Source organism: Beta vulgaris, chromosome 6 (assembly GCF_026745355.1).
Source record: "Beta vulgaris subsp. vulgaris cultivar EL10 chromosome 6, EL10.2, whole genome shotgun sequence".
Classification (NCBI taxonomy): Eukaryota; Viridiplantae; Streptophyta; class Magnoliopsida; order Caryophyllales; family Amaranthaceae; genus Beta; species Beta vulgaris.
Window position 1 is genome coordinate 68,330,501 of NC_079207.1, and position 144,179 is coordinate 68,474,679.

The window sequence follows — 144,179 nt, forward strand, 5'->3', positions numbered from 1 at the left end:
AGCTGAAAAGAATTGCTTAGCAGCAACAACTTTGTCTTCACAGACTAGAGAAGGAGGGACAGCAGATGACACCACATAATCACAATCATCATCAGAGGATTCCACCTCAATCACTGGGTGAGCTAACATCACCCCCTTACCTTTGCCCACTGGACTGGCCAGGGAAATAGCAGCAATTTTAGGATGGGACTAAACAAAAGGTTCTTTTATAGCAATGCTACCACCAACACCAACATTTTTCTTACCAGTGAACGTCTTACCAGGGAACTTTTTCTTTGAAACAGACTGTTTAAAAGGAGGATTAGCATTGGAATGAGGTCTCACAATGTGTCTAGGCCTAGCCTCCACCACTAAAGCTTGCTCAGCAGTGGATAGAGGCAATTGGCTAGCCTAGTAGCACCTTGAATGAACTCAGCAAGCCATTGTTTCTTAGGATGTTTCATTAACATCACTTTAAGTTCTTTTGGAGGGGGAGATAGAATCAAACAATCATCAATACTATGGTCATCACAACCACAGAATGAACAACCAACAGAAAATTCCTCATACCATATAACATAGCCACACTTAGACTTCATACCACCAGCTCTAGTAACTTCAGCATACTCCAAGAGGGGTTCAATTATGTCAACTCTAACACAAGCACGAGCAAAATGAATCTTATGTTTAAGAATATAGATCTTGAATCCAGTTTAACTAGAGACCCAATATTATTGGCAACCAACAGATTAGCAATGGAGTCAAAGTTTAACAATTTAGCAGGAAACCTTGGAATTCTAACACACAAGTCTACATATTTAATTTCTTCCACATAAGGATCAAAATGAGATTTCCAAGGGTAAATCACGAACAATTCACCTTGCACATGCCAAGGCCTTTCAGCCCACACAAGATACAGATCACCCAGATTAGCAAATTTGATCATTATCCAGTTGTTACCCATATCCAAGTATTCTACATCACCCTTACAAAACTGCCAGTCAGCTTTGGTTCTAAACATAATAGTCCTAAGGTCAACAGAAGCACCTAACATCTTACCAACTAAACAAGTTTTAGTTAAATCATCAATATCTCATTTCACTTGAGAAAGGTCGTCTAAAACAATAGCTTCAAGGAAAGTAAGGGGACCCGGAGGGTCACTTACTGACTTAGCATCACTGCTAAGGGAAGGGGTTGCACCATGCAAAGAGGATGAATGAACTCCAACATCTTCGGCCTGGGGAATGCCATGCTCGACTTGCAACAGAATTTCTTTGAAGGATTGCATCCTCACAAGAAACCAGAGAAAAGAAGTTAAAACTTTAAAGAAATTTTCAAACAATAGGACTAAGGAGAAATAATCGAGATTGAATAAAAAATAAAGAAGCAAAAACTTACTCCTTCGAATACTAAGGACTTGTCTTTTATACTTGCACAAAATAATAGAAATCAAAAGAATTAAGCTAAGATACCATACCTGTACAGAGACTTTTCCAATCGCATTTAATGCGAGTTCTAACTTAATGGATAAAAATCCAATTTCATCAAAAAACCACACTGGTAGATTACAAAGCACCCCCCACACATCCAATTTCAATGATGACAATACCTCCAAACTCATAAAGAAACGCATTCAACACACTAGCAGAGAACTTAACCATCACTTCACTCTCCTGACAAACCCTAGGTCTAAGCCCTAATTTGTACTTAAAACCCCTAAAAATGACCCACCTCAACCATAAATACTGACAATTTAGGAGAGATTCACTAAGCAAGCGTAAATTACTGCCAACAAAACAGGCCAACTACCTACTTTGGATGATCGCAAATCATAATCGTTCGTAGACCTAACCCTAATTAAATTGGGGCTAGGCTGAAACTCAACAACACGCAATAAATTACTCAGTAAATTTAGAGATAGGGGCAAAGCAATGATTATGAAATGGACGAGAAGGATTAACCAAGCTAGAATTCGGATCGGCACTCTGAGGGGAACTTTTTTCGTTTTTCTAGGGTTTCTTAGATTTCTTTTGGGCAGGGGCTTAGGGGTAGAGTCTCTCTCTCTAACTTTCTCTCTCATCCATTTCGTAAATAACTTTAATATATCATAATAAATATAATATTCATATTTTAATTCAAATAGAATAAGAATATATAATAGATAATTACACTATCATTAAGTAAACTCTTTTAATTTTCCAGGCTGTTACAATACTCCTAAGTGAAATTACTAAACTACCCCTATGTGAAATTTCAAAAAATCCCCACGTAAAATTACGGTTACACCCTCATGAAAAATTATGGAAGTATCCTATGTGAAATTACGAACATACCCCTTAGTGAAATTACTAAAGTACCGCTATTTGAAATCACAAAAACACCCCTACTTAAAATTACGCAAATACCCCCTATATCAAATTACGAATAAGTATTCCTAATTAAGATTAATAAAATACCCCTATTGGAAATTATGGAAATACCCATATGTAAAATCACGAAAGACACCTATATGTGAAATTACTGAAGGATCCCTATGTGAAATACTAACATACCCCTATGTAAAATCACATATATACCCCTATGTGAACTACGATCATACCCCTCTGTGAAATTATATAAATTTCCATTTGTGAAATTACTAAAATAACCCTATGTGAAAATTATGAAAAATACCCCTATATAAAATTACAAATATATCCCTAATGAAATTATGAAAATACGCTTATGTGAAATTAAGAAGATATTCCTGTATGAAATTACAAAATATACCTATTGATGTTAATTTTGTGGGGCGGTGCGAAGGAAGGGTCTTCCACACCCGCACCCGTCTAGAAGTCCCCATCTACACCCCCACTCCACCACCCATAGCGGAGGAAATTTTAAATCCATCCCCACCCAATGGGTATATATTTGAATTTACCCCAACCACACCACCCACTTCGGTATGTACCTACGCCCGCTTCATACCCGCCCATCACCCTCCCCAACTATTCTCCCAAAATTCAAGAGTGCAAAATTTCACCTCAAACAGATTATGCCCCAAATATAATATAATAAAAAAAATAAAAGGAATTGATAAGTCATCACAAAATGATGAAATAAATTAGAAAGTCAATTTAAGTTTAGTATTCAGCTCTTCACGCTATAGATCAAGGCCTATATTCCAATCTTACAATTTGCAAACTTACTATTCTTTGCAAAATAATACATCATGGATTTTTATTATAAAAGTTACTAATCTGTAACATATTTTCTAATAGATAGGAGGGTGTGAGATCGCGGAGTAGTCGGGCGGGTGGGGATGTGGAGGGGCGGGCGAGAGATTGGAGCGGGCATAACATAAAATCCACGCCAATTCCACTACCCATGGCTAGTATGATTTTCATCCCGATCACCAGTCTAACTTAGGCCCATCCTCGCCTAAGATAGATATCCTAGAAATACTTATATAAAATTACCAAATACCTCTATGTGAAATTACGCAAATACTTCTATGTGGAATTATGGAAATATCCATATGTGATTGTTTCAAAAGGTAAGAAGAAAAAATATTAGAAGGCCATTCGCACGAGTAGAACTCTTAATGCATCATTTACATTGATAGATTTCAAAGCAAAGTTATTACAATCTTCTATATAAAAAAGTTAATCTAACTACTAAGTGCCCAACATTTATCCAATATAATGTTTTGCTTGATCCTCTATGTATTTGATGCTCCAATAAGTGAAAGAATTAAGGATAGTACTCTCAATATCTTTGATGATGTTTGCAATTTGTCAAGGAGGATCTCATATGCCTTGCACTGCACTTATGACAAGTATATTATCCCCTTCTATAAGTAGATTTAGTGTTTAGCTTCATATATGTAGACTTGAGTTCTTCCTAAAACAAAAGCATGCCTTGAGTATCACATATAATAAAACTAGCCGAGACGGAGGAGGAGTGAACATAACCATCAAAATTGAGTTTGGAGTAAAGAAGGATGGGACTCCCAAGCTACCAGAATAGAGTGGTTATATTGTTGAAATATGTCTTGAATTGTCTAGTGTTAAGTTTAGCCAAGCACGGGGTCTCACCTCTAATGTCGTTTCTATTTTAGTTTCGGGTTTAGGCCCAATCTATTTCGGTTAATTAAAATGATGCTAAATTTATAGTAAACCTTTTAATTAACTTCTGCCTCTATATTATGCAATATGTACTCTCTCTATCAAGATAATAAATCGCTTATCTTATAATATATTGTTAGTAAACTACGTTAAACCTTTGTGTTGTTCTTCTTTTATTCTTTGTTTTTATTTTCATCTGTCATATGGTGAGGGACTGAGGAGGATGGGGATGATAGAGAGTAGGGTGAACCTGTTAAGGGATATATAGTAGTAAATCGTATGGTTCATATATAGTTTCTCCTATGATTTTTCAACTCCAACATCAGAAGTATATCTATAATATGTTCATAATTTTTTTTTTTTGTGTTTCCTTAATTTTGTCCATTAAGGTGTAATTCATTTTTGTTAACTTTTCCTAGGTAACGTAGAGGGAACCAAAATTCAAATTCAACAGTCAGGTCCTAATTGAAGGATAACTCTTGATAAATTGTAGAGAGAGAATGGAGAGAGAATCTAGAGAGAGAAAAAATGGAGAACTACAATGGAACACAGTGAGCCGAAGAAAACCCTGATCATCCCAACCCCTAGCCTCGCGAACCTACTTTGTCAACCATCTACCAGTCTCCATTACCATGAATGATCTAGCCAGAATTTTCAGAAGACATGGAGCCATAGCCAACATTCATATACCATCTACCCAAAAACACCCAAACCACAAATATGCCTTTGTTCAATTCTACTACCCTCAATCTCTTCACACAGCAATAAGAGATGAAAATGGAATAACAATAAAGAACAAACGCATAACAGTTTTCACAGCCAAACATGACAAACCTGAATTTAGCCACATATACAAGAACCCAGACCTTCAACCCAAACATCCCAAAATGAACCCAAAACCAGAAAAAAATGTAAAATTCGCAATGTGCGACAACAGATCTTACAGAGAAGTAATGCAGCCAGAACCTCCCCACAATAACCAGCTCAACACCAATATCAACTCAACCCAAACACAGCAACCAATCCCAGAAAAAACTAAACCCAACCCAACAAACCACCGAATTATGAGTTCCAGAGCATTGGGTGAAGAAACGGAGAAAGTTAGAAGGTCACTCCAAGAGATCGAAGTTCGAGGTGAATATGCAGCAGCTTTAAAAGGAGATAAATGCAGTGAGAATGTAGAATGGCTTGAACGTAGTGCCATAGCCATAGCGGAAACTTCTCAAACATCAGAAGCAATTCTTGAGCATATATTGTCAGAGGGAGTGAACTGCATGAAAATCAAATCAATGGGGGGCATGCAACATCTCATAATTTTTGACACCTTTGAGGATAAGAAGCACATGATGGAAAGTCAGTGGCTGATGCAATGGTTCATAGCAGCAAGGAATGTGAATGATGAAAGTGCCACTCTATGGAGAGAAACTCAGGTCAACATATATGGTGTACCCCTCATTGCATGGGGATACCAAAATTTCTTCAACATTGGGTGTATTTTTGGTAGAGTAATATCAGTGGAATACAAGAATTATGATTATGCGTACGCTAGTATTCTCATATACATAGATTGTCTCTTTGAAATTGACTGTAAAGTCAAGATGGAAATTGCAGAGAAAAGTTATGAAGTCTATGTATCAGAAAAAACCAATCGTGGGAGAATGATGAAGATCTCTGAATGCAATCCAACAGAGCCAAAAAACATCTCAAAGAGTCCACTTCCAGGTAATTCTGCACCCAATGAAAATTCACCTAAACAAACGAACAAGTCAAATGATGTTTCACATGATGATAAGTCTCATGATGATGTTTCACATGATGTCACCCTAACATTTGAAAAAGAAGATGAAAGAGCAGACCTAGGATATTGTGACTCTCATCCCCTTGAAAAACTGAACAGCCAATTAAGCCCCAACAAAACACGAGAATCCCTTGATAACTGTGTCAACATATCACCTAGCAATCAATGGAACTTCAATCAACAACAGTCGAAAAGTTCTGACATAGGGCTTGATGACATAACACCTTTCTCACCTTTTCAGCTGTCATTTCCTACTGACACAAAACAAACAAATGGGCAATGGCCCATTATCACTCCTCAAACACCAGTGAGCCCAATTACCAAAATCAAAACCACCAACATTCACATCATCCTATCTCCCACAAAAAAACTAACTTTAAGCCCAATACACACTCAAAACAAATTTGAACCACTGCTTCGCACATCTAAGCCCAAAACATCATCAACATCCACGCTTGGTTCATCCTCAAGCTCAGGGCCCGTATTTCCACCAGGCTTTGAGAGCCAAATTCCTGCTCATGTGAAAATGACACAAATGAAAAAAAGAGAAAGAAAACTGGAAAAAAGAAGGAGACTAAAGAGGAAATCAAAATTTCATCAATCATATGCACCTTCTCATCATATGACAAAGGAAGTCAGCTCCATCACACAAGAAGATGTCATCACTATGGCCAATGCCCTAGGTCTAACCTTCAATGGATCAATGTCAGAATTCATGGAGAAAATTGAGGCAATCCTAGACACTCAAAAGCAAAATTGGGAAACCAATAATGCTTAGAGTTGAATGCAATCATCTCATCATCAAACGTCAATATGTCAGCTCTCTCATGGAATATAAGGGGGTTAGGTGCGCGAGTCAAAAGAAGTGCACTTCGCAAACTCATAAACAAACATGATCCAATTTTTGTCTTTATTCAAGAGACAAAAATGGAACAAATACCTGCAAAATTAATCAGAACATGTTGCAGCTTCAAGGACAATGTATGGGTCTTCTCACCATTAATCGGGAATTCAGGAGGAATCTTGTCCATATGGAATAGCAGTCATTTTCAAATGGTAGATTACGTTACAAATCGACATTGGATTGCATTAAGGGGATCCTTCCTATTTCCCCAATTTGAATGCATCATCATCAACATTTACAATCCATGCTCCACTATTGCCAAAATGGAAGTCTGGGAGGAAATTGCAACATATTGGAGATCGTCCTCTCTCCCTTGCCTCATCACAGGCGACTTTAACGAAGTTCTCAAAGCTTCTGACAGAGGTAGCTCTCAAAGTTCCCAAGTTGGAATAAATAATTTTCATAACTTTTTGCAGGATATTCATTTGATGGAGATCCCATCTTCAATTGGAGGTTTCACTTGGTTCAGAGGGAACTCAAAGAGCATTTTAGACAGGGTATTTGTGAATCCAGAATGGCTCAATACTTTTCCAACATTGAGTTTAACACTCCTTCAACAAGGACTATCAGACCATTGTCCACTGCTACTGCAATCAAAGATCAACAACTCGGGCCCGAAACCGTTCAGGTTCCAAAACTTTTGGCTCACTGATCCCGGTTGTTTGAAGCTAATCCAAGAGACATGGGCTAACTCCGTATCTCTCTCAACGACTAAAAAACTGAAGAAAGTCAGAGAAAAACTCAAGTAGTGGAACCATAATGAATTTGGCAACATAGATACGAATATTGGGAGGCTGGAAAATCACATTCAACATTTAAATAACATAGCGAATCAAAGAAATCTCAGCGAGGAAGAATTGGAAGAGAAAAGAAAGGCTCACACAGATTTATGGGCATGGATGAAACGGAAAGAAATGTATTGGGCCCAGAACTCCAAAATTTCTTGGCTCAAAGATGGAGATCGAAACACAAAATTCTTCCACATTATAGCATCAAATAAAAGAAGAAAAAATTCAATTGCATCTATTGAGGTGAATGGAGTCTGCAATGATGATATTGAAAAAATCAAAAAAGAAGCTTCGAACTTCTTTAAAAACATCTTTAAAGAAGAGTATCATAACAGGCCCACGTTTGATGGCCTTGAATTCAAGGCCCTTTCTCCAGAACAAGCAGCCTCACTCATTCTGCCCTTTTTGAATGATGAAATAGACAATGCAATCTCATCGTGCGACTCTGATAAAGCGTCAGGGCCCGACGGCTTCAATTTTAAGTTTGTGAAAAAAGCATGGGGAACAATAAAACATGATATATATACAAGATTGTTCGAGAATTCCACGAACACTCTATTCTCCCCAGAGGGTGCAACACAGCATACATAACCTTAATTCCGAAGATTGAGAGAGCGAAGGAGTCCAAAGATTATCGCCCAATCAGCATGGTGGGTTGCATATACAAAATCATTGCAAAAGTGATGGCTAAGAGACTTCAACAGGTCATGTAATCCTTAGTTGGACCTCTCCAATTCTCATACATTGAGAACCGCAAAATTCTTGATGGGGCAATGATCGCAAGTGAAGTAATATAATCATGCAAGAGGAAAGGCGTGAGTTCGGCCCTCTTTAAACTTGATTATCACAAGGCATATGATAGTGTATCCTGGCAATTCCTCGAATAGGTTCTTATGAAGATGAAATTTCCCTCTCAGTGGTGTAGATGGATCATGACATGCGTATCCACGGCCTCGGCATCTATCTTAATTAATGGTTCACCATGTAAACCATTCAAACTTCAGCGAGGCCTTCGCCAAGGTGATCCACTATCACCTTTTTTATTCGTACTAATTGGAGAAGCTCTTAACAGACTCATAGAGAAAGCAACATCCTTGAATATGTGGAAAGGCATAAGCATCCCTCAAAGTGACTTAAGCATAACTCACTTGCAATATGCGGACGATACCTTGATTTTTTGTGAAGCAGAAATTGAGCCTCTAATGAACATTAAGAAGATGCTCATTCTATTCCAATTAGCATCAGGGCTCCAAGTGAATTTCCATAAGAGCTCGCTCATTGGAATAAACATGTCATAGGAGTGGATTAACCATGCGGCGGAAAAGTTACTGTGTAAAAGTGGCAACATTCCTTTCACATATCTTGGCTTGCCCATAGGTGGAAGCTCATCAAGCATTCAATTATGGAACCCTATCATAGAACGAATATCAAAGAGGTTGGCTTCATGGAAAGGAAGGTTACTGTCAATAGGAGGGAGGATAACACTAATAAAATCCTCACTCTCGAGCCTTCCATTATACTATATGTCCATTGATCCGATTCCGAAGGGAGTGATTCTGAAAATCATTAAACTATCTCGAGACTTCCTGTGGAGCGGAAGTGGAGAAAAAAAGGCACTTCCTCTTGTATCTTGGGACATTGCTCAACTGCCAAAGAAGCTCGGAGGCCTTAGTCTTGGCAACACATTACACAAAAACTTAGCACTGCTTGCTAAGTGGTGGTGGCGTTATTTTGAGGATTCTTCGCAGCTATGGTGTCAATTAATTAGGGCCAAATATAAATATTTGCCCAATCTCACAATTCATGACTTGAAAATTCCATCCCAAGGAGGACCGTGGAAGCAGATATGCTCATCCATCCTCAAACATCCAGGCGCAAAATCCTTAGCCCTAAAAGGAATGCTAAAAAATGTGGGTAATGGTGCAAGATGCCTCTTTTGGCAAGATTCGTGGATTGAAGAATATCCTCTCAAAAGATCCTTTCCCAGATTATACTCGATCTCAATCCTCCCCAATGCAACAGTAGACTCTTTCGGTTTTTGGGAAGGGTTAAATTGGATTTGGACCTTCTCTTGGAAACGGGCTTTGAGGCCGCAAGATCTTGAAGAAAAAAGGAGACTCGATACATTGCTCAACAAGGTATGTCTTGCTCTTGATGGACATGACAAGCTAATATGGACTTTTCACAAATCAGGGGTATTCTCAACCAAATCATTCTCTCTTGAGTTAGATAAACTTTGCTCAATATCTCCTCATGATGCAGTCCGAGGAGTATGGAAAGGTGTGGTTCCTCATCGAATTGAGGTCTTTGCGTGGACTGCTCTCATGGAGCGAATAAACACTCGACAAAAATTGGCTAAATTGTGAATTATTCCAGATGACCAAGCCCTATGTGTTCTTTGTAATCGTAGCGTGGAATCAAGCAATCATCTTCTGCTACATTGTGAATTCGCAAGTCAAATATGGTTTTGGTGGATTGACTTATGGGATATAAAATGGGTGTTTCCACAAAATCTGCGAAGCGCCTTTGATTAATGGACAATCTCAAGCAAATGTACATTCTTCAAAAAGGTATGGTGTGCATGTTTTTTCATAATTGTATGGTCAATATGGAAAGAAAGAAATGCTCGCATCTTTGAAAAAACAAATGCTTCATTATCGCAAATTCAAAGCATGATATTGCAAAGACTAGGGTGGTGGATAAAAGGGTGGAGTGATGATTTTCCTTACTCTCCGATAGACATTCAAAGGAATCCAGCGTGCTTAATGTGGGATGGATTCTCCACTATTCCAGATGTACCAAAACCGGCCTCAATCCCATGCGAGTGGCAACCACCGCAAAATGACTTCCTTAAATGGAACATTGATGCTTCTGTTCACCTAGCTTCCTCATTATCTGCTATTGGTGGTGTTTTGCGAAATTCTGATGGAAGATTTATGTGTTTATTCTCATCCCCCATTCCCTTCATGGAGATAAACTGTGCAGAAATATTAGCCATTCATCATGCCCTCAAGATTTCCATATCCAATGAATGCACAAAGCATGGCAGCGTTATTCTAGAATCTGACTCGCCGAATGCAGTTTTATGGAGCAACAGCAATGAAGTAAGGCGGACCATGGAATATGGTTCATCATCTGAATTTTATCAGAAACATAAAGAAAAAAATCCCCAACATCTTGATAACACACAAGAGCGGGAAGGTGAACTTTGTGGCAGACGCCCTTGCGAAACAAGGTCTCCAAAGAAGTGAAGTATTCATAACATGGATATAGCAGTAGGAGTATTCAAGGTCATGAAACTGATTAGTGCCCCAATAGCTTCAAGGAAGTGAGGAGATGTCTCATGTAAAGCTTCATTCAATGTTTTCTTGTTCAATTTTTCTTTGGAAGAACTTGATGTATTGACTATATTGTACATTTGCAGAGATTAGTAACCTCCTCTAGATCGGGTGTACCAAGTACTATAAAAGTTTCCCTTTCTGAAGGGAATACCTGGTTTCTTGATAGAGGGTACTAAGCTCTTTTGATAATTAATGAAATTCGAATTATAAAAAAAAAAAAACGTAGAGGGAACCAAATATTCAGAACAAGAGCAATTCGATAGGATAAATCACTTTGCTTTATAAATAACTTAATAAACTTGTTTTCTTAGGGTCTGTTCTCCCCAACTTATTTTCAGTTCAGTTCAATTCAGTTCAGTTCAGATCAGTTCAGGTCAGTTCAGTTCAGTTCAGCTCTTGACAATACTTTTACTCTCACATATCACTATTGATTTCAGTTCAGTTCAATTCAATTCAATTCAGTTCAGTTCAGTTCAATTCAGTTCAATTCAGTTCAATTCAGCTGTTTTATGCCGAAGAGAACATGTTCTTATTATAAAATTAATCTACATATGTAACAACTTTATACAGGTAAACTTTAGTTAGGCTGCAACTTGCAAGATATATCGCCAGAACATAACTTGATTTATGCTAAAGATGTAATCTAAAAGCTATTCGTTTGTATCCGATTTCAACTATGGCGGCCATTATCTTCCTTCTTTTAACGTTTGCTCACTCTTTCTTTGCTCCCTTATCAAAAATTTGTCTTTCTTTATGTTTCTCAAAGTCCTTTCCTTCTTCCTTTAAATTCTATATGATTTCTTTGGGTGTGTGTGCGTGGATAGCATATGTAGCTCAAAGACTAAGTATAGTTTTACCAAGTCAAGGCCCACTTATATACATTTTAACCTACTTTCTAACAAATGGCTATGGTTGGTGTTGGATCACGACAAAAAAGATTTGTGTTACAATAATACCAAATGGTGTGGAAGCTTTATCAAATTAAACTTTTTAACCAATTAAAAACATTAACTTCCCATTTTCGAGAAGAAAGTAAATCTTACAGTATCCAATCTTTAGCATTTAGCAAAAATTGAGAGGATAGTATTATTATGTGATTGTGATGCGTTTTTTTTTTCCCTACGGTAGCTAAAAAAGTAACTAAACAGAAAAACTACATAATGAAAGTAACATAAAACGATTATTGTAAAGACTACAAAACTAGCCACCATTCGAGGGTAAATTGCTTCATTAAAAATCTTTCTTTTGAGATTTAAGGAGGGCATCAATGATCAAATTAACATTAGTAACGTAACGTTTGGGATATATTTATCCTCGTGTGAGCACCAACTTAACTTAAAGAGCATTATTTAATTTTTTTTAAAAAAAAAAGAAAACCTAGAGAGCGGTGATTTAAAATTAAACTAGTATTTGGGGCCGGGCGTTGCTCCGGATTGGTACTGTTTTACAAATTTATTAATATGCATTTTTTTTCCGTTCCCATTAAAATATATTAAGGAAAATTCAACATTTATAAGGTACAAATATAATAATGTGGACACTAATTAAAACATGATTAAAAATTAGTTGAGATAGTAATTGTATCATATATAATTGCAAGAGGTCACGGGTTCAAATCTTTTTGTAATCTAATTTTACAGATGTGCCACGTGGCGTGTATACATTGTCACGTACACCTATATATATATATATATATATATATATATATATATATGTTAGGTTTTAATTTATCATCTCCTTGTTTATCGAGTTTAAAAATAAAGTAAAAAAAGAGAGAATTTTGTCATATATTTGATGTCAGAAAAATCACAATGTGAAGTGATCATGGTTCTCTCGTTTTTTACAGTGAAAAATACAATTTATTAATCTAATGTCATACAACTTCTAAATAGCTAATGATAAAAACGAAACACAATCTAACTTGATCAGAATGAATTTTATTGTAGATGTCTATAATTAAAATTAATAATTGAATTTTAATTTTTGAATTTTTTTTAAATAGTATCTTCGTTTCTTCACACATAAAAATGCCCATGCAACAAGAAGGATGAGAAAGAGAGCGGGTCATTTTAAAGGTTTAGAAGACTTGTATTACTAATGACAAAATTTAGGCTATGTTTAGTTCACCTGAAATTTTCTGATCTGAACTTATTTTTTCTGATCTGATCTGATCTGAACTTATTTTTTCTGAACTGATCTGATTACAAGATCTTATCTTTTAGATTTCTCTCAATATATAAGAAAAAATATAGTCATGTGGGGTCTTATTTGATTCGTCTCAATGAATACTTTATTAATATTCAATTATTATAATTTTTACTAATATGTAATGAAATATATTTAATAGTAAAAATGAGTTTAAAAACTGACAGATCTGATCTGATCTGATCTGAACTTATTTTTTCTGATCTGATCTGATCTGATCTGATTAGATCTGAAATAAGCAAAAATAAGGTGAACTGAACATAGCCTTAGTCCCTTAATTTAGGAGATCATGCGTTGTTGCGATGATTGTATACGCTCATAATTGTTTGTGAGAGAAAGTAAAACATGATTCATGTAATTAATGATAAAGTAAGATTTCGTACAAAAATTTCTCTATAAAAGAAATGTTACTAGTATTATAGTATATTTATAAAAAAAAAAATTGTTAAAAATATGAAGGTAGTATAAAATTCTAACTTGTAATTTTGAATATCATTATCTTAGGCCTTGTTTGGTTGTATATGGGAAGTCATACTTCCTAGGAAGTTATTTTTTCCATGTATTTGAAATTCCTAGGAAGTGTAATATTGTGTTTGGTTGACAATGGGAAGTAGAACTTCCTATGGGAAGCTCTACTTACTTAGGGGGACCTAGGTAAGTAACTTCCTCCATTTTGGAGGAAGTAGAACTTCCTAGGAAGTGCAAATTCTCATGGCTTTGCGAACCAAACAATTTCATATATTTCTACTTCCTAGGAATTTTACTTCCCATGATTTGTTTTGTCGACCAAACAATGCCTTATAATAGGAAAACCCTAGCCTCCCCTACCCCTTCTTCATCAGTTAGGGGATGCCATGGATGTTAAGCCTGGCCTTTTTTTCCCTTTTATTTTAAGTTTTTTTTTTCTTGATTGTTTTGTTGAATAAATTAGTATGTCTTTATGGGATTCTTTTAGTCTCTGTTGTCGAGATTTCCTTCTCCCCTACAGGAGTTGTGACTATGGTTTTTTTTTTGGTTTTTAGGTATTAGAAATTTCTCATTAGTTGAAGTTCGAGCTGAGACTCAACATGAAGGTATTGGAATCTCGGATGCGGTAAACATGGCTCGATCAAGAATGTTCTTCTCAAACTATGTTAGAATGACAGACTTTCTCATCAATAGTTGCTTAATTCAGCAAATACAAGGGGGTTGTGTTGTATTACTCGATTTGATTCATCGTAATTTCTTCGAAGTCGAATTTAATTTAAGCTTATCTGATTGTATCTTATTTTTTTTTTAATATTTATTATAGATACCGTTTGATCTTAAATTAATGAAATTTCTCCTAAAAAATTCTTATAATAGAAAGTCACACCAAACACAAAAAGTAAAAACCTTACGAGAAGTAACTAGTTAAATTCGAGGACATGCAGGATCAACTTAACGGCAAAAACTTTTATTATGTTTTGAAAGGAAAAAGGCTCACGGTAACAAACATCATGATGTTTGAAGGAGTGCACGTTTTTCTTTACCGACGTAAGTACTAGAAGCTCAAATAAAGGACAGCACAAATTGCTCTTGATCATTGGTTATATAGGGTGTACTGATCAGCACTAGTATTATTATAAACCACGTTATAATAGATTGACTTTGTCAAACTATTGTTATCCTAAATCCTAATGATATATAGACGATCACAATCGATCGAACTGTCCACTTTGTACGAATTATAAATTAGGATTATTAATTTCTGTTTGGGCCCATTTCTTGAACCAGCCCACATATGGCAAAGTTACTAAAATGCCCCTACATCTAGAGAAGCCATCACCCCACCAGCTGGAGGTGACCAAAATACCCTCATTTATTGGGGCTCCTCTCCTCTACAAATAGGGGTTGTCTCACCAGGCAAAGGTAAGCAACTCTAAGTTGCCAAACCCAGAGCATCTCTCTCTAGCTACATTGATCCCTTTCTCTCTCTACCTCAATCATTTACTGACTTGAGCGTCGGAGGGGCGATCCCGGGACCACCCCCGGGGTAGGCTAACCTTACCTTTTGCAGGATTTCAATGTACGGATAACGGAGCTCAGACGTACCTTCTTGGGGCCATATCAAGTTTCTCAGCACACATCAACACTTATGATCACCCTCAATTTCTTAGCAGAAACAGTTTGGCGCCGTCTGTGGGGAAAGTACAAGAAGTTACTTCGCCACCACTCAGCAAGATTTACCTTGTTGCTACTCAGCAAAACTCACCTCATTGCTGCTCAGCAATGGCCCCAACCATGAAGACATGCTCCCAAGCCAACCATTCCTAGAGAGCTCAAGCATCCCATATGCACCTATGGTGCTATCCCTCTATTCCAATGACGAGGATTCCACCTTAATGGGGAATCCACTTCGGAGTCGGTCATCCCGCAGCATCGGGTCAGATATGAGTAGATGACCCAATGCCCATAACTGTAACAAGCGTCACCTTGATTGCATCTCATCTTCAACAAACTCTCCAGCAAAGTCGGATGTGTATGGTCTCCACTCGTCGTGAGGAGATCATTCGTCCTTCCTGGGATGGTCAGCCTAACCGGCTAGGGCCTAAATAGAGGGAAGGACCGTGCCAGCCCTCAAAGGGCAAAACCTGTTATCACTCGGAAGAGGTTGTATTGAAGAACACAAACCATGAAGACTGATCTGAACAAGGGGTATGGTGACTCAGAACCGTAAAACCTCTCCAGAATAAGAAGTGGCACCCTCGAGTTTATGATGTAATTCAGCCAGATGTGCCTATTCATCATCAAAGGCACCAACTCATCAACGGTACCTACTCCTTCGATGTACCCACTCATCCTTGGGTGCTTGCTCATCCTTGGGTGCTTGCTGAGCCGAGGCATCTACTCGGCCTCAGATGCCTACTCAACTTATGAGAAATTTATCTCAGCTTCAAGGGCACACTATCGAAAGTCTTGCATCACCCAGGTCAGTCCAGCAAAACTAAGACTATCAAGTCAATAAAGGCGAGCAAAAGGAGACTCAAAAGGCGAGAATTTCGCCATGGCACCTCCTCAGTCAAGAGGGGGAAATCTCACTAGCATAGCCGAAAATGGCTAAGTACAGCATACCGGAACATTCATGACGTCAAAATGGCGAAGCTCAAATTGACCCATATCCTCCATATCTGGACCCGCTCGGTCACTAGGAGACCCCTTCTCCTTTGCTGACTCATACTTAGCGGCATACTCATTCAAGCTAAGTACTTAAATTGACGCCCACTCGGACAGCATGTGGCTCATTAGTCCCTTATCCGAGTGGCCTCCAACCCGCTCAGCTGATAGGAGACCCTCTCTCCTTCGTCGAGCCGCCTTTATACTTAAGCCAAATTTAGGCTAAGTAATTCACTGATACCTGCTCGGACAGGGACCCGGTCGGCCATCCTGTGTTGAACATAACCTGAAGCGAGGCACAATCTCGACCAAGGGAGCTGCTCGGGCAGCTTATACTTCGCAAAAGTTCGAGGGTGTTGCTTCCTAACTCTCACTGGGGCTTCTCACCCCCTCTCAGGCCTGGCAGGGTACCCCAGGAGCATAGATCTTTGTCGGTTTTCGCTGGACGATCGCCTTGGGAAAGAATGATGCAACCCTATCCGATCATCCAGCGTGGGGCTAATTGCTTGAACGCCTCAGCTGGTCAAATGAATACACTTGATGGAGATGCGATGATGGTCGTCATCTCCTGAACAAAAACTTTTCCAACGGCACTTAAATATGGAGAAGCCTCCCCCCACTAACTTAGCCGAGAAACGGCTAAGTATTAACAATTGAACCTACTCAGCACCTGAGTAGCGTTAGAAGACCTCCTCGGGAAGCATGGGGCTAACAAAGCCCTCCCGGGTCGGGAAGCTAGTTCATTGGCACCTCCTCGGTCATAAGAGGAGTGTCCTAACCAACTTAGCCGAAATATAGCTAAGTATCAACGACTAGACCTACTCGGGAGTCGAGTAGCGTTGCAAGACCTCCTCGGCCAAACATGGGGCTCATTAGCCTCCCGAGTCGAGCGTGTATCTCGCGGTACCTCCTCGGCTAGGCCGGGATTACCCTATCACTTAGCGAAAATAATTAAGTGCAAACAAATTCACCTCCTCGGCCAAACATGAGGCTCATTAGCCTCCTAGTCGAGCGTGCAAACAAATTCACCTCCTCGGCCAAACATGGGGCACATTAGCCTCCCGAGTCGAGCGTGCAAACAAATTCACCTCCTCGGCCAAACATGGGGCTCATTAGCCTCCCGAGTCGAGCGTGCAAACAAATTCACCTCCTCGACCAAACATGAGGCTCATTAGCCTCCCGAGTCGAGCGTGCAATCAAATTCATCTCCTCGGCCAAACATGAGGCTCATTAGCCTCCCGAGTCGAGCGTGCAAACAAATTCACCTCCTCGGCCAAACATGGGGCTCATTAGCCTCCGGAGTCGAGCGTGCAAACAAATTCACCTCCTCGGGACATGGGGCTCATTAGCCTCCCGAGTCGAGCGTGCAAACAAATTCACCTCCTCGGCCAAACATGGGGCTCATTAGCCTCCCGAGTCGAGCGTGCAAACAAATTCACCTCCTCGGCCAAACATGAGGCTCATTAGCCTCCCGAGTCGAGCGTGCTAACAAATTCACCTCCTCGGCCAAACATGGGGCTCATTAGCCTCCCGAGTCGAGCGTGCAAACAAATTCACCTCATCGGCCAAACATGGGGCTCATTAGCCTCCCGAGTCGAGCGTGCAAACAAATTCACCTCCTCGGCCAAACATGAGGCTCATTAGCCTCCCGAGTCGAGCGTGCAAACAAATTCACCTCCTCGGCCAAACATGAGGCTCATTAGCCTCCCGAGTCGATCGTGCAAACAAATTCACCTCCTCGGCCAAACTTGGGGTTCATTAGCCTCCCGAGTCGAGCGTGTATCTCGCGGTACCTCCTCGGCTAGGCCAGGATTACCCTATCACTTAGCGAAAATAATTAAGTGCAAACAAATCGAGTCGCTCGGCCACTAGGAGCCCCCTCTCCTTTGGCGAATCGCTCTCATACTTAGCCAAATTAAAGCTAAGTACCTCATGGCACCCACTCGGACAGCATGGGGCTCATTAGCTCCTCATCCGAGTGGCGTCCGACCCGCTCGGCCTATTGGCACCTGCTCGGCCACTAGGAGCCCCCTCTCCTTTGGCGAATCGCTCTCATACTTAGCCAAATTAAAGCTAAGTACCTCATGGCACCCACTCGGACAGCATGGGGCTCATTAGCTCCTCATCCGAGTGGCGTCCGACCCGCTCGGCCTATTGGAGACCTGCTCGGCCACTAGGAGCCCCCTCTCCTTTGGCGAATCGCTCTCATACTTAGCCAAATTAAAGATAAGTACTCATGGCACCCACTCGGACAGCATGGGGCTCATTAACTCCTCATCCGAGGGCGTCCGACCCGCTCGGCCTATTGGAGACCTGCTCGGCCACCAGGAGGCCCCCTCTTCTTTGGCGAGTCGCTCTTATACTTAGCTAAAATCAAGCTAAAGTACTTCATGTGCCCCACTCGGACAGCGTGAGGCGCATTATTAGCTCCTCATCCGAGTGGCCTCGAATCCGCAAAAAGACCTACTCAACCTGAGCACCTCCTCGGCCAGCAAAGCTCGAGAGTTGCTCGGCCCTCTCAACCAAGGCAACCGGTCAGCCAAGGGAGCAAGCTCGACCTTGACCGGCTCGGCCAAGGGAGCAAGTTCGACCTCGACCGGCTCGGCCAAGGGAGCAAGCTCGACCTCGACCGGCTCGGCCAAAGGAGCTGCTCGACCTCGACCGGCTCGGCCAAGGGAGCTGCTCGGCCAGCCTCGCCTCGACCATGTTACCCGGTCGGCCAAGAAAGCGGGTCGGCCCGTGAAGTCGCTTGACCGGCATAGTGGCTCGGCCAGTAGACTCGGTCGGCCAGCCTGGCATCCGGTCGGCCACAAGAAGCCACTCGGCCTTCCTAGCACCTGCTCGCTTAATCCGCGCAAGACCCGGCTCGGCCAGCTCGGCCACTGGAAAAAGCCGCTCGGCCATCCCAGCACCGGCTCGGCCATCCCAGCACCGGCTCGGCCAGCCTAGCACCGGCTCGGCTAGCCCAGCACCCGGTCGGCCAGCTCGGCCACTGGAAAAAGCCGCTCGGCCACTCAGCCATCCTATGCTCCGAACGTGCTTGGTTAATCTTAGCGCCAGAAGATTCTTGGGTCCCGCTCAATATCGGCAAAAGTGCAATCAGCTTATTCCGCCAATCAACCACACTAAAAATGGTGATTTCCACTCCGATCACTTGGCGTGGGGCTAATTGTTTGGGCCCATTTCTTGGACCAGCCCACATATGGCAAAGTTACTAAAATGTCCCTACATCCAGGGAAGCCATCACCCCACCAGCTGGAGGTGACCAAAATACCCTCATTTATTGGGGCTCCTCTCCTCTACAAATAGGGGTTGTCTCACCAGGCAAAGGTAAGCAACTCTAAGTTGCCAAACCCAAAGCATCTCTCTCTACATTGATCCCTTTCTCTCTCTACCTCAATCATTTACTGACTTGAGCGTCGGAGGGGCGATCCCGGGACCACCCCCGGGGTAGGCTAACCTTACCTTTTGCAGGATTTCAATGTACGGATAACGGAGCTCAGACGTACCTTCTTGGGGCCATATCAAGTTTCTCAGCACACATCAACACTTATGATCACCCTCAATTTCTTAGCAGAAACAATTTTCATTGATATTATTAGCTTTTATTTTATTTTTTTACATTTTTGTCTTTTATGTTAGTAAGTTTCAAACTAAAAATACTTCCTCTATTTCTTTTTGTTTCTGATTTTTTCATTTTCGAGGTTTTTAAAAGTTATTTATAAAGAGATTTTTACTTCTTTTTTTAACAACGAAGATAAGAGAAAAACACCATAAATTAAAAAAGAAGTACCCAAAGTAAAAGATTATAGTACTTTTTCTAGATATAAATTCAACAAGTGTAACCCGATCAAATGAAACATTAAGTAATGTTCATCCCTCACCACTCAAATATTGGATATATTCAATATCCACATACAGTTATCACATATCCCCTAGTACTATTTGCAAATAATTTTTTTTTCCAAAATAATTTGCTATATATAGATCTAGACTTAATATTTACTTATCAATTTTCAAAACTCAAAATTCAAATAAAAAGTTCAATTAGATAATAATATTCTAATATGTAATGATAGGATCTTTAACCGGACTCAAGTTCTTCAATATTGTGTTTGGGCTTTGGGGGAAACCACATTTTAGAAGTTCATGTTCACTAATATTTAATGTAGCGAAAATATTGTTACAAATTTATTGGCGATTGGGCATGATATGCAAGGGACGGATCGGCGGATAAGTTACCAAAACCACAACCTATCCCACTACTTATGGGGAATATGAACTTTGATATGCACACATGTTCAGTAAGATCTGATTTTGATATGTGCATGAAGGTTTACCGCACAAGGTCACATTTTTTAGGGGTCCAATATTAAGCTTAAGCCCAACTAGAAAAAAAATCTGATATTACTTATACCTCTTTATTGGGTATATGGTCCATATGAGGCTCAATGGGGTGTATGGGGTGTGGAGAAAGGTTGCGTCGAAAGAAAAATTGAAGAAATTCGTAAAAAGGGGGGTCGACACAAGGGTGCGCCCGCACCAAATTGGGGTGCGTCCGCACATCATCTACGGAGGGTTTTTTCACTTTGAGGCAGAAGACTCAGGTGCTCCCACATCTGAGGTCTGGTGCGCCCGCACCAAGGGCAAGTGCGCCCGCACCTATCGAAAACGCGATTTTTTGCGGTTTTTCTAGTGGGGGTATAAATAGGTGTCCTAATTACGTCATTAATGTATTCTTCATCATTAAACACATATTTTGAGAGAGAAAAAGCTTTAGAGAGAGTTCTTGAGTGCTTTTGTAATCTTTCTTGAATATTCATCGAATCCTAGTGCATATTCGTGGTTTTTCTCCCAGTTCTTGGGTTTCCACGTAAAAGTTCTGGTGTGTTCTTTCCTGCTTTCTTGTTTGATATTCTATTATTGTTTGCTATCATTTCTAAATTGATAGTCAGTAGGACTTACACTCTTTTCCAAAATTTTATATGTCACGCTCCTACATATAATAGGGGCCTCATTTTATTTAAGAACAGGGCCACAATAATCTAAAAACGGCCTTGATGTTCAATACATGCCAAGATCCTATTCAGCTCGCTCCAATCGCTGCAATTACCTAAAATACCCACTAATTTATACCAATCAACTTATATCAACCTACGATTCCTAATTTTACATTAGTTTTCAATTGGAGTTTCAATGCACTATTATCTTAACTTATTCTAATAATTTGTGTTGCTCAGTTAGTCCTGTAAGAGACCACTAGTTTAATTTAAAATTTGACAACTGTCCAATCATAATATTGAGAAGAGAACTGATCACCTATTTTAATATAGTAACTAGTTTAATCTATTTAGACCTTTTAAATTCATTTAGTGACTAATTTAATCCATTCAGTATCCCATTCTTTAATTCATTAAGTGACTAGTTCAATCCATTTGATAAGATTATCGGTTTATTTTTTAAATAGTCTGTTGTAGTTTAATATTCAAAAAGAAACTAAGGAATGAAGGAGAAGAGAATGGACGATTGGATTATTGCGAGATGTCTAAGAATAGTGTTGAGTTAGAGTGAGATGGAATGTACTAGTTAATTAGGAAAACATACGCTTATAGATTTGTCTAATTATGTTAAACTAGGCCGTCTATTCTAATAATTTGTGTTGTTACTCGTAAAAAAGAAAAATACAGACTAATAGATCACCATATGATAGCAAAGGGAAAAGTAGTACCTTCCTAATAGGTGATCTATCCATTTGAGATAGATTGAATAGCTTAGATAGTAAAATCCAACCCTACAAAATTAATCATCTAATATAATTCTTTATTAAGCTAACCCTTATCGGGCACATACAAAGCACTCAAATTTCATAGCTTTTTCCTATCTCAGCAGTCATCAGCATATCAGCACGAGAAGATCTGGTATTTTGACCCTTGTGGAGCAATACACAGCATTTTTAATTTCCAATTATGGACCCCATTTGTGGACGTAAACTCTCTATAAATAGGTTTTGGTTCACTTCACTGCTATATCATCTAACACAAAATCCCCTTACATTTTCTAAAACATGACCTCCTCAAAGTCTTTTGTTGCTTTTGGCCTTCTCTTGGCTGTTTTTCTTTTCGTTTCTTCTGAGGTTTCTGCTCGTCAGCTAGCTGAGACTACTGTCGAACAAACTCGTAAGTAATTTCTTGCACGATTATGTTCTCAATGTGTTGTTTGGTTAAATGTACGAAGCGTAAAGTTGTAACTTTTCATATTTTGACAAAATGCTAACAATTAATTGATTGAACACGAGAAGTAAGAGTTTTAACTTCCTTCATGCAATGTGAAGTATAACTTACCTAACTCGTGTTTCAATTAGCTTAAACCATGTTCAGAATTTCCACTTTCCATAAATTTTAACTTAATTTAATCATTGGATCGACTTTTTTGGTTCTTTGTCTGATGCTAACAATTGGGTTTTTATAATATTTACCCACGACTCTTTCACTATATATTGTGATTTTCACGGATATAAAAATATAGTAATGTGGGAGGTCTTCTTAGATTTTTCTCGATATATACTTTCAAAATATCAAATTTTGTAATATATATTGAAAAAATATATTGATAATTAAAGTTGTGCATTGACAAACGTGAAAATTCAATTGTTGTAATAGAAAAAGAACATAAAGTATAATATTCCCTCCGTCCCAAAATATAGTTCTCATTTTCATTTTGGATGTCCTAAAATATAGTTCCCATTTTCACATCTAGTTCTACATTTTTCGTAATTTGTTTAGAAAAATTGTGTCCCATCATTTATTTGCTTCTTGAATTTTATTTTGTTCCTTTGTTTATTCAACCAAAATGTAACAATTAATGCCTTTTCACCAATTATTCTCCATTTTCTCTCCTAAAATCATCTTTTCTCATACAATATTTATTTAAATAAACAAAAAAATCTTTATTATCTATTTTAGATTTTATTTGCATAAATGACCTTGAAAAAAAGAAAATGAGAACTATATTTTAAAACGGATGGAGTATATACTGAAAGCATTAAATAAACAAAACCACTTTATATTTTAACATCAAACATATATATCCATATCCATTGCACGTCCCCGAATATTGCAACTCATCAGAAGGCGTTCTTTTTCCTACTTTATTTATGAAGGCATTGAATTACAAAATTTGGTATTTGCATTACATATGCAAAATCCTCCTCCTAACATGTCCTATGTAGGATAATTGAATTGATGCAAACATAGCATTTTATGAAATGTTTCATGTAATAATCTCTCAACTTAGTTAGTTATAAACTTAACCATGACTTCTTTTAAAAGAATCTTAAGCATGATCGACTATCTTTTGAATTTTTTGGATTTTTTTTGGAACATATGCAGAGGTAAAATCTACAGATGGATATCATGGCGGACATGGACATGGTCATGGTGGTCATGGACATCTAGAAGGAGAGGCAAATGAAGTTAACCCAGAAAGTTATGGACATGGATATGGTCACGGTGGTCATGGACATGGACATCCAGAGGAAGAAACTAAAGAAGTTAGCCTAGAAGGTTATGGACATGGCCATGGTGGTCATGGACACGGGCATCTAGAGGGAGAGAACAAAGAAGTTAACCCAGAAGGTTACGGACATGGTCATGGTGGTCATGGTCACGGGCATCGAGAAGGAGAAAACAAAGAAGTTAACCCAGAAGGTTACGGACATGGTCATGGTGGTCATGGTCACGGGCATTTCGAGGGAGATAACAAAGAAGTTAATCCTGAAGGTTATGGACATGGACATGGTCATGGTGGTCACGGTCACGGGCATCTAGAGGGAGAGAACAAAGAAGTTAACCCTGAAGGTTATGGACATGGTCATGGTGGTTATGGTCATGGTGGTCATGGTCATGGACATCTAGAGCGAAAGACCAAAGAAGTTAATACTGAAGGTTATGAAAATGGTCATGGTGGTCATGGCGGTCATGGAGGTCATGGTGGTCATGGACATCTAGAGGAAGAAAATAAAGAAATTAATCCTGAAGGTTATGGACATGGACATGGTGGTCATGGTCACGGGCATCTAGAAGGAGAGAGCAAAGAAGTTAACCCAGAAGGTTACGGACATGGTCATGGTGGTCATGGTCACGGGCATTTCGAGGGAGATAATAAAGAAGTTAATCCTGAAGGTTATGGACACGGACATGGTGGTCACGGTCACGGACATCTAGAGGGAGAGAATAAAGAAGTTAACCCTGAAGGTTATGGACATGGTCATGGTGGTCACGGTCATGGACATCTAGAGAGAGAGACCAAAGAAGTTAATACTGAAGGTTATGAAAATGGTCATGGTGGTCATGGCGGTCATGGTGGTCATGGAGGTCATGGCGGTCATGGACATCTAGAGGAAGAGAATAAAGAAGTTAATCCTGAAGGTTATGGACATGGACATGGTGGTCATGGTCACGGTCATCTAGAAGGAGAGAGCAAAGAAGTTAACCCAGAAGGTTATGGACACGGTTCTGGCTATGGTCACAGTGGTCATGGTTATGGCCATGGTGGCCACTACCCACCAAAGGAACAAATTGGTAACTAAGCTCATGATTCCACCGTATCATGCAATATAGCATAGTTTGGTAAGTGCGTGTTTATGTTAGAGAACAAGTAAGTCGAGCATCTGAGTTGTTATGAAATAATACATGTACGTTCTTGTCCTATGTAATATCCTAAGATTTAGTGTGGGAAAGATGAAAGGACATGATATACAAATGCACGTCGGTGAAGTGACGCTTCTATCTTTATGTATTCTGTTTACGTTGGAATCTAATGAACTCAAATTTTATTAGCATTCTAATCTCTTACTCCCTCCGTCCCAATTTATTTGCTACATTTTGCCATTTAGGTGTGCCTCAATTTATTTGCTATATTTGCCAAACATTCTACAAATGATAATAAAACAAACCTACTAAACCTTCAGCCCAATTAAATTAGCCTAAACTAAACCCACCACCCAACCCACCTAACACCATTTATTAACCCACCTCCCCCCATTTAACACTTCCCCAACCGTCTATAATTACTCCCTCCAAAACCGTAATTGCATTTCATCTGTCATTTCTCTCTCTCTCCTTCTGACTCTCACTTTCCTCTCTTTTCTTCTTCCTCAAAGCCTCAGATCTAGGGTTTGAGAGTGCAAATTTCTCAAAAAAAAACTGTAGATTAATAATCTACGACTTTCTGCGATCATTCTGAAACCAAAATTAATGGTTTTTGAGTAAGTTTAATTTTGAGTCCCCTGTTTCTTGTTTCTGTCGGTTTTCCATGGATGAGTTAACACCAAATTCAAAGAAAAGACTATTTGATTTGCTTGATGAGTTTGATGAGTTTAATGTTGAGGCTAAAAAATCTAGGGTTTCAAATAAAACCCTTGGATTTTGGTAAATTTTGCTGGGCTTGTAGCGTGCCTTCAACAAAACCACCAGATCTTGAGTTTGGTGGTGTAGAGAAGGGGAAAAAACCTGAAATTTTGGAAGATCCACCTTCGGAAGGGTTCAAATCATGGCGATCTTACCTTCGGTGGTATAAAAACCATCAAGAAATGGTTTTTGAACGTCCCCTTGTTGATTTTGTGGGATATTGGTCCATTTTAGGAAGGTTTATTGGTATGCTTTGCCTTGCGTTTGGTTAGTTTGCATGTTTAGGGTTTTTTATTTTGGTGTTGTTTTTGCCTTGATTTGTTTATAAATATGTTATTTTTGCCTTGATTTGTTTATAAATATGTTATTTTTGCCTCGATTTGTTTATAAATATGTTATTTTTACCTTGATTTGATTATAAATATGTTTATGTTTTCTTCCTTATTTTGCCATGATAATAGTTTGTTTTTTTATGTTGTTTTGTGGTTTGATTTGTTGCATTTAATTTAGAAATCATACCAAAAATGGAAAGAAAAAAATTGTTGCATTTAATTTGAAACAACCATTTTTAGAAACTGTTGCATTTAATTTGATACGAAGGAAGTACGAAATTTGTATAAATACGTATATAGACCATTTGACCAACATCGTTGTCAATCTAGGTACTCTAGCCTAATGCGCACAACAAGTTCCAGTTTTTTTTAGAACGTACCCCTAAAGTTTGGATTATAAAAAGTTAATAGGGTCCTCCAGTGGAAGCTTATATCCATTTTTTGAGCGTAGGCCAAAGCTCTGTTTCAAAAGCGCTTCAAATGCATGTGAAATAACACACAAGTTAGCAACAAGTTCCAGTTTAGAAGTCTTTTATTAATTGTTTAATTTAAGCTTAAATTTGCCTTTGAAACATGTTGTGGAATGTATGGTGTTTGCCCATAGTATGAGAGTATAAAAAATTATGTACGCACACCTTTATTATTGTTTTACCCCATATAACCCAAACAACACATACAAGCAACAAATGTTTCAAAGCAATAACTTTAATTTCATCTTGCTAATTATATCTAGCTTAATTCGAATATCACAAATACGACATTTTGGGGTGCTGCGTGCATAGGCGCTCAATGCAACAATTAGTTATATAGAAGTGTCGCAACAACTCAACAAGCAAGGAAAATATAGAAAAAAGGGTGAAGAGAATTCCAAGTTCAAGGCCTAGGTTTCCATCAATAGCTCAAAATATTTAAGTTCAGCACAAGCCTTCGAATCTGTTATTTACTTGGGTTAATGGCTAGGCCCAATACATGTCCATCAAAAGCAATGTTACTTTGTGCATGATTTATTCTTCCCACTTAAGTTTTCATACTCTCCAACAAGACTTCATTTACTTGAAATTATTTTTGCTTATTATCTAGAAAAAAAGGTTAAGAAAAGTTTAGAAATAATAAAAGTTTAGATTAAAAAAAAAGGCTAAGAAGAAAAGCTAAGGAAAGTTAAGAAAACTTAAGAGAGAATAAGAAAAGTTCATAAGAAATAAAACAAAACATTCAGAAAAAATTAAGAAAAAATAAATTGAAAAGAATATTGCTACTTATTGATATCTTCAATTACGAATTGTTCCTTCCATTATTTTTTTATCGTATAGACTTTGTACCTTGTGGTAAAAATTTGAAATAAGAATAATTAATATTTGGCTCGATTTTGAGACGGTTCCATTTTGCATCGAGTATGCTTCTGGTCTATTTCATTTATGTCTATTCTATTTCGGATCGTCAAAATCAGAGGCTCGGTCATTGGGGTCCAGGTCTATTTTGCCAAGTCTAGTATCCTCCATTCAATAAAGAACCCTTGAGGATATTTTATGAATCATTATCGAATAACAAAAAAATATTAATTATTAACTTTTTGAACCTTATTGAAATTTATTAGATCTGATTTAAACTGATTGGAATCCTTATTGAACTTAATTGGACCTGATGTTTTATGATGCGATCCTCCCTGAAACATCTCCTTTCTCTAATCCCCCAACCCTAACCCTAAAAAAACCCCTTGCCGCCTACCTTTTTACGCTCGTCGGTGGCTGACCTATCAGCCTCATCTCCGGCGAGCCTAATCCCGTTGCTTTTTATTCTCAGGGTCAGTCTTAGAGTCTCCCTTCCCCCATCTTGTGTTTCGTGTTTGAGTTATATGGTTTGTGTTTCACTACCGCCTGAGCAGTTAGTGGGTGCTTCACTATCACCTGGAAGCCAGTACCGGTGCCGAGTGGAAGAAAGTGGCATCGTCTGACAGGAAACGAAGCAGAATGTTGTTTGGTGCGTCGGAAATAGTTGTCGGTTCAGGTTGTCTTTGTTTGTTTTTTAGTCTTTTTTCAATAAGTCCCATCTTTGTGATCTGATGGCTTTTGTGTGTTAGTACCTCCTCCTTGGTGGGTTTGTTAGTTTTAGTTTTGGGTGTGTTTGTTGTGTCTAATTCCAGGAATGATGTTCTCGAGAACCAGTCATGTATTCTCAATCCGAAGACTACACCAAATGGATCTCTAATGAGGTGGATGTATTAAAGACATCTAATTACAGAATATCGAAGGAATTCTTTATTGGAGCTATGTCTAGCTAGGGTCCATAATTCTTATATTATTTTTCGAGTTTATGTATGGGTTGATTGTACCCCAATTCAAAATAATTGGATCTGATTTAAATTTATTTTATGAAAAAAAAAAAAACATTGTTATACAAGTAATACATTTATGATTTATGTATTTTTTTCCAAGGTCAAAGACCCCATAGGATCCCAAATGAGTCGGCTAAAAAAAGGGCCCCACATTTCCCCATCAAAAACATAACGGCTCTTTTTCCTAAGCTCTCACTGCTCACACCCTCGGCGCCCTCCATTGCTGTCCAACAACATGCTTAAAATTACAAGCTTCAACATCTCAATTCATCCCACTTATTAATTTACTCACTCCACAACAAAAATAACCGTTAAAATTCCACAACTCATTCTCTCTTCTCAAATCTTCATCTTCTTCTCCACCTTCTGTAAGTCAGTAAGTCAGAGGAGAGAGAAAATGTCAGTTGCATATGCAGTCAGAACCCATTACAGGAAACTCATCAAGTTAGGTTCTATTTTCCGACGAGATTTCAACTCTTCCAAATGGTTTCACTTTCTCTCTCTTTTCTTTTCTTTTCTCCCCAATTTCGGTGCAATTCAGCTGTTTTTCGTTTTAATTTTGTTGGGTTTCTGTTTGTTTTGTTTGTTTGTGAATAATTGTAGCAAGACATGGGCGCGTATGACTATAGCTAGAATAAAGTTGTTGCGAAACAAGAGAGAGACGGTTGTGCGGCAGATGAGACGAGATGTTGCGTTGCTTCTTCAATCGGGTCAAGATGCCACTGCTCGTATTCGGGTATTTGTTCTTCTTTTGATTTCATGCTTAATTTTTTGAGAGAGATGTTTTGTTATGAATTAGAACTTTTCTAATTTGATGGTTTTGGTCATTTTTGTGGTTTTAATTGAGTTGTATGGTTTAATGGATTAGAATAGAGTAGTAAAATGAGGCTTTTAGGTTATCATTGGTGTAATATGATCGAGAATAGAAATGTTTTGGGAGAAATTGGCTAAATTTAGATTTCAATTGCATGCTGAGATCATTGTGTCTTATCTACAAACGTGTGTTTGCTTTGAATTTGATATGGGATGTAGTTATCTACGTTAGAGATATAAGAAGGATTTTCCTAGTTTATAAGAGTTTACCAACTACATTAAGTATAAGGCCTCTTGGGAAGGAGCCCATAAACAAATCCGTGCGAATTTGGCCCAAAGCAGACAATCTCATACTAATAGTGAAGTTGTAGGTGGACTCGTGGGCCCTACAATCTAAGGTTCGTAGGAGATTGCCGTAATTTGAATTTGATGATCAAGAAAGGATAAACTCCTAACTCGGTTGCTGAAATTTGTCTATGATATTTTAGAATTAAGTTTCACATGTTCTTAGGGAGGGGAATGGTTTAGGCGTTTAGCCCACTTAATGACTGAGTTTGACATTGGTATTGTTTATGAGCTTGTAAGGTTGGAAGGAGTTTCCTGTCTTTGCTTATGATATAGCAAGTTTGGATGAGCTTCTTTGCATGTTCCCATTTGTGTTTTGGTCATGAGAAAAGAAAGTTTATACTCCCTCTGTTCATAAAACATTGCTCGAGGATGTTGTAACAATCAACATATGGTTAGGTAGAGTTGATGAGGAAGTTAAGTGGTGGGATCATATATATCTGATATTCTGTTGTTTGTGGAGTGTTAGGAGTTAGGACCGTATGACTATAAGTGGAATGTGGAAATCTTTTAGGGACAACCATACAAGAATAATGGGGCAACCTTTTAGGGACCCTTTCTTCTAATGAACCAAACAACTTGGTAAATTTTTTTCTTTTTTTTTTTTTGGGGGGGGGGGGGGGTTGTAATTTGCTTGATTCCATTGCTTTCCCTCGTAATTATGTGAAATGCAAGTGAGAAATGGCACTAAATTGAAATGTCAGTTGATCATTCTATCTCTTCTCATTGTATATGCGGTACTAGAACTTGGTGACGGGTCTAACTTGGTCTCGTCTTTCATATATCAGGCTAGTTGACTCTTGAAAATTTGAGCTCATATTCCGCTCTTATTATGTGCGTTCTATATTGCCTTCGCAGGCCAACAAAAACTCAATTTGGTTATTTTGGTACTTGTTTGGTGCAGCAACTATAGTTTTTTTTTTGGTTTTGAGGCTTCAAGGCTCATATGTTATAAGTTTGATGAAATTGCTCTCATGCTTATACTAGTCTGGTACTCTTATTATTAGCAGCAGAATAGCTAGGCTCTTCTTTTACTGGTATGTAGAAACTTGATATTAGCTTTTTAGAAATAGTAAAAACTGCGAGGATACCAAATATTGAATACATTCACCCAAGTCCCATCCTGTTACTCATTAATATCTTAGTAGATTCACAAAACCTCTGTCACGTATAACTTGTAAGGACTAAGGAAATACATTAGTGGATGAAGTGAAGAAAGACATTGTTGTGGAAGCAAGTGAGAGGGAAAATGCTCGTACATTTTCTGAAGGAAATTCATTTGACAAATTTCAATTCAGTTCTCAATTACTTTCCTTTCAATATGCAAAATTTTAACTGAAAGGAATAAAATTTCGTTCCTGTTACTCTCAACAGAGTATCTATTATGTAGAGTCTCTCTCTTAATCATTCAATAAAATCTTGGTAATGCAGTTTTCCTCTCTTCTATCTTTTCCTCCGTTCAATTCCTTTCCTCTAAGCGAAACAAGCTTTCTTATAGAGCTCTTCTTCCTTCCAACCAGACTAAGATTTATTTTTTGAGGGTGAGAAAGTCAACTTCCAACGTCTGTCCACTTGCTGTGCGGTCTGGAATATGTTCCAAAGTATATGGTAAAACAAATAAGATGGTATTATGTGGGACCACGGAACGTGGAAGTGCTAGACGACCTGGGAGAATTATAAGGAAACTTCTCATATGCATGGGTGATTTTGCAACATAGGCTTGTCCTGAGACCAAAAGGCTGGCAGAGACAACTTGCTGTAGTCTTGACTTTTTGTGCCTTGATGACTAAACGAGCGCCCCATGAGATACATTGCATGGTTTAGTGCCTTTATTTGTTGTTTTCTTGTTTTTTTTTGTGGGTATTTATTTCATCTAGAGCATAAAGATCATGACATACATTGGGTGTTAACAATGAAGATTTTGTGGCACCGTAATGGGACTTTTGGAATTATGATAGTTATCTGTAGACACTGCTGTTGTTCTACCCATATGTTTACTTGTTTTCTGCTGCAGATGTTCTAGTATTGGAAGTTTTTGGTGTTAGACTGATATATTTGTAGGAGGGATTGTAATTTGGTGTGTAGGATAGGTAACTTGCAAGAAATATCACTTGGCACTCAATGGGACTCAAGGGAGCTGTCTAGTGTCCTGTAGAAGATGGCATTATAACTATCCATATACTTTATTAGAGATACTTGTGCAAGGGAATCAACATTTCTTGAATATCTTTTCCTTGACACCAACTTTACAATCGCGACCTAGGGCTGGGGAAAACTGACCCAACCTGTTTACCGAACACGAATCCGACCCGAAATAAGCGGGTTTGGGTTGAGGATTTTGACCCAATTAAATAAATAGGTCTACCTGATTTTACCGTTTATTTAAACGGGTTAGGTTAAGGTTGAATTTTTGAACCCGAAAATAACCTGATAAGACCCATTAAATAAATTTATATAAGAAAATGATATTTAAAATGGGAAAATTGCTCACAAAAATTTCATAAAAACTAAAGATCTATTATAAATAATTTATTGAATCATATTCTGATTTTAAGTATAGCTTTTGTACACATATACACTTAGTATTATAAATATTATAAATATTTTAAAAAAAAACTATAATAGATAAATGGTTTAAACGGGTTAAGTGGGTGACCCATTTAATAAGCAGGTCGGGTTAGGGTTGAGCTTTTCGACCCGTCTAATAAACGGGTTAGGTTTGGGTTGATAGAATTTCAACCCGTTTAGCATTAACCCGAACCTGAACCCAACCCGACCTGATCTGTTAACCAGCCCTATCGCGACCAACCTGATCTCAAAAGGATTCACTTATTCTAGGACTCCGTGACTGCACTTCTACCTTCTATTAATTATCTTGTATCCTTGTGGTTGCACGGAGTTGCTGAAAACTTTATTGTTTCAAGAGGATTATTATTTTAAGTGTATCTCAAGTGTCTGAAGGTGTCTTCTGATATATATTGTGTAGGTTGAACATGTAATAAGGGAGCAGAATATTATGGCTGCAAATGAGATTCTCGAGCTCTTTTGTGAAAGAATAGTTACAAGGCTTTCTATAATCTCAAAGCAGAGGTGTGTTCTTTTCCCTAGATTTTCTCACATGATTAAAATATAAAATTTTCAATTAACTCTTCTAATTTTATTTGCAGGACCTGCCCTAATGATCTGAAGGAAGCCATCTCTAGTTTAATATTTGCAGGACCTAGATGCTCTGACATTCCAGAACTTCTGGCAATACGAGACATTTTCCAGAAGAAATATGGAAAAGAATTTGTATCAGCAGCTACTGAGCTACGTCCTGATAGCGGTGTAAATCGCTTGGTATGTAATCTCTTACTTGTGGAAAAATGTCTATTGAGTTTATGCCATGTATTTTCATTAAGCAAGCAAAATCTGCATCTTTTAATAGATTGTTTTTTTTTTTTTTCGCATCATGCGCTTCGTTTTATTACAATTAGGGTGTATTTGCTATCTTTTCCATCAAAATTGTCACTAAATTATGTTATACTGATTTGTATTGATGTTCTGCGAATTGTTTTTGATCTTGTTTTAGTTTTAGTTGACGAATATAGATGGTTTAAATTTTCATAATTTAAATTCTCCCTTCAGCAAATAGAAGCCTAAACTGTTTTTCCGATTATTGAAATAAAGTGAAATACTTCCTCCGTTTTTTTTAGATGTTACACTTTTCAAATCACGGACTCCTAGGTAATTTTTGGAGAGGAGAGAGATAGAGAGAATGAAAAACAAAAGGGTCCCATGTGAACATGTGATAGGAGAGAGATAGAGAGAAGTTATTACCCAAAATAAAAGTGTAACATCTAATTTAAAATTTCCTAAAATAGAAAGTGTAACATCTAAAAAAAACGGAGGAAGTACCATAATCCCTACTTCAGTTAAGCTGATGTCTTAAAGTTATGTGTTATTTGCAGCTAATTGAAAAGCTCTCTGCCCTCAATCCTAAGGGGGAAGTGAAGCTCAAGGTCATGAAGGAAATAGCAAAGGAGTACCAGGTTGAATGGGATACAGCCGAGACAGAGTCAGAGCTTCTCAAGCCTCCAGAAGAGCGCATTGTATGTTTTTCTTTGTTTTCCACGCATCGATTTTTGCCCTTTTGATACAAATTGACGTATGATAAAATGCTTCTATATACAGACAGCTGGATCATAGGTTGGTGTTTTCTTCTACAGGCTAATTTTTGTACTAAGCTAAGTCACCATACTATAATGTAGCTAAACACGTGAAAACCAGTTCAAACATCTGAATTTGAAAAGGAAATCGTAGACTAGGATAAATATTAATAGAGACTCAAGATGAGAGCACTTGCTTCTCAGAGTTGTTCAACAGCTCAACACGTGAAAAAACCAATTTAAACATCTCAATGAAAAGGAACTCATAAACTATATGAGCCTTTTCTGTAGAGTGTGTGGGAGAGGATGAGACCCAAAAGACTTAAAACTACATGAGCCTTTTTTGTGGAGTGTGGTAGAGAATGAGATGCCCTCTCATAAACATACTTCTTCTAGAGGTTAATGTTTGTACTGAGCTAAGTTACCACACTAAAACAGTAAACTGTGGGATAAATATTAATAGAGACTCAAGATGAGAGCTCTTGCTTCTCAGAGTTGTTCAACAGCTTATACGTGAAAAAACCAATTTAAACATCTCAATGAAAAGGAACTCATAAACTATATGAGCCTTTTCTGTAGTGTGTGTGGGAGAGGACGAGACCCAAAAGACTTAAAACTACATGAGCCTTTTTTGTGGAGTGTGGTAGAGGATGAGATTCCCTCTCAAGAACATACTTCTTGGCCATCCATGTTTGGAACATACTTTTGCTCAACTTCAAAGCTCTTGGCTCCTATGTGATTAGTAAATGGATAAATTTACTTATTAATTACTATCAAGAATAAGGAAGTACTTATTTCGAACTGGAACTTCATCAAAAGGTGTACACAACCTTAAAATCAAGTCAGCAAATCTTGTTTCGCCAGAAGCTAATTAGCAGCTATATACTCTTTCTCAAATTGTGTCTCATAAATTTGTGGTCCCTTGCTGATTAGGAAGCACCACGGACATTTGTCAGTGCTGGAAGTCTACCTTTGAATCCCGGAGCAGCACCTCTCTCTTCTGAAGCTCAGAAGCCTGCAATCAGGTCCAGAAGCTTCCAACTTAACACTTATCAATGTTTGTCTAATCTGAAAGTTTAACCATCAATATCTTAATTCCTCTTTCTCGCTTTCACTCAGGCTCTCAGGTGGAGGTGTTAATGGGATGGGCTGTAACAATTTTCAAGATGCAGCGTCAGCAGCAAAAGCAGCTGCAGATTCTGCAAAGAGTGCCATTGCTGCTGCCCAAGCTGCTGCTCAACTGGCTCAAACAGCATCTTATGATTGCAGTCACAACACCGTGAAAGATTCCTATGCTATCAACACAAGAAACAATCAATCTCCACATGATCATGTGAATCATGATGATAATTTGGGAATCAATGGGAGGTGCAGGTCTCATAGTTTGGAGGCAGGAAATAATCGCTTTGGCAAGGCTGATGAAGACCTGAATGATATGGATGATACGGGGTTTAATGTAAGACGGCATAGCTATAACGTTCGTGGTGCACATACAGATATTAGATTTGATGAGTCGGACTTTGAGGAAGATACTGACATGGAAGAACAGCCTCCAAATGGCATGTCGCAACCAGCAACAAAGGTTAATCCTGGCAATGCTTCTTCTGTTCATCCGAAATTGCCAGATTATGATAGCATCCCTGCTCGTTTTGAAGCACTCAAGTACCGCAAAACATGAAAACAATCGCATGTGGTCAGCTAGGCTGGTTCTATTCGAAACATTCGTTTTTCTTATTGCTTCCCTTTTTGGTTACATAGTACTTAGTAGTATATAGCTTTATTATGTGGTGTACGGAAGTGGATTGCTATGTTTAGTTTATTGTATTTTGTAGATGATGCGTGTTTAGTTTATTATACATTCTAGATGGTAAGTATATTATCGTTTGTTTATGAGAATAATAGAAAAAATAGATACGAAAAAATAGATACATATTTTATTTTATTTTGATACGAAAGCAACGTTTCCAATTAAAATTTCAAAGTAGTCATATTACAAACCGAGTTTGAATCACTTATACAGTAACTAGGGGGATGGGTATTCCTAGTTACATTACATTCTAAAGAACTTTTCCTACATTCCTTAGCCATCTTGTCCGCCAACTTGTTTTTTGGTCGAGGAATGTGCATTAAGCTAACCGTCTCCATTGCTCTAGCTAGATCCCTGCAATTACAGATAATAGCAGAAGATATATTGGGCTCACCATCACATTGGTTAAGCAAGTCAATAGCATTTACACAATCCGAGAAGATCACAAGGTTTTTGATGTATTCCCTACTAGCCACAAACAATGCTTTTTTGATGCTACATAATTCTGCCAGCAGCACGTCTCTAACAATCACTCTCCGCTCAAAGCCCACCACCCACTCATAATTTTCCGTTACAAGGATGTCTGCAAGACCCGAAGGATTTGTATGATCGACGAACGAAGCATCTACAAAACACGCAAAGAAACCCCAGGGATAATAGAAGAATATATTATTGGAATGAGGATTCGAATTAGAAACAATCCCTTAAAATCGAAGGTGGTATTCCACTAAGCTACCACCTTCTATATAATTGCAAGCTAGTCCTTATTTTCAACCATTTATAATGCTCGTAATAATAATAAAAAAACTTTCCAAAACATCCTTTATAATTTTATGGGAACTACAAACACATCACACATGTCAATTTCCCAAAATTTGCACACCAATTTATGCAGCTTTCCATTGAGTTTTGTTTTGCCTCCTAAACCAGTAAACCCTCTACTCTCGAGCATTGAAAAGACCAAAATGTGCCCCTAAATTATCTCTAAAAATTGATCTCATTACTCCATTATCATAAGTACTACAGTAGTACAGTACTTCATTTTCAAGGGTATTAATTTATATTGGTTCATTTGCCCCCAATTATTCATGGTGTCTTTCATTTGTGCTTGAGGTAAATTACAGCATTTTTTACCCTGTTTTTTTGTTCCTTTACTGGTATGCATTTTCTTTTCCACTATAAGGTTGATTTAGTTATGTGGGTATGTAATTATTATTGATTTGTTTAAGTGAAATTTCTAAATGGTCATATTTTAAGGGTTAATTAAATGGGTTTATCTTTATTGTTGTTGTTTTCTCCTCAACTTTCCATCAGCTTCTACTGTTTTATACTTGAGTTACAGGACAACTTTATATTATAGTAGCTTGAACTTGGATTTCATGAAGATGAGAGCTAATGTATGCAAATTTAATGGAACATCAGTTTATAATAACTGGGTAATAGACCTAGCAGCCCTTAATTCAATATATATGCGTTTCGACGTACTCCCTCTGTTTTTTTTATCTTTCTTATTTAGAATCTTGACACTATTCATATTTAGAGAGAATCTTCTCAATTTTTTTCATTTTATAAGAAAAAATATAGTCCGGTGCGGTCTTGTTTGATTCGTCTTAATTAGTATATATTATTAATATTCCATCGTTATAATTTTTACTAATATATAATGAAAGATGTTTAAGTTCAAAAATGTGCATTGGGAGGTGTGCATAAGAAAATGAGAAAGATAAAAAAAAGAGAAAAAAGAGGGAGTATAATTTAAAGAATTTGAATTGAATTAGTTTCTAAATAATCAAAGATATTTCTATGGTGAATTTATTGTTCCCTTTGTAAGTGGCACTAGGAGTTTTTTTTTTTCGTTCCTTTTTTTGAGTGAAAGTGGCACTAGGAGGTTCAATCGAGGGGAAATGGAACAGATTGAGTATAGTCAACATTCAACAACAACAACAACAACAACAACAAAGCCTTAGTCCCAAATGATTTGGGATCGGCTAACATGAACCGTCGTAACTCGTAAGAAATCATTGCCGTGACAAATGAAACAATAAAGTTAAAGGAAAAAAGAGCTTAAAGAAAGAAAAATGAGACAGTGAAAGTGAGAGGAGAAAGACAAGAGAAACCTAAGGAACGGAAAATCTGGGGATATATAAAAAATAGTAATAAATACTCTATCCGTATAAACGAAATAATACTCATTTTAGGCCATAACAGAATAATTAAAATGTTAATTTATTTGACATTTACTTCTCTATATCTCTCAACATGGGCCCCTCTTTTTATTTCTCTCGATGTATCTCCACCCACCACCCTCTACATGTCATTACTCATTGATACATATGAAAAGATTTGAGAAAACTCTAAAAGGAAATTTGATCATAAATTAATCAAACTATTATAATGAAACTAATGTCAATCTAAAGCATTAGTTTAACAACAATTAATTAATTAATTCTACTTAGGCAGATTCTTATGTTTTATTTAAACTATTTCATGTCTCAGTTTAGTTTGTTCATAAATCGTTGCACGCAGCAGATATAGTGAAGCATGAACAAGAACAATAGCAGCAAGGACACGAGGTCTCACAATACTGTGTTTTAACTTGATTCCATTGTAATAGATCAAATGTAAATTCAAATATAAGTTCCTTTTTTATACCCCATGACGTCTTACCGAGTTATTCATCTTTGACAAGTCACAAGGCTTACCTCTAAGCCTTAAATTGTGTGTCTGTCCTCTAAGCCAACTTAGTTCCGCATTTACTTCAGCATGCTTGGATTGGGGAATGCGGATAATGAATTTAGGGCGTAATAATGAAGACAAAATTAAGAGAGTATAGATGAGTATATAGACCGTGTTAAATTGGACAAGGTAGTGATAATGCGAGGAAGAGGGAGGCTAAAGGAAGTTGTTACCCTCATTTTGGGGTAATGCATTATCCTAGGGGGTGGTGGGTATCTATTACACTCCTTACACAATCACTGCCTCATCCTATCTGCCAGACTACCACCACCTCTGTGCACCCTCACTTGCTTTATGATTTTTTTCCTATTACCTTTGATCTAAGCATGCCCTTGGCCCCTTAGTGTGTTCTTAATTGTTCGAGTCAACTCCAGCCTCCAGGTATCCTATCAACGCTAAGAGATTATAATCAGTTTACATGATTGCTTCTCCAATTAGCATAATGGTACAAACCTAACCTAACACCTCATATAAAATGGAACATCCTCTTTTCATGTTGTAGTAAGGGGCCTTAATGACATGAATACAAAATGCTGTGTAACGGAAATGCTTGGACTCCAAAATATTTAGTCATACAAGCTTGTGCTCTACATGAATTTCTCTAGGTGACAAGATTTATCCATGCCCCTAAACCCTTATCTTGAAAGATAGTATTTAAATAATATTGCTTGAATTGAATAAAACTCATCCTAGCAACCACCACATAAACCAAGTAGTGTGCACCTAAAGTTTTATCATAAAGAAAATACATTTGCTAGATAAATATTCTTTTCACAAAAGACAATGCTAAACTCCTACAAATGAAATACTAGCATTATGACCTACACAATGAATCTTCATCATGCAGGACTTTTAAACAAATTTATCCTAGCTAATTTCAACTAGAATGCTATGTAGGTCCACTATGATGCATGACTCAACATAAAACTACAGTGCACTGCAAAATCTAGTTCACTCCGTGTCAATATATTCATTTAGTTCCACCTGCAATACACACAGGTTCCTTCCAAACCATTACATCAAATTCCTTGCTTTTAGTTTGCCCATTTCTTACATGGAATTTATGTCAGCATCTGCCCAAGTTTATGTCAGCAGCCACCATCCATCAGCCTCATATCGCACCATTATAACTTTTTGTTCCATGCTCACACGTTCCATCATATCAACATTGCTCATGTTCACTAATTCTAAGGTGCACATATGAATACACAAGTTTGCTTGATAACTACAATTGTTTGCGGTCATCAAAACATTACATTACTCAACACCCTCTTGTTCAATGCACGTGCAAGTTTATTCCATTCGATTAGGTGGAATAAGCCTTGTAGCATTTGTTCCCATGTGAGTATATGTGCCATGAAATTGGAACGGAATAAGGTCAATGTTTTGGTAGTTAGTGTAGAGTTTGTTACCAACTAATTTTTATGGGATAAAATTGCCTTCATGCCGTCTACTTGGTTCCGTACTTCCCTTCCTTGGGGGTCAATTTCAAGGCTGTTCTTGTCTCATGTACATAGTGGCTGGCAATATAATTAGTCCTGTAGAAATTAAAAACTCTGTCCTATGCTCTATTATCTTTCCCCTTGTTGAAAACCTGTCAGTTTCATATGACAGTTTACTCTCTAGTCTCTAAGAGTCATGCAGATTTTGACCAGACTCTTAATTGGATTGTAAGATTCTTCAATGTTATTGCTGTTGGTTGTCTTAGATGACAAAATGTCAAATATATTGTCTAGCAGTAGCCGATTAGAGAGTTTTTCTTGGTTACATTTTGTTGCTAGTAGGGCTTACATTTGGGATGATGTGTTACATCATGCTGCTTCAGCTTGCAGTTCCTCATTATGTAGGAGACATCTCCCAGTATACTAGAAACAGAGACATATCCTTACTCTTGGGCTACTTCACTTATAAGATGGCCTTATGGCATATATATGATGGGAAATCAAGTATTTGCTTTGAGTAAGCTGTGGTACAATCTTATTGAACTATTTATCTAGTAAGAACATAACTTTTATGCATTAAAGAGCTGAGAAGTGTGCTTGTAGAGATCTTGTCGGGAAGCCATCAAACTTAGCCACCTCAAAGATTAGCATCAAGTTTTGGACATGCTTTCGTTATTTTCTATCACTTGTTTGCAAGACTTTTCCTTTTATGAGATATGCACCTCTATAGCTGTGATGAATTCATCATGGTTCAACCGTTCAAGTGCATGGCAACAAATCCTTTTTCTTCCCCTGATATTTCTACTTCCATCTGATGTTGCTCTTTTTTAAGAACGAAGAAAAGAGAGGCTCCTTAGCAATGTGTTTGGATAAGAGGATTTTGGGGATAAAGGAAGGGAAGGGAGAATGATCAATCAATTTATTTTAGTTTGATGGACGAAGAGATGGGGACAAAAACAAGAGGATCCAAATAGCAAACCAAAATCCTTCAAGAATTGTTATAATTCTTAGGGAAAACACAAACCCCTTCTCCCTTCTCCCTTCTCCTTCCTTCACCTACCTTCTGTTTCCTTAGCATCCCTTGAGTCCCTTCCCCTAACATTCTCTTTAAGCACACCATAATCTACTATCAGCACGTGTCTTTCGATTTTGGGCTATCTGAAATATACTCATCTAGTAAAAGTGGAATAAACATAATTGATGTGCAAGAATGAAACTAGTTCAAAGAAAATGGATCCATTGATAACTTATCTACCTCACTTTCTGTTTTGCAGCAGATTTATATCTGTTTGTCTATTTGTCTTATTGCAGACTGTATCTTCCTTCAGTTAGCTATTGTCTATTGATAACTTTTTCAGTTTGGTGTTACCACATTGGAAAGGTGAAGGATTAGGCCAAAGCGACGAGTAAATAAAAAGAGGTACCTAAGACTAAGTAAATCATACCTTTCTCGGCCTTTTGGCTAAGATCAAGTGTAGTATCTGTTCTTATCAGTTTAATATCTGATACGTGGGTCATTGACCCACAACGATATTAAATTTATTTTTTAGGGGGTGGATCCACCACAATAGCTTGCTATTGGGATCCTCAAGCGTCGCTCATGCGTTGCACTACTGTACGGGCCTGGCGTACCCCGCTATATCATCATTTAGAATTTTCGTATGTTATTTGGAGCCGTTAGCCTTTAGTGAAGTAATTGGTTGCCATATATGTTAGGAAAATGTCTGTGTAAGAAACCTTTATAAGAATAATAATAGTCAGCCAAGACTATAAATCGGTCATATAGATATTAGTATCTTAGCGCATCAAAATGCAGTGAAGGTTCCAGAGCCGAAATTTGTTTGCAAAATCTGCTCGTCCTGTTTACTTCATAAAGTTGAAGAAATCATGTTTTGGACTATTACCTGAGGCTGGAATGATCAGAAAATACGTAGAGATATGTAAGATTATAAAGCATACCTTTTATTGTTCGTCAGGCTAAGATTAAGTCTAGTAATTGTTCTTATAATTTCAATCTACGTTGCTTCAACTCTTTTCTGTATCTTACGTACCCATGTTGGACTCTTGACAGTTGACACTATGACAAGGGTATTGTATCCTTATTTTCTTACCTATCCTTTGACTTTGACCTTACCATTTGATTTTGACCTTTACTTAAACATATTATTGTAGAAACCTATAAAAATACAAGAAAAGTGACGAGAAATTGTATGATAACTGATATGTGATCCATATTGAGTTTGAGGATAAGAGCTGAATCAAAACAAACAAACAAGTAATTCTAGAATATGTATATTTTAATGGTAGTGTGAATAGAGATGTAAAAGTCTTTAAGAATCAAGATTGTGCTTCATGAATGTTGTGTCCCTGCACCCTGTGTCCAATTCCTACGCAAGTCCGATTATGTACTTGTAGCTTAGCCGGAGTAGCCTAAAGCTTTTTTTGATACTTGGGTCACTGTTCCTCAATGATAATAAATTCTGCAAAATCGAAACTTTCAGCTCGTATAAAATCTTTTAAGAATTATGCAGTTAAAATACACCTTGGCACTTAAATATCACTGGTGGGTTTCTTGCTTGTTTTTGTACACCTGTGTCATTGGATGTTTATGTTGTATCCAGCTATGTTAGTTAGTGGCAGGATCATGAGATCTGATTTTTTTTTTTTTAATTATATTATGAAACTATATTATGGTTAATATCACCCTTTGAATGTGGTGCTTATTCTCAGTGACACCTATTGTCATTTATATGAGTTTCAAAAAGTGGTGTAATACTCATAGCATTTCAGGATTCTCATAAGAACATGACTTTGATGCAATATAGCGTGGACAAATGTGTGTGCAGAGATTTTGGTAGTCCATGTAGAGCATTTCCCTTTTTTACTCTTAAGAAGTTATGAGATGTAACCTCCTTAGAGATCAGTATTTAGTTGTTGACATTTTCTAGTTTTATCTGTTGCCCATATGAAAATGCAAGACATTGTCCAAAAATCATTCCTAGTAATCTTTCAAGAATTGTAGCTTAAAAGTCGATAACATATGGCAAATGGTCTTCTCTTTCACAATTCTCCATGTCTTCCATGCATCTCATGTTGTTGTGTTACTTGAAGAAAGAAGAAAGCGAGCATACTCAAGCTGCTGACCTATCTTTCACTTTTCAGCTATACGAAACACATCTTACTGATATGCAATGGTAATATCAAAACATGATTATTGTGCGAAATTGAGATGTCCAAAGATAAACTTGACGCCATAAAGAACTTTTCAATCACTTTCTGCTTCTGCCTTGCATCAGATATTTTTGCTCAATGTCTATATGACTAATTTTGTAAATTGTAGACTGTCTTTCTTCAGCTTAAGACATATTCTGCTCTTGTTACTCCCACATTGTAAAGTGAAATATAGGTCTCTAATGACCTGATGATAAAATACAAGCATGTGAGACTACATAAGGCATACCTTTCTCGGCCTTTTGGCTAAGATCAAGTGTAGTATCTGTTCTTATCAGTTTAATATCTGATACGTGGGTCATTGACCCACAATGATATTAAATTTATTTTTTAGGGGGAGGATCCACCACAGTAGCTTGCTATTGGGATCCTTGAGCATCGCCCTTGTGTTGCACTATTGCATGGGCTAGGTGCACCCCCATTAGATCATTATTCAGTATATTTGAGACTATCTTATAAGAATTCACAGTTCATGAGGGATTTCTAGAGTCTTGTGCTTTGTAGAGTTTGCACTGTGGACTATGGGGTCTTAATGGATATGTAGTACCTCGTATTGGTAAAAGGATGCTGGTCTGGGATGTAACTGATTTACATAAATAGTTCTGCATTTGTTTCCCATGTAACTAAAAACACTATGTGGCTGCCAGAGTTGCATAAAGTTAAATTTAATCCCTCTCTGGTAGGCAAAGACCGAAGAATTGTCGCACTATTTTGGGAGGTTTGTTTGGAATAGTCACCTCTGTAAATTGTCACTTGGTAAGGATAGGGTAAATAGTCAAATGAGAAAGACTTCTGGGTTTAGCACACCTTGAGATCCTTTGGGCATAAGGTTGCTGGAGACTAACATTATCTGATCATGTTGGAGTCCATTGCAGCTGTACTGTTTCAAGTCATAAATAAGCTAAACTCTGGAAGTTCTACCTTGAAAGTTCGTAAAGGTTCTGCTTTAGTGATTACCCTAGTCCCTATGAGTTGACATTATTCGTGTCTCTTCGGAGACATTTGATAAAATTGGAATGATACAGAGAAGATTAGCATGGACCCTGCACAAGGATGACACACACAACTCGAGACTAGGTCCATATTTTTTTGGCTTTTGAGTTGAATCCTTTTCTTTCAAGTAGCTAAATGCAGAAATCGTATGTGTGTTTATCAAGCAATGGTCTTTCTCAATGCTCAAAATGATGCTTTCTTGTATATGTCGGCTCTTTTTCTTCTGTTCATTGATTTTCATAAGATCTACTTCAGTGTGCAGTGCAGAAAATTCGTTTTGCTGTGTGAAATTTTTCTTAATATGCATGCATGAAATGCTTGACTTTTGCTTGACTAAGTTGTTTCTGACTCTTCCTTTTGCAAAAATGTTGACTGCAGTCTTGACACCTATCATTTGATTACTAGTTTGCAACTGGTTGGGGGAAAGAGGTAATTGTGTTTGCTCCTTGTGTTTTTCATTTCCCATAACCATGTTATATCCCAATCGTTTTTGGTTCTCTTGACTGATGTCTACATCAAAGATGTCATATTTGCTTTACTTTTCTCGCCTCTGCTAGTGCCGCATAGTATTTGTTGTTGTTGTTTAATGGTGACTACATATTCCTTTAGAGCTCCATATACAGGTGGTAATGAGAAAATAAAATAACCTAAGTGCTCAACTTCCCTTGAATATAAATCATATATACTGATGCATTCTACCAATAATATAATATGCATTAGTGCCACATGGAATGTTGTGCAGTTCATATCTCTTTATAAATTATTTGTACCAGTAACGGATGTTTTTTGTATTTCAATTACATCAGAAATATATGCTCCTTCCATTCTATAATAGAGGGCCTATAACATATCCATTATTCTCGTTTCATAATTGAAGTTAGTGATATATAATTCATTATCTAGTGCACATTTACCTTTATATACTTCCCTTATCACCATATCATGCAATGTTTGAGATTGATATTCTTGCTGTTTGACCTTTTTCCTTCAAATGGAGATTCTCTGATCTACGTTTTCTAGCCTTAAGTATTATATACTATGAACTGTGAAGAGGAGGAAGCATGGAAGAATAGCCTTAATTTTCTGTCCCTGCTCTCTCTATCTCCATAGTTCCCTAAACTTCCCTTTTACTTCGTAAATTCTCTTACTTCTCAAACACATGGTAAGGGTACAGAAAGAAATTGGATTGATGCCTATGGAAACTCCCTTTCATAGCAAGTGAGAGATGTTGTCTTATAGACTTCTCATAGACATGGTAAGGCCTGAAAAAAACTTATAAATGGATTAATGGAAGTCCTATAGGAACTCCCTCCAAAAATAAACGTATGCCACTAGATGCAGCGAGCACACGGTATTCTTTAGTAAAAGGCGAAAGAATAGTTCGCTCTGTGCTCACTACATGGCTGCGTGGTGAGACGAGAATCAAACTTTGTAATTTATACCACAAATGCCTAGCGTCAATAATCTTTCTCGCTGATGTGGGACTGTTCTTCTGTTCTGCATTGGACCAAAATCTCCCACGGAAACTAATAGGAGAGCCTGAGGGTTATATTTTCCCTTTTGGATATGGAATGTCCAGGGAGAGAAAGAGGTGGTTCTGCTGAGAGATCTCTACGTCATTTGCTGGTAATAACTTGTATATCATGTTTTTCTGCTGAACAGGAATCCTTTGGGCCATCAGGACTGAGATGTGGTGGAAAATCATATTTCACCTGTCCTGTTGATAGCAAGACTAAAATCATACTTCTTGAATGGCAGGGTTAGTACAATGTGCTATATAATCGCATTATGCATTTAACTATACGGTATGTCAGTATGTGACGAACTTACTCTTTAACATATTACTGAAATTTGATATACCCAATGTGAAGGGTGATAGGTACCGTCTCACTTAATTTAGAATTTGGCAATAGAATTGATCAGGGGTTGCGCGAACGCAGATAGTGGTGTCAATTCAGTTAACCAGTTCAGTTCTGGTTCAAACCAAACAGTTCAGTTGACTTCAGTTCAGTTAATTCAGTTTATTTTTCCAAACTTAATTGATTCAGTTTAAACTTTTTCGGTTTCAGTTTCAATCCATACAGTTAATTCAATTTTCAGTTAAGTTCAGTTCAGTTTACAGTTATCTTTTGGTTTGACCCATGCAGTTTTGGTTTAAACAGTTGGCTTTTTACGGATTACTATCAGTTAAACAGTTATTTTCGGTTCGGATTCAGTTATTTTCATTTTCTTAAGGAAACCCGCATTGACTCGGGTGAAAGTTGATATCGGTTATGACGTGCGTTTCGGGTCTCGCTTCGGGTCGATCCGTTATTCATTGCAGGAAATTCCGATTTAGTTGGACTTTTATCACATAGGTTAAAGTGTTGTTAAACTTGTCGAACACAACAATGGCACCAAGAGACGTATATATATTTGTCTGCGAAATGGCATTTTGAAGTTGCCATATTTTCTGTAAAATTATTTTATTAAAGGTTCAATATTTGGCTGATATTGAAAAATTCAATTTCAAATTCTTCATTATTCTATAGTTTTCCAATGTGTAACTATCAATGATGAATTTGTGATTGGTTGTGGTCAAAGATTAAGATGATGATTGATAATGATGACTTACTTTATAAATCAGTTAATGTAAGTGGTTAAGCATTATAAATCAGTATAATGGAATTTGAAATAAAAAACATCTACTTAAATAATCCAAGTATTTATTAGTGTACATTATGAATGTATCAATGGTAGCCTCTAAGTTGATTTAAGATAACAATGCGATATTTGAGTTAATCGTCTTTATGTGAAATGCATTTTGAAACATAAAACATATGATTGAACTAATCGTACGTAGTTATTAGGTTAGATGGACGATGTATATCAATATAAGTCATTAAGTTGATTCAACATAGCTATATTCTATTTAACCAAGTCATATTTAATTTCAACTAATTTTGAAACTACAAATATCCAATTGAAGTAGAATAATTGTTATCAGACATATGAATAATGAATGTATCATTAATAAGTAACATAAAGCGATGATGAAAATAGTAATAATACAAATAATAGCAACAATAACTATGATGACACTTAGTCAGTTACTCTTAGTCAACTCGTGTGTGCGGTAAATAGCTATGATGACAATGAAAACAATAACAATAATGAACATAAATTATAAGAAGTTACTATCGACTCAATGAAATTCATATAAGTTATATCGTTACACAATAAGTTCACTTAAATAGATATAATCTAACTACTAAATAATTAGGTGACAGACTAATAGTTGTATACGTAACACTATAACTCTATAAGAATTATAGCTTATCCTATAACACGTCAATATAATTATATTGTTATACTATAATTCATGTAAATGACTATAATCAAAACATTAATGACCTTAGAGCTAGAGTAACAACTCAACAAGTAATGAAGTAACAATGATCAACGTTAACCACTTATCACTTAATCGAATATGTCAATATGTCATATGAAAATGATACATAATCAAACACTATGTTAGTAGAGGATGAACATGATCGAATTTCGTTAAGTTAAGGTTCATAATATTGGCATAAATTAATTAATGAAATGATCATAAGATTGATTGTCTTCGACATTAATCAAAAGTCAAAACCATCAAATGAATATGATCATACGATTGATCATCGATGTTATTACACGGTTTTAACAATAATCAAAGCATACTAGAAATCCGTCTATTTCATTATTTAAATAATCACACATTCATGTATTTCATACTTAACACTTAACAATTTATACTTTCACAGTTTCACTGTTTCACATCAATACATCATTATTCATTGAACATCATGATTGGTGATGATCAAGGTGATGATGATTTATAATGGTGAATGCTCATAATTTAGTGATGACGATGATGATTAAAGTCGATAAACCAAACAACTATAATACGAGTATAATGTGACAAAAATCAGTATAGTTGGGCAATCATTAAGCTAAACTCAATATGTATACTATGTAGATAGATGTATTGCATTTCGAGTACATATTAATGTATAGAATAGTGTATAGATCAAAGTATTGAATTTTGAATATAGATTAGTATAAACACAATCTAATACGAATTGATTAGTATATAGAATAGTTAATCTAAGTCAGTAATCATTATGCTAATCGTCTTTAAGTGTAATGCATTTTGAAACTATACTCTATTTAAGTTAAGCATCCAATCTAAGTCGAGCTATGAGCTATCGAGACTCCGGTGGAGTATCATAAAAGGAGTATAACTAAAATTAAGAAACGCAATTCATAACTTTAATAATAATAATAATAATAATAATAATAATAATAATAATAATAATAATAATAACAATAATAATAATAATATTAATAATAATAATAATAGTAGTAGTAGTTATACTATGCTAATTAATAAACGATAGTTATACTTAAGTAATACTAATAGTAATTTTAATAAAGATATTTAAAATTTTAAATTATAATAAAATAATAATAATTGACTAATTATTACAGATTTTAAGTTGTTAAACCAAGACAACAACTACTAAAATGATAAGAATATAAGAATATCAATCCATGTGCTAGGTCATCAATCCATGTACTAGGTCATTCTATTTTTCTATTGGCTAAAGAATGATATCATGGATCATGAATTAGAACCATTGATCTAAGAAGGATTAAAATCTAACCATTAATTGTGTATTGTAACATAAAAGAAGGAGAAAAAGATGGATCCAATCTCATCCGTTGAGGATTTTCATTCAACGGACGAGATTAAAGTTAGAAACCCTAATATTGTTAGATATAAACGAAGTGAGTGTTGTCCCACATCTCTCTCTGCGTTTTTTTTCGATCATTATCTCTTCTCCTCTGCTCTTTGCCATATTTCTCCGGTGCTTGAAAGCATTCACCTGGTCTTATATCTCTCCTCTCTAAACTTACCTATGTTTTCTCTGTCCATCTCAGCCCTTGAATCTTTGTTTTTTATGGCGAAATTGCAAACTTAAGCGAAAAACCAAATCGGATCCAAAGCGAAGAAATCAGACCCAAGTTGATGTTTTTGTCGTGAAAATCTCAAGAATCGAGGTTTTTGAATATAATATACTATGCCTTAGTTTTACATCTGGATTATAAGATAATTCTAGGTCTTATCAGGTTTATGTAGATTTAGAATTTATAAGGTTTTTTGGTAATTTTTATCTTTTATGTTTTAGATCTTGTTTTCAGGAGAACTCTGAATTTCTGTTATTAATTTTACATCTTCTGTAATTTATTGTTATCATGTATTTGTTCATCGTTGTAATACATGTAGAGACTATATGGTGGAAGTTATAAAATATTCCTTCATCTCTTTCTTTGATTTCGTTTGTTTGTAAAGTTTCCAGCCTCAATCTTTCTTTAATTTGTAATTCTGAATTTATATTTCTAATAGTGATATTTGAGAATTTAGTTTTTAGGTGTCGGGTGATAAAAAAACATAAGCTTCAATTTGATTATAATTTTCGAATTTCTTGCTAGGTTGTTGAATTGAAATGAGTTAATGCGTACAACTTGTATAAGTGTATAGCTAATAAAGGAAAGAAAATTAAAAAAAGAGCAATTGCTGGAACATTTTTGGTTTTGTTTTAGTTATATTATCTTGATTTTGAGTAGTATTAGTAAGATATAAGAGTAATTGCAGGGACTTGTTTATTCAAAGTTTGGGACATTAGTTTGATTTCATTAATTATGTCCATAACTCAATAGATAAGACTATAAGACCATGAAGTGATAAACAAAACTACAAAGGGGTCATGGCTTCTGCTGAATTTTTTCGACAGGTTTTTTTCGATCGTTTACAAATAAACGCAAACCACTGAACCAACACAAAGCCACAAAGGTGAAAGTTTGCTGGGCCAAAAAAAAAAGACAAAAAAGTGGGAAATAGTATGTTAAAAGACATTATTAAGATTGTTATTTGAATGTAGTGATTTATTTATAATGGAAATAGTAATTGAAAATTGAAATCACTTGTTTTTATCTTTGTCTAGTTATTAAGGTGTCATGTCATTGCACGTCAATAATTTAGGTAAATTAAAAATTATGAAATTAGGTGTTACATTTTGAAACAGTTCAGTTTGAGTCTTTGAGACAATTGTATTCTATATAGTTTAAAATTATTTTATTTAGTTTGATTCGGTTTAGTTTAAAGAAGTTTTATTCAATTTTATACAGTTCAGTTAAAAAACAGTTAGATTTAGTTCAGTTAAAAACAGTTTTATTCAGTTTGATTCAGTTCAGTTAAAAACAGTTTGAAACAGTTTTCAGTTAAATTCAGTTCATTTTCAGTTCAGTTCAGTTCAGTTTAAATCGGTTTTTCGTTCAGTTAATTTCGGTTTGATATGTTTTCGGTGAGTATCAGTTCAGTTTCAGTTCAGTTAATTGCAGTTTACTTTAATCTGATTAACTTATCGGTTTTTAACTTTTCAGTTATGGGTCAATTCAGTTCAGTTTATTCAGTTCAGTTGATCAACAGTTTGCAGTTTAACCATCGGTTTTCAACCAAACTGACAGCACTACGCAGACCCCCACTAACACAAATTATGACGTACACTCTTCCACTTTGGGAAGATGTTAGGTGGGCACCCCTCCTCAAGTGCAATGGAGGCTACCTACCTAGGCCATGAGCCTTTATGATCGCCCATCGACCCCGTCCAGGTAAGTATGTTTACTTGTAATCCACGACTTCATTTTATACCTTTGTTGTTCTTCCTATCTTCATTACTTTATTGATGTGGGACAGGAACAAAACTTCTACAACATCTTTGAACTCGAAATTGTAGTAGGTATTATTAGGCCATCAAGTTTCGAAGTCTCTGGAGGTGACAATGAAATGTGTTGCATATGAAATTCTGTGTAGTTGATATAGTTAATAGTATCATTGATCCTCATGGAAAGTAGCATTCCCTCATGGATCATCATATCTTGCTGTGTCTCTCATTCCAGAAGAATTACTTTTCAGCTTGATGAGGCAAGGCCATATAAAAAATTAACAATATTTAAAGAAAAGTATTAGGGGTGTTCCAACTTTGGAATTATTATTGTATCTTATGTCTTATATCTTATGAAGAACCATGTAACAAAGTCGTGCCATCTCTAAAGATATAACTTGCCCTGTTTATTTCAATAAAGGTTAGAAACTCGAGTTTTTTTTGTCTTGACTTTAGTAAATCTAGTATATTAGTTAGTTGTATATTATGCTTGAGTTTCTGTACTGCTCATATGTTATAAAAACTTATCATATTCCCTTATCATATCTTATGGACTTGCATATCTTATGCTTGGTGTTATTGTGTAGTTAAGTCTTTAATTTTTTGACCCTCGGATATTCTCATGGTTAGGTCTTTAAAGATAATGCTTGTCTATATAAGTCGCCTGAATGCTTTGGGTGTAAAACCTGGAATTCCCACATTCAAAGATTAATAAACAATTTCTTTGTTTATTATGCAGACACTATAGCATAAGGTTGTCTCTTCGGAGACATCTGATAAAATTGGAACGATACAGAGAAGATTAGCATGGCCCCTGCGCAAGGATGACACGCACAAATCGAGAAATGGTCCAAATTTTTTTGCCTTTTTACCACTTACTGCAGGTTTTCTTCTTATCCCTCTACCATCTGTTTTTTCTCTTTAATAAAGCCTATGTACCACGTGACACTCTCCTCAAATTTCTAATGCAAATGTTTTATGTTTATATGTACTCCTCACTTTAAAAAAATGTGTAAATGGAAGGTATCGAACACGTGACCTTTGAAATGAAAAGTAAGAATTTAACCATCAATTACACTATGACTTTGTTGTCTAATGCTTCAAATAAAATATGATGAAGTCTTGTAATAATTATAATTAACCAAAAAAAATTAAACAAGTATATATATCTTAACATTCTTTTTACGTAACTTACAAGAGAATATTGATGTCATATTCTCTTACCACAATTCCTCTTAAGGTATTGTTTTCAAACTCAAACCTTTTAAATTTTTTTTACTTATCACGTCGTGACGTGAAAATTTTTCAATTTATTAATGGATAAAAAAATAAGAAAAGTAGCAAAATAAATTATGAAATTTAAAAATAATAACATATTTGTTTATTGTAATTTGTAACTGACCCAGGGCATCGCCCGGGAAAAAAACTAGTGGAATATTTATAATGTACTTTAATTGAGGCTAAATGGACAGTAATGGTCGCAGTAGATGGAGTGCATGTTAAAAGGATAATGTCATGTTATGGGATTTTATATCTTAATTGTGATAGTCTCATACTCTCTGATATTATTTATCATTGATATTGTTGTTAATTTAGACCCTCAACATATATATATGCCTCCATTCTTTTGCCTCAATTTGGTCATTCACTTATTAGGGTTTTCCTTCGAAGACCTGTATAATGCGGCCTCAGGTTTTTTACCACTTTAAGGAGAGTGATTGATAACTTAACTCAATTCCAAGAGTTGTTGGAATTAACCTTGTAATTTTCACACTAGAAAGGATTTTATGACACCAACTATAACTTTCGTCTTTGGAAGCAAGCAGCCACACGAACTAAAGCGAGTGGAATCTATGACACTAACTCTCTCTCTATATATATACTACGGCTTTATACAAGCCATGTGTCGTGGCATGTACTCATTTTTATAGTTAGTGTTGTGGAGTCCACTGGCTCTTGTTTGTGTTGCTCCATGTACAAAAGTTGTAGTTGGTTATAGGCCAAAATTCTTTCAAAGAAAGGATGTCCTTTTATAGTGCAAAAGTTTATGTAGGAATCTAACTATCAATAATATGAAAATCTAAGGTAGTATCGTTTTTGTGAAGCTTAAGGGATGAAAAGAAAGTGCTTTCACAATCTTACCATTTTGTGGGAGTTACACAATTTACGAATTGCTAACTCAAATAATAATAATAATAATAATAATAATAATAGGAGTATACAAAGGAGCGAGATATATGGGTTACAACCCGTAATGTAAAAACAAACTTCTTTTGAATATATATAACTTTAGAAAATAAAACTCCTTTTGACTCCCTAATCTTTCTCTTTCTTTCTTTTCTTCTGCTTTTTCCTTACAAGTTACAATGAAAAACAATTCTACATTTATAGGTTCTATTTTCTAAATAAGTAGTGGATAGAAATCATTCTTAATGTTATTCTCACAAAACTACAATAAATTCTAATATAAGAAATGTAATAATAGTAATTCTAAAATTAATGTTTGCGGTTCACAACACACCCCCTCAAACTTTAATTTTCATACCGAGCATTTCTCTCAACCTTTTGAATATGTCTAGAGATAGGGGTTTTGTAAAAATATCCGCAACTTGCTGAGTAGTATTACAATACTTGAGCTCAATTGTTCCTTGCTTGAGTTGATCTCGTAAGAAATGATATCGAGTATCAATATGTTTACTTTTCCCATGTTGAACTGGATTTTTAGCAAGTTTTATCGCGGACACATTGTCTATATATATTGTCGTAGATTCTTCTTGAACATGACCAAGTTCTTGCAATAGATTTCTTAACTATATTGCTTCACAGACTGCAGATGAAGCTGCTATGTATTCTGCTTCATAGCTTCACAATGCGACAACTGGTTGTTTTTTCGAACTCCATGTAAAAGCAGTTGAACCTAGATAGAATGCATATCCGCTTGTACTATTTATTTCATCTTGATCACCGACCCAGTCACTATCTGAATAGCCATATAATGTTTTTTCATTTCCATGAGAATTCCCGTAATCTAAGGTACCTTTAATATACCTTACTATTCTCTTTGCAGTGCACCAATGTGACTCTTTCGGTGTTTCCATATATCTACTCACAAGCCCAACTCCGTATACAATATCTGGCCTTGTGATAGTTAGGTATCTTAGGCTTCCAACTAGACTCTTGTATAAAGTTGGATTGATCAATTTTCCTTCTCCATCTTTTGCCATCATTAACCCTGTTGTGACAGGAGTGCTCATAGGTTTGCATGAGGCCATTTTGAACTTTCAAGAATCTCTTTTGCATATTTCTTTTGTGAAATAAAAATTCCATCTTGACTTTGTTGGAATTCTATCCCAAGAAAGTAATTCATCAGCCCACAGTCAGTCATTTCAAATTCTTTGAACATGTCTTTTGAAATCTTCAAACATTCTTTCATTGTTACCAGTGAATAGTAGATCATCAACATATAGCTTACTATAAGAATATCATCACAATTTTCTTCATGTAGACTGCATGTTCATACGGCATTTGGTAAAACCGTTTTGTATAAATATCCATCAATGCGTGCATTCCAAGCACGAGGAGCTTGTTTCAAACCATAAAGTGCCTTTTTCAAACTGAGCACTTTATCTTCTTGTCCCTTGATAATAAAACCTTATGGTTGTTCTACTAGACTTCTTCTTCGAGAATGCCATTTAGGGATGCAGATTTAACATCAAGCTGGTATATCTTCCATTTATGATGTGCTGCAAGTGAAATCAACAATCTCACGGTATCTAAACGAGCTACGGGAGCAAATACTTCATCATAATCAACTCCATATTTTTGCTTGTAACCTTTTGCTACAAGTCTTGCCTTGTATCTGTCAATGCTTCCATCAGCACCTCTTTTGATTTTATAAACCCATTTTACACCAATAGCCTTCTGACCCTTTGGTAATGTAGCAAGCTCCCACGTATCATTCTTCTCTATTGATTGGATCTCCTCTTTCATGACAAATATCCATTCTTTTTCTTTAACAGCTTCTTCAAAATTGATCGGTTCATGATCTGTATATAGACAAAATAAATCTACTTCTTCAACTTCAGTTGTGTTCTCATAGATGTCCCTTAAGCTTCTCATCTTAACAGGTGTTTTCGATGATGAATCCGATCCTTCGGTTGATGGTGATGATGAATCATTATTATTTCGTGGAGTGTTCTGTGGAGTTAATTCAGGAATCTTCTCCGTAACATCATCATACTCTTCAAACACAATTTTCTTTTCTCTTTTTCTTGGTCATCCCATTTCCAAGATTCTCCTTCGCTGAATATTACATCTCTACTCTCAATCAACTTTCCAGTGATTGGATTATACAATTTATAAGCCTTGGATTGTAACTGTATCCAATAAAGATACATTTTTTACCACGATCATCTAATTTCTTTCTGTTTGCTTCTGGTATTTGAGCATAGGCAATGCACCCAAATACTCTCAAATGTTCAACATTTGGCTTTTCACCACTCCATGCTTCTTGTGGAGTCATATTTTTCACACTTTTCGTTGGACAACGATTTAGAATATAAGTTGTCCAAGCAACAACTTCTGCCCATAATTGCTTCGGCAATCCTCTTTCTTTCAAGATGCTTCGTGTCATGTCTAGAATTGTTCGATTCTTTCTCTCGGCAATTCCATTTTGTTGTGGTGTATAGGAGGCTGTGAATTGTTGTCGTATTCCAGTCGCTTTGCAATAATTTTTGAATAAATTTGATTTATATTCACCCCTTGATCTGATCTTAGGGTTTTCAACTTATACCCACTTTCAAGCTCCGCCCGAGCTTTAAATTGCATAAATGTATCAAATGCAGCTGATTTCTCCTTTAACATATACACCCACTGTTTCCTGCTATAATCATCTATGAAGGTAATAAAATAACGATTACCTCCTAAATATATCGGTTCCAATGGTCCACATATATCTGTGTGTACCAATTGCAATGGTGCTTTAGCTCTCTATGATAATTCCTTCTGAAATGATAGTCTAGCTTGTTTTCCTGCCGTGCATATCTCACAAACTTGTTGAGGATCTTCAATTTTAGGCAATCCATGCACCATATTCTTTGATTGCAAAAGTTTTAGGCCATTGAAATGTAAATGCCCAAAACGTTTATGCTATTTCCATGATTCATTATCCTCTGTAGCACAATAATAACACTTTTGTACTTCAGTGTTAAGTTGCAGCGGAAACATGCGATTCTTCGCCATTTTTGATTAACCAATAAGTCTTCCACTTTTATCTTTGAGTAGAAGAATATTACCCTCCATGTGAACAATATATCCTTTTTCAAGCAGTTGCCTAATACTCAGGATATTACTTTTCATATTAGGCACATAATAAACATTGGAAATGTATTCTTCATTTCCATTGTTATGAAATATTTTTATTTTTCCTTTACCTTTAACTTGTAGCTTGGATGAATCTCCCAAACTTACATTTCCTTGTACCTTCTCATCAAGATCGATAAAATATTCTCTTCTACCAAACATGTGGTTACTCGCACCAGAATCGAAAAACCACATGTCTTGTTGATTACTAGCCTCTTCATGTGCTAGTAACAATGCAGGACTTTCCTCATTGTTTTTGGATGATTCAGCGAAATTTAAATGATTTCCCTGATCCTTTTGCTTGCTCCAACATTCAGATGCATAATGTCCATATTTTTGACAATTATAGCATTGAATGTCTTTTGGCAAAATTTGCTGTCCATCTTTCTATTTTGCTACAGCCATATTTTGTGGTTCAACTAATTCTCTTGTCTCCTCTGTTTCTGTGGTGGCAAAATTTGTTGCACGAATACAGACGTAACGTCAATTTCCTATTCTTCCTTCTATTTTATTTTGCTACAGCCAAAGCTCAATAGTATTAGTATTTTGTGCTTCAATTAATTCTCCCGTCTCCTCTGTTTTTATGAATGTGCAACTGACTGCACTTGGTAATTGAAAACACAAAGTAGCACCTAAAAGTGTCTCTTCCTCTATTATGCTGTATTGCTGTATATCCCAAAAGCTTATTATTCAGGGCTTACTTACACTAGAGTTTTTCTATTTGTAGTTTCAGTTCATGATGTCCCACATCAACTGGGGAACAATGAGCCCATCACAAGTCAAGAGATAAAAACAGGATTCTTAATTGTGAATACTCATACCTTTCTCGGCCTTTTGGCTAAGATCAAGTGTAGTATCTGTTCTTATCAGTTTAATATCTGATACGTGGGTCAATGACCCACAACGATATTAAATTTATTTTTTAAGGGGGAGAATCCATCACAGTAGCTTGCTACTGGGTTACTCAAGTGTCGCCCATGCGTTGCACTACTGCACGGGCCAGGCACATCCCAACAAAACATTATATAGAAATTTATGTTACTTGGATTACTATACATGCTGCTTGGACTTCTTAATACAAGTTACAGAGATTCTAATGACATAAAACACAATTGGATCAGATTTGCTGACAAAGATTTTTGGGGATTTTCAGCGTGCTTGGTTGTGTGATTGTGTCATACTTCCAAAACAATCAGGAATTTGGTGATTTAGGTTGATCCTGAACTGGGTTTGGTGCAACATCTGCCAGAACTCTCTGATGTGTTGGCCTCAAAATAAGTCAAATACTGAATCCTTCAAAATTGGTGATAGTTGATAAAAATAGTGTTTCGCTAAACATCCCATTCGATTATAATGGTTTTTAGTTATATCTATTACAAATGATATCAAAATCGTTTGCACTATACTAGAGTCTACACAGCACTTTGAGTCCAGAAGTATGGAAGTTTGTAAATTTCTCAGCTGATAAAGGATTTAACTGAATAGTTGGGGGGGGGGGGGTTATGAGGGAAGCAATTAAGAGGCTGTCTGGCTTGTTTTGTCACCGTGGATCTCTGATACTTGTTGGCTTTACAGTTGCTTTGTCTTCCTAGGTATGTTTTGTTCTCGGGTCGCTTCTTTGTGCTTATAGTCAAAGGTTTTGTTGAGTTTGTTGATTTATACAAATGCCCACAGATGTAAGTTTTTGAAAGGTACATAAGTTAAACAGTATCGCTTTGCTTTTTTAGCAAAGCATTTATCATTCATTCAGTGAGCTCGTATCTTTTGGTGACCATTCTGCAAGTAGAAAGACTGTGCGAGGATTGATTTCTGTAAGGGAAAGAAGTTATGATTGTGTTATTACAATCTAAGTTGCAGACTTGCATATCTTGTACCTCATGTAGTTCAAAATGATAGTTATCAGAACCTCGGAGCTTAGATATTATAAGGTTTTGTTTTCTTGATGGAGAACTTGTTACGGGTTTTAAGGTGTTGGTTATTCCTCCTTAATTGGAAAAGATTTAATTAGAAAAGAACAAGAGAAATAAAAGGAGAGAAAAAGAAGGAGAGAAGTGAGAAATAAAGAAACATTTATTGGCAAATGTTTTGCGTAATTTGCATCATTAGTTTCTTAGTAATAGGTGAGTATAAATATGTAATCAGATTGATAGTTAATTCATTCAGAAATTGTAACATTGTAAGAAGTTCATATTTATTGAGAAACATTACTTTTGAGTTATACCATCGAATATTAGTTTATATTTTATAAACACTTTGTGAGTTGTTTTTATTATATCATAGAGATATAATTGTTAGCCTATTTTGTTTATACATAGAAGGGAAACGAATATTATTCCGCTGCAAGATTATTTGTGATCTTTCCCAACAGTTGGTATCAGAGCCGGATATACATACAATTGTATGAAACAAAATGGAAGATTCGAGTGTTGCATATCGGGAATGATTAAATTGACGTCGTCCAATATTCCATGTGGAAGTCTCGAATGGAGGATATCCTTTATTGTAAGGATTGTATAAACCCATCGAGGAAGAAATAAACGGAAAATAAACCGAAGATGCATGGAAATTGGATAATCGAAAGGCAGTCGGGTTAATAAGACAGCATATTAATCAAAGCATTTTTCAACATGTTGCTAATGATACAAATGCCTATAAGCTTTGGAAAAAGCTTGAGTCAATGTATGAGAGGAAGACAGCTTTAAATAAAGCTACATTGGTGAGAAGGTTGGTTCGTCTCTATACAAAGAAGGTAAAAATATGGCTGAAACATGAATGAATTTCACAAGGCATTGTTAATCAACTAACAAATGTTAGCATGACAATTGAAGATGAAGTCCAAGCCTTATTACTCCTTAGCTCATTACCCGATAGCTGGGAAACTCTTGTTATCTCGTTGAGTAATTCAGCTCCGAATGGTAAACTCACTCTTGACATGGTGAAAGATAGCTGTTTAATGAAGAAGCTAGAAGGAAAGAATTTGCCTCAAATAATCAAACTGAAGCACACATTGTTGAAAGTCGAGGGAGACCAATTTTTAGAAGCTCCCAAAGTCAAGATAAATCGAGAGGCAGATCGAAATCCAAGAAGAGGTTACTTGCTTTTATTGTCATAAGGCAGGACATAAGCAAAGTGAATGTAGAATATGGAAGGGGACATGAGTCAAAGAATGACAAGAGTAGTGATAATGAAGACAAGAAAAATGTATGGCTACAGCAGTTGGTGACGAAGTTTATTTTGTAGGTGATGACTCTGTTATAACTTACAATGAAGATTGTAGTTGGGGATGTGATACAGGTGCTTCATATCATCTAATGCAAAAAAGATTACTTCACATCTTACACTAGGGAACTTGGCTTTGTGAGGTGGAAATAATGGATCCTCAAATTATTGGTATTGGAGATGTTTGTTGGAAACCAATACAGGTTGTAAGCTTACACTACACGATGTCAGACATGTTCCAGATATTCGGCTGAATTTGATTTCGGCTGGTAAATTGACGATGAAGGGTATGCAAATCACTTTTCAAATGGAAAGTGGAAATTGTCAAAAGGCTCGATGATTGTTGCTCATGGAAAGAAGCAACAAACCCTTTATGTCACAAGTGGGAAGCTCAGCTCACAGTTGAATGTAGCTGAAGAATGTTCGACCGAGCTATGGCATAAGCGACTCGGACATATGAGTGAGAAGGGATTGCAAATCCTCACTCGAAAGCAACTCCTTCCATTGAAGGATGTTAATTTGAAATCATGTGTTGATTGTTTGGCAGGAAAAAACATAGAGTTTCATTTCAAGAAATCCACCATCTAGAAGACCCCGGGTTCTAGATTTGGTTCATACAGACGTTTGTTCTATGACAGAGAAATCTCTTGGTGGTGCATCATATTTTGTTACATTATTGATGACCATTCCAGGAAAGTGTGGGTCTTTCTTTTAAAAAGTAAAGACCAATCTTTGACGCGTTTAAGGAGTTTCATGCAAAAGTAGAAAGAGAAATTGGCATGAAATTGAAATGTGTGCGATCCGATAATGGTGGTGAGTATAGAGGTCCATTTGAAGAATATTGCAGGAAGTATGGGATAAAGCTTGAGAAAACTGTCCCAAAAACACCTCAACAAAATGGTCTTGCTGAGAGAATGAATCGAACGATCACGGAGAAAGTTCGTTCGATGTTATCACACGCAAAGTTACCCAAATCTTTTTGGGGGGAGGCAGTAAAGACTGCAGTTCATTTGATTAATCTTTCTCCTTCAGTTCCACTTGATGGTGATGTTCCACAAATGATATGGTCTGGGAGAAAAGTTTACTATGAAAGTTTAAAGGTGTTTGGTTGTAGAGCCTTCGTCCACATCCCGAGGGATGAAAGATCAAAACTTGATAGCAAGACAAAACAATGTATTTTTCTTGGCTATCCGAAGATGAGTTCGGTTATAGGCTATGGAGTCCTACTGAAAGAAAGATAGTCAGAGTAGAGATGTTGTCTTCTTTGAAGATCAAACCATTAAAGACACACAAAAAGTGGGAAAATCAACAACATCCCATGAAGAATCACCTATAAATATGAATCCAAGTCCTTCTCAGGATATTATTAATGATCACGGGGGAGAAGTACACAGAGAAGATCAACCTCAACATATAGATGATGACGAGGATGAAAATAATGAGAATGTGGAACAAATGAACAACAAGAGAGTCAACCACTACAATTAAGAAGGTCTAGCAGAGATAGACGACTTCCAGAAAGACTTGCTAGTGGTGAGTATCAATTGCTTACTGAAGGGGGAGAGCCAGAGTCTTATGAAGAGGCTATAGAGATAACCCCATAAAGAGTGGATGCAAGCCATGCAAGATGAGTTAAAATACTTGCATGAGAATCATACATTTAATTTGGTACAATTACCAAATGGTCGACGAGCACTCAAAAATAAGTGGGTGTTCAGATTGAAGACTGAACAAAATATCCGCAACCAAGATACAAAGCAAGGTTGGTTGTGAAGGGGTTCAGTCAAAAGAAAGGTATTGACTTTGAAGAATATTCTCACCAGTGGTGAAAAGTCGTGAATACGAGTTGTTCTAGGGATGGCAGCATGCTGGATTTAGAAATTGAACAGCTAGATGTGAAAAAGCCTTCCTACATGGGGATTTGGAAGAATATATATGGAACAACATGAGGGATTTCAGGTTAAGGGAAAAGCACATGGTATGTCGTTTAAGTAAGAGCTTGTATGGTTTAAAACAAGCTCCACGCCAGTGGTATCGAAATTTGAATCCTTTATGAAGGACCATAACTACCACAAGACGACATCAGATCATTGTGTGTTCATTAAAAGATTTACAGACGGAGATTTTATCATTTTACTCCTTTATGTTGATGATATGTTAATCATTGGTCATGATACTAATAAAATCGCCAATTTGAAAAAGGCGATGAATAAGTTCTTTGCCATGAAAGACTTAGGACCAGCAAAACAGATACTTGGCATGAAAATCTCCCGTGACAGGAAAAATAAAAGGTTATGGTTGTCACAGGAAAGATATATAGAGAAACTACTTGAGAGGTTTCATATGCATAAGGCTAAGCCGGTGAGCTCTCCACTTGCAGGTCATTTTAAATTAAGCTCTCAACAATGTCCTACAAGTGATAAAGAAAAAGAAGAGATGGATAAAGTTCCTTATGCATCTGCAGTTGGTAGTTTGATGTATGCTATGGTTTGTACAAGACAGACATTGCCTATTCAATAGGTGTTGTTAGTAGGTTTCTCTCTAATCCAGGAAAAGAACACTGGGAAGCGGTGAAATGGATATTAAGGTATCTACGTGGCACGTCAGAAATGTGTTTATGCTTTGGTCAAGGAGATCCTGTGTTAAAAGGATACACAAATGCAGATATGGCAAATGATATTGATTCGCGAAAGTCAGTGTCAGGTTATATATGATGACTTTTGCAGGGGGAGCTATATCATGGCAATCAAGATTACAAAAATGTGTTGCTTTATCAACAACAGAAGCTGAGTATATTGTGGACAGAAGCTTGCAAAGAGTTGTTGTGGATGAAGAATTTCCTACAAGAGTTAGGAATTATACAAGAAAATTATATACTTTATTGTGACAGTAAAGTGCTATTCATCTGGGGAAAAATCCACCTTTCATGCTCGTTCTAAACATATAGACGTAAGGTATCATTGGATACGAGAGGTCTTTGAAGCCAAGCTATTGATTTGGAAAAGATCCATACTGACCACAATGGCTCAGATATGATGACCAAAATATTGACCGTTCAAAAGCTTGATGTATGTCGAGGGGAAGCGGGTTTATCAAAAATTTATAATAAGTCGGAAAGGGGAGATTTTGTTGGTTATTCCTCCTTAATTGGAAAAGATTTAATTAGAAAAGAACAAAGAAAAAAAGGAGAAAAAAGAAGGAGAGAAGTGAGAAATAAAGAAACATTTATTGGCAAATGTTTTGCGATAATTTGCATCATTAGTTTCTTAGTAATAGGGTGAGTATAAATATGTAATCAGATTGATAGTTAATTCATTCAGAAATTGTAACATTGTAAGATAGTTCATATTTATTGAGAAACATTACATTTTGAGTTATACCATCGAATATTAGTTTATATTTTATACACTTTGTGAGTTGTTTTATTTATATAGAGATATAATTGTTAGCCTATTTTGTTTATACATAGAAGGGAAAACGAATATTATTCCGCTGCAAGATTATTTGTGATCTTTCCCAACATAAGGCTATTGCAGACTGGCATATCTTATGACTAGAGGAGTATCATTCTTTACCATTGGTGACATTGCTAATAATATATCCTAACTTTGTTATGTTTAATAGTAAATTGAATAATTATATATCCTAACTCTGGTATGTTCATGTTTGCTTGAAGCCCACAAGAAATCCAGTTTTTTGGGTGTCAAAGAGTTGCCTGGAAAGCAACACCTGATAGCCTCAAAGAGTAATTTTTCTTGTCCTTCAATTTCATGAAGTCTATTGCCTGTTTCTTTGGGGAACAATTTGAGGGTTTCTTGGGATATTAATAAAACATTATATAGGAAATTCAAGCTTTGTAGATGTCTTGTGTTCCTCCATTGAAATGAAGCAGCTCTCCATTCCCCCCCCCCCCACAACACACGTAGAGTAAAACCATGTAAGTCCTTGTGATCATGTTTCACTCTTCTTTGTTTTTCGATTGATTATTAGTTGTTGTCTCAGCTTTGCAAAAATCAGAAGCAAACCACGCACTTTAGCTCATAACAGTCTTTTGGATATTGTTAAAGAAGACGCTGGTCTAGGTTAACTAACTTTGTGCTAGTGCTTGACAATTAGTTGATCATTTTTCGGTGGTGCTCAGTCGCAATATAATGTCACATGCTTTGGTAGTTTTGTTCCATCCAACTGCTTTGATATTTTACTTCATGAAGGAGATAAAGGATCCTTATTCCTTACTTTGTTGATTTCTGTGTTGCATTATGCTAATTGTTGTTGTCCGAAATGTATCTAATAAGAAATATATTTGCCTGAAATACATCTGACAGTGTTTAGTTGTAGAGTCTCTCTGGTTGACGCCATTAGAATATTTTCACCCCTCACCCACTTCTGCTGTTCTCTGATTTTAGTTGCTGCTTTATGCTGAAATTCTGTAGGAAAATTTCCTGTTTAAAGTGATCAAATGATCATTCCACGTACCTGATGTTGACTTTATCACACATAGGAAACCCGCTGTTGAGGCTGGAATGACCAGAAAAAGAGAGGTATGTAAGATTACAAAGCATACTTCTACTTTTCTTCGTCTTGTTGGCTAACATCAAGTGTAGTATCTGTCTTATCAGTTAAATATCTTATGTCACAAGTGTGGGTTGCATAGTCTTAAAGTTACCCATAGCAAGTTAGCAGCAGATCAGAAAATTCTCGAAATATTTGTTGGAGATCATTTTGGAAGTTCTCAGTGAGTAATATACATAAAAGGTTGGGTAAAAGTTGAATTAAAAGGGACAAGCTGAATCTAATGTGGAGTAACCTGAACATCTAAAATGTCTAATGAAAGCTGGTTGAGATATTAGGCTTCTTTTTCCAGTGGTGTTTTGTTTGCAAGGTTGGCTGCCAACAGTTGCATCAAGCCCATGTTCGTGCTAGTACAGTCTGAGGTTTAAAACCTACTAGTCCCACATTTATGATTTTGAAAACCGAGTTCTTTGTTTATTATCTAGGGGGTGCAACATTTGATTGTCTCTTCGGAGACATCTGATAAAATTGGAACGATACAGAGAAGATTAGCATGGCCCCTGCGCAAGGATGACACGCACAAATCGAGAAATGGTCCAAATTTTTTCCCACCTAGCAGATTTTTTTTCTCCAACCTTTTTTTGTTCTAATCTAAGCATTGTGAAATCCGAGGACATGACAGACTTATTCGACCTTTAGATTAAGTTTTTTGTCTCTTATCAAGTTATTCTTTTCAAATCTGATACGTGAACTTTTAAATTTTTGTTCAGACGTTTGACCCATACTCGAAAAGTTGTCTGATTGGTTTACTAGTTATCCCAATTGGAGGCTTTTTTCAATCTCGAAGAGTTATCAGAGTAGCTAGTTGTAGTTTAGCACTAGAAAAGGATTGATTGTGAAGCTTTAATATGAATTTTTTTTTAAGGGGGATGTCATTTGTAAATTAACTTTCATCTGAGATATGGATGTATCATCTGGCATTCCTTTCTTTGGAATGGAAAATAATAAACCTGTAGTTATCTTATATCCTTTTTAAAGGAAAACAGAAAATTACTTTTCATTGGAAATTAACTTAAGCAAAACACTTACTTTACATAAAAAATATTAAATTATATATCATTGATTCCATTGTAACAATTAGATGAAATCTTCTTATTGAATTAATGAAAGTCCCTAATAGGAAGCTGAAATATTATTCTGAGATTAATGGAAGCTCCTAATAGGAACTCCCTCCAAAAATAAACGTATGCCACTTAATGCAGCGAGCACACGGTATTCTTTAGTAAAAGGCGAAAGAATAGTTCGCTTTGTGCTCAATGCATGGCTGCGTGAACGTAGCAATGAAAGGCACAGGAATTTTATACTGTAGTTCTAGCTTGGTCGTTATACCTGACTGATGTGGGGTTTCTTGATAGGACTATAGGGAAATTACTATCCACCATAAGACCACAGCACAGAAGTACCTCTCAACTTAATGTTACAGATTGTGTGGATCTTTTGTTAGGCTCTTATATAACATCCAAAGTTCATATGTATGCCGGCTCAACCTGAGTCAGGCTATGACTGGATCTGCTGTATTGTTTTATATTTTTATGTGATAAAGGATTAAGGAATTCAACGTGGATGGCCGTCACTTGGGATTGTACTAATTCTTACATTTTAGTTATTTGTGCTCTTTAAGTTTTCTGAATAATTTATGAATTTCTAGAATTAGCTAAGCAATAAGCAATTAAGCATCTCAACAGATTAAGCCATATGAGCCCTCACTGTTCTTGACAAAAGGATGAAATTGGCGAAGCCATATGCCGTGTCATTTGAGGAGGGACCGTGGTGAATGGGATTGTGGGAAATCAATGTTTGGTTCAGAATTCATTTGGAGTGAAAGGATTCCCCAGTAAGGGTATTCTTGTAGGGTGATTATATACTGTAAGAGAATCGTAGAAAGAATATCTACAGGAATATATTGATATATCTGCATATGTCAACCTTATTTTAGCTTCTTTGTTACAGTCGTGAATGGTAGGTTATTTTTTAGCAGTCAAAATATTTCTTGGACTGTTGCTGCCGGAGTTTAGCGTTTCAATCTAACCGAAGGGAAAAGATAATACTTGCCTGTTCATCTTGTAAAACAGACTTAAGCTTTGTTGCATTTACTCTTGTACAGAAGTTAAAAATCTGACAGAGCATGTATCATTTCCTTTAGCAATGGAAGTGAGTCCCGGAGTCGCATAGTTTTATTCGGTGTAGTTCGAAATGATAGCTATCTGACACTTGGAGCTTCAACATAACACAAATAAACAATTGAAACTTCTGCAACAGTTGAAAATTCTGATTAGTTTAGTGTTCCAAAGTTTTGGGATAAAATTGATTAGGGGTTGCGCGAACGCAGACCCCACTAACACAAATTATGACGTACACTCTTCCACATTGGGAAGATGTTAGGCAAATATCCCTGCCAAAGTGCAATGGAGGCCACCTGCCTAGGCCATGAACCTTCTTGATGGCCCATTGACCCCGCCCAGGTAAGTAAGTTTACCAATATTCGATGACTTTAATTTATATCTATGTTGCTCATCCCATTTCTGAACTTCATTGATGTGGGATGGTAAGTTGGTAACTAAATCTCTGGACACATTTGTAAACTTGGAATTGTGGTGAAGGTCAAACCATCAAGTACTAAAGTCTTCGATGGTGACATTGATGTAGCTTGCATCTAAATTAAAGTTAAACCATGGATTCTCATATCTTAAGCAGAAGCATCTTCGGACGTGTCATATTGTGCTGTCTTTCTCTCTTTGCAGAACACTTTGTTAGCTTGGTCATGCATCTGGGAAAATATCTAAGAGCACTTGAAGTACATGACAAAGTCAACAAGGTGTTTTGGAGCTGAATTAAGGTAACATGGTCACCTAAACATCTTTGTAGTTTCTTTACCGTATGATCCCCATAAATGTTTCCAATCTTTACTGATTATTGGCAATACATAATTAAAACTTTGGCATCATAGCACAGGGCTCCAAAGAGTCATGGTACATTAGAGACAATCTCTTTGCTTTGCCAGGGTTATGGTTGTGTTTTTTGTCAACTTGGCAAGATTACATGTAACATAGTTGCATCGTCTCCCTAGGTATGATCTGTTCTCGGGTCGGTTGATCATGGTTTTATTTGAAGGCTTTGTTGAATTTGGTTATTTGTAAATATGTTTACAGACTTGAGCTTGTTGCAAATACTATAGTAGAAGAGTTGTTGGTACTTTATTTCATGCTTTGGTTTTTGAGCAAAGCATGTACATTAATTCCATTCAGTGAGCTGTGGCAATGAGAAGTGTCTAGAAAAAAGGGATTGTGAACTTGTGATAGTACTATTACAATCTGAATTGCAGCTTTCACATCTTATGCTTGATATTTCAATTCTCTGACACTTAGGTATCTCAAGATTTTGGCTTCTGTGATGGATTGTTCTGAGGCTATTGCAGAGTTGCATATATTATGCCTAATGCAGTATGAATCTTCACCATCGGTGACATAATCGGAAAGTAAGATAATATCCTCACTTGTTTTTTAGCTTTTGGTCTATTTTCCTTGAGGTTTGGGTGCCTCTTGGCCATTGTGTTTTTCTTACATTTTGAAAAAACAAGATCGTATTTGGTTGTGAGAGAAGAGTAGTTTTGCCTTGTGAGCTGTAGGCTTTAGTATGCTTAAAAACAAGCATCTTCAGTTGTTGTATAAGATCTGTTCAGTTTGTATATGAGTAAATCTTATAGAAGTATACAAGTGTGGATGATTCTTTGTTTCTAGGTACTAGCTAACTAACTTTGTGCTAATACTTGACAATGATTTGTTTATTATGGCTGGTGCTCAGTTTTAATTCATTGCCACTGAAATATTTTCTGCATTCACCTGCTTTTGCTGTGCTCTGATTTTACTTGTTGCTTATGTCTAATTGCAGATTTTATTTATTTTCTAAACTCTGGAAAACTTTCCTATTTGAATGATCATCCCACACGTGTAATGTTGACTCTATCTAACTATTTAGCATAGTAAATCCACAGTTGGGGAAGAAATTACCATCTGAAAAGTAGAGGTATGCAAGATTACAAAGCCTTCTTTTCCCGTCTTGCTGACTAAGAAGTGCAGTATCTGACATATCAGTTTAAGTCTAGATTTGGTTTTGTAATGCAATCTTGGGGTTATGCAGTTAAAATCTTGAAACTTACACTGCCACTTCTGATATAATCTTTCTCATTTCACAAGTTGGTGTGCTATGTGTGTATAGACAGTATAGTGTATTTTGCCATGTTAGTTATTGGCAGGATCATGGGATGCTTTATGAGATTACCTAAGTTCGAGTCCTCCCCCACAATTTTCAGTATGACGCTGTCACTTTTAAGTTTAAAATGAGAAGTGGTATCTCTTGTGCAAGCTGGACTTGCATTATGAGATAACTGATCCAAGTACGTTTGGTTTATTCAAGGTTCTTTTTAAACATCATGTCTATAGCTGTGGAGTTGCATAGTATTAATCTTACCAACGGCAGATTAGAAAGTCTCAGAATATATTCCTTTCTAAAGGGATGTCATAATTTTCCTCCTTATTCCTTACATTTTCCTTTTAAATTGCGTTCTCCATTAGAAAATGTTTTTGTCTAATCGAACAAAGTCTTACTTAAGAGAGAGAATAAATGAGAAGGGAGGAGCCTGTATCTAATTAGATTGGCTGTCTTTTCCTATTTTTCTTATGAAGACTGCTTTTTGTTAGAATGGACCATGGTGATTTGATTTCCTGTACCTCCATGGTTTACCAATAATCAGTCTCAAATTGTTTACCCTCATTTTTGCACGGCCATCTATATTCCCACCATCCCCCTGTTTTATCTAGTGTTAAACTCTATGTTACTCCAACCCCTTCATTTACCTCAAAAACCGGGTGTCGTGTCAGACACGACACTTCACTTGTATACTTCATTGTAAACTAAAAACTTATCTTTTTTCTACAAAATAGCCGAGTCGGACACTTTGGACACCCTTATACGAGTAGACCCTAAATTCGTGTCTGAGTAACATAGGTTAAACTTAGTGTATGTGCTATGAGTTCTCTTATTTAGAGTGGTGTTTTGTTTGAAAGTGCATCTAGCCCATGTTGGTGTAGCATGCCGGAAGACATCGAATGTTTGGCGAGCCTGTGTTTGCAGGGACTTGTCTGTTTCTGTGATTCTTTGCTACAACTCCCACATTGAAGATTTCAGAAACTATTTCTTGGTTTATTAATCAGAGGCTGCAGAATAAAATTGTCTCTTCGGAGACATCTGATAAAATTGGAACGATACAGAGAAGATTAGCATGGCCCCTGCGCAAGGATGACACGCACAAATCGAGAAATGGTCCAAATTTTTTTGGCCTTTTTTGCCCCTTTCTGCAGGTTTTCTTTTTATCCCTCTTCAATCTGTTTTTCTTTTTGAATATGGGGGATATTGAACTCAGGAGAGACTGTTATTCAGCCTTTAATGTGAAGATGGCACACACAAATCGAGAAATAGTACTATAGCCTTTTAGCTTTTTACGTTGCCTCCTTCAGTATAAGATGAGACCACATAAAAAAAATAGTATTGGATAGCACTGGTGATATACTAGGGGTGTGTTTGGCAATGGTAGTTGAGGTTGCAGTAGCTCTAAGAGTGGTTGTTAGTTGTGCTAGAAGGTATTAGTGGTTAGTGTGTAGCGGTTGGGGTATAATAATGGTGTTCGTTAAACCAAGTTGTTAGAGTAGTTGTTTACATTTATTAGTCAATAACTCAAACATAACTTTAATGTAAAATTTATATGCCATCCACTGTCCCAAAAGCTATACGTTTTGACTCACTACTCGAACACTACTTCTACTACTAAAAGCTATCCACACTGCAACCTGACCAAGCACTCCTATTTTTTCTTTTAATCTAAAACTTATGAGACTTTTAGTGATTAATGTGGTTGATATATTTTCTCCCTTGCGTTTCTGCTTCTGCGTTGCTCTAGAATTTACCTTCTGGTAGTTTTTATTTTGCATAATATGATGTTCTCCATAAATGCTATGGGAGCTATCACATCAAACATGAACTATGTTCCACATTAGAGGGAACAGGTAAGACCGAATGACCAGAGGGGGGAGGAAGATGAAAAAAAAAACAGACGTAAAGGTAAGCAAACCATACTTTCTCGGTCTTTTGGCTAAGATCAAGTTTAGTTTTGTTTTACCTATATGAGCCACGAAGGCCGTATAAAGAAGGGGAGGGGAGATTCGAACCTGTGACATATCGTTAACAACACCTCAAACCTAACCACTAGGCCAAGACATCCTTGGTAAGATGAAGTTTAGTGCCTAAGCTATGGAACCATAACATTAAGCCGGTAACTCGCGGCTGGGATCATCGAGTGTCGCCCATTTATTGGGCTGCTGCACGGACCTGGCACGCCCCACTAATACACTGCTCCAAATCTGGCTGTTCAATGTAAGGTCCTCTTTTTTAGTAACTTTGATAGTCATGTTCTCATGATAGCTTTTTTTTACCAATTTAAAAATTTGTGCATGTTGTAGGTGATGGAAGGATCCAGAGAATTGAGATGCTTAAAAGCTTAGAGTTTATCACACTTTGTGCAAGGATGGCATACAGAGACCGAAGTTGAAGATATATGCAGTCTTTTTCAGTCACTGAGTTATTGTTCCATATTGCAAAAAAAATTCAATACTAGTGATAATGGAAGTTCCATAAAAGAACTCCCTACAAAAATAAACGTATGCCACTATATGCAGCGAGCACACGGTATTCTTTAGTAAAAGGCGAAAGAATAGTTCGCTCTGTGCTCACTGCATGGCTGCGTGCTTTTTCATTGAACCAGCTCTTCAGTTTTATTACTCATCATGCTTAGTGGGATAATTTCTTCTTCTAATGTGGGACAATCCTATCATTCCATTATTCCATATTGTACTTATCTTTGGTATTAAAATACACCACCATTATCTCTATTATATAAGCCAAGGGAAGAGGTGTGGTGTCCTCTTTTCAAGTGACTAAAATACCCTTAATGATCTAATTAATGAAATGAAAAAAATTACAAAAGCAAATCATTTAAAAATTCTCATTCCAACTTGCCATTTAAAACAAGTTTAAAATGGTATATGCATCAAATACTTCAATCAAAAATTAATTGGACAAAATATTTATACCTTATAAAAAAAGATGGCATACATAACGTGTACATGAAAAGTCTGAACATTCACTACCTTTGATACTCTTTAATTCAGTTAAACCAACTCATTATTTTTGTTCTTTCTGTTCAATATTCATTCACAAAAACTTAATGTTAACAATCACTCACAACCTTTTTATTTTTTTTACATTAGCAAATTAATATATCTAAATTCATCTAACTGTTGAATTTTTCACATTTAAGTTTAATCATAAATAAAATACGAATGGAGTATCTAATAGAATAACAAATTTTGAAATTAACGCACGCATCGCGTGCATATGAAGGCTAGTATATATGGTAAACCAAGGGAATCCTTGTGTTAAGTGGCATTTGTATGTTGTATTTGGCTGTCGATATACTTTTCTATAAAATGGAAAAAAAATTGTTTTGTATCAATAGAAAGAAAGATTGGTATCAATATAGTTGTATGATATACCTACTTGGTATTGCCTCCATAAAGAGATACCAAGTGTTTCTCAATATCTTTGGTTTAAGTGATTTGACATACATACAAAGATAGTGTGCAATAATTCGTAAATTTCATCATGGACTCATTTTCTCATGCCTCCTCTGGTATTCTCATTAATGAGAAAAGATCTCACTCGTTTGCGCATTCCAGAGGCCTAAGATAAGGGGACTTCATGTCCCCGTACCTATTTAATATATGCATTGATGTCTTGTCTAAATGGATTAACCAAGTTTGTGTACAAAAAGATTGGACCCTTGTTTGGGTAGGTCGGCAGAGAGTTTCAATTTCTCACCTTTTATATGCAGATGACCTTTTACTTTTTGGAAGGGTGGATGAATATACTATGTTTACGTTGATGGATATTCTAAAAAGATTTTGCCAAGTCTCTGGACAAAAAATAAATGAGGATAAAAGTCGCCTTATTTTCTCCCCTAACACACTTGAAGAGCATAAAAACCTTTTTCAAAACATCCTCTCTATTGGTGAAAGTAAAAATCTTGGGATGTACCTAGGTCTCCCCTTCCTTCACAAGTGCCCCCCCAAAAGTGAGATCCAATTCATTATTGAGAAAATGAAGGGTCATTTGGCTTCTTGGAAAACAATTTTTTTTGCCAAAAGCGGGACGCTTGTGTCCTATCTCCTCCACCCTTAACATGATGTCACGTTATTATATACAAGTAACATACCTTCCCGCCTCCTTTCATGTCAAGCTAGATAAAATTTGTAGAGATTTTTGTGGGAGAGTTCGGATGACAAAAGAAAACTCCAATTAGCGACCCAAGAAAGGATTTCATGGCCTAAGTCATTAGGAGGTTTGTGAATTAGAAAACATAAGATTCTTAATGTGGCATATATGGCTAATTTAGCATGGAGGTTAAGCCAGGGGAAAGAGAGTTTGGCCTCCAAATGTATAATTTCCAAATATATTCATCTGAACTATGTTACCAAGGCAAAGAATGGATCCACTTTGTGGAAGGGGCTTGAGATGGGATGGAACCTTCTTAATGAGCATACCGCTTGGAGTTTAGGAGATGGCAAAAATATATCATTTTGGTGGGATAAGTGTGTAGATGGTCAGAAACCTAAATCACGTGTTATAGGACCTCTCACAAAAATTGAAAACGATTTAAGTGTAAGAGATAATATAATTGTTCACGAGCAATGGAACTTCCAAAGCCTAACCTTGGGCGTTCCCACTTGGATGATTGATAGTTTGATACAATCAGTAGCTTTCCCCTACCACAGGACCACTATTGTGACCAGATCATTTCAAATTTTCTAACCCATAAGGGCTTCTCACTTGCTAAGGTTTATGAGGCCTCCCGTAATCCAGTCATCGAAACTCCAGATAGGAAGTTCAACGCGATATGGAAGTGCCCCACTCTTCCCAAAATTAAATTCTTCCTATGGCTTTTGTCATTAGGACGAATTCCCTCTTGCTACCATCTTTACCAATGCTCCATTATCTCGTCTCTTATGTGTCTGATAAGTCATATTTATATATAGTTTTTAGGTGCATTTAAGTTGCATTTTAGAGCATTTAGTTTCATATTTAGGTTCATTATTGCATTATATTCTTAAATTATGTTTTTCTATTTCTATTCGGTATGTTTTCTTATTTTTGATGAATTTCAGGCATTGAAGACGTATTTGGAGTATGATTAGCTAAACTTGAGGATTAGGAGCATTTGGAAAGGAGTTACAATGAATAAGGATCGTATGGATATGTCATAGTACGAGTTTGAGCAAAAACGAAGCGGAAAATCATTAGAAGAAATGTGAAAAAGGAGTCATGTCTACTCTTCTGATCATAACTTTTGATGTGCTTCTTGTAATTGAGTAATTCCAGCAGATTTGGAAACTAGACTTGAAGAGCTTTCCAACGATAGGTGGCACGCCCCGAGGAGACTTTTAGTCAAGGAGTTATGTCTTTCGAAAGATTGCACTGTTTCTGCTGGAATCTGCCACGCGTACGCGCGGATCACTAATCCGCCTATTAATGATTTAATTAATACTTTCCTTATCTTGAAAATTACTTTTCTAGTCATATTAGGTTAAAATATATTATTTAGATTAGTTTTTCATTCTTTTTCTCTCTCCTCCCCCTTTTCACGTTATTTTCTTATTTCCTAGGTTTTAGTTTTCTTCCTCTCTTTCTCTCTAGTTTTTAGTTGTAAACCCTAGTTTTCATTCTTCTTTATTAATTCACGAATTCTATTAGTTTCTTTCATTGATTTCTTTAATTATGTTTTCTTTTATAGTTTTAGATTTGATCTTTTATTTCATGTTAGAGTAGTTTTTATTTCTAGGGTTTTGGGAATCCATGTTTATATGTTATGATTTGATTGATATTTATTCATGGTTTGATTAGTTATTGATTTCTCTAATTGATTAGTATTTTATTGTTAATCTTGCAATCTGATCAATTGTCTAATTAGATATTGCTAATATCGAGTCATAGATCGAGAGATAGTACTCTTTAGAGGCTTACCTACAATTATTAGCAAATCTGATTATGTTGAGCGACCATACTAGCATATGTTGATTTGAGAGCGTTAATGCCTGACCAAGGATTAACCTATGCTCTAGATTTATGATTAATTGAACTGTGATAATATTTTGATAGTTTATAAGTATAAACATGGTGAACCATTGCCCTAGATCTTTTTAGTTTGATTTTCGTAGTTTGATTAGTTTAGAACTTTGATTCAATTATTCTTGATCTTGTTTAGTTTCTCCATATCTTAGAAGTTAGATTAAAACGACCATCTCTCTGTGGATTCGACCCTACTTACCCTACTACATTGTTAGAAGGTTTTGCAGGAATCACTTTTGACGGGTGTACGACAGCCTATCAGTGTCCTAGATGTCATATAGAGGAAGAATGTGCTTTCCATGCCATTTTTAACTGCTCATGTGTACAACCTGTTTGGGCCTCCACCCCTTTGTCACCATTGTTAGTGCGTGAGGGTTCAAATGAGTGGTGGAAGGAAAACACTAGGTCGAAAATTGTCTTTAGGGATGTCTTGTGGAGTAAATGTTTTCCATTCATCTGTTTTGAAATTTGAAAAGAGAGAAATGACTATGTTTTTAGGAGGGATGAAGTTGATTCGTATACTCTCCCCAACCCTGAGAACATTCTGAGGAGTGCGGTTGCCAAAGCCAAATTCTTCACTTAGTTTTTCTCTCTTTAGCTTTGTGTGAACTTTTACCTTTGAAGATTATAGAGATCGTTGATTTCCTTTTCATTATTCCTCAATCATTCGGCATTCTTCTTACTTTGTTTAATTTTATGAATTATTTTACTTTGATTATGTTTATTGAGTTTATTATTATCATGAGTGAGTAGACTTTTTCTAGGGCTTAGAAAGGGAAGCCGTGTTTATACCTTTTTTTTTATTGTGGGTTAAAATTCTTCGTTATTTGGATTGAATTAGAATAATTCCTATTGATTTGTTATGATTGTTTAATTCATGTAATTGTGCAATATCATGAGTTATGTTTAGCTAATAAGAACTAGAATTTTTTGCACGCGATGCGTGCTTGAATTTTTTTTCAAAACAAAAACTCGATTTTCTTCGGCATAAGAGTCAAAATTTGAATATTAGACATCGAAGTATAATAATTGTTTTTAGTTGCAAAATTTGATTGGTTTTGTTTCTGTCACTTAAATCTCTCACCATTCTTTTTGTTTTTTTCTTTTACTTTTCAAAGTTAAATTCTATGAACAAAATGGAAATTTTATTGAATTTATTTATGATTTCTAATATTATATTTTTTTAGTTGATTTTTGAATTAAGTACAATACTTCATAAAGTGTAAAGAAAGTAGACACCTTGATTTCAAGTCAATTTTTTCATAGGTTGTAGTTCGTAAGTGAATTTTTAAGTTTTTGTAAAGTTTTCTCAATTTAGTGATTTGCATAACATAAATTATGCAATTTCATTATTTTAATTGACTTGTGAGTGATTGTTATAATTATATTTTTGATATTTTTGTTTGAAGCCCCCTTTGATTTGTAAGTGAATTGTAATTTAGAATGGGAAGGAGGTAACACAGTCTCTTCATTCGGGGACACCATTGCTCCCCCTTCCCTTATATAATAGAGATATGTTGTACTTTAATTCTTGAATGATATTTTACATAAACCGTTTTACCTTGATAATTAATCGCTATTATATAATAGTAGAAAATAGGTCCAAATATATGTAAAAGTTTCATTATATATAGGAAACACTATAAAAAAGTAAATAATTTATTTCCTTGTCTAACTTCTAAATTCTGATTTCACTATAAATACACCTCTATCTTTTATCATGACCCACCATTAATTGTTGAATGGTTTTTGAAAATAGTGATTTGTAAGTAAATTTTTGTAAATATTTTTGTATATATTGATGTTCTAGGTTATTAGCTAGTTTTAGTTTGTATGTTAATTTTAAGTTTTAATAAAATTTCCTCATTCTTTTAGTGATTTGCATGATTTTTATAACGTGATTTTCTCAATTGTATGGGTGAATTGTAAAGTTTCTTCTTTTAAGTGATTTGTGAGTGAGTGTTGTAAATTTATTTTAGGTAGTTTTCTTTGAGTGCATATTTTGATTTTGACATATCTTTTGTAATTTAGAAAGGGAAGGGGGGCAAAATAGGCGTTTCAAAAGAGGACATCATTGCTCCCCCCTTCCCTTATATAATAGAGATTAGAATCGAAATATCGTATTCATTAGAGGCTTGATCTTCTATCATCTAGCACTCTTCCTGATGCGCTAAAAGCTCGTTCCGATGCAACTGATGAGACTTGGATATCAAAAATATCACGAGCCATCGCCGCCAAAATTGGATGCTTTGTGCTTTGTCCTTTCCACCACTCCAGTAGGTCAAGTCCAAACTTTTCTTCATCATCCATACCTTTCATAAAATCATAGCTTAGATACATTTGTAATTAAGAAACATCACTTTGAGTTCTCCGGGATGATTCACTACCAGAAAATTTAGACATCATATTAGCAGCTTGTGCAAATAAACCTTTTGACCGTTTACTTACGCTCTTGGATGATTGAGAAGGAGCAAATCGACTAACTGTTCCATATTCAATTTCATAAATTCTAAATAGTTCGAAAAATCGAGTGGTCACATTAGTTTTAAAAGCTCCAACATCACTTTCAAGTAGCATGCATTGAAAATAAATATCAAGTAACAAGAAAGTACCATCATATTTTTGCCTTGGATCTAAAATAGAAGCAAAAACATAAATAATAGGAAGCTCCGTATCATATTTGCGTCATTTCACCTCCATTGCTGGAAGATAGTCATCATAAGTTTCTTCGCCACGATGCTCATAAAAAAGTTGAGCAAGTAAACATGCATTACTAAGAAAAGATTGAGAACATGGATTATAAACAGAAGAAAAGCAATGGGTCATGCTATATAACAATTGTAAGAAGTTCATATACTTTTCACAATTGTTCCAATCACTTTCTAATAAAGCCATTTGTGGAAATTGTTGATTGAAGAAAATCGTTATTGGAATTCTATACTCGATTGCCCTACTCAACATGTCATAAGTGGAGTTCCACCTAGTTGGACAATCGGCTTTGAGTTTTACCACCTTTAGCTTTTGCTGACGCAGAAATGCTTTCCACTCCTGAAGTCTCATAGAAGAACTGTTAATAGAAAGAATTGCAGTTCTAATTTTCTCATAAAAAGGACCAATAGCAGTAGTTCCATCTCTCACACATAAATTTAAAACATGACAAATGCATCTAATGTGAAGTGCTTCTCCATCTAAAATTAAATCAAGTAATTGTTGTTTGACCATGTTTGCACTATATGTCATAGATGTTGCATTATCAAAAGTCATGTCATAGATGATGAGCAATGTTAAGACCAGTGTGGGGGTATTCTAACATTCTAAAATGAATAATACGCTTTTGCAACAACCATTCATCATCTATCCAATGACAAGTCACACACAAGTAATGTAGTCCATAACCACCATCCCATGCATCTGCAGTTAAAGAAACTCTACAAGGAACGAAGATTACTTAATAGTTGAATTAACCTTTCTTTATGCTCTAAATAGTTTCTCATCGCAGATGAACGAGCCATTTTTCTAGAAATTGGCTTGTGTTGAGGTTGTAGTGCTTTGTTGATGTAATTATTAAAAGGTTCATTCTCAGCAAAAAGAAAAGGTTGTTCAGCATGCACAAGCATTTGCGCGAGTTCGTCCCTATCCCTCTCATAATTGTAAGTGAAACCGTGTGGATGATACTGAGAGATTTTAGGTTGTGCTGGATCGCTAGAGGGTTCACCACATTTTTTGGAGTGTCTAGCTAAGTGACCCGTCCCTTGTTTAGATATAGCAGATAAAATCATGTTACATGTTTTGCATTTAGCTTTGCTTTCATCCTTATTTAATAAAAAGTAGCCCCAAACCTTACTTTTTTGATGTTTCTTAGTTGCCATTTCCTCTTCCGTACACCACTCATCTAATGGATTTGGGATTTCGGAGAAGGGCTTATCCACTGATTGACCACTAGATCCGGATCCCATGCTAGGCATTGTTGATGAAAATTGAGGTATAGTTTGGGTGGAATGGTAAGAACTAGGATCTTGTGGTGTGCCAAATCCGTAATAGGGTTGGTATGGGTTTGGTTGAAATCCCGGAGGGGGATTCATATCGAATGCAGAAAACGGTTGGTTCATTTGGCTAAACTGATTGAATCCCATCTTTTGAGGTGGCGGCATAGACATGTTTGGGTTTTGTTGGTCGCTAGAAGTAGCTATGTGTTTGTCTTTTTTGGAGGATGTATTTGGTTTTGATGCCATTGCAGAAACAAATTCACAAAAACAAAATATACTCAATTAAAATTAACAAAAATAACACTAATTAATATAAAAGGAATCAATTAACAATAATAATTAATAGCTAATAACGTACTAATAATATAATTGTAAATAGAAAAATTATTAGTAATAATAACAAAAAATAATTGAAACAAAGTTGAGTTAGATCTTACAACCAATATAGTAGAAATAGAATTAGGAAATGTGAGAATCGCAACTTCAAAGGTTTCTTGAATGATCTCCAAAAAATCTTCACCCAAAGAATAAGTAATTTTGTAGTAGTACTATTAATTATTTTAAGAGCAAAGTGTTAATGTATAATTGAGAGATTTTGTTATTTAGGAATTGAGAACTTTGATAATTCTAAATTGAGGAGATTGAAATAATACAGAAGAACGAATGATGAGATGAGAGTGATGAGTTGTTTGGAAAAAATACTGAAGTTTTGGTGTATTTATAGAGAAATGAAAAAATTAGTTGTTCCAAATTTAGCTGTTGTAAAATTAGCCGTTGCTTGGTGCATATGGATTATGGACGTTGCAAAATCTGAAAATTTCACTCTTGCAATACATTGTGTATTTGTGATATTGTACTTATTATGTGTTGTCATTGTCACAATGTCATCAATTATCAGGCCATCCCACGGGCCTAAACGGGCCAACTTAGCGGGCTCGTGTCGGACCTAGGCTGACTTTTAAATTCCCCAAACGTTAACGGCCCACAACCCATATTATGAGCAGCGGGCCGGGTCGGGCCCATAGCAGGCTCGGGCCAGTCCGGACCGGGCTTAGAACAGGCTGGGCTCGGACAGCCCGCGGGCCAGCCCGGCCCATGGCCACCTCTAGTGTGGCCTTACCCCTACGCCAACCAAACGCCCCCTAAAAAAATTGGAGGTGTTAGAATTACATCATGTGTAAAACAAAATAAACAGTAAATGAGTTTTACGAAGGTTGTGTTGTTTGGTTTTGTTGTGAAATTTAAGGAATCTCTTCCCTCCTTATCTTCGTTATTCTGCCATAGCAGAGGAGGAACCGCGGCGCACAGTAAGGAAAAAGGAGCCGTTATCTCCATGCTAACTCTAGCTAAGTTAGAGAGAACTTATCTCTTTCTCTCTCCTCAACATTCAATGTATTTTCTCTCTTTCTTACACCCTTTTCATATTGTTGTTTGAACAACTTGAGCAAATTGTAATCTTTCTCTCTTGTTGGCTGAATTTTGAAACTACTTCTGGAAATATTGATTGGAAAATGTTGGGTGTTTGTTCCATGAATTTTTAATGGGTTTGAATTTGAACATCTTAGAATTATTGTTTGCATATTATCTGTTTGATGAAAGTACAGAAAAACCTTACATTAGTTTTAGGGTGGGAAAGGAAAAAAAATGTTAATTTGGGTGACATATAAATGTGCGTTTTGTTTGAATTTCTTCTTTTTTACTTGTGAGTTGTGAATTTTGATGTATTGATAATGTGTTTGCAGTTGGTATGTCTCCTGCTGACCATGCTAACTTGTGGATAACTGAGGCCAAGGTAATGTGATCTTTCATTGGACCAATTATGACAAGCCATGTCCGAGTTGTTTATGCAATGATACAATGTGAATTCAAATTTTATTTTTCGCCTAAGTCGGGCATCACCCTATTATGTTCAGATATTCATGGTGTTCTTCTAAATTCTTTAAGTTCTCTATATATTTTCAATGTATGTGTTGATATCATGGCAACTTTGTTACCAAAATGTTACCCATGTGCATTTTAGCAGATGGTTTGTCCAGTAAATTGCCATTACAATTGTTTTATAAGAGACAGTAGATGGACGTGTCATGATGCAATTTCAAGGGTGAAGCCTCGATTTCCACCATCAAATAGCGGACTTGACAAACATTATGGAGGGACTTCGGGAAGGATATACACAACGAGGCCTAAAACTCATTTACAAGGTTCATTAACGCAGGAGCAGCAGCTTCCTGTTCAACCTTCTATAACTGCCTTGTCTAGAGGTATTATGGGTGTGATTGTATTTGGATATATGAAACTTTGTCTTTTAAGTAGGCTGCTGAACACTTAATGCTTTCAGCGGTTTGACAGATCAAGAAGACATTGTGGAATACAGTGAGAGTGATTCCTTGCCTGATAAACCCTTCTTAGATGATGTTATTGTTTCCAATGGATACTACTATAGAAGCGAAAATGCAGTTTGTTTGACTGATGAGAGGACCAAATTTACTGAAAGGAACCAGTTTGTGGAGGAGCCCTGGCTATTGCAGTCGTATACTACCTCTCACTATAATGAAGAAGACTTCGATGTTAACATGGATTTAACGAATGAAGTAGGAATTTCAAATTTTCTTCCAAGTGTTTATTCTGAGTCACAACCATCATCAAATGATTTTAGATATGGTGATGATTCCAGAAGTGAAATTTTGTATCATCAAGCTGGTGAACACTTCAGTTCATTCTGGTCACACTCTGAGAGAAGCCATCCTGTTGAGGAGCCCTGGTTGCTATATCCAATGCTCGATCCTTCAGAAACTGATGTGACTTCAGCTATTGGATCTCCTACCATCAAGGAGCGTACTGAAGCTGAGGCACGTCTTTTGGATCTTCAGGAACAGCACCATCAAATTTCAGAGAAGCTGCTCTCTGGAACAGAGAGTAATCTGCTTCCACCAGTGGGTTCAGTCTCTACTGAGATATTAATCAACTGCTCTATCTGTACCATGCAAAGGATAGCTGTACTTGAAGATGGAAATCTAGTTGAGTTATTATTGGAGCCAGTCAAAAGTAACGTCCAATGTGATAGTGTTTACCTGGGAGTTGTTACGAAACTTGTTCCTCATATGGGTGGTGCATTTATTAATATAGGGAGCTCCAGACCCTCTCTTATGGACATCAAGCATTATAAGGAGCCTTTTCTATTTCCACTCTTTTCTTCTTCAAAGGAAAAAGATGTAAGCAGCTCTCCACCATGCGTGCCTGAGAAGAACTTAGATATCAGTCAGCTCAAACAAGCATTCTTGGAAGAAGATGATGAACTCTCTGATGATGATGTGGACGTTGAATTTGAGGATGATGAGTTTGAGGAACATGTCGATGATGACATTGATTCCAAAGAAGTTCGAATGGCGAATGTTACTGGGGTTAATGGTGATGGAACTAGATCAGATCTTGTGGGATTTACAAATCAGTTGGAAGGGAATGGGAACCATTTGAAATTTCAGTCGAATTCTCATCTCTCTCATGTGCAAAAACATAAAAGCACCAACATCCACAGTGCTGAAGAAATGTGGGCTCTTGTCCGCAAAGGCACCAAGATACTAGTGCAAGTAGTGAAAGAGGGATTAGGTAAAAAAGGTCCCACATTAACTGCTTATCCAAAGCTTAGGAGTAGATTTTGGGTGAGAACAGTAACTTTAAGTTTCTTTTTCTTGATGTATATGCGTATTTAAGCTATCAGCTATCAAGAGGTTCAGATAGATTTTTCCTATGAAATTCGTGACCCACTCTGCTTTCCCCACTAGGTATTGATCACTCGGAGCAATAGTGTTGGAGTATCAAAGAAAATTTCTGGTGTTGAACGCACACGTTTGAGAGTCATAGCAAAATCTTTGAAGCCTTCTGGTTTTGGTGTGACCATCAGAACTGTTGCTGTTGGTCATTCTATGGACGAACTGCGGAAAGACTTGGAAGGGTTGCTGTCAACCTGGAGAAATATCGTAGAACATGCAAAATCTGCTGCACTTGCAGCAGATGAAGGTGTTGAAGGTGCTGTACCTGTCATTCTACACCAGGCAATGGGGCAGACGCTATCTGTTGTCCAGGATTATTTTAATGAGAAGGTTTGCTGCCGTTGAGAGAAATTACCTTTTATACTCTTTCTATATTCAGGTCATAGAAATTTGGAAGTACTTTTTTTAAGAGTCAAGTATCCAATTTCTCAGATCTTTAAATATCCTGTTCATGATCAAATTTTACATACCTTACTTATAAATTAAATTTATTTCTTTTCAGGTTAAGAGAATGGTAGTTGACTCCCCAAGGACTTACCACGAGGTATGATACCCACTCCTTAAATGTCCAATCCTGCCCGCCACCCCTCTTTCCCCTTTCTCTTTATTTTAATTATTATTGTTGGTTTAATGCCTAATCCAGAAGTGTTGACAAATTCAGAGGTAAAGATGATTGCCAGATCTTGGTTGATCTTAATTAATTAATTCAACTATATGCTGCCTGGATGTAGTTATTGTCACAGTTCACAATGTATATTTGTCGTTCCTCTATTTGCTTTGGGAAATAGAAATTGAGTTCGATCCGAGTCTAGGAAATCATTGACAATCGCTGATCTTAACTTTCCTAATTTTAAATCCTCTACCATCCTTGTTGTCGAGCCTAACAATATATTCGATGAAAGCGGAGATACTTTGGACATGCTTGTGCTGTTACTCCTTCCAGTCTGTGTAATCAGGCCTATGAACTTCCTCATTCTTTTCTCGTCAGGGATAAACTTCTATAATCATCTTTGGTGTAATGTGTTATGTAGGTAGCTTGAAAAACCAAATTAGTTAAAATGCCATTCATCAAATTGCGATTCTTATGTCATTCTTCTTTCCAGGTGACTAATTATCTGCAGGATATTGCGCCGGAGCTCTGTGATAGAGTTGAGCTACACAAGAAAAAAGTTCCCTTGTTCGACGAGTTCAATATTGAAGAAGAGATCAATAATATTCTCAATAAAAGGTGAGGAAGTGAGGGTCAAGTTTTCGGAGATGTAGTATTTTTTGTTTATTGCTCCAATATTTGCTTTTTTAAACCATTCTCTTGTGCTTTGCTGAATGTTTTAATCTGATGGTTTATGCTAAGCTATTTTTTTTACTGGTCTTGACTTGTTATGGTTGAACTGCATTTATATTGACATTTCTGTTCTCTAGACCCTGCAAGTAGAGGTATACTGACTTGGTTTTGCAGCCATTCATATGAATATGGTATATGCCATTTATATTAAGATCATTACTGGTAATTCTTAGCTCAAAAGTTGTTAAGGTGGCGTTTATATTTGGGGGAAAGGGGGGGGGGGGGTTTCATGAAAGAATAAGATATTCAAGACCGCTGGTTCTCTTAAGTGGTGTTTGGTAATTTTTTCTTTTCTTTTTTCCTCCCCCTTTTCTCTCTTTTTGGTAACCCAACTTTCTTATTCTGGTTTTCCTCTCCCCACAGACACACGAAGGGCTTTCAGTTTCCCCAAACTCTTTACACAATCAAGAGAGGGTAACCCGACCTTACCCACCACTATACACATTCCTAACTCTACCTCCATCACCTTTCTACCAATATTTTACCCTCGCCACCCGGACCGCCACAAGTCCACTACCCTAACACCCCCATCCTATGTTACCTGGACTTGGCCACCTGGGATACCCATATCAAACGCGGATATGTGTCTAAGAATCACCACTCCCAAAATCGCTACTCCTTCCGGTGTTGACCATCATCAACTGCCACCAATCACATTGTCCCCATCTAGTGCTTATTGTCGTACCACTTATTTGACCCAGAAGTGTGAGTCTATGATCCTCTGCCACTAGCTATGCCAACTTCCACCTTATTATCTTCTAGAAGCCTAGATTCACCATTTAGATTAAAAAAAAAGCATAAGAGAGGATAAACAGAAACTGGATTAGGCCCTCGCTGTTGTTGTCTTCATTCAAAACTAGCAACTTCTAAACCTTGCAAGTTTGTGCAACACATCAGCCTAATAACAGACAGATAATTACATATAAGAGGAGGGGTAAGAAGGGTAATGGCCAGGATCTGTCATTCCAAATGACAGCTGAGCAAATCAGAAGGGCCAAGTGGCAGGAGGAGAGAGGGCAAGGACAGAATAGAGGCAGAGAATGATTCTCCACTACTACGTGTACTGGGTGGGTAATGATTGTGAAGGCAGTAGAGTGGATGAAAGGAGGCTTATAAATAGTAGGAAGGAGAGAGAAATAATTATCCAGAAAATTACTTGTTATTTCTATAGTTCAGTGGGAGAGTCTCACCTCTCGAATGTGAGCCTAGTTGTGTAAAAGTGTTGATCTTTCGATCCATTTCAATACAACATATCTTAATCTTTCGCTTACTATTTCTTCTGTTTTGAGTATTGGAGCTGGTTTACAGCAGTTGGTATCAGAGCAAGGTGACTGTCAATGGCTCCTACACAAATACAGAGGGTGGAACAACTAGAACAGGACTTTGTGGGACTACATGCCTCCATGAATGAGGTGATGCTGAACCAGCAAACCATGGGGGAGAAGTTATCTAGCAATGACGCAGCTGAGGGAGGAACAACGGAGGTTTATGGCAGAGATGAAGGAGTTATTGTCTAACCCTAGAACACCTGGCCAGGATTCGTCAGCCACCTTCAGTGTTCGATAACCCCAAAACTTGCAAATCCTCAATAACCCTCCAGCCCAACCAGGTTTTCAACCACCACCATATCACCAACCCACCCCACCACCAGATCACCCAAACCTTCATAACAACCAACCACCACCCAACATTCCGTTCAACCACCACTTCCGAGCCGGACACCAGGAAGAAATGGTCCCGCACCCACCGCCTTACACACCCAACCCACCGACATCCACACATGGCAACTGGAGATTCAAAAAGTTGGACCTACCTCTTTTTGATGGAGTCAATCCCGACGGATGGATTTTAAGGGCGGAGAGATATTTCCGGTTCTACCGACTGGAGGAGACGGAAAAAGTAGAAGCGGCGGTTGTGGCCTTAGAGGGCGACGCCCTATTGTGGTTCCAGTGGGAGAATGGGCGGAGTTTTCGGTGGGAGGAGCTCAAAGGTTTGTTACTCAGGCAGTTTCGACCGGCGGCGGCTGGAAGTCTGCACGAACAGTGGCTCGCGCATGAACAAGAAGGAAGCGTGGTGGAGTATAGAAGGAGATTCATTGAACTTTTGGCCCCTTTGGAAGGAATCCCAGAAGAAGTAGCAAAATGTCAGTTCATAAACAAACTCAATGGTGATATTCGGGCCGAAGTTAGACTTCTAAACCCTTCTACTCTTGACATGGCCATGGATATGGCTGTTAAGGCTGAAGACAAATTGAAGTGGGCCGGCCCACGAAAAATAAACTTAACCCAGAACCGACCACAAAATTCCCTTGCAACCCATTCAGCTTATCTACAGCCCACTCCCACATCTTACAGAACCCACACCCAAAGTTACAACAAACCAAACAATCAAACTTACCAACCATCTCAGAATGGATCCAACAACTTCTCCAACAGATCTACCGCCACCTCCCATAACTTTCCGGCCAGAAATTTTCCGATCACGAACCCCATGCGAGGTAGCGGCGAAGTTCGGCGGTTGAGTGAGAAGGAGATGCAGCAAAAACGGGAGAAGGGTCTGTGCTTTCGCTGCGATGAGAAGTGGAATGTGGGACATAGGTGTCGCCGGCGAGAGCTCAGTGTATTAGTGTGTGCGGAGGAGGAAGGCGACGAAGTGGAGGCGTTGTTAGGGGACACGGAGGTGGAAGAGGTAAGGGAGGATGCCACCATTGAGAACCAACCAGAAATTTCGCTGAATTCTGTTGGGAATCAATACACCGAAGACAATGAAAATGCGGGGACAGATTAAAGGTCAGGCAGTGGTGGTCATGGTGGACCCCGGGGCCACGCACAACTTTCTATCCAAGGCCACCATTGAGAAGCTGAGCATTCCCATTTTTCCCACCAAAGGATTTGGAGTGACACTCGGTACCGGAGAAGCTATCCAAGGCCAAGGTGAGTGCAAATTCGTTGTATTACAATTGCAGGGTGTTGAAATTGTGGAGGATTACTTACCTCTTGATTTGGGAAACTCTGATTTAATTCTGGGAATTCAGTGGTTGGAGAAACTTGGCACCATGACCAATAACTCGAAGACTCAAACTCTGAGATTTAATAAGGGAAAAGAGGTAGTAACGTTAAGAGGGGATCCTTCTCTGGGAAGGACGTTAATATCGTTAAAAAATATGGTGAGGACCTTAGCCAAGGAGGGAGGGGGATACTTGGTGGAGTTAAATTGGATGGAAGGGGATGGCAGGACAAAGCAACCAGAAATTCCTTGGTTTTTACGGGAGGTGCTAGAGGATAACAAGGAGGTGTTTGCAGATTTGAGTGAGCTGCCACCATATCGGGGACATGAACACGCTATCACCTTGAAGGAAGGGTGTGATCCAGTGAGCGTTCGCCCATACCGGTATCCCCAAATCCAAAAAAATGAGATTGAGCACCTCATTGAAGACATGCTGAAGGCCGGCCTCATTAGACCATCAAGCAGCCCTTTTTCTAGCCCGGTGCTTTTGGTCAAAAAGAAGGATGGAAGTTGGCGGTTTTGCGTGAATTATAGGGCCTTGAACAAATCTACAGTTCCCCACAAATATCCCATTCCCATTATTGATGAGTTACTTGATGAGCTAAGAGGAGCAACAGTTTTCACCAAACTTGATTTGACATCCGGCTATCATCAAATCCGGATGCGGGAAGGAGATGAGCATAAAACCGCCTTCCGGACTCACCAAGGGCATTATGAGTTCATGGTAATGCCGTTTGGCCTCACCAATGCCCCGGCCACCTTTCAATCCCTCATGAATAGTGTCTTCAAGCCTTATTTGCGCAAGTTCGTACTGGTGTTTTTTGATGACATTCTTATCTACAGCCCTTCCCAAGAAGCCCACAAACACCACCTATACATCATCCTCCAAACACACTGAACCATCACAAGCTTCTGGCGAATCTACAGAAATGCGACTTTGGCAAGGCTGAAATTGCTTATCTTGGCCAAACTATATCTGCCGCTGGAGTAGCAGTAGATATGGAGAAAATCAGAGCCATGGTATCATGGCCTTTACCACAGAACATCAAAGAGTTGCGCGGTTTCCTCGGTCTCACAGGTTACTATTGGAAATTCGTGGCAGGCTACGCTAAGATAGCCCACCCTCTCACCCAACTTCTCAAAAAAGACAGCTTCAATTGGTCCCCCGAGGCTACACTAGCATTTGAGGAACTCAAACGGGCCATGACTACCGTGCCTATCTTAGCCCTCCCTGATTTTTCGAAGGTCTTTACTGTGGAAACCGATGCCTGCAGCTATGGTTTGGGAGCGGTATTATCCCAGGAGAATCACCCAATTGCGTATTTCAGTCAAACATTGGGGCCGAGAGCCAAGCTTAAATCCATCTATGAAAAGGAGCTCATGGCAATTGTAATGGTCGTGCTCAAGTGGAGGCATTACCTTTTGGGGAGGAGATTTGTTATTAAGACGGATCAACAAAGTCTTAAGTTCTTGATGGAGCAACGGGAAATTGGGCCAGAGTATCAACGTTGGGTAAGCAAACTTATGGGTTTCACCTTTGATATTAGTTACCGGTCTGGAATCACGAACACAGTAGCAGATGCTCTGTCGAGAAAAATGAACGCTGAAGGTGAGTGTAACAATATGAGCACTTCGTGCAAGTTTGCATGGGACCACTGGTTGCCACAAATCAAACAAGATTCGTTTGTGCAGCAGGTGACGCAAGATATACTGGCCGGGAAACCAACTCCTAAGGGGTATACAGTACATCAGGATCAATTGTTGTACAAGGGAAGGTTAGTTGTTCCCGCAAAATCCCCCCTTGTTAACTTACTGTTGAGAGAATACCATGATAGTCCTGCTGGAGGACACTCGGGAGATCTAAAGACGTATCAGCGGCTTGCTACGGAGTGGTTTTGGCCAGGAATGAGGAGGGCAGTTTGGCGGTATGTTCAAGCTTGTAGCATTTGTCAACAAAACAAATACTCTTCCCTTAGCCCCGGAGGATTACTTCAACCATTACCCATACCCGGACAGGTATGGGAGGAAATCAGTCTTGATTTCGTGGAAGGCTTGCCACCTTCTCAGGGAAAAGACACCGTACTTGTGGTGGTGGATAGACTCACCAAGTACGCGCACTTCATAGGGTTACGGCACCCATTCACAGCCCCGACAGTGGCAGAAGTCTTTACGAAAGAAATTATTCGGCTACATGGCACTCCAACCAGCATTGTCTCAGATAGGGACAAGGTTTTTCTCAGCCTGTTTTGGAAAGAAATTTTCAAATTACAAGGGACTTCCCTTCAGTACAGCACAGCTTACCACCCCCAATCTGATGGGCAAACGGAGGTGGTAAACAAATGCCTTGAGTCATACCTGCGCTGTTTCATCAATGGCAAACCACGAACATGGCATAAGTGGCTTCATTGGGCCGAATACTGGTACAATACCAGCATACATTCTGCCACAGCTTGCACACCCTTCAAGGCTCTTTACGGAAGGGACCCACCTCAGATCACTTAGTACAATAGAGGGCAAACCCCCGTGTCGTCTGTGGAGGAGCAACTTATTGAAAGGGATGCAATTCTAGATGATCTCAAGGCTCACCTTATGAAATCACAACATAAGATGAAGTTGTATGAGGATGGAAAAAAAAGGGATGTGAACTTTGAAGTGGAGGATAAGGTGTACCTTAAACTTCAGCCATACCGTCAGAATTCTCTCGCCAAGCGCACCAATGATAAACTGGCAGCACGTTACTATGGACCTTTTCGGGTTATTCAGAAGGTGGGAAAGGTAGCCTACAAACTTCAGCTACCTGAGGAGAGTCGAATCCATCCCGTGTTCCATGTCTCCCAACTGAAATTAGCTATCGGTGCCAACACAGCCAATCCCATCATACCTCCCCAACTGTCACCTGACTTAGTAATGGAAACGGAGCCTGAAGAATTACTAGGTGTCAGGTCAAGAACCGCCACAGCTTCACACCCCTCTGAAGTGCTCATCAAATGGAAGCATCTGCCAACTTACGAAGCTACTTGGGAAGATTTTCTAGCTCTGACAGCCAGGTTCCCTAGCTTCCACCTTGAGGACAAGGTGGCTCTTTGGGGGGCGAGTAATGCAACACATCAGCCTAATAACAGACAGATAATTACATATAAGAGGAGGGGTAAGAAGGGTAATGGCCAGGATCTCCCAAATGACAGCTGAGCAAATCAGAAGGGCCAAGTGGCAGGAGGAGAGAGGGCAAGGACAGAATAGAGGCAGAGAATGATTCTCCACTACTACGTGTACTGGGTGGGTAATGATTGTGAAGGCAGTAGAGTGGATGAAAGGAGGCTTATAAATAGTAGGAAGGAGAGAGAAATAATTATCCAGAAAATTACTTGTTATTTCTATAGTTCAGTGGGAGAGTCTCACCTCTCGAATGTGAGCCTAGTTGTGTAAAAGTGTTGATCTTTCGATCCATTTCAATACAACATATCTTAATCTTTTGCTTACTATTTCTTCTGTTTTGAGTATTGGAGCTGGTTTACAGCAGTTTGTTTGAACACCAAGTCTCCACCTTCGAGGCTTAAATTAAACACCTGAGATCAAAATCAGTATAATGATGGATGATTAGTGGGTGAGGTAGATTGTAGTGCCCTAGAAAGTGGCAGTAGTGGTGAGATGAGTGATGCTTGGGTTGGAAACTTGGGTTTTTAGGGAAGGAAGAGAATGAAAGCAAGGTTGGAGGGTTTTAAAAGCCTTTCTTCACTCTAACCAAAGAGTAGGGAGAAAATGACCAAAATTAGTATTAGGTCTTGGTGATGAGCAAAATAATTGGTCATTACTTTCTCTCTATCTCTCTCCTGTCACTTATCCTAAAAGGGATATTTTATTTCATGACAGGGATCAGGGATCATCGTTTTCCTTTGTAATAAGTTCACAATTTGGAAACCTGTGATTGATTGGAGAAAAAAGCTTCTCAAAAGTCAGGAATAAGTATTACTTATTTGAGAGCATTGGAGAAAGAGTTGAAGCATTATTTAAATGCTCGATTATTATGTCACAATACTTTTAGTCCGATGAAGATGCATTATTATTAAAATCCTATATGACTGCAGGAAATGGATGACCTCTGTCTTTCCTAATAGGGACTTGGATCTAGAAAGAAGAATGATGATAAGTGAAGAAAAAAACTTTGAAGCAACATCTATCTGTAAAGTTTTTGGAATTGAGCTCTATAATGTCTATCAAACTACCTTGAACTCCAGATCCTATTCTAAGTTCAATACCTTGTTCCTGCTATCATCTTGTATATTAGATCCTTATTCCTTACACAGAAATACCAGACATTTCAGGGTGGTCCTCAACATCTGACATGTACACTGCGATTTTTTGCTTATCACCTGGAATAAAAAGCATTGCAGAACTAAACATTCCAATTTTCATCCATTAGCTTATGCAAACAATCTGGAAGTCTAACTTCCTGCTTTTCTTTTCGGGATTTCCCGGGAAAATTTTCCTCTTTTAAGTTAAAGTTACTTTCTCTCTTAGTCACACCAACACAATTTTCTATCTCAATTCCAATACCTTCTCTTGCTAGTTGCTACCTTTTCTCTCTCTAAATTTGGAGATAACAATATATTGTGCATGACTGTAGAGCCACTATACCTAATTGTTAGAATACCTCTGGTATCTGTCTAAAGAAACAAAATTTGGTTAAATTTCATGAATAACAAATACATAATTACATATATTAAGAACTTTAAAATGTTCCCTATTCTAGATAGTAGAGTTTTCACAGCTGACGATGCTACAACTTTCTACATCCTTGCCAAAAATACATTTTTAGATGACAGTCCAGTGAAGCAATATAAGACTTGGTAGACGATGATCACTTCGGTATCTCCAGTTAATTTTTGCTCAGGTGATAGACGCCACACGAAAAATACAAGAGCGAAAAGGTGGATAGAGGAAGTTAACCAGGATTGGCGTGTGTCTGTCACTGACAATCACAGTACTCAAGCGTCCTTTTCACTTTGTTGGTCACACACAAACTCTAGTTCATGCTGCAATTCTGGAGAAACTACATTCAGGGTTTGAAGGTAGTCAATATCCATGTATTCCCAACTTGTGTACGCATCAAAAAGTGTGCTTGCACAGTTTTAGTTTCCTTCCTGAGTAGTAAAATCATCCCACGTTTGTTATTTTTGAATCATCAACCAAAGGCAAGTGCTTTAGATTGTGCTGATTGCAACTTGTTGACAGGGTTGCTCTTCCAAATGGAGGCTCTTTGGTGATTGAACAAACAGAAGCATTAGTCTCTATAGATGTGAATGGAGGACATGGCATGTTTGGTCAAGGGGCCTCACAAGAGAAAGCTATTGTTGATGTCAACCTAGCTGCTGCAAAACAAGTGCGTGACACCCTTTTGTATTTTGTCTTGACAAGTCTATCTGCAGGTGCTTTGTGCTTGGAAAAGGAACTAATGCATTTTCTGGTTATACAAAATCAAATAAAAATATATACTGATTATAATTTTCTCTTCTTTGAACAAATAAACTTTTAACTTTGTCATAGATTCTTATGAACCAATTCTAGCGAAATTAAGTGATAAACGGTGTTTGATTTTATGTATTGCACCAATCTTTTTATGATTTGATTTATTTTTAGGGAGAAGTTTTTGTTTTGCAGACGTTTCCTTTTCTTTTTGATAGATCTTGGAGAATAACATGTTATAGTTTCTTGTATAAACTTTATATTTGAAGACTTCTGGAGATATAGTTAATGCACACCTTTAGCCTCAAGAACTAACATCATTATAAAATAATCAGTTCTCTTCTATTGTTTCATGAGAGAAATGAACTGAAACAGATGGATACAAAAAGTTATAGATGCTCCTAATGGTAGATTTTTCTCCTTGTTAGATCGCAAGGGAATTGCGTCTCAGGGATATTGGTGGCATCATTGTGGTAGATTTTATTGATATGATGGATGATTGTAAGTAAACCTCTGCCACATTCCCTCTCTCCCTCTGTTCCTGATGTATGTTTGCATTTAGCAGCTTTTTTTGCACTTAGGATGATGGTGGTAGATAAAATGATGGAAACTTTAGGAAGTGGATTTTGAATGTATTGAGATTGAAGATATGCTTACTAAATCCTTTGTGAACTGAGTCAACTTTCTTGATAGGCCATATCAAGTTGGTAGGCTTCATTCCTGGCAAATGTAATCATGTTGTCTGACACTTTTTCCGATTGATTACCCTGAAATGAGACCTTACATCATTTCTATGAGCAATACCTTTCAAGAGATGGCTGAAAAGACAGCGGTCTCAGTGAACTTACTTCTGGCCTCAATCCCTTATTTTTTGGACTTGGAGTATGGAACTTTATTTTCCATCATACCTTGTAGGTAGAAGGAAATTCTGTTGATATATCATCGCACTCCCGGATGGAATTAGAAAAAATTAATGGTGCTAAACTTAATTAGATATGTTATTTCATAGCATAATAAACATCTTTGTCATCCATTTTTCTGTTAGGTAGAGTGAAGACTGAATTGTAAAGGAATCACCATTCCACCAGACTTACCATCTTTATTTTACTTGTCGGATACAGCTTATTTTTTTAGTAAGCGTCATTTTTTGCTTGCTTCTGCTGAGTAAACATAGAACGCAAATGCCAAACAAAATTCTCTCACCTTTCTTAACTCATTTCTTTCAATTGTAATTTATTATAATTTCTTTTATCAATTATTGAAGTTCCTTATGTGAGATAGGGCGTAGTTTAGACAGAAGACAATAATTAGGAGTTCCTGTTCGAAAACGAGAACCGATCAATATATTTTCTTGTTTTTCCCTTGCTTCTCCGTTCTTCTAACGGGCAACTTCTTTCCAGCAAACAAAAGATTAGTCTATGAAGAAGTCAAGAAGGCAGTTGAGAGGGACCGCTCGTTGGTCAGGGTTGCTGAATTGTCCAAACATGGACTGATGGAGATCACAAGAAAGAGGGTATGTTTTGAATGTTAATGCTTTATACTTGACACAGGGAGAGTTTCTTTTTGTTCTTTTTTTCAAGAAGTGATCTTTTGGTAAATATATGTGAAATTTCAATCAAAAAAATTTACTTTAGTGATCTTTTAGGATAGAAGAGTTACAAAAACAGGTCTCTTATTATCTATTTATACCTGCAAGGCTGCAAGCTGCAACATAAAATTTTAGCCATGTATGCTGGTTTTTTAGTTACATTAGCAACTGGCTGTTCTTCCTGACATGGTTTAAACAGGTGCGCCCCAGTGTGACGTTTATGATAAGTGAACCATGTACCTGCTGCCATGGGACAGGGAGAGTTGAAGCTCTAGAGACGTCCTTCTCAAAAATTGAGCATGAAATTTGCCGCTTGCTAGTAAGTAAAAGCTTTTTGTTTAAGACATCTTCCGTTGCTTCACCCTATTGATAGTGGAGGCAAACATCCAAGTAGATACAAACATGCGTTAAACACTTGAACTTCGAACTCAGTTTTCCTTTTAATAACCTTCAAGGATTTTCTGGAAATTGTAGATGCTCTTACTCATTAGGCAAGGGACGAGATTGGTTATAGTATCTCCAAATTATATTCATTTATAATCTCTTATTATATTCATTTAGCAACTTTTTTTTTGTCAGGCAACAATGGACCAGAAGGCAGACCCTGAGGACCCCAGGTCCTGGCCCAGATTGTTGCTGAGAGTTGACAGTTACATGTGTGACTACTTGACCTCAGGGAAAAAGTCAAGGCTTGCCACTCTGAGTAGTTCTTTGAAAGTTTGGATTCTTTTAAAGGTATGGCTGATTTGCAATCATTATAGCTTACCGAGTAGACAATGGTGAAATTTGGTCTTCGATTCTTGTCAGTTGGCAGAGAGTTTCTTATCTAAGTTTACTAATGCACATCTTGGGAATCTAATGGCTCCAGCCGCATGAATTGAAAGGCTTGAGGCCGAACTGCACATAATACAAATATATTTCTAGAAAATTATATCAACCCTATGGTCAGAGTTGTAGAAGTTTGCATTTAAAATTTGACATGGCTGACTCTCGGAGTTCAATTTTTGTAATGCTTAAATTGTGACTCTGACCTGCCATAGCCAGTATGTAGGGGAATTGGGTCACCATAAGGTTTGCAGCCTTGTAGCCATGGATATTGGAGGTATGATCCTCGTCATATGGTTATGCTAGATTTTTAAATGGTTACGGTCTTGGTATGTGTTGTATATTTGGTATATTTGACAGATGTACAGCCTAGCGTTGACAAGGAAAATAATCCCTAAAGGCAAGAAGATAACCTAATGCGTATAAGTAATTAATTGATTTGCTTTATAATTGAATTTTGTCATACGAGTTTTTCTTTATATCATCAAGGATGCATTTTCTTCACCTTAATAAATTAAGTTTCAGGTCCAATAAGTTCAGTTCAGTTCAGATAAGTTTCAATGAGGTCCAATCAGGGCAATAAGTTTTAGTCAGGTCTAATAAGGTCCAATAAGTTCCAATCAAGTGCAATAAGTTTCAATCAGGTCTAATAAGGTCCAATAAGTTCCAATCAGGTGCAATAAGTTCCAATTAGGTCTAATCAGGTCCAATAAGTTTCAATAAGGTCCAAATAGTCAACGATCAATAAACATTTGTATTATTGTCCATTATTTTTTATAATTCATATCACTATTAGCTAATTATGTTATTATTAGAATTTTAATTAAAGTACCACAACGATTATATCGTATTATACTTGTTTTATTGTTTATTATTTTATTAAATATTTGTATTATTGTCTATTATTTTATTATTCATATTACTATTAGCTGATTATGTTATTATTAAATTTTTTAATTAAAGTACCACAATGTATAGTATTATACTTGTATTATTGTCTATTATTTTATTATTCATATCACTATTAACAAGACTATTATATATATTAGTGGTGAAAGTTGTATATATGCAAGTATATAAATAATATATTTTTTTTGTTAAATTGTTTATCTTAAGAGATAATAAATAATAATTATTTTATTAAAGGGAACATTTTAATAATTATTTCATAATAAATTTTGAGGGGTAGTATTTACGTTAGGGGTAAAAATTATGTTATAAGTCATCAATTTTTTTGTCTAATAATGTCAAATAAGTTCAAATTAGGTCCAATAAGGTCTAATAAGTTTCATTCAGGTCCAATAAGGTCTAATAAGTTCCAATCAAGTCAATAAGTTTCAATCAGGTCCAATAAGTTCCAATAAGGTTCAATCAGATCCAATAAGTTGAATCAAGTCCAATCAGGTCCAATAAGTTCACTTCAGATAAGTTTAGGATTATTCAGGTGAAGAGAACGCACCCTAAGATTTCGCAAATTATCATTCACTTGCATACGGTCCTTCTACGTGGACCCAAATAAAAATAACAATAAAGTAACAAGGATAGATCTCAATCCTCAAGTGGATGGAGGTTTCTTGTCAATCACAGTCAAAAAGATGAATTCAAATCCCAATGAACATTTTTGATTTCAACAAAGCCTAAAGATAGCACAAAACTTTTCAATTTTCATAAATTCAACTCATGCTTCTAGAGTGGAATTAGACAGTTAGATTTATGGCTTTTGGCCTTAAGCTGGTTTTTGGTTCTATCTTTATATTCTAGTTTTTGGAACTCAGGCCTTGTGGAACTTAGGCGCTGTTAGACTTGGCTCTAAACTGTTTACATGCTCAACCAGGGAAGTCTATCATTTAGTTTATCTAGTTGACAACAATACTTCCCCAAGTTCTGTCAAAGGATGCTGTTGGGCTTGTTGTTTTTGGTACCTTCTCTCTCCCCCTAACTTCTTTTGGGGTTGAAGAGGAAGTTGTAGCCTGAAAGTATATATACTTATTTTAAAAAAACAGGGGTACATCAGTGATTTGGAGCAGGAAAGTATTTTGGAAAATTCCGGGCAGTGCTCTTCTAATTTGCCAATTACATAAGTTAATATGTTTTTTCACCTCAAAAAAAAAGTTAGTGCATCTTTTGGTATTTTGATAGTAACTTTACTTACGTTTTTTTACAAGGAAAGAAAAACATCAAAACACATAAACGTATCCAGCTAGATAGATTGTCAAGCCAACATCGATTATTTGCAGCCTTTAAGAGTTTTAACCATCCAAAAAAGTAACAAAAGGAAAATCTTTCGAGATCAACATTGTCTATCAAAATGATTAATTAGAGCACATCTCTCTAAATATAAGAATTTAAATCATATTTTTTAATGAAATATCAGGCATGATCATTGATCAGCACAAACATAGCATTAGGTAATGGTACCATCAACCTTCCTTTTAGCTTCTTATGACGATATTTCTTTGCTTTGCTGGTGTCATCCTCATCATGTGTTCTCTTCGAGTCTCTGGTAGAGTACTTGAATCCTGATGGCTTACTCGAACAACATGTTGTGTCTCCCGAATCTGATGTGGCCAAATTGGGTTTCTTCTTTTTCTCATAACAACTGATATGAGTCCATCTAACTCTGGGAAACGGACAAAGTCTACATGCTTCTGATATATGTGTTTTCTCAGCTCTAAATAGTATAAAAGTTGCTGGGAAAATTTCGCAGAATGTAAACTTTGTCCATCGCAGACAAGTCATAAGCCTGATATATGCAGGTCTCAGTGCGCACCAGTTAGTTAGTTACACTAGTCTGTCTGTAGAACTTCGTATGATCATAGTTACAACAGTTAGTTACACTAGTCTGTCTGTAGAACTTCATATTATCATAGTTGCACGGAATGTAAAATTCTTCTCCGAGGGTATTTGTAATGAACTGCGTGCAAAGAGGGAGGAACATCTTAGGTATGTTAGAAAAGGGTAGGTTGAGGAATAAGATAGAGAGTTAGTGGGAAAGAAACTCTATGGGACAGAGAAATCAGGCTGAAAAATATGCGAGAGTTTAGTGGTTTGGTTTTTGGAGAGGTACAGGCCTCTGGAAGCTTGTTAATGTCCCTCTTTTACTGTCGATTTCCAGATTATCAATTCAATATCAGTTTTAGTCCTTAATCTTCTTTAGAGATGCCAGTTCATTGTAATATTGTTTTTAATTACTTAGACTTGAACTATGTATAGTGTAAGAATTCAACTGCAGGCGCTTGACCATTGCTGCATGCATCACTTTACCAGGTTGCGAGGAATTTCACAAGGGGTGCATTTGAAGTGAGATTACTTGCCGAAGAGAAGGAAAATCATAATCAGGAACCGGTTGGTGTGCCAACCATATCATCAGAAGCTCAGACATTGATAGCCACCAAGAGAACCAAACTGTTTCCTGTGAAGAGATGGAAGACGGGAAGAAAACTATTGCCCTGAAATTAATCGATTTTGTTTGTCCTTAAGATCGATCATCAAAAAGAAATGATGCAGAAAGAAGATTTTGTCAGTGGTGAACAGCTATTGCAGGTGTGATAAGTCAGACTGGATGGGCAGGTTGGAGCTTCACGGATAAGTCAGACTTCCATGTCACTGTGAAATGACAGAGAGAGATCTGAGAAATCCGTCGTTGCCAAACCATGTAAAGTGGCTTGGAACTTCCGTCGTTGCATTTGTTGGCTTTCTGGGTTATGGAGCTTTAGCCACCAATATCAGATTTGGAACTTCACGGAGATCAGAACAGCCATTTCTTCAATTACTGTTGTAGGTCCTAGCAAGCTTGATTGGTTAGAGATAAAAATAGTTAAACCATGTAAAGTGGCATGTATAGGGTGGTTAGCTATGATTTGTGATTTTAAATGTAGAATTTTTTCACGGACAAGAACAAGAGAATTAGTGTTTCCGTTCCGAAAACTATTTGTTTTTACATGTCCCGCAACTGCCACTTACTCGATTATTTAACCTGAATAGATTCCAAAACTAATTGCATGAATTTGACAACAGTTTTATTAAAACTTGACACGATCGAACAATGAAACACTATTTTGTCGAACAATGAGTATTTTGTAAAATTCACTAATTAAAATAAGGCTCTACAATGTCATTAACCCCAATAAATGACTCACGCCCAAATATACTCCAAACTAATGCAACCCAAACTGAATCCAATTCAAATGACCTATTTCCAACATCTAATTGTGTAATGCCTTCAAATACATGACGTAATTTAAATTCCTCGATAACAAATGAGGCCTCTCTAAAGGCTAAAATGATTCATAATCATTGAGCTTTTTCTTCATGTAACAAATCTGAAAGACCTAATTTAGCACCCATTTTAGAATTGAGAATCATATTTGGACACATGTCCAATCATGCTCCGCTCCCTTCCTGTAAGAATTTGCACAAATTATCTGCTTGTTAGTATACCAGGTTTGTACACCATTGCGGATTTGCGGTCCAAAGATGTAAAAACAATGTCACAGCTAACTCAAATGTGATCAAAAACTCGAGCAACCCAGAAATGGCACACTATGGCATTTCTCAGATACATATGATTTGACATTTCTCAGGCACGCAGTAACACAATAGGTGCATGGAGCCATAGACATTTACAATGTGGCCAAACTAAATTGTTACAACTATATAAAAACATCACTATGAGCACAACGTCAACAGCAACGGCAGCATAAAATATCAGAACATGCAAGTGGTCTGCTCTTGATTTCAAGTTCTTCAGCTGTTGGTAAACGTTCAAGATCGTAAATGCTACTTTGTGCACAGCAGAAATTGTACAAATTGCGGCAAATCCCGTTGCTGAATGGATACACTCTTTCAGGTATTGCCCTGCATTTTATTTAAAGATTGTTCATTCACCATAAAATACTTTGAGCTTGTCACATAGAAAAAGAACCAAAAAAGTTTAAGAAAAGATACATAGTGATACTATACAAATTGATATGGTTCAAGTTTTAAAATGAATATAAAAGCAATCTTGAAGATGTCTTTTTATCTCAAATGCACTAAACTTTTACATAATCAAATCGAAAAAATCAACAAGATATAACAAAATTGACACCTAATCTCAGCAACTATCCTAAAATGGCAGTCTGGTGGATAAATAATGTCTGTATATCTTTCTCAATATAATAGCACAGTAGTTTGCACAAAATAAAAGCCCAGGGAAAATGCACAACATTGTTTGTATATCCTAATAGTAAAAAATGCATCATAATCCAGTTTCTTAAATTGAAAAAATGGAGTAGCTTTTGAGAATGTCAACAATCATTGTTTCAGATGCCAGACATTGCCAGTTAATCTGCATAAAAAGGAGATAAAGTTTGAAGAAAGTACACTGACCGCATGTATGGGATACGTCTACGCCTTACAAGTTCATATGTTGTTTGATTTGTCAGAATAAGGTAACTGCAGTAAATTGCATCATTATGGCATCTTAGAGCATTACCAAATAAACCTCAAAGCTAAAAGCAACAATAACAAGAAAAAGGGATGTTATGTACTTCCATAAGATGCCTTGCCAAAAAGAAATCAAATAGCAGAAAGTTCTCTCCGTTTTGAAAAAAAAAAAGGGGGGTGTCAGCAGAAAGTTAGAGACACCGAAAAGGTTGAATACATAACAAAAAAGTTCAAAAAACAATAGTCTAAAACCAGGATTTGTTCACATTCATAGAGCAATCCTTAACACACATCAACAAATAAGATTCACTTGTTATAAAATTTTTACCAATAGAGATTTCCCAATAGGCATGTTCATAAGCACCACTGTATGTACTACAGTCTACAGGTAATAAAACATTGCATAGACATGCAAAGAATGATTTGCAGCAACCAAGCTTAGTCTATCCTTCATCCTCAGCCAGCTTGAGAATGAGTAAAAAAACTGGCACCATTCAAGTAAGAATTTACACAATAAGCCCCTCGATGGGTCATGGGAGAGAAAAATTTGATAAAGGCATTCACTAGTTGCAACACACTAAAACTAATAATAGCAAGAAGCCAAGAACTATTTCCTCAACAGCTTAGGTTCACGAAAAATATAAAGTCTTGCTTCAGTGAATGATGTTTCATAACACAATTTCCATGATGGTATATTCGCATTATTTTCACATCTCATCTTAATTCCCCTCTCACTCTCACCCACCCGGAAAAAGCGGCTCGGAATCCAAATAAAAGACTCAAAATGCAACTCTTATCTTCAAAACCTTCAACAATAAGTCATCTTTCACAAAGCTTGCCAGCATGCAAGGACACACAGAGCCATAATTATTGGAAGGAGCGTGCAAAAGAGGACAGAAGGGGTAGAAGCTCAAGAGTTGGCAAATCACAAAAAAGGATGACATGAAAGTTACGCACTAATTACCTGTGAAATAGAAGCAAAAGCACTAGAAAGATCAATGATATTGACAAAGTGATGAGCAATACTACCATGACTGCATCCATCCACCTGAAAAAGAGATATAGATACATAAATATACAATTTAATGTACCAATACTTCTATTATTATAGTAATAATTTATGTTGATTTCTGTCACTAGAGAACTACTTATCATGCACTCATTCATCCCCACAGTGTAACAATATAAGTCAAGTGAACATTTTCTTTCATTCTCCTATGAAACACTCATCCCGAGGCAGTGAGCCAAATGCACCAAAGTTTAGAATTTTAATTTCATAGGGTAATGATAGCATGAATTTATGGTGATAACTAGAGAGTTACTTGTACGCACTCTCCAAACCCCCCCCCCCCAGTGTAGCAAGTCAAATGAACATATTACTGGATTCTCTTACGAGCACTCACTCATCCCAATGAGGCAAGGAATGGCCAAGCCTGATTTTCTGAAGTTCATTTTATTTTTACCTTACAAAGTTAAGCTTCAAGCCTTTAACACTAAGGAACAGGACCCAAAGACTACATTCCTACTAAGAATCGCCATGCCTGGCAATATCAGTTTCCAGAAAGAGATTTAATATTATCATCAATCTCGAAAAATGGTTAAGCGAAGAAAGTGCATACCAAGATCTTGATATGTTAGCCTTCAGATACGTAATATACAAAATGCCTGTCCAAAGGCACAACGCTGTCTCTTCACAGATGTACCACCTACAACAGTAACAAACATATTGTCAAGAATGTAGTAGAAGTCTAAAAGGTAAAAGATGCAGAAAAGAGCAAACTGTCCCACAAAACATCTCAGCCTTCAAAGCAAAAAAAGTAAAGGAAACAGCATTCAAGTTATTTGCCACTAGAAGTTTTCGTTTGCTTGGTTCCCTTTTGATATAATTAAATATAAGCTATCCTATGATAAGGTCTGAATATCCAACATTCCAACCACTTCAGAAGCCAGAACCAACAAACAGTATAGATTATAACATATGCAGTAAACGACAAGGAGGAATTAGATAATGGAAACATGGTAGGATGATCTCATCTATGCTTAAAAAAGCATGAATAAAGAGGCAGAATTTTTCTGATCTTTTCCACACATCAAGATAAGTTCCTAGTGGCTAATGTAGAATAAGGTAATAATTAAGGAAACAGCACCATTTTTGAGTGCCGATTGGCAACAAATTGTACTAAAGGAATGCCCTTAAGGCATCTCCACTAGCGATGTCTATTACCACTCATCACCCTATCTCAAAAGAATCAATGAAGGACAATACATGTTTATAAGTGAACTTGGAAGTTCAATTCACAAATCAAGTTATACCCATTCCCTTTAAAATTTGTTAGCTGATACATAACAATGGTAAGTAAGCAATTCGAATGGATAACCTCAACAGCAATTGCCTACCTACCTTGTTCTTTCTTGCAAGCAGTATCATTCATATTAATAATAATTTTTTCCAGAAATCGATAACGTACAACAAATTTAAATATATAAGTATATAACATTAAGCCTTAAACTCACCAAAATCGACAATGATTTCCCTGGCCTATACATGTCCCAAGCCACACACAATGATGGTCAAACTGAAGAACGCACTTATCACAATCATGGCAATGCTTTGCTCGAGGAGGCTGCACAGATGTTGTACAAGAGTAAGAGTCGACCAGAAAAAGAAAAGAAAAACAGTGGGAACTAGAAAAAAAAAGGGAGTGGTGAGAGGCTGGAAGGTAAATATAAAAACATACAAAAAGAGTCTGAACCACATAGCACATACCGCAGTGACACTAATATAGACCATTAATTATGCACTACACAATGAGTTTCGAGCTAGCTAAATTTCTGTCTAACCCTTTTAGAACCAGTTTTCTCATACATAGAACTCAAGTTCGAACACATCTTCAAATTGTAGGTGCTTGGCAGTTCAAGAGCGGAAGATGTTGACAGCGCCGCCCATCCCCCTCCCTTCTTGGCCTTTTGTGAGCATCCAGCTCTGTATCTATCCCAAAAACTATGATACTCTTAACATTGTACGAAAAATCAAGAAAATTAGAAGTGGGCAACATAGTATATAGAAACACCAGCAAAAGACTTCGCCAGCTAATCTAGCGTTTCTCTCAAAACAAAAAAAGCGAAGCTACCGTTCAGTAACTAAGGCATTCCAACACTTCTCGTACTTAGACTTTATTAGGAGGCAAACTATTTTCTCATTTCAGTACTTCACTGTATACCCATTAATTAGAATATTCCTGGAATCAAAGCACCTGGATGCATTAACAATAAGATGAAAGATCACAGTGGAACTGAAAACTTTTAGAGAGTACAGCTAATCAAAATGTATCAAAAAGTAATTATTTCAATTAATGCAATTGATAAGAAACTAGCAGAAAATTACCTGTAAAATATTACAGTACGTGCAAGTCAATTGTCTGCGAAGAAAAAGATAACACGGCAAATAAGAACCATATCTTCATGCGTTAAAATTAGATTGGCAACTAGTAAATCAAAGATTCATGTTTGGGCATGCGGATATAATTAATTAGCATACTAATTGGCTTATAGCTTGGTGACAGTCTGCCACCTTCTATAAAATTTGATATACAGAAGGGGGAAGGGGGATGAAGTTCAAAAAATAAAAAGAAAAACCTTGAAAAGACAACAGATTACTACTTTAAGTTCCTCATGAACAACAGTTACAGATGCAGCAAATATAAAGAATAAGCAGACACCAGGATTTCAGGAGTCCTACATTTTACTAAACCTTATTCCTGCCGATATTCACACATTAGTAGCAGACTAGCAGCAAATGATACTAAAGCAAATGTACCATCACAGAACCGAAAAAACATCCAGTGATAAGAACCATCCAATATGAAGTTATAATTATGTGTCATACTACAAGCAAGAGAAATTTGCTACAATTTCAAACATGCAACGAACCGAGTATAGATTAATCTCCAGAAAGTAGCATTTTTTTAACAATATCTTCCGTCACAACCAGATTTTTACCATTCAGTGTATATCAGCAAAAATCAAACAACTAAGAGAAATGTACACAAAAAAGAAACTGTTGTAATTCCATTACTTGATATGCCAAATAGCTTATCCAGCTAGGCCAATCAATTGAGATTGTGTATTGCATTTCCATTTAATTTCTAAAAATTAGGTACCATTAGCTTGAATAAGTGTGAAGTACCGTATAAGACCATAATCACAAACACGAATTTTACACATATTAATCATAAAAAATGGTCCGGCAGAAAAATTTAAGTACAGGCATACCTCATAGAGGTTCCAGGAGGATACATCTCCATCACTAATTTAGTCCAGCCCGTTGCATTACTTCCAGGGAAGCTTCTTGTCACGGGATTACCATCCACCGTTATAACTATGCTCCCATTTTTACTCGTAGCAGACTGCCTTTGCTTGATCATCATAAAGAGAAAATAAACTTAGATAAAGTTATCAGCAGAATACAGTATTATATCCACTGCATGTACCATATAAGTAATTCCACTGTAACACATTAGTCTCACTAACACAATTTCATGTATCTCTCATCACATAATTGCTTTATGTCTACGTATTCAAAAAGACAAACTAGGACCATAAAAATGGGAAAGGAGTACATGAGAAAGTCAGATAAGCAAGGGACTTAAAACAGGTGTGGCACTGCCTGCGTAAACAGTCCAATGAGCTAGAGTAGACTTACTTGGAGTTTATAAGTGGTGCCGTAGAAAATGAAGACCCCTCATCAACCACCCTCTTTGCATTAAGTGCGAAACTAAAAAATAACATTATTAGAAAAAAAATTAGTTAGTAGCCATATTTTGCATATCTCATAAAAACAAGAAAACGGTACCTTGACTTCAGCATTAAGAATTAGTGAATTACCCAGGAGAAGAGCCAGAAGTGACGAAATATTGTATCAAGGTTGCCACAAAAAGCAAAAGGTAAAGTCCAATGTACCTGGAAAAAAGTACAACAAAATTCATACTCACAGGATGTAATAACAATCCAACTGTCCAACAAAATACATGCACATCTCCATAGTTGGTTCCCAGAAAATGGGAGTTTGAATAGTCCATACCAAGACAAGGCAAGGACACAAACAAAAAAAGGCACACATATCAATTTCTTCTTTTGCAGGAATTTGGGATGGCCGAAGTGGTGAGTTTTCCCATCTTCCCTAGCAAAGACTAGGGTCCAATTCCTACCCTAAGCATTTCCTTTGGATATAACAGGGGGTTGGGGTATATAGTTGTAATGGGCCTCTAGGTGGGTGCCTTGTGTAAGGGCAAACTAAAGGATTACTTCTTACCTATATAAAGAAAATATATATAAACCAATTTCTTCTTTTTTTTTACTTCTTTTTCCCCAATGAGGTCTTAGTCTTAGCTACGTCCACAGTATAAAAAACATTAAACTATGATTACACCATAATCCCCTTCAACAACTTGACATGGATTAAATTAGTCTCACTGAAATAACACACCAAATTAGGAGCAACAGCATCGTAAATCAATCAAAGTTGGCTTCATAAATGAGCAGGAGACCACCAATGACATCTTATCCAAGCGACTAAAAACCAGGTCCCCATAAGATTAACCCCCCCCCCCCCCTCACCCCATACTCCTAAAAACACGTATTGAAATTACCAATCTCCCATGCCCAACTATACAAAGCATTGACCTTTGCGTATTCAAAGCACCAGATTACATTTGCACTTGAGTCTATCCTTGGACTTTCCAACTTAGCTGCAGCCAAGCGCATTCTCTTCACTTCCTGGGCCTGAAGTATTGCAGTCTTCTCGTTCTCACTTCTTCGTATCTAAACTAACATAATTGTAGGAGGATTAAAAGAACACTGCTACTAATTTAGACTTTTCAGCGATCTAAAACCCAAGCTCTAAGTATACAAACATCAAAGTTAAACCGTCTACATTCATATCCGTAAAAATTGCAAAATCCACCCAAAATCTGAGCAATTAAATCACTACCACAATTTTTTACCTTACACATAATTACAACAAATAAGCAGCCAATCCAAAAGTAGTAACTAAAAGTCCATGAACATTGAAATTCAAAGAAGCAATAATTACCAAGGGTTTCCGTGAGCAGAATGGATGAGATTGAATCTATCGACATAAAACAGAACTACAAGATAAATAAGATGAATAACAACCAAAGCAATCTTCAAACATAGTGACGATCTCCTAGCTGAAAATCACAAGAAAAAATCAAAGTCAAACAAATTGAGCTCCATTAAAGCAGATGATAGAGAGAGAAAGAAGAGAGAGAAAGTACCTGGATCAGAGAGACAAGGGAAGCAGCCTAAGCAACGGTCAGAGATTCGATCGCGGAAGTCACGACAAAAGGCGACCGCCATTGTTGTTTATAGTTGAAAGAAGAAATTGGTCGCATTACAGTGGTGAAGTATTGAAGTCGAAATTGAAGGATGAAATTCTAGGGTTTATGCTAGTTTTAGGAATTTGAGGAGAGAAATTAGAATTGGAAGTTTGAAGATTGGGGAGGGGAGGGAAGGGAATTGAGGTTTAACGAGGAGACACGAACTTCAAGACTGAGACAGCAACTTGGTAGTTGGAAGGCTTAAACGCTCGCCTTGTCTTCAATAATCATGGCGGATATGTGAATAGTAAGTTTTCGTTTAGTATATGGATTTAGGTTAGGTTTAGTTAACCTTAAATTTTATGATCTGAACTTATCTGATCTGATTTGAATTTTTTTTTTATTTGATCTAATCTGATCTGATTTGCAAGATCTTATCTTTTAGATTTTTCTCAATATATAAGAAAAAAATATAGTCATGTGGGGTCTTGTTTGATTCGTCTCAATGAGTACTTTATTAATATCCAATTATTATAATTTTTACTAATATGTAATGAAAGATATTTAATAGTAATAATTATTTTTAAATATAAGCATGAATTGATCTGATCTGAAATTATTTTTTCTGATCTGATCTGTATAATTACATCTGAAATAAGCAAAAATAAGGTGAACTGAATATAGCCTTAGTATAAAACTATAAATAGAAACTCATCAATATATAATTCACTTTTTTAAATTTTTTTAATATAATTACGAAGATAATAACTTACTTTGCTCACCATTAGATGATCAAAGTTGAATAAGGTATTAACTTATAGATTTTTAGAAAATTATAATATATCAGTAAAAAAAATTAAGTTTGTTTCATAAAAATTAAAAAGTCAGTTAATTTTAGTAATAATTGGTTAAATGTAACAGGCATAAATTAAGTTCGGCAAATATAAGTTAAGTTTTATAACAAAATAAGATCAAGTTAAGGAGGAAAACTAGATGAACTTCACCATAGTTAGATTAGATCTAGCAAATAAAAAATCGACAAAATTACGTTAAAGTAAGTTAAGATAAGTTAATTAAGTTCTTTAGAACAACCGGACCGAACATAGCCAAATATGAAAGCAAAAATACACGTTTTTGGACCTTATTAGAGTCGGGATAACATACCTGATCATAGGATATATCATTGACCATTTGTGAGGATATTCATGAGTTGGTATGAGTTTATGGTGGGAATGGTTGCATTACTCGCTATTACAACTTACAAGTTTTGACGTGTATTATATAAAGATAAAATAAGTTACTCAGACAATATTAATCAGTTTACAGTTCACCTACTATAGTCATCTCGAAGTATCCAGAGATCCGCAAGAAGATACAAGACATTAAACATTATCAGAGTCTAAAATGTCCAAAAATTGTCCAATACAATAAAGTTAAAGGCTATAATGCACATTTTATTTACTTGGGGGCTAGACAATTGAGCTCATGGGATGCACGTTAGGTCATAAAAGACCATTCAAGAGCATAACCATGAATTAGAACGAGCATATTGTGGAAATACGGACCTTAAAATATCTTTTGGTTGGTTGAGAAATTTATAAAGGGAAATTTCCAATAGTAACTTTCCCGTTGGTCACCCTGAATTTTGTTAATTATCAAAAGTAATCCTCCTCGTGTCAAATATGACATTATGAAGCAAAAAACATTACTTACCGTTATAATCAATTACCAACTCGTTTTATATTTGTGATCAATAATAGATAACGATCGTTCACAAACATATGGAGTATTAATTACACAACTTCCATCATATATACCAGGAAATATATTTTTTAAAAACTTTGATAAAGAGAGACTGTAACAACTCTTATATGGAAAGACAAACAAACAAATTAGATCAAGTAATATACACTTTATTTTTCTTTTTTGACATCAAGAAAATTTGTATTAATTAAATCACGAAATACAAACTACCGCTAAACAAAAAACACACAAACACTAAATTGAGTTCTACTAACACTTACCATATAAAGTTAAAACAACAAATAAAACTAATGAGGAACTGCTTGCAATCGACGCCTTTGTTGTTCGATGATTGATTCATAACTCTGTTGGATGTGGTTGACAATCACTTGACAGTAGTACCAATAACTGAGAAGATAGTATAGCTTCTTAAAGGTAGACAATCTGCAATAAAGTATATCATACATGCTAGAAGTGGTGGGAGGAGCGTATTCTTGTCACGATTTAGACAACTAATTAACAACCAAAACAACTAGTAATCCCAATGACCTTTTATCACTTGGCACTCTTAGGCACATAATTCCTTGAAAAGTCACATTCCTTAAGAGAGTATTTGGGGTGTCTTCTTCTGATAGGAGATCAATCACATTTGAATTGACGTGTTCAAAACCACCAAGTTGAATTGGGGTGTCGCCTTCAAATTTGATATTTTAAGGCAAATATCTTTAATATCCTTGTCGAGTTGAAATGATAGCTAATCATTATTAGCTTTCGAACCCACCTCCTATTTCCAAAATCGGAGAACATACGCCCTAACAATGAAAACTTTTCTTCTTCGTCCTCACCCACATTCTTTTGAACAATCAATTGGGAGATCCATAAACTCTGGTTCCACACTTTCAACTTGCATATTTTCAATTCTTATGTATTATTGTCATTTTGGTCGATCACATTAGAACCCTTTTCCCTATCCATCCTTAAGATTGATAAATCTTTTGACCCCAAATCCAATAGCCCACTCTAATATCTTTTACAAGATCTAATTATAGAGGTTGAGATGGGAAATTGACTATACCTAACAGAAGATCTTGCATCCTCTTCATTCAATTTTACCTTCACCATACACTCTAAGAAACATACGATTCCACTCTTTCCAAATTAATCAACCATCTCCTTACCAACAAACGTTCACTTCCCAATATATCCGTAACAAACCATAAAGAAGACATAAACAACTGTATTACATCCTAAAATAATTAACAGAATTACCTAATACATTGGAAAAAAAAAAAACTCACCCACAATTAACCCAACTAAAGAAAAAAAGATGTATTTAGACTATTATAAAGGAGGAAGTAAAGCAAAAACTAGTAACGCTCAGATCTGAAAAACAACAACTAAAAGTTTAGAATTATTTAGCCGAATTTTTGAGCCCAACTGTGCAAAATCTGATTTTTGGTGAGAAACATTACTTTGCTCTGCTCGAACAAAAGACCTTCAAAAACAACCTTGTTGCACCGTCAACGGAGAGGAAGAAGGGAGTTGGTCGTTCGGGGTTGGCTCGCCAACGACCTTGGAAAAGAATGAGGTGGTTAAGCCATCGACAAGCCAAAAGGAGAGAAGGATTGGGCGTTGCTGTTTTGGAGTTTATTTTCATGATTGAAAATAAACTTTTCAGGGAGAGTTTTCGTTCGTAAAGTTGGTGTACATTGTTGAAGTGTAGCCATATTATTAAACCATAAAATGAAACTAAATAATGAAAAATATTGTAAATAACCAAAATTTCTATATAGTTTGGTTTACCTGGTCAAAAATACCTTGGAAAGCATGAGATAGACAGGCCATCGACGAGTGTTGTTCTGGAATTTCTTTTCAGTGTTGAGAAAAAAAAACTTTCAGGGAGGGTTTTTGCTTGTGAAGTTGGAGATAATGTACACTCTTGAAGTGCAGCCATATAACAAATTACAAAAAGAAACTAAATAATGAAGAAGGTTGAAAATAGCCAAATTTTGAAAGAAGTTTGGTCTAGAAAGTCAAAGTCTTATAAACCCTAATGAAAGGCGGGGTAGGCCATGGGGGAGGTAGAAGCGTATTAGTTGGGATCATTTCAACTTAAACATTAGTCAACATTAATTTGAGAAAATTACCAAAAATTCAGATCATGGTTATTAACCTTGCTACAATTATAGCAACTCAACTTTTTTCATTTTTCTTTTTGCCTTATTCTAATTCTTTTAAACATCAACCTAAAATGAACGATTATGAAAACAATGCAAGAAAATAGTACAAGAGTGAAAAATAAGCTTTTGATATGAAGGGTCTTCCTAAATATATTCCTAAAACAAAGGTCCTCCAAACAGACCAAAAACACAAATCAATTGTATAGAAAACAAAACAACACAAAACAAAAATAAGTTTACACACTCAGTTTTCTCTCACCATTTTTATTTTTTTTTTACCCCCTTCTCAATGTCACCAAGACCCAACAATTACAGCAGTAATTGCAAGTTTCTGACAATTAAACAAGAACATGGGAGAGAAAAAGTCCCTTTTACCCTTTTCATCTTTCTCTCCCCTTGTTTTCATCATTGTGTCATAACCATTTTAATCCTTTTGCCATTTTATAATCCTCTGTAAAAAAAGATACAATTTTTTTTATTTGAGAGAAAAACCAAGATTAAAAAATAATAATAATGGATGTCACACGAAAAGTATTGTGCGGGAGTGATTTATTCAACCCAGTTTTATCAATGGGTTTGCAGGCATCTTTGCTTCTTTCAGTTTCTCATCTTCTTCAGATTGCTGTCAAATCTGTTGGGATTCCCACGCCTATCCCTCAAATTACTGTAGGTTCATTTTTTATTTTTTTTGTAAATTTCGTTATTTGGGGTTATGAGGAATTTTTTTTATGTTATATAGGATCATAATATATTTGATTCATGCATAATGCAAGAGACTAATATACTACTTTCGTTTTATAACACATGCACCATTATATGACATATAAACTAAAGGTCACAGAGAGGGTCGTGATTGTATTTGGAACACATGTGATTATGTTTTAAAGGTGGGGATATATTGTGAAACATCTCATTGAGTAAAATGGTGCATATAGTGTGAAATAGAGGTAGTATATTTTTTGAGCCTAGAGAGCGCCACAAGGGTGAATGATATATACGGAGTTTGGTCTCAGGTTTTGGATACCACCTCCTAAAACTTTGACCAATTGAGTTAGTTGACATCTACTAATGCGAGATAATGAATAAGGCGAGGTGGGTTCAGTGTTGATTTCGAATTCATGCACAATGCATTCCAGTGAGAAGCTTAGGTGCATGCATATGTATGTGAAACTTAGAAGTACTTGTGTTGTTATTTTGTTGGCTTCAGAGAGATCATAGATGACCGGCACCTCGCGTCAACCAGTCTAGCTTAGGACGTTAGCCTTTGGAATAGGGGGGAAAGATAAGGAGATTTCACCCTGAAGAGCGCGTAGTGGGGTTTGATCCCTTGACGTCAAGATCATAGGAAGCTTCTCTTAGTGGAAGTAATTGATAATGTATTGGATTCATGTGATGATTTGATTTTAGCATTAGTTCTAACAATTTGTACGTCATGAAATTTAAGTTATATTGGGCGTATAATAGTAGATCATAGAGCAATTCTGCGATTAGGAAGTTCATAGACCTCTAACACATTCGATTAATCAAGTTGCTGTGACATACTATGATTACATTTAATTAGAAGATGAACACTGATATGCTAGTTTATATACTTCCTCGGTTTTTTAATAGATGCAATGCTTTGACTTTTACGCTTGCTAATGTAAAACTTAACCTTTAATATCTTTGAAAGTATAAATTATAAAGGTTATATCTTGAAAATATATACATTGAGATTAATCCAAAATATCTTACATACTAAACTCTTGTTTCTACATGTTAGTCAAAAATTTCGGGTCATAGTTATGACTTATGATAGAGCAAAATTCGAAGTGTTGCAACAAAAGAAAGCAGAGGTAGTATCTTGTTAGCATTTTGTTTTTAGAGATGAGTTATGAAATGCATGCTAACTTTTCATTGCTGCTTACCAAATATCTTTGGCAGAATCGAATAATGTTATTTACAAGTCGATTTTGCTGATGAAAAGTGTTAATCTGACACATACAATTGTTACCTGATAGCTACTATTAGTTCTTAAGAAAGGCTAATACTGCTAAATTTGTTGAACAGGCTGGGTTGTTGATAGGTCACTCCCTTTTGTCTAAGATAAAGCCGCTTGAAAAATACTTCCTCCAGACCAACTCTGCTGACTACTATAATGTGTTGGCCTTTTTCGGTAGAACGTGTGTTGTGTTTTTGATTGGTCTTGAGCTGGATCTTTCCTATATGAAGCGTCACCTGCGTGCTGCAAGTATCATTGCATTTGCTGCTGCATTGCCATGTATCATCATATCCGGAGCTATCTCATTCCTGATGTTTCAGTTTTTCATGAAAAAACATGAGAGCTTTGTCTCGTTTATGTTTATTTTTATGTTGTCGGTAGCTAATTCGGCCTCCCCTCTTGTCATTCGCTTCATAGCCGAGTTAAGGCTTGGAACTTCTGACTTTGGGCGTTTAGCTGTATGTGCTTCATTGGTTAATGATATCACATGCATATTATGCGGGGGTCTGGTGATGAAGACTGTTGAAGATGGTAAATTTAATTGGCTTGAATGGATTTGGTCTTTGCTTTTCACTGCCATAGTTAGCTTTGTAGTGAGACGCATAGCTCTTTTGCTGAACAAGCTGAGTCCAGATGCTCAGTACCTGAAGAATACTCAAATTGTGCCTTTGTTTCTTTTCGTGCTGCTTGCTGCAAGTTTTGTTGATAGATGGGGAGCCGCTAATAGCTTGTTGACTGCATTGATTCTTGGAGTTACTTTCCCTCGCAAAGGAAAAACTGCTCGGACTATGACTCACAAGCTTTCTTATGCTGTGTATACATTTGTGCTCCCAATATACTTTGGCTACACTGGTTTTCAAGCTAATTTTGCGGATGCTACTGTCTTAAGGAATCTTATTGGAATCCTTGTTGTTTTGCTCTTAAGCATCGGTGGCAAGATTTTAGGTACTCTCGTTGCTTGTTACCGATTGCAAATTCCATTGAAAGAAGGGATTGTGCTTGGTTTGCTACTGAATTTGAAAGGTCACTTTGATGTTATGATCTTAGGCGCTGTCAGATTGAAATTAGTAAGCACCTCTTATCAAATTGATTAAATATGCTTAAAACTCAAATATCATTGTATTATACTACTACAGTTTTTTTTTTCTTCTAGTATCAACACTTTGACTTTTGCTATATTCAGTTCCCCCACTTTGCCCATATCTAACTAACATATAAAAGCAAATGTTATAGTAGATGTCTCCATGTGTATTTTCAAAATATAATCTAATTTTTTTAATTTTTTCCAATATATAGTTAGATTTATCAATGGTCCGTATGTGCGTTGGCACATGTGAAAGTCAAAGTGTTACATTTTCAAAGAACAAAAGAAGTACAATATTGTCTAAGGAAAATGAATTAGTACTAGAATTCTAGAGAACTTTCTAAAATGCATGATTTTTTTAGAATACAAAGATCACTTATGCATCTTATATTTAAGTCACACCTAATCTGTTCTCACTTTAACTATGTTGCAGGATTGGAATAGTAGTTTCGTAGAAGTGATGTTAATAACGACAATACTGAATACACTTATTTCAGGACTTGCCGTGGCTTTTATAGTTTTAAAGGACAATAATACCTTTGGTTATAGGCCTGTAACCCTTGAGCACCAATGTCCAGAAACAGAGCTCCGGGTGCTGGCCTGTGTTCATGGTCCCCGTAATGTTACAACTATGGTTAAAGTTATTGGATGGTTGAATTGGTCAAAAGATTTACCTATATGTGCATATCTTATGCATTTGGTTGAGCTTCTGCCAAAGAAGAGAACTAGTAAGATGTATCATCAGTTAGAGGATGATGAACTGAGTGATGATGATACCTATGGTGGAAATGATGCGGTAGAGATCAATGATGGAGTGGACGATTTTGTAACTGAGACAGGAATATTTATTCGCCAATTGAAGGCTGTTTCGTCCATATCACGTATGTTTGAGGATGTGTGTGATGTAGCTGAGGATTTGCGAGCATCAATTTTAATTCTTCCTTTTCATAAACATCAAAGAATAGATGGGAAAATGGAAAGTGGTAAGGAGGGCATACGCGCAACTAATCAGAGAGTGCTTCGCCATGCCCCTTGCACGGTTGCCATCCTTGTTGACCGAGGACTTCTGGGGTCCTCACAAGCACCGGGTTTGAAGACAATGCCGCATGTTGCATCTTTGTTTTTTGGTGGGCCTGATGATCGTGAAGCATTGTCTCTTAGTACCTACATTGCGATGCATCTTGGCATGAACCTTACTGTTATTAGGTTTCTCCAAGCATCTGCAAGGGAGAGCACTCAGGATAAAATAAATATTTCATCAGAAGGGGATGAGCAAGTTCTGATGGCTATGCCAAGTCGTGGAACAGAAGATGAAGCAGATAATGCATTTCTTGAAGATTTCTATAACAGGTACTTGCATGTACAAATTAGCTTTATGATGTTTGTTCTCTTATTGACCATAGGATGGCTTTCATTATAGACAATAAACAACATAGTTTGTTCGTCAATAGATTAAAGTAGTTAGAGAGGGTTGATTATTGAATATCTTGCAGACTATTCAGTTTCAATAGTAAAACTTGAAACTACATTGTTCATGGTGATGGTTTAGGGATTAGAGGCACAAGATAGTGAGTCCCAATGTAGCCTCCTTGGTTGGAGGATATTCAATGAGCTGCAAAGAAGTAGACCAGAGGCTGTTTTTCGCCTTTCTTGCATGTTATTCAAGCAAACTAAGTGGTCGCTTGGTTGTTAGTAGGAAGTTACACATCCTAGGAAATTTTTGTTTGGGTATATAGGAAATAGAAATTACTATGGGAAGTTGGGAATGTGAGAAGTTCCACTTACTTAGAGAGGGTTTTTCATGAAAAGTTGAACTTCCTCGGAATGGCCCTTCATGTGTTAATGTGAGCCTAACAAGCACTAATTTGTTGTTTCAGGAAAAGGAAAAAAAAAGGTACTCCATCCATATCTAAACCACAGGTTACATTTGATTTGGGGTCATTTGAAGGAGTCTAGCTAAATTTCCATTACTTCAAAATTTAATCTTCTAGATTAAGGAAATAACTTATAATCCGGGAAAAACTAAGTCGAATTGGTTATTGGGTGGTGGTGTCAGTTGCTGACTACTGTACACATTCCATAAGATGTAATTACTTGTGGTCATGTAATATGTGACCTATGCTTTGGGTGGTTCATGTCTTTGAGATGCATGAAGGCGGGAAAGTAGGGGTTTTTGGGGACGATACCTTTTTGCTTGTTTAGGTGTCATCATCTTAGGATACGAAATGGGTGAATAGATATGGAGAGGATCTTTACACGTTCTTAACATATATGACTGTATGTGTACTAAAAATGTTAAGGTGAATGACTTTGTGATTATTCTTGCATAACTGTTCATTAGATACGTAACCTCCGGTCAAGTGGGCTACATAGAGAAGCATGTAAAGAATGGAGCCCAAACAGCAACAGCCTTGAGAGACATAATAGATATGTATCAATTGTTCATAGTTGGAAAAGGGGGACGCCGGAATTCTACTATAACAACCGGGATGAGTGATTGGGAAGAATGTCCAGAACTTGGCAGAGTGGGAGATCTCTTGGCTTCGTCAGAATTCGATCCAAACTGCTCTGTTTTGATTATCCAGCAATACAAGCCTCAACTGGACTGATGACAACTTATGTGAATATAACGACCAAGATTGTTATATCCGAAATCGCTTGTACTTCAATGTCACCGAAATATGACAGGACACATGCAGTTGACATTTCATGCTCATTAACATGTACATTCTCAGATAACCATGGATTTGCAGGTACAGTCTGACAGCCATCTCTGAATTATGTGGTGATTCATATTATGGCATCTTTTAGCTTTGTCTTTGGCTTGGTTTTGAGCCAAAATTCAGGAATATATTTGTTTAGATATTAGAGATCAGATAGGGCAGCTTAGTTTAGATAGGGTATAGTCCACTTAGAGTTGCTGATTTCTGTAATATTTTGCAATGTTATTTCAGTTTAGACTTAGAAATACACAGTATATGTTTGGTACTTCTAGTCCAGAACTTTGGTATCTTCTTTTCACTTTTTATGCAAGAGCATTTTTTGTATAGATTGTCTGGAATTGTAGAAAGTATTAATTCTTCAAGTTGTATCCGTGCAAAGTACACATTTTAGGCATATTTTTTTCTTATCTTTTTTTAATAGGTAAAAAGAAATCCTCTACGCTGTTTTCACAGAATACACATTCAAAGGCGCATCACAAGCAAAAAGTATGAAAGATATGCATATAAGTGATAAAACTTATTGATCTTTAGTGGAAGTAATGTTAAACACAGTAAATTAAATCATGAAAAATCATGAAACAATGCAACATGATCATATCATCACTAATCAGTAGCACTAGTTCTAGTGCTAGTTCTTGTTGATGAAGGATCCAGTGAGAAATCTAGTGAACCATTTAGCAGACGCCTTTGGGAATCTTTTGTGGTTGTCGAAGTAATCTGTGTAGTTGAGACCAAAGCGAACATCATAGCCTGCTCCCACTTCCATATTGTCCATAAGTGACCATACAAAGTATCCTTTTACCTTTGCGCCTTGCCTGCGGTATTAAAGAAGTTAATGGTCAAAATTCATTCTTGAAAATCGAAAAAATCATAACGACTATTGAATATTTCTGTGATGAATGGAGTATATATTAACCTCTGTTTTTTTTTTTTTGATAAGTGACACATTTCTTTCGTTTATGTGAGAGCTTTTTGAGAGAAGTGTGTCACTTATTAGAAAACGGAGGAAGTATATGTATAGAAAAAATAGAAGAGAAATGGTGGTTTTACTTCATAGCTTCACGAATTGAGAGAAGGTGGTCGCCAGCATGTGCGGCTCTCTTGCCATCGAAAAATGCAGCTTTCAACTCGTCAAAATTTCCTTGTTTGATTAGATCATCGACAGAAGCTGTGATTGTAGGCTTTTCCGGAACACCTGTGTCATGTCATATGAGCATTTTAGCTTGATCAGTTAATCCATGTGAATAACATATCTACTCCCTCCATAATGAATTACTAGCAACAATTGAATATTTTACTCTCACAAATCATGCCCAAATGCTACTAGTAATTCGTTACAGAGGGAGTACTTAACAATACAAGTATAGCGGGCAACAAGGTAAGCTTGTGTCAATTTCGTATTAGTTTCACTAATTAAAAGGTTGCTTCCCTGATCCTATTCAAGTTTTTTATTAAAACGGATTGGCAATCCTTTCCTTTGTATTATTGAGTTGTCAAGCCATGTTAGTTCTTGTCACCTCTAACTACAAGATTATAAAACCTTCTCCAACCAACTTCGATAAATTAACATGGATAAAATGAACAAGATTTAATTTATAAACTAGTATTTTGGTTCGAGTGATGTCCCAGATCCGTTACAATTATCAAATATATTATTATTCATAAATCTCATAATCAATTTCTGAAAATTAGGTGTTATGGCATGATAAATTGTTTTAAAAAAAAACTTCAATAGAATTTGGGGATAAAGATAACTATCTCAATGAAATTAGGATAATGAGCAAATGTTATTACTTCATAAAAGTATTAGAGATCAAAAAACTTGTCTACGTCTTAATAATTATATTAATTATAAGATTTTATTATGTTTTACTTTGAAAAATAAGTATTTGTAGTGAATTTGTGGTTAAACTCTCACATTTTGTTTCAAATGTCATGCATGTGTTCAAATCCTATTAACTACACATTGTTAATAGTTTTAAATGTGATTTTAAATAAATTGGCCTTCAGTTGTCATGAAGTATGTGATTCATCCTTGCAAACTTGTTTTAATTGGTCCTTCCTTACAATAAACACCTTTTTTATTACGTCCTAACTCCTATAAACTAATATATTAGCTTTACTTAATTAGATAAAGAAAGTGGTACCAAGGATGTTTTGGTCTGATGGTTAAAGTTGGGGTGCTGTAAACGATAGATCACATGTTCAAACCCCCCCCCCCTCTGATTCCCATTTTTGTATTTTCTATTGTCTTCGTGGCTCATATTAGCTTATTTTTATACTTTCTATTGTCTTCGTGGCTCATATTAACTTATAAGTCAGCTGAACTCACCATTTTCAGTAACGTAAAGTTCAGGGTCATTGTACTTTTGTTTGATATAAAGAAGCAATTTCATGAGACCAGGAGGATGTACATAGATATCAGCCTGTCCTTGTGCTTGTTCTCCAATTACATTTCCATCTATGTCCGCTGCATTTCAATAAAAATAAAACATAATCCCATCAATATAAGTATATCATGTGGAGTATTTGAGAATATATGAGAGATCAAAATTCAAAGGACCTGTATCTTCAAGGTACTCAATTCTGATCCTCCCTTGTTGTGAATCAACAGTGCAAGTTTGTTTGGCATATCTAGCAGTGTAATAATTAACACCAATGTAATCACATGCTTTTTTCACCATCTTTGTTTGTTCCTTGGTAAATTCTGGGAGACCTCTTACAGAATCCTTCATAATCTTGGGATAATCACCATTAACAAAGGGGTCCATGTACCTAAATCAAGTATTACAGATATGATTAGTTACACTTCTTAATTATGGAATATAATTATGTGTGGATTAATAAGCTTCCTCTTTGGATGTGTGACTCCTATGAACTTAGTATTTTTCCTTAGATAGACTCTACCTATATTTTTTCTTGTCCTACTACGAGGAGTTTCCCACCGCCCTCGGCAAGTGGACTAATCTCCTGTGGATGTTGCATGGATACTTCAAAGGGCAGCATCCCTCCCAGCTGGGATTTTTTCCACACCCAAGCTTGAACCTGAGACCTTGGTTTAGGAGCGAGAGACTCTTAACCACTCACGCCAACCCCAGTTGATTAGATAGACTCTACCTATATGACTATATGAGTATTGCCTATCCGAGCTTAGTTCTCTAATCTTATACTCCCTCCGTTTCATAATATAGTGTTTGTTTCTTTTTTTACACGGTCTTCAAATAAACAGTTGACCTACTTTATCTTCAATTCTTTATTAATAAAAAAAATATATATATAAAAGTTGATACTATGAAACTATATATTGACGCGAGTCTTACAAGATCCCACATGAATGTGTTTTTTCATATTCTCATTTGGTCAAAGATTTTAAAATTTGACCACAAAAGATAGAAAGAAGCACTATATTATTAAACGGAAGAATCTGAGTAATTATAGACATAACATCATAACGTATATTATTGTTAAAGAGATTGTGAAATATTTCTTTACGTTTACCCTCTCGAAACAACATCCACTTATAAAAGCTTATATAAATCATTGGTTCTAATTTAAATTTGTCTGATTTACTTTCTCCGATTTTAACTTATTATTTGTAAACTAAGTAATTATAAAATGAGATAATATAAACTTATATTAATGATATTTATGTGCATATCTCCATCTCAAAAACACTGAATATAGAATGCCTAATATATAAAGGGAGCATTACATGTTTGGATGTAACTTACCAACCCAACATGAAATCCAAATGCGTGCGGGCAGCGTCCACATCGATAGGGTCAGGTGAATGAGGCTCATACCATTTACATGGAAGTGAAATTCCAATTTTGCCCTTTTGTTTCTTCTACTCGACCAAAAGAAATAAGGAAAATAATAAATTAGTAATAAGTCTACAAGATGCTTGTTTTTATATCCATATACAGAAAATTAAATCCTATTGTACCTATCTTTTGCAACTATATTATATACTTCGGTGTTGTTTGGTTGGAAGCTATTTCCCTTGGAAATACAAATTCCTAGGAAATACATTATGGGTGTTGTGTTTGGTTGGAGGGAAATGAGAAAAACATAGGAAATACAAATTCCAAGGGAAATAGAATTTCCTATGAAACATGGGAAATAACTCACCAACCCCCCCTTGGTGAGTAATTTCCTAGGAAATGCAATTTCCTATGGTGTCAACCAAACAATTTTGTCTAATTTCTAGGAAATTAACAAGGGAAAGAATTTCCCATGAAATATAAATTCCCATGGGAAATTACTTCCCATGTGAACCAAACGATGCCTTCGTTTACATAGACTTTGTCTATTTCTTAATTTCTACATATGAACAACTCGATAATCAGAATTGTATATCTTTAGCTAGAATTTGTCCGGTAAGAGATCGTCTACTTTTAAATTAAATTTAGACAATAATAAGTCCACTATTAAAAAGAGAATTAGGTTAATTTATTTCGGTGATTAGTTTAATCCATTTAGTGACCATGCCTACTTTTATATTAAAAAAAAGACCGTCTCTTTTACTAATTTTTGCTTTAACCAAGTGACTGTTCTTTCCATCTTATGTTCAGTTCAGTTCGATTCAATTCAGTTCAGTTCAGCTCTGGACAATACTTTTACACTCACATATCACTAATTCACTATTCATTCAATTCAATTCAGTTGTTTTATGTCGAAGAGAAACTCTTTCACATTTGTGAATGTGGTTATATCTATGGTTTTATTTTTACTCAATGTAAAAAAAAAAAAAGTTCTTTTTTTTCATTTTCTTTTTCCTCTCTAGGTGAATTCATATAAATAATATTAAAGTGTAGTTCACCTGATATTTGTCGTGGTAGACTTGGGCCGCAGCAGCATGAGCTAAGATAATATTGTGAGTAGCAATGTATGGGCCTAAAGGATCATTCTTGACATCTTCAGGCAAGCCCATTTTGTACCCAAATGACCCAAATACAAAAGGTTCATTGATCGTTGACCATAACTTCACTCGATCACCAAAATTTGCATAACAAATTTCAGCGTACTTCGTGAAGTCTTCTCTGTTAACATCCAAAATATCATGTAATATATCAGCTTAGTATAGCATCATCATGCATTCATGCTAGATATTATCAGAGAATTTCTAATAACAGGCCAAGTATAAACAATAAAGTGATGAATATATACTTCTTTCGTTTTTTTTTAAATTGCAATACTTTTTTAGAAAGGAGGTAAATAATTACTTGCAATATTTGTATTTTTGCTTTTCCTTTCTCTTTATCTCTCTCCAATCACAAGGACCTTCTCTTTTTTTTCCTTTCTACTTCTCTCATATTCAAAAATTACATTGGAGTTGATATGAAAAAAAAGTATTGCGAGTAAAAAAAAAAAAGAGGAAGTTGTGTTGTGTGATTTTATAAAAATTTCTTTAAAGTTGTGTTGTGTGACAATTTTTCATTTTTTCAAGTAAAAAGAAGAGAGTCTCAAATTCAAAAGTCAAAATTAGGTATTCTCTCATAAAGAAAGAAATTTTTATTGTGCTAAAACACACCCGGTTTCAAGATAGTGATTTCTCCCTTTTTATACGAACTCTTATTATTAATATTAAGCCTAGTGATTAAGATTAATGTGCTGTGAACGGTAAGTCATAGATTTAAATCTCATATAGATAAAAAAAAATATTTAGCACTACTTGTATCAAAATAGAAAAGAAAAAAACTTACATGATCTGACTGTTCATGAAGCCATGATACTTATTTTGAAGGGCAACCGGAAGATCAAAGTGGAACAATGTGATGACAGGCTCGATCCCTTAATTTTATCATCATACAGAAAACCAATTGCGATAAAATAATTATCAAGTACCACCGACAACTCAACACATCTATTTCCAATGACTAATGTAAACTCTTAGATAATTACTTCATCCGTTTCAGAATAAAAAGCATTCACGATTTACGAAAAATTACTTTGATTAAAAATATCTCTTATAATAAGGTAAATAAACATTACAAAAATTATACCAGCAGATCCGTCTTGAAAATACTATAATAACATTATTCAAATATTTTCTATCAACATATCGTCAAAGTCCGACCTCAAACATTGTACATAGAGGTGTGCATGGGCCGGCGCGGCACGAACCCGCTCGAAGCCCGGCCCAGCCCGTTATCCGCTACGTGGGCTGCGGGCCTGTCACGGTCAAGAAATTTATTTCAAGCCCGCAGGCCGAGCACTCCTTTCCTTTCTTTTTTAGCCTAAAACGGTTTAAAGTACAAAAAAAACAACATAAAACATAGGCCAGGCTCGCAGGAGGCACGTGCCCGGCCCGCGAGATTTGGCCGTGGACGAAATCTAAAATAATTGAGCCCGGCACGGCCCGTCATTTCCTCAAGCCCGACCGATGCTCAGGTCTAATTATACGTGCCTTATATTTTGAAACGGATGGATTACATTGTAATATTGTATTAGTATTAGGATTAAAAATTACCTTCAGCAACTAGAGCATCAATGAATTTATTGTAGAAATCAATGCCCTCTTGGTTGATTGGACCATCTTCTTCTGTACCATCTGAATCAAAATATTCCAATTATAAGATTGATTATAAATACTGAGCAACTAAAATATATAAAAAAGTGACGAAGAATATTACTAGGGAGTATCCTGGGCCAAGCGATGGAAAAACGGTAAGAATTCATCCCCATATTTTTCAACAGCTTCACATCTTCCTGCACATGTACATCACCAACTAGCTCGTTCATAATAATTTATTTATTTGTTGCATGATATCTAAATTCAACGTGCTTTTGTTACGTTAAACTTAGGGAACATTAGAAAAAAAAATAATCACCTAAAATTATTGGATAAAAGAAAAATTACCATGTACATATTGTATGAATCTGCACCTTTCCTTCCTTTGCTTGCTTCAATCATAAAATCCCAAGTGCTTTTTCCTCTTCCACCTTCAGTTCCTGATCCCTCAGTCTGTGCACATTCAACCAATCGATAAGCTAATACTCCCTCCGTTTCATATTTATTTTATTTTAGGTGGGTCAAACTTTAAAATCTTTGACTAAATATTCTCATAAGAAAAAATACTCATTGTTCACCATTCAAGTAAACTGTCATTGTTCATATTTGATCTAGTATCAATATTAGATATATCTCAATATATATACAACTCAATACATATTATGAAGAATCATTGCATAATATATAGTCAAAACGACGTAAAATATCATATTATGTTGTCGTATCATGTCAGAGATTGCCAGCTCTAGTTACATACGAAAGAAAGATACCTGAAGAGCAGAAGTGGAGGCGCCAAACTTAAATTGAGAAGGAAAATCATCTCTTTTCAAGCCAATTGGTGGTGTAATAACAGCAGGTTCAAAACCATCAATAAGAACAACCTCTGTAGCAGACTCTACAACAGTTGGTTGCACCACCTTCCTCAAACTCCTCACAGTAAAAGAGGAAGGTGATGAGATCACCTTTGAGTTACTCCTATAAACCAAATTAGTGAACACATTTGAGTGATTAATAGGATATAATGATCTTGAAAGCTTGATTCTGTTACAATAATTAGCTGAGTTTGATAAAGATGTGGCTGATGCAGAATAAGAAAGTGCCATGGTTTATTGGTGTGAGATTATTGGTGTGTTTGATTGTATGTATGTTTATGAGATTAATGGGTTTCTATTTATAACCAAAGTTTCCAATTTGAATAACGTGGATTGTTAATGGGTAATAATTGAGAATGATCTCATGATACTGTGTCCACATTTGTTTAATGACTACTTGATTAGTTCATTTTATTTGTTTAATATATGTATCTCATTCTGATCTGGAAGAAGTTGATGGAAACTACGTACCCATTTTCTTGGGAATTTATCCACTAGAATTTGACTTTGACTAGTACTCCCTTCGTCCCAAAATATAGTTCCTATTTCCCTTTTCTTACGGTAATTAATGCAAGTAGAAAATAAGAGGGATAATAAAGATTTTTTGTTTATTCAAATAAATGTTGTATGGGAAAAGATGATTTTAGGAGAGCTAATGGAGAATAATTGGTGAAAGAGCATTAATTGTAACATTTTGGTTGAATAAACAAAGGAAAAAACAAAATTCAAGAAGCAAATAAATGATTTGACACGTTTTTTCTAAACAAATTACGAAAAAATATGGAGCTAATATGGAAATGGGAACTATATTTTGGGACACCCAAAATAGAAATAGAAACTATATTTTGGGACGGAGGGAGTAATTAAGTTCGAGTTATACTCCGGGTGAGGGAAGTTTTTATTTATTATTATTGTACTTTAGGATGATGGAAAAGTTATATATGCAGCCTTAAGTACTGTATATAAGAAGCTAAAAATGAAAATAAGTTGCATTAATTGATCATTATATTATTGGTTGATGCAATTTTTTTTTTCATAAATTCACAACTTATTTCCATTTTAAGTAGTGTATTTATGTATTATATGCAACCCTAAGGGCTCCAAAAAGGAGAACTCCAAATGAGCAAAAGTTAGTTTGCTAGATCAGGAATACATGCTTTAACCATAGTGGGTACTCCAAAAAAAAATTATCATATATTTCGGTGTATCATGAGCATGGTACACCCAAGGATATCTTTTGGCTCATTTCTTATTTTAAATCATCCAAATGAGCAAAATAAAAATGAGAACTCTAAATGAGCAAAAGTTCTTTCAAAAAAAATAAATGAGCAAAAGTTAGTCTTGAATATAACAGCATGCACATGCATGCATGCATGGTACACCCGGGTATATGATGAATAATGAACTTGTGGGTATTCGAGGTATACTTCGTCTTTTTATTCAACTATTACATCATGTGGTAATGCAAAAGTTCCACATATCGAAAAGATAGAGCGGATTGCAAATAATTGAATTAATTAAATAATAACTTTAAAATTACCTTGATTGATAAATTAAATAAGAATTCTAAAGCACATGTAGCCTAATTTCAATGGAGAAGTGATATTTAAAATAAATAATTCCTACTTTGCCAAATTTATTGGTAATGATTCCAATTTTAGTTGTTTTAGTGTAATCTAAAATTAAGGCTACTATTTAGAAATAGACTTACATAATACATATAGCCATACACTAAGTAATACCGAAGTCATGCTTGGTTTCTAATCAATATATATATATAAAGGAGGAACTTTTCGGGAGCATAGAGCGTGCCACCTAAGATTGCCACGTCATATTATTAATTTAGAGATAATAAAATTTAGAGTTTGAGAGATAAGAGTTTATTCACTCTACTGCTATGACAAAACCAAAAAAAATTATCTTTTAGGGATCTATTATCTATTATAAGTACTACTATAGTGTATATTCACTTTACGGCTATGATTCACATATAAAATCACAAAATAAAAAAAAAAACCTGATTCTTGAGATTTGCCTAAACCATACGATAACATCTAATGAACTGTTGCAAATCTACTTATCTACTTTATTTTATTTTTAAACTTTTATTATAGTGATATACTGATATGTTAGTTGACAATATCGGTAAATATGCATTCACTTATTAGAGATTGAAACAACCAGTGCAATACTAACTTTATATCAACTTTTTATAAATTTTATTAATAGATAATTAAAGATATTAAAGATAATCTAAAAATAAGGGTATAATGACAAATATTTTATCAATTCTTTTTCTACTACAATAATGGGTTTGGGCATGAAAGTAAGAAAATGAAAAAAAAAATGTGTAGTTTAGCATAGAGGTACTCCTTCAATTAACAAGTGTAGGGGATAAGTAAATCCTTAGTAAAGTAAGCGCAATTTTATGAGGCAATTTGATGAACAGAGCCGTCTCGAATATTTTGGAGGCCCTGTTCTAATTTTTAAATTTGGGCCCTACTATAAAAAGGTGCAGTTTTACTAATAAAAATCTCTTTCAAAATGCTTCCCTCAAAAAAAAAATCTCTTTCAAAATGCTACAATTATGTTCTTACAAGGCAAAACACCCACTGCAAAAATAAATCAATTTAGCAACAGTAAAAAATTGTTGGTATTCATGAGAAATTTGTTGCTAACTCGCATTAGCAACAAATTGGAAACAAAAAATAGTTGTTGTTAAAAGGCTTGTTTCCATATGATTTTAGCTACAAAATTTGAAACATTTTCGTTGCCACATACCATCCATTGAAATATTGTTGCCATGTTGGTTTCTATATTCGACGAATTTGTTGTCAACTCTAGTAACGAGTTATAAATGATTGTGGCGACTTATCGCAACAAATTATTAATGTTTTGTTGCTAGACATTAGTAACAAATTATTGATATTGGTTGCTAAAAATAGAAACGAACTTTTGATTTGTTATAGAGTTACACTTTGAGTAATGCACTCTTCATACAACGTGGGTTAACCTTATATTTTTTGTTAATTGTTTGATAATTTGATAAATACATTTATGCAAATCAATAAACAAAAGGAGAGTCAGTCCACTTACAATTCTGAATGATATTTGTATACTGATACTAATAGAAATTGATAATAGTGTATGAAATTTCTTGATATATAAAGTGGTAGTTTGGCTAATCTTTCTTCGATGTGGGACACATTTTTAGGAAAAAGTGATGTTATTTCAGCAACAAATAATAAAAATATATTGTTTCCAACGATAACAAATCAAATATCTATTTCTATATTGTTTCTAAATAGCAACATAATGAAAAAATGATGTCATCTATCAACAAATCATAAAATTTATTGTTTGTAATGTGATCAACGAAAGAAATATTTGTTATGGTAATTTGTTGCTAAATGGCAACAGATTGGAAATATGATGCCATCTAGTAACAGCTAGTAAAATTAATTGTTCCTAATGTCAATAGAGCCACAATTGGTTGTCGTAATTTGTTGCTAAATGACAACAAATCGCAAATATGATGCCATCTAACAACAAATAGTAAAGTTAATTATTTCTAATGACAACAAACCAAATATTTGTTGTCGTAGTTTGTTATTATATGACAACAAATTGAAAATACGATGCTATCTAGCAACAAATAGTAAAACAGCTAGTTTCCAATAGCAACAAATCAAAAATATGTTGCTTTTATTTATTGAAAAATTAGAGTAAAAAACATCACTTTATAATAGGTAACAAAAAAATAACATATGTTGCTATCTATCAACAATTCAAATATTTGCTGCCATAATTTGTTTCTATAATGCTCTAATTTTTGTAATGACCAAATATTCAACATACTTTATTTGAATTGTAATCTTTAAAGAAGAAAAAAAAAAAAAAAAACTCAACAACTACTAGAAAGCATATTAATAGTTTGTATTTTGATACTTTTTTTTTTTGAAGAGTTATATTTTGATAGATACACTTATCCAGTAAAATGAAAAACAGAGTACTTAAGATATTTAATTTAAAGATAGACTTTTATCATAATATACACTTATCAAGCTAGCAAAAATACTTAAATATTTTCTTACAAAAAGTGGAATTATGTATAAAAATAGATATAAAAAAAGAAAATAGAATTGCCTTTGTTGAAACTTCAATGCATGAATATTACTCCGAAGGCAAGAAGCAGGGAGCCCAATTTTGTCCTGCTTCCAATACCCAAATTCCCCATATCCTAATTCCTCCAATTGAAGAAGCTGAATTCTCAACCCCAAGTTTTCCGGACTTTACGAAGGAGTTATTGAAGAATAGAAGAAGTTAATTGTCCAATTCCAAGGAAATTCTGTAATTTTTTTGTCTCAAATTAAAATATCAAAACCAAAATTCTACTTTTTGATGAATAGGGAGAAAAACATCTTGGTTAACATGTAATTTAATTGGGGAAGAATTAGAATTAAATCTGCCATTGATAATTTCTCTAGGATTGAGAAAAAATGAATCTGAACGGAAAAGATAATTGAGAAAAGGGAGATGAGAGTTTTAAATGAGAATTTCTGTAAATAAACTGCAATTAATGGAAAATTAAAGAATTAACTAAATGAATTTGGAAAATCTTCATTTATTCTTGGGAATTATAGAGTAATTAGGGGAGATGTGAGCACTGAGCAGTTACGATGAAAAGTTTGATGGATATACAAACAGAAGGTGAAAGTGGACTGAGAGTTTGAGGCCCCACAAAATTCGGGGCCCTGTGCTATGGGTCTGCTTGCACAGGCCCATAGCCGGCCCTGTTGATAAATAATTAATGATGATTTTATTAACATAAAGTAAAGGTAATACAAAATTAATAATGTTAACAAAAAATTACAAAAAAAACTAGTTTTATTGATATATAAACTATTCCCTTCAACCCGTAATATTGGTTTCATATATTTCACGATAATTAAGAAAATTGAAATTTTTTATCATTTGCATTATTCTCTGATGTACACCCTCATTTTCAAATTATAAGACATTTTAGATAAAAGAAAATTATTTTAAAAAATAAGGCATTCTACAATATCGATGTAAAATTAAAGCAACTTTATGAATACTATCAAAATAAGACTATAGCTTATACTCCATCTGTTTCAAAATATAAGTCCTTTACGCTTTACCAAAATTTGCTTTGACCACAAATATCTCTCAAATATGATAAATGAAAATTATAAAAATTATACCGTTGGATTCATCTTGAAAAATACTATGATAACATTATTTTTTAAAATTTTCTCTCAACATAAAATGAGAGTAATTGACGGTCAAAGTTCGACCTCGAATATCGTGCGTGCCTTATATTTTGAAACGGATGGAGTATTATATTATCAATGTAATATTTAATGTCAATTTATATTACCTACATAAATCTAATTAAGTTCTTAATATACGTAAATGACTTATAATTGTGCGTTAAGTGATCAAAACTATCTTAATTAAGGTACTAGTAACAATTAAAACAAGCCGTCGTTCCCTCTAGGGTTTCTCCTTGAGAGAATTTTTTCTCTCAAGGGTTTCTCCTTGGGAGGGTTTTTTCCTAGCCTCCGTCGCTAGGTTTTCTTCTTTTTTTGAAGGTTTTTCCTTCATTCTTTCTTCTTTCTCTTTGTTTTTTCATCACTTTTCTTCTTGGTCTCAATTGTGAATCTTTGTAGGGGCTTCTACTGGTGTTCGTACCGGTGGTAAGCCCCAAAAATCTTTTTTTATTGCTTTCAATAAGTATATCCCATCTTTAAGATGGTATTTATTTTAGGATGTTCCATTTCTTTTTTTGTTCGTCTAATGAAGAAGGAAGATCTAACAATCATTATTCTCTGTAAGGATCTGGAAGACCACGGAAGTATTTTCACCCAAACGACTATGCATCAGCGGAAGTTAAGCCGAATCAGGGCGAACTCACAGATTGTATTGCTTCAGATGAAGTCTTTTATTAAGGCTATTTTTTATCAAATCTGCGATGTATCTAGTTCTAAGGTGTTATATACCTATGTTGGAATTTTCGATTTTTCAGGAATTGATTGTAAGTGCCGTTTGGCTATCCCTTATGAATGAAATTATTTTTTTTTCCTGTCAAAAAAAAAAAAACAATTAAAACAAAAAAAAAGTCAACACTTAACAGGTAAAAAGAGATGTAAAACGTCACTCGTGCTCCTCGAGGGACACTAAAATAAGATTCATGCAATCTATAAGAAATGAGATAAACGATTTGGGGGTTGTGGAAAGTTGTAGTTGATGAGTTGGATGTATTCGCTAATAATATGCGACTTTCGTGGCACCTATTAATAAACCCACACGCACAATGTCACAATTTGACTGATCACAATTCACAATATTCACATATTGATTTTCTCACGTTACAATAATCAATGATGTCTCATAAAAAAGAATAATCGATGGAGTTTGGAGAAGGATAGCTTGGGAAACGACGAAACCTCCTCTTATCTTATCTTATATAAAAACACATCAATTGGGGTTTGGGGGTGCACACCGACCAACTTTTTCTTTTAGGTGGGTTTATCTCTGAGATCCAAATCTAACTTTCAGACAGTGTTACATCAGCTTTTCACTAATTTTTTACATATTTTTTGTTTTTCACACTTACTCCAAACTCATTTTAATTTTACACGTTATCTCTGAGACTCTCTCCATTCTATCTACAAAAAGTTTTAAAAAATAGTGGTGTCATGTCCAAAAAAAGTGTAACCGGTAAAAGAAGACGAATACAAATTCATGTATACAACGTACTTTTATGAACATTGAATTGGCATTCATGCATATATTTGAGTTTCTTTGCTGTGAAAACTACTTATATCATATAGTTCGAAAAAGAAACCATGAAGATAACGATTTTTGCAATGAAATTATACTTGTTGGAGTTTTTAAGAAGTTTGTTTAGAAAATCAAAAGTTTGCTTTAAAAGAATGTGAAGAGTCTCCCACATTAAAAGAAGAAAAGGGAGTGTAAATGTTTATAGCCATTACTTCTTTTACCTTTTGAGTTGTGTATTAGCAATGAGACTTTTAGTGGGTATGTGGTGAGTAGAGTTATCACACGCGCGCTGCCCAGGCCTTAGACCTTGGGGAATAAACTTAACTACTTAACTAACTTTTGGGTCAAAATTCTGTGAGGGTTCTCAATCTGTTTTTTCATCAACACTGGAAACACAGAAACCGTGTATCCCTGGAGGTTTATTGCTATGAGTCCGTGCGTTGTTGCGGGGTAAATTCAACTTTAGGATAGTGATATTTTCACGCCACGGTTATCAGATAAGTTAGATTAATTTGTTATCAGTTTTCGTTCCTACATTCTACAGTTGAATTTTAGATTTTTTATTTGTTTTTCGGAGCTATGGCTGGTTAAATTCCTGATGAAAATGTGCATGTTTTTAATGTTGTACCTATTACCAATCCCTTTGTTCCTGATATGTCTAAGTTAGAGCCGTTTGATGGAAAAAATTATAAAATGTGGTTTGATAAAATGGAATTTTTCTTGGGTCAGATTGGTTTCGATTATTGTTTATCTACTGATGTTGCTCCTGAGAATTCTGTTAGGGATTTTGTGAAAGATAATAAGACTTGCCGTGGGATGTTACTGCATTATATGACTGCTGCCCTTTATATGATCTATAGTAAGTGAAAAAATGCTAAGGATATTTGGGATGGTTTGAATGCTAAGTATGGGACTGATGATTTTGGGACTAAGAAATATGCATGTAGTCGTTGGTTGAAGTTTTCGATGACTGATGATAAACCTGTGCTTGATCAAGTTCATGAGTATGAACATTTATGTGTTGATATTGTCGCCGAGGGTATGGCTATTCCTGATCTTTTCCAAGCCAATTGCCTACTTGAAAAATTGCCTTCTTCCTAGGAGAATTTTATTCATTCCTTAAAACATAGGTAGAAAGACTTTACCCTTCAGGAGTTAGTGTCCCATATTAAGATTGAGGAGCAGAACCGTATCCAAATCAAAGGAAAATCAGTTGATCATTCTTCTTCTGCTGCTAATCTTGTGGAAAATAAGGTTGCTGCAGGTAAATGACCAAAAGGTAAGGGTCATAATTAGTTCCATGGTACAAGGCAGAATTTCAACAACATCAAGGGAAAAGGTAAATTTAAGGGAAGTTGATTTATGTGTGGTAAATATGGGCATGCTGCTAAGGATTGCCGTCAAAAGAAGGAAGCTCCAAACAAAGCCAAAGACAGCAAACCTCTAGCCAACCTTGCTGAAGATGAGATCATTGTTGTTGTGGTGTCCGCGGTCAATCTGGTAAGCAATGTTTCTGAATGGATCGTGGATACTGGTGCAACACGTCATATCTGTGCCAACAAGGAAATGTTCCAAGACTACAACAAAGTTCCAGAATCATAATGTGTCTTCATGGCCAACTCAAGCACTGTGAGTATTTTAGGCAAAGGAAAGGTTTTCCTGAAATTAACATCCGGGAAAACCATTGCTTTGCAGAATGTTCTGCATGTTCCTAACATCCGCAGAAATCTCATTTTTGGTTCTCTTTTAAACAAAGTTGGGATGAAGTTATCTTTTGAATCTGATAAACTTGTATTGACCAGAAATGGTATTTTTGTGGGTAAAGGCTTTTGTAATGCTGGACTTTTTGTTTTGGATGTTGTTATTGATAATAAAAATTCTATTGCTTCCGTATATATTGTTGAGTTTGTCTCTTTATGGCATTCTAGACTAGGTCATGTGAATGTTGCCTCTATTAAAAGGCTAAAACAACTTAGTCTTATTCCCGACTTTAGCAATACTTTTTTTGATAAATGTGAAGTGTGTGTAGAAGCTAAGCACCTTAAGAAATAATTCAACAGAAATGTGTTCCGTTCCTCTACTTTATTAGAGTTAGTCCATAGTGACTTAGGTGACTTTAATAATTCCATGAGTATGGGAGGAAAGAAATATTACATTACTTTTTTTGATGACTTTTCAAGTTATACTAAGGTTTATTTATTTAGTTCTAAGGATGAGGCAGAAGAGAAATTTCTAAGTTATAAAGCTGAAGTAGATAACCAATTGGATCTTAAGATTAAAAGGATGAGATCAGATAGGGCTGGAGAATATGATGGTATTTATCTTAAGAAATTTTGTGAGTCTAATGGGATTATACATGAGGTTACAACTCCTTATACCCCCAGAACAGAATGGAATAGCTGAGCGGAAAAACAACTCTCTTAAAGATATGATGAATGTAATGCTTATTAGTTCAGGTATGCCTACTAATATGTGGGTTGAGGCTATCCTTTCTGCTTGTTATGTCCTTAACCGAGCTCCTCATAAGAAGTTAGATAAGACTCACTATGAATTGTGAAAAGGCTTCAAGCCGAATTTGGGATATCTCAAAGTTTGGGGGTGTTTGGGGAAGATAGGATTTCCTGATTTTGAAGGAGTAAGATTGTACCTAAGACTGTAAATGGTATTTCTATTGGTTATGCGTCTAACAGTGCTGCATATAGACTTATTCTTAAGGATGCATCTGGTTTTGGTCCTATTAGAGAGTCAAGAGATGTTAAATTTTTTGAGTATGTTTTTCCTATGAAAGTTAGTTTACAATCATGCTTGACTGCTGCATCTTCTTCTATTTTGCATCGTGACATTGCATCATCTAGTGAGACCTTAGAACCTAGAAGGAGTAAGATTGCTAGAACAGAGTCTAGTTGTGGACCTGATTTTATTACTACCTTTCTAGCTGAGAAAGAGTGCTTAGATGAGCAAGATATCAATGCTTTTGCGTTAGAAGAGAACCCGAGAACCTATGTTGTGGCCATGAGATCGGTAGACTCAAGTTTTTGGTTAGAGGCTATTTATAGTGAAATAGAGTCTATTATGAGTAATAAAACTTAGATTTTGTCAGACCTTCCTAAAGGTTGAATTGTAAGGCCCTAAGCAGTAGGTGGATCTTTACAAAGAAATGCAAGCCTGATGGGTCTTCAGACAACTATAAGGCTAGACTTGTAGTTGGAGGGCATCTCCAAAAATAAGGTTTAGACCACTAGTAGAATAAATGCTATTTGCTGCGGTGGTATTGCTGCGGTTTTACTCATACGCAGCAATATAGCACGTGAAAAGAAAAAATATATATAAAATAAAGATAATGCTGCGGTTTTGGCCTAAAACCGCAGCAATATAGTCTACTGGAAAATTTTTGAAAAAAAAGTTGACTATTTGACCGAAATATTGCTGCGGTTTTGGTAAAAAAACCGCAGCAATATAATAAAATAATATTAAAAAATTAACTTTTTTTTATATTGCCGCGTTTTTTTACCAAAACCGCAGCAACATCATTTAAAATATTAAAAAACAGTATAAAAGACGCATTTCCTCACCCCACGCCCCATTCTTAGGGTTTTTTGTTTTCCATACCAGTCACCACACGCCTCTCTCTCTCTCTCTTCAACCTCAATACCTCTCTCATGCTGCTATCAACCTCTCATCTCTCTCACTCCTATATTTTCTCATCTCTCCCCTATAATCTCTCTCACTCCTCTCTCTTTCTCACTCCTAATTTGTCGTCATTATTCGCCGGCGAGCTTCGTCACTCGTTCCTCACTCTCCGATCCAACACCGGCGCTTCGCTTCGTCACTCGTTCCTCACTCTCCGTTCCAGATATTGTTCGTGTGCACTCGTTTTCGTTCCTCGCTCCGGTTCGTTCGCTCGTGTTCGTCACTTCATCACCGGTCGGAATTTAGATTTGCTTTTTTTTTCGTTATTTTTGATATTTTGAACTTTCACTTTACAGAAAAATTAGAAGATATTCAAAAGAAAACAAAACAAATTTTGCCTTTTCTTTTTTCTGCTATCGGGGGTGGGGGAGGTTACACGATCTACAGGGTAGCTTGATGAATGTTAATTCAGTATAGATTGCTCCTTGAAATGAAATTAGTTGTATGATTGAAGCTTAATTAGAACCTAGCAATGCATTCTTTATATTATGAACAAGCAAAATTTCATGCAGGATTTCAAATTCCTACAATATACAGAATTGCTATGCTATCATAACATCTTCATTCGTAGTTTGCATCTGGTTGGTTTAAATCTCCATTTTTCAATGTTTAAGTTTTAATGTAGTTGGTTTTCGGCCTCCATTCCACGGTTGTTTTTTATTTTTTGTTTTAGTTGGTTTTTTCTTTTTTTTTTTATTAGATCTGTTTATTGTTATGTTTAGATTTTTTTTGTTGCCTTTTTATTTTATTGTTTTGTAATATTGATGTAATAGATTTTTCATCATTATATATTAATGAGATTCATGTCATTTCATCTGTAGTTTGTATGCGAATTTACTGGATAGTGAATGTGTTAGTTGTTTGATTTTAATATTACAAAATTTAATGGGCAAATGCAAAAAACGAATTTTTTTTTTCCAATATTAGGGTATATTGCTGCGGTTTTGGCTAAAAACCGCAGCAATGTACTTGATTTTTTTTATATAAAATAATAATATTGCTGCGGTTTGCCTAGAAACCGCAGCAATATATTGGATTTTTCTGATATAAATTAATAATATTGCTGCGGTTTATGCTATAAACCGCAGCAATATGTTGAGATATTGCTGCGGTTTTAAACCGCAGCAATATAATTAATACCTATTGCTGCGTCCTTAATTGTTGCACGCCCAAAACCGCAGCAATAAGATACTTTTTAACCGCAGCAAATAGCATTTATTCTACTAGTGGACTTCTTTGATACTTATTCTCCAGTGACTAAGGTAGCCACCATTAGAGCTTTAATTGCACTTGCATCTATTCATGATTTAATTTTGCATCAAATGGATGTGAAAAGTGCATTTTTGAATGGTGAGTTAAATGAGGAGATCTATATGAAGCAACCAGAAGGATGTGAGGTTCCTGGTCAAGAGGACAAGGTATGCAAACTTATTAGATCTTTGTATGCTTAAAACAAGCACCAAAACAATGGTATGATAAATTTCATCAAACTATTACTTCAAATGGTTTTCGGTAAATGATTCTGATGCTTGTGTTTATTCCAAATTAGATGAACTTGATTGTGTTTTCATATGTCTATATGTGGATGATATGTTGATCTTTGGGACCAATATGAGAGTCCAAAGGATTAGGCTCTCTAGAGCATTCATGAGAATCCAGGCTAAGTGTGGGGCAACTATATTATGATTGCGAGAATGTCTCTTGATTTGAAAAAGGTTGAGTGCGCAACTATGCTTTGCTAACTTCGTGCGTGAAAGGTTCAAAGAGAAATCTACCTTTTACGACAGTAAAACATATTTGTACCATGAGTGTCAATTCAAGTCCATAAGACATTGATACTTCAAAACTCAGTATCTATTGCCTAGACCATCTGTTTTCAGCCCTATTTATTTCTGTTTTCTTCTTTTGAATCATGTGGGGGATTGTTGGAGTTTTTAAGAAGTTTGTTTAGAAACTCAAAAGTTTGCTTCAAAAGAATGTGAAGAGTCTCTTGTCCACATTGAAAGAATAAAAGGGAGTGTAAAGGTTTATAACCATTACTCTTCCTCTACCCTTTGAGTTGTGTAGCAATGAGACTTTTAGTGGGTATGTGGTGAGTGCAGTTACCACAAATGCGCGCCGCCCTCCCGGACTGGGCCAGGGCCATGGGCCTTGGGCTTTGGGGAATAAACCAACTTAACTAACTTTTTCGGACAAAATTCTGTTAGATTTATGGCCGTTTTAATCCAATATTAAGTTACCGTTTTTTCCCTTAATGTGTCCGTTTTTCCTAATTTCATGCCGTAATTGCTGCCATTATTCTTCCCACTATGTGACTGTTTGTACCCACGTTTTCAGCCTCCTTCTGGTTTTCTTCTCCCTATAAATACCGAGGTTTATTGTTTCATTAAAGGCAAAAAATCACGAAACACTTTCTTCTTCTCTGCTTTCTTTCTCCTCTAAAATTCTAGGCAACATCCAAGAGGGTTCTCAATCTGTTTTTCCATCAACACTGGAGACACAAAAATTGTGTATCCCTGGATGTTGATTGCTATGAGTCCGTGTGTTATTGCGGGGCAAATTCAACTTTAGGACAGTGATATTTTCACGCCACGATTATCAGATAAGTTAGATTAATTTGTTATCAGTTTTCCTTCATACAATACTTTGCAATATTAAAGCCAACAATCAAAGAAGGTTTATAGGAAAGCATACAAGATCCCCAAAGTTATAACTAAACTCCACGTTTATTGCAATGGAGTATGACGTACGATAATAAAAATCTGAATTAAAAGAGTATTTGGGAGTGGAAAATCATCTTCATGAACATTAGTACGCAACTTTTCTCAAGACTACATATAACTTCATACCAATGCCATATTGTTCATCTACCATCTGTTCTGTAAACTCTAAAATGTTGAAATTGATAATTTGATATCTCAAATTTTGTAAGCAATAGAAACACGATGTAAGAGAATGTAGAAATACCATATTATTGCATACAAGTTTGGAAATGTTATTAAAAATTTATGTTGGCTACCGCGTGTGTAGCACGATGGTCTAACTAGTTTTTTAAAAAGGGTATTTGCGACCTGCATGACGACATAGATTTCATAATATCACATTGTATGTGCTTCATTATCCGGAGATTAGCCATCTCGACTAATTCAAATTTGAGAAGTACTCCCTCTGTCCCAAAATATAGTTCATGTTTCTTTTTCCACAATTTCCAAAACCTACATTTGACTTATTATATCTTCTATTTCGTAATAGTAAAAAATATTAAAAAAAATTAAAATTATGAATGTATACGTTGAGACAGATCTAACAAGATCCGATCCCACATTAATATATTTTCTTGTATACATTAATGAAAATAATTGATCAAATATTTTAATGTTGACTTCTAAAATAGAAACATGAATTATATTTGAGTATTGATATCAGACAATCGTGCAAAAGGTGGATGATGAAACCATCAAACGAACCTACCTAGAAACATGTGAGCTATCAGGTTCCTATATTTCGTGTATAGTTCAAATCATAATGATTATGGTCTATCCTTTACAGGGCCGTCCTCAATATTAATGGGCTTGGAATAAAAAAAAAAATTAAAAATAGACCCCTCAGTGGCGGATTATTCAAACCCATGACCAAATGCAGTACTACTGGCAACAAAACTATCAAGCTAACTATGGTCCTTGTGTTTCCTTGTGTAAGCTATTTCATTTTACATGTTATCTAGTCAGATGAATCTTCACTGATATACCAGGATTCACTATGAGTTCAACTGAACCTAGTAAAGCCATAGTAGATTCGCCTATGAGACCCCTCGAGCATAAGAGATTTAAGGGAATATGCATGTTTATAAGATAACAAATAATTAAGAATTGAATAATTTATGCTACCAGCAGTTGTTTCTTTGCCAAAAAAAATAATTTCATTTCGTATGATTAATATCTAATAGTCTGTTATAACTAGTCAAATCAGTAACTTGACAAATAAAATCAGAATTTCAGATATATAATTAAATTAAAAGCTTAATACACTTTATCACTCAACACCTAAAATTAATATTAGAAATCAAATATAATTACAGACGTCAATCAACAATTAAAATTGAAATCGAAGTTGGTTTCTCAACTTTGAATTTTATATCTTTTAATACACAACTTTAATGTGTTGAGTTATCTATTTGTGAAAAAATGGTTGAAGTACTATTTTTTTTCTTTCTCAAGAACTTAAATAACAAATTATTTTACATACTCTAAGTTGGTTTACGTAAATTTAAGGTAGAAGTACTAGACCTGATCAAATTAGCCCAACCCCGCCCGATTTTTGGGCTGGTTTTGAGCAGATTTTCTGGCCCATAGTCGGGTCCGACCCGATTTGTTATTGCTTTGTGCTGGGTTTTGGACAAGCCAAAAATGACTTTTTAGTCTATTTTTTTACCCAACCTGATTTTAGCCTGAAAAGCCCTCTCATCTTGGCCCAAAATAGAGGGCTTTGGGCACAAAATTTTGGCCCGAAATTCAGCCTGACCAATGGGCAATTTTTTTAGGCGTGGCGCGAACCATGATCACCTCTAAGAAGTATGATATATATCTATAAGTGAGTTCATCTGAAAATGCATACTTACATGAGAAATGAGAATAAATTTTACGCGATATAACTCTTATGAATAAGTGATCTAACTCTAATGAAAAAGAGATATAAGTCCAAAAAAAGAATATTAGAAAAAAAAGAATGGGCTCAAATTTTTTTGGGGGCATAACTCTAATTAACAAGTGTTGTAACTCTAATCCAATCGTGTGATTGATATTCATTCTCATTTCTCATGTAAGAAGCATTCTCATGTGATCTTGTATATATATATATCCCATAACACAAGTTAACCATGTCTGCCAAAGTCAATGCTTGCAGTACAGTCATGATTGATTAACTTAGGGCGGTTACTCTGTAATTTGTAAACAAGCTAATCTATGGCCCTAGGCGAGCGCCCCGACTGCCTTGGCCCAGGCCCAAACTCGACCCTGATCATCGACATTTTAGAACAGAATGAGTCTTGAAGGTATCATACTTGCATATAGCTTTTAGGTGTATTTACTTTGTAGTTTATGAGCATTTAAGTGTTTTTTTTAAACCACTGAAGCATATATTACATAGCCATTAAAGTGGGATTAGAACAGTTTCAAGTTTCAATAGGCTGGTTACAACCCATCTAGTTAAGGTATATATACTTCAATTGTGAAACATTACTCTTTTATATGTTTTCGATATATTTGATGAATGTCAGGTATTAAGAAAATATTTGGAGTATAATTGGTCGAATAGAGATGGCGATGGATCTCGAACCCGGCTCAGATCTATGGACCTAAATCCATTTTTTACATATATGAGTCCTAAAACTTTAGACCTGCTGGACCCGGTTCATACTTGAGCCGTGCTGTCAGATTGCGGATTCGGGCTTGAATCTGATTCCAAGATCCGGACCCGGATTTGCATACCTTTTTTTTATTATTAAAAAGAATCTAACTGGAGTGCTGGGCTGCTAAGCCTATAGGCTTTAACTCTGTCTAAACATTTCATTCTAAATTCTAAGATCGTAGCCCACTTTCACATTTCACTCCTCTAGTCCCCCACTCTACGTCTCTACTCCACCAGCATACAGCAGACACTCAACAGCCACTGCACGACTGCTGCATCACCACAGCCACCGCACGACAGCAATACAGCATCTTCTCTCTCTTCATCTTCTCCACCAGCTACACCACTTCAGCTGCACCAGATGTTGCCGCAGCCACCATGGCGCACTACCAGCTTTGGCCCTTGTCATCCATATTCGTGAATCTTGAGTATTAAGCGCATTTGAAAGGAAGCCACATCGGTTAAGGATCGTAAAAAATATATTTAAGGTCGTGGTTTTTTGGAATTAGTTTCAGTTTAGTTTAATTTAGTTCAATTTCGATACTTTCAATATTTCGATTTCAGTTTACCATTTTTCAAAAGAACGAAGCTATGTTCAGTTCATCTTATTTTTGCTTATTTCAGATCTAATCAGATCATATCAGATCAGAAAAAATAAAGTTCAGATCATGCTTATATTTAAAAATCATTATATCTTTCATAACATATTTGTAAAAATTATAATAATTGAATATTAATAAAGTAGTCATTGAGACGAATCAAACAAGACCCCACATGACTATATTTTTTCTTATATATTGAGAAAAATCTAAAATATAAGATCTTGTAATCAGATCAATTCAGATCAGATCAGATCAGATAAGTTCAGATCAGAAAATTTCAGGTGAACTAAACATAGCCCAAGTCTTAAGTGCAGATTTGAGCCAAAACAAAATGGAAGATTTTTTAAATAAGTGATGATTGAGTCATGTTTACTCATCATTGCATAACTTTTGATGCGCTAATTGATTGAGTCATGTCTATTATGATTAACATTTAAAAAAAAAATAGTTTATATGCTTGTCTATACACAACTTTCACAGTTAATAGTATGAAATCAATTAATAATATTTATATTTTTCATTGTTATTAGTAACGAAAATATGTTATATTTAAAGGAAAAAAACTATATGCAGCCCTAAGGGCTGTATATAAGAAGTTAAAAATGAAAATAAGTTGCATTAATTGATCATTTATTACATCGGTTGATGCAAATTTTTTTCATAAATTCACAACTTATTTCCATTTTACGTAGTGCATTTATGTCTTATATACAACTATAAGGGCTGCATATAGCATAATCCTTTTTTATTTAAAGACAAAATATTATAATTATGATGGTTATTATTATTAATCGTATTTAACCATGATTATAATATTTTTTAATAATAACATAATTAGCCAATAGTAATATGAGTAATAAAATAATAGATAATAATGCAAATATAATACATTAATACTATATACTCATAGTGATACTTTTATTCAAAAAATTTAATGATAGCATATCAGTTAATAGTAATACAAATAATAAAATAATAGACAATATTACAAATATAATACTAAATAATAATCATAGTGGTACTTTTAAGTCAAATTTATTGATCATTGACTATGTGGAACTTATTAGAACTTATTGGACCTATTATACTTGATTGTAACTTATTGCACCTAATTGGAACTACTTATTGCACCTGCTTGTACTTATTGCCCTGATTTAAACTTATTTTATTAGAACTGAACTTATTTGAACTGAATTGATTGGATCTGAAACTTAATTTATTAAGATGAATAGAACGCACCATTAAAGAGAACTCACACTCTTTTGGTCTCTTAGCAGATACACAAGTACTTGACTAAAAATAATAGTGATTACCCTTAGTACATAATATCCTAAATATCCCAAATTATACATAATCCTATAATAACATTTTTGCAACCGCTCTGTGACACCCTAATCGGAAATGCAAAACACCATGAAAGCTACTTTAGGGGTTGTGGAAGTTGTGGATAATGTAGTGCACATGATCGTTAATATAAAGATTGCCGCGACATTCATTAAAATTCTTTAATTAGCATATCCACTCCAATATGCACAGCAGTACAAATTGACTGATCCTTTATTGCTTTGTCACGTTACAATAAAACATTCTCTCTATCTCTCTCAACTGTACCCAAACAACAAAACCTTAAAAAGCCTTCTCACTCCCCCACCGCCTAGCAGGCTCGCTGGTGGCTGCGGGGTCGTTGTCGAGCTTGCGGTGTGCCCCCTCCTTATTGTTGTTCGTTGGCCTACGGAGTTGTTCTTCCGTCGCGTCGCTAAGTCCCCTCTGTGTCCTCCCGTTGCGTCACCTCTTCCCCTTCTCCACCGCCACGTCATCCTACTCCTCTTTCCCGCAGTCGCGTCAACCCTTACCCTCCTCACAATTGTGTTGGCCTTTCCCTCCTCCCTCCCCTGTTGTGTCGACCACCCTCCCTCCCCTATTGCGACATCCCCTCCCCCTATATCCATGCAGTCGTGTGTCCTCGTCCCCTCCTCCTTCCTAGCAGTCGTGTCAACTACCTCCCCTTTCCGCATCGTTTGAAAATGGGTATTATTTTTAAAATAACCTGATAAGGAAGTATAAATCAAAATTTTCAAAATATAATAGGTGGATTATTTTTTGAGAGAATATAAAGAAAATGGAAATTGATATGGGAGAATATAAGAGAATGTAAAAAAAAAAATTCACAATCATATTTATAGGCATTATTACAAATGATTATACAAATTATGACTTTTTGAAGGAAAATTTAGAAATGTTGTGTTGGGAAGTAGAGGTGTCAATTCAGTTCAACAGTTCAGTTATGGTTATAACCAAACAGTTCAGTTGATATCAGTTCAGTTTGTATCAGTTGAAATAATTAACAGTTCAGTTCAGTTAACAAACTATTCAGTTCAGTTTAATTCAGTTTTTTTCATTTTCATTTTCAGTTCAGTTCAGTTGCAGTTTAAATCAGTTTTAACCAAACAGTTAAACCAACCAACGGTTGAATCCATATCAGTTAAAATTTGTTACAGTTATTTTCATTTTCGTTTCGGTTTATTTCAGTTATTGACGAAAACCACATAACTTCAACGATAATCGCATCGGTTCGGGTAGAAGTTAGTCACACTCTTGTATTTGTTTGGGAAAAATTGTGCTTCATGTCGGTTTTGGCCATGTGTTTTTTCGGGCCCGGTTAAAAATTAATGCAACAAATAAGTGTTGTCGACACTTCCACAATTGCCTCGAAAAAACAGTTGTACTTCATAAAAACGTGAATGAAAGTGACATCGGTTAAAGTGTACTTTATTACTAATATAAATGATTTGGAATAAGAAAAATTTATGTTAATGTCTTACTCTTAGTGTATTAGTTATTTTCAGTTACAATTTGTTTCAGTTCAGTTGCGGTTCAGTTTTGGTTTTTCATTTACAGTTTATTTCAGTTTCAGTTTAGCATTTTTCAGTTGATTTCAGTTACTCCCAGTTCAGTTTAATTCAGTTTAAATTTCAGTTTGTTCATTTCAACGAGCAGTTTATTAACCAAACTGACAGCTCTATTGGGAAGGCAGTAGTCATTGCAATTTGGGTTGGCCTGCTGGGTGGGAGTTGTGACATGACAATATTGTCAGCAAAGACAAAGAGATTCTTTGATAGAAATTTGGAACCAAAAACTCCACCCAAGACTCTCCCTCCTTTACTAAACAATATCGATATATAATAGAGATTCAGAGATGTGACTTGACTATCTTTTAGTATTTGTAATTAAGGAAAAATATGAATATATAAACTCTTGTACATTTTCAAATAATATTTTTTTATAATTTTTGATTATCAATAATGGAATATATAAAGGCTCAATTGAAGGAAAGGGATCAATTAAAAAAAAAACAGATGAAGTCTTATACGAGCATATAATATATACTAAAAAGAAATAAAAAAAAAAATATATGGTGATTTCCACCGCTGACATCTCTTCAAGATTTTCTCATCTTATAATACAACATCCACAATCTCCATAACTATTTTTTTTTCTTTCTTGATAAAACTCAACATAACATATTTACATGCAATCATAAACCCTTTTTTTCATGACAAATTTTCTCTCTTTTCTTCCCACAAAAAAAATAAAAGGACGGAAAAGAAGAAACTTCAAAAGAAACACTAAAAACTAACACTTAAATTCCACATATACTCAAACCCAACTTCAACACAAAATTATCCCATAATCTGGTTGCTATTTTTCTGGGGTTTTCTTCTTAATAATGAGACAGATCTAGTATTATTACGAGATGCAGCGCGTAGAGTACGTCGCCACTGGCGAATCGACAGATGGCGCGCCGTAAACCCTTGGATGATCACTCTCTAATCCAAATTCCATCATCGGACGGTACTCCAAGTCTTCGTCATGATCAAACACAAAATCAGGAATCTCTATTCCATTCCTCCTTATATGCTCCCACAGAAAATCCACCCTGTTTAGATACTTCACCTTTCCGTAGAATCTGCCATACACACATCCACACCCACAATCAATGATAATAAAACAATGGTTTATTGTGAATCTAAACTAACTATATCACGCAAAAATAGATTGTGACAAAGAAATCGACTTATATTATACAAAAATTCACGACATATAAAACACGATATCATATGAAGACATACTATTTCATACAATAACTTAAAATTATCATATAAAAACTGACTATGTAAAGGTAATTAGATCATCATCTCACCAAAACAAACTATTTCATACAAAAACTGAAATTATCGTGCAAAAAACCGACTATACAAAGGTAATTAGATCATCATCACACAAAAACAAACTATTTCATACAAAAACTGAAATTATCGTGCAAAAAAATGACTATACAACGGTAATTAGATTTTCATCACACGAAAACAGACTATTTCATACAAAAACTGAAATTATCGTACAAAAAACTGACTATACAAAGATAATTAAATTATCATCATACAAAAAGGAAATTATCAATTGTAGCCTTCAACTTTGGCTTTTTATCATTGATAGTCAAAAAAGAGTTTGATTATCATATATACCCTTAAGATTTTGGCTATACTTGAAAATGTGGTATTAATATTCGTTTTTCTACCATAAACAATTGTTAAAAAGGTTATTGTACACCTCATCTATTCAATATAATAATAATCGTAATAAGATTGTACACAAACAAACTATATCAAATAAAAACTGATAATAAATTATTGTGTACCAGATCAATTCAAAATAAGAAAAACAAAACAACTCACCATCAATTTGAGATCAACTCCGTCAAAACAACAATTAATGAAATATAATATTTCATTTAAAGATGAAATCATGCAAGACAACTTACCATCCATTCGAGATCAACTCCGTCAAAACCACAA

The 144,179-nt window shown here is 35.9% G+C and overlaps 7 protein-coding genes, 3 long non-coding RNA genes and 12 other non-coding genes across 25 annotated transcripts in view; 14 read left to right on the forward strand and 8 right to left on the reverse strand.

Annotated features, from left to right (window-relative positions):
* The first annotated feature begins 22,272 nt into the window (after positions 1-22,272).
* On the forward strand, positions 22,273-25,095 carry LOC104897766 (uncharacterized). Its single transcript, XM_048646652.1, has 2 exons — positions 22,273-22,432; positions 23,645-25,095. The coding sequence occupies exons 1-2, from the start codon at positions 22,321-22,323 to the stop codon at positions 24,841-24,843; spliced, it is 1,311 nt and encodes a 436-aa protein (XP_048502609.1). The 5' UTR covers positions 22,273-22,320; the 3' UTR covers positions 24,844-25,095.
* Positions 25,096-28,473: 3,378 nt separating this feature from the next.
* On the forward strand, positions 28,474-35,575 carry LOC104897767 (uncharacterized). Its single transcript, XM_010684716.4, has 7 exons — positions 28,474-28,813; positions 28,931-29,063; positions 32,472-32,575; positions 32,653-32,824; positions 33,436-33,576; positions 34,567-34,658; positions 34,753-35,575. The coding sequence occupies exons 1-7, from the start codon at positions 28,725-28,727 to the stop codon at positions 35,309-35,311; spliced, it is 1,290 nt and encodes a 429-aa protein (XP_010683018.2). The 5' UTR covers positions 28,474-28,724; the 3' UTR covers positions 35,312-35,575.
* Positions 35,576-36,231: 656 nt separating this feature from the next.
* On the forward strand, positions 36,232-46,395 carry LOC104897768 (uncharacterized). The gene is made up of 3 exons (XR_007275661.2): positions 36,232-36,553; positions 44,221-44,271; positions 45,505-46,395. It is a non-coding gene; the product is annotated as an uncharacterized LOC104897768 (long non-coding RNA).
* Positions 41,060-41,255, forward strand: LOC125499274 (U2 spliceosomal RNA). Its single transcript, XR_007275989.2, has one exon. It is a non-coding gene; the product is annotated as a U2 spliceosomal RNA (small nuclear RNA).
* LOC125499277 (U2 spliceosomal RNA) lies at positions 43,075-43,270 on the forward strand. Its single transcript, XR_007275992.1, has one exon. It is a non-coding gene; the product is annotated as a U2 spliceosomal RNA (small nuclear RNA).
* LOC125499136 (U6 spliceosomal RNA) lies at positions 43,836-43,938 on the forward strand. Its single transcript, XR_007275855.1, has one exon. It is a non-coding gene; the product is annotated as a U6 spliceosomal RNA (small nuclear RNA).
* LOC125499286 (U5 spliceosomal RNA) lies at positions 45,132-45,247 on the reverse strand. The gene has a single exon (XR_007276000.1). It is a non-coding gene; the product is annotated as a U5 spliceosomal RNA (small nuclear RNA).
* Positions 46,396-50,251: 3,856 nt separating the features above from the next.
* LOC125499084 (uncharacterized) lies at positions 50,252-51,451 on the forward strand. The gene is made up of 2 exons (XR_007275758.2): positions 50,252-50,538; positions 51,331-51,451. It is a non-coding gene; the product is annotated as an uncharacterized LOC125499084 (long non-coding RNA).
* On the reverse strand, positions 50,385-50,546 carry LOC125499248 (U1 spliceosomal RNA). The gene has a single exon (XR_007275963.1). It is a non-coding gene; the product is annotated as a U1 spliceosomal RNA (small nuclear RNA).
* LOC125499127 (U6 spliceosomal RNA) lies at positions 51,349-51,451 on the forward strand. The gene has a single exon (XR_007275846.1). It is a non-coding gene; the product is annotated as a U6 spliceosomal RNA (small nuclear RNA).
* A 5,318-nt stretch (positions 51,452-56,769) lies between these two features.
* LOC125499269 (U2 spliceosomal RNA) lies at positions 56,770-56,966 on the forward strand. The gene has a single exon (XR_007275984.1). It is a non-coding gene; the product is annotated as a U2 spliceosomal RNA (small nuclear RNA).
* Positions 56,967-57,446: 480 nt separating this feature from the next.
* Positions 57,447-70,679, forward strand: LOC104897769 (uncharacterized). The gene is made up of 6 exons (XR_008969771.1): positions 57,447-57,920; positions 62,698-62,916; positions 63,605-63,712; positions 66,485-66,579; positions 67,109-70,169; positions 70,256-70,679. It is a non-coding gene; the product is annotated as an uncharacterized LOC104897769 (long non-coding RNA).
* On the forward strand, positions 64,187-64,289 carry LOC125499126 (U6 spliceosomal RNA). Its single transcript, XR_007275845.1, has one exon. It is a non-coding gene; the product is annotated as a U6 spliceosomal RNA (small nuclear RNA).
* Positions 64,894-65,009, reverse strand: LOC125499288 (U5 spliceosomal RNA). Its single transcript, XR_007276002.1, has one exon. It is a non-coding gene; the product is annotated as a U5 spliceosomal RNA (small nuclear RNA).
* Positions 66,052-66,213, reverse strand: LOC125499204 (U1 spliceosomal RNA). The gene has a single exon (XR_007275921.1). It is a non-coding gene; the product is annotated as a U1 spliceosomal RNA (small nuclear RNA).
* On the forward strand, positions 68,972-69,074 carry LOC125499125 (U6 spliceosomal RNA). Its single transcript, XR_007275844.1, has one exon. It is a non-coding gene; the product is annotated as a U6 spliceosomal RNA (small nuclear RNA).
* On the reverse strand, positions 70,419-70,535 carry LOC125499283 (U5 spliceosomal RNA). Its single transcript, XR_007275997.1, has one exon. It is a non-coding gene; the product is annotated as a U5 spliceosomal RNA (small nuclear RNA).
* An 8,475-nt stretch (positions 70,680-79,154) lies between the features above and the next one.
* On the forward strand, positions 79,155-97,883 carry LOC104897771 (ribonuclease E/G-like protein, chloroplastic). 3 transcript variants are annotated; one of them, XM_010684717.4, is made up of 13 exons: positions 79,155-79,354; positions 79,705-79,754; positions 79,983-80,223; positions 80,312-81,621; positions 81,745-82,062; positions 82,235-82,276; positions 82,836-82,960; positions 91,313-91,460; positions 91,972-92,044; positions 92,944-93,056; positions 93,331-93,450; positions 93,711-93,866; positions 97,224-97,883. In XM_010684717.4, exons 2-13 carry the CDS (start codon positions 79,710-79,712, stop codon positions 97,407-97,409), a joined length of 2,877 nt encoding a protein of 958 aa, XP_010683019.2. In that variant the 5' UTR covers positions 79,155-79,354; positions 79,705-79,709; the 3' UTR covers positions 97,410-97,883. The 3 variants fall into 3 exon arrangements, with proteins under 3 accessions (XP_010683019.2, XP_010683020.2, XP_048502386.1); XM_010684718.4 differs by having other exon boundaries at positions 79,986-80,223; XM_048646429.1 differs by lacking the exons at positions 79,155-79,354; positions 79,705-79,754 and having other exon boundaries at positions 80,080-80,223; positions 80,301-81,621.
* A 552-nt stretch (positions 97,884-98,435) lies between these two features.
* LOC104897772 (protein S-acyltransferase 10) lies at positions 98,436-106,025 on the reverse strand. 2 transcript variants are annotated; one of them, XM_010684719.4, is made up of 11 exons: positions 105,680-106,023; positions 105,475-105,592; positions 104,268-104,342; positions 104,086-104,157; positions 103,656-103,793; positions 102,769-102,802; positions 101,898-102,007; positions 101,003-101,089; positions 100,348-100,431; positions 99,327-99,392; positions 98,436-98,813 (listed from the first exon to the last, which is right to left on the reverse strand). In XM_010684719.4, the coding sequence occupies exons 1-11, from the start codon at positions 105,759-105,761 to the stop codon at positions 98,639-98,641; spliced, it is 1,041 nt and encodes a 346-aa protein (XP_010683021.2). In that variant the 5' UTR covers positions 105,762-106,023; the 3' UTR covers positions 98,436-98,638. The 2 variants fall into 2 exon arrangements, with proteins under 2 accessions (XP_010683021.2, XP_048502387.1); XM_048646430.2 differs by lacking the exon at positions 99,327-99,392 and having other exon boundaries at positions 105,680-106,025.
* Positions 106,026-109,852: 3,827 nt separating this feature from the next.
* Positions 109,853-115,756, forward strand: LOC104897774 (cation/H(+) antiporter 2). Its single transcript, XM_010684721.3, has 4 exons — positions 109,853-110,310; positions 111,694-112,692; positions 113,143-114,059; positions 115,051-115,756. The coding sequence occupies exons 1-4, from the start codon at positions 110,158-110,160 to the stop codon at positions 115,316-115,318; spliced, it is 2,337 nt and encodes a 778-aa protein (XP_010683023.1). The 5' UTR covers positions 109,853-110,157; the 3' UTR covers positions 115,319-115,756.
* Positions 115,757-115,936: 180 nt separating this feature from the next.
* On the reverse strand, positions 115,937-123,140 carry LOC104897773 (beta-glucosidase 24). The gene is made up of 11 exons (XM_010684720.4): positions 122,717-123,140; positions 122,295-122,399; positions 122,068-122,143; positions 121,905-121,985; positions 121,138-121,225; positions 120,255-120,474; positions 119,164-119,279; positions 117,996-118,207; positions 117,765-117,902; positions 116,483-116,627; positions 115,937-116,247 (listed from the first exon to the last, which is right to left on the reverse strand). The coding sequence occupies exons 1-11, from the start codon at positions 123,047-123,049 to the stop codon at positions 116,061-116,063; spliced, it is 1,701 nt and encodes a 566-aa protein (XP_010683022.3). The 5' UTR covers positions 123,050-123,140; the 3' UTR covers positions 115,937-116,060.
* A 19,660-nt stretch (positions 123,141-142,800) lies between these two features.
* Positions 142,801-144,179, reverse strand: part of LOC104897775 (uncharacterized) — a 2,388-nt gene continuing 1,009 nt past the window's right edge. Inside the window, exon 3 of the mRNA XM_010684722.4 lies at positions 142,801-143,290. Within this exon, the coding sequence (XP_010683024.1) occupies positions 143,071-143,290 (220 nt within the window). The 3' untranslated portion in view covers positions 142,801-143,070. The remainder of the gene's footprint in view (positions 143,291-144,179) is intronic.

What these genes read in the sequence shown, in the direction of transcription:
- LOC104897766 (XM_048646652.1), top strand. Translation starts at nt 22,321, where the DNA reads ATGACCTCCTCAAAGTCTTTTGTTGCTTTTGGCCTTCTCTTGGCTGTT. An exon ending in GACTACTGTCGAACAAACTC is followed by an intron (nt 22,433 to 23,644) that starts GTAAGTAATTTC and finishes GAACATATGCAG; the next exon opens with AGGTAAAATCTACAGATGGA.
- LOC104897767 (XM_010684716.4), top strand. Translation starts at nt 28,725, where the DNA reads ATGTCAGTTGCATATGCAGTCAGAACCCATTACAGGAAACTCATCAAG. An exon ending in ATGCCACTGCTCGTATTCGG is followed by an intron (nt 29,064 to 32,471) that starts GTATTTGTTCTT and finishes TATATTGTGTAG; the next exon opens with GTTGAACATGTAATAAGGGA. An exon ending in TCTATAATCTCAAAGCAGAG is followed by an intron (nt 32,576 to 32,652) that starts GTGTGTTCTTTT and finishes TTTTATTTGCAG; the next exon opens with GACCTGCCCTAATGATCTGA.
- LOC104897771 (XM_010684717.4), top strand. Translation starts at nt 79,710, where the DNA reads ATGTCTCCTGCTGACCATGCTAACTTGTGGATAACTGAGGCCAAG. An exon ending in ACCTAGCTGCTGCAAAACAA is followed by an intron (nt 91,461 to 91,971) that starts GTGCGTGACACC and finishes TCTCCTTGTTAG; the next exon opens with ATCGCAAGGGAATTGCGTCT. An exon ending in TGGAGATCACAAGAAAGAGG is followed by an intron (nt 93,057 to 93,330) that starts GTATGTTTTGAA and finishes TGGTTTAAACAG; the next exon opens with GTGCGCCCCAGTGTGACGTT.
- LOC104897772 (XM_010684719.4), bottom strand. Translation starts at nt 105,761, where the DNA reads ATGGCGGTCGCCTTTTGTCGTGACTTCCGCGATCGAATCTCTGACCGT. An exon ending in ACTTCTGGCTCTTCTCCTGG is followed by an intron (nt 104,158 to 104,267) that starts GTAATTCACTAA and finishes GTTATTTTTTAG; the next exon opens with TTTCGCACTTAATGCAAAGA. An exon ending in GGAAATCATTGTCGATTTTG is followed by an intron (nt 101,090 to 101,897) that starts GTGAGTTTAAGG and finishes TTACTGTTGTAG; the next exon opens with GTGGTACATCTGTGAAGAGA.
- LOC104897774 (XM_010684721.3), top strand. Translation starts at nt 110,158, where the DNA reads ATGGATGTCACACGAAAAGTATTGTGCGGGAGTGATTTATTCAACCCA. An exon ending in GCGCTGTCAGATTGAAATTA is followed by an intron (nt 112,693 to 113,142) that starts GTAAGCACCTCT and finishes ACTATGTTGCAG; the next exon opens with GATTGGAATAGTAGTTTCGT. An exon ending in CTTGAAGATTTCTATAACAG is followed by an intron (nt 114,060 to 115,050) that starts GTACTTGCATGT and finishes ACTGTTCATTAG; the next exon opens with ATACGTAACCTCCGGTCAAG.
- LOC104897773 (XM_010684720.4), bottom strand. Translation starts at nt 123,049, where the DNA reads ATGGCACTTTCTTATTCTGCATCAGCCACATCTTTATCAAACTCAGCT. An exon ending in CCTCCACTTCTGCTCTTCAG is followed by an intron (nt 122,400 to 122,716) that starts GTATCTTTCTTT and finishes GAATGTGCACAG; the next exon opens with ACTGAGGGATCAGGAACTGA. An exon ending in TTGGATTTCATGTTGGGTTG is followed by an intron (nt 118,208 to 119,163) that starts GTAAGTTACATC and finishes TACTTGATTTAG; the next exon opens with GTACATGGACCCCTTTGTTA.